Source organism: Rattus norvegicus, chromosome 10 (assembly GCF_021556685.1).
Source record: "Rattus norvegicus strain SHRSP/BbbUtx chromosome 10, alternate assembly SHRSP_T2T, whole genome shotgun sequence".
In the NCBI taxonomy this organism is placed as follows: Eukaryota; Metazoa; Chordata; class Mammalia; order Rodentia; family Muridae; genus Rattus; species Rattus norvegicus.
The window spans coordinates 86586380-86730558 of NC_141543.1; the positions used below are offsets into that span (position 1 = coordinate 86586380).

At 44.3% G+C, this 144179-nt stretch overlaps 2 protein-coding genes, 1 long non-coding RNA gene and 1 other non-coding gene across 31 annotated transcripts; 3 read left to right on the forward strand and 1 right to left on the reverse strand.

The window, feature by feature from the left end:
• The first annotated feature begins 11427 nt into the window (after positions 1–11427).
• Positions 11428–92593, forward strand: Spop (speckle type BTB/POZ protein). 28 transcript variants are annotated; one of them, XM_087570732.1, is made up of 14 exons: positions 11428–11710; positions 15920–15944; positions 33023–33119; positions 55315–55365; positions 55648–55763; positions 70525–70668; positions 71196–71317; positions 74224–74375; positions 74472–74599; positions 81527–81704; positions 84891–84946; positions 85472–85594; positions 89539–89681; positions 90912–92184. In XM_087570732.1, the coding sequence occupies exons 6-14, from the start codon at positions 70591–70593 to the stop codon at positions 91054–91056; spliced, it is 1125 nt and encodes a 374-aa protein (XP_087426858.1). In that variant the 5' UTR covers positions 11428–11710; positions 15920–15944; positions 33023–33119; positions 55315–55365; positions 55648–55763; positions 70525–70590; the 3' UTR covers positions 91057–92184.
• On the forward strand, positions 34138–34281 carry LOC120095411 (small nucleolar RNA SNORA4). The gene has a single exon (XR_015632484.1). It is a non-coding gene; the product is annotated as a small nucleolar RNA SNORA4 (small nucleolar RNA).
• A 733-nt stretch (positions 92594–93326) lies between the features above and the next one.
• On the forward strand, positions 93327–97522 carry LOC148003077 (uncharacterized). The gene is made up of 3 exons (XR_015632010.1): positions 93327–93512; positions 94204–94665; positions 96886–97522. It is a non-coding gene; the product is annotated as an uncharacterized LOC148003077 (long non-coding RNA).
• A 12385-nt stretch (positions 97523–109907) lies between these two features.
• Positions 109908–113576, reverse strand: Nxph3 (neurexophilin 3). The gene is given in 2 exon segments (NM_021679.2): positions 109908–110734; positions 113322–113576. Coding segments are annotated over 2 exon segments (759 nt in total). The 5' UTR covers positions 113376–113576; the 3' UTR covers positions 109908–110029.
• Between the last annotated feature and the right edge of the window lie 30603 nt (positions 113577–144179).

Here is a 144179-nt window from a genome sequence, read left to right on the forward strand (position 1 = left end):
CACGCTATGGTATGCATGTAGAGGTCAGAGAATAACCTGTGGATTGTTGGCTTGTTCCTTCTATCACGTGGGAGCCAGGAGTTGAACCCAGGTCACTGGGCTTGGCGGCAAGCACTTTTACCCACTGAGACATCTTGCTGGCCCATCAGCAGAAAATTAAGATGGGCAGCAGTGAGTGAGTGAGTGAGTGAGTGAGTGAGTGAGTGAGGGCCCCCGAAAGGTGTTGTGGGAGGGTAACGTGTGCAGAAGGGTAGAACTTGTTCCACTCCAGGAACGGAAGCAGGTCCGTGTAAGGCTGGAAAGTCCATTGCTAAGGGAAGGAGGAGCCTGGAGACAAAGCCTAGGTCACAAGGGCACAGGTCATCTGGCAAAGAGTCTTTCTTCTTTATGAAAGAGTCTGGACTTTATTTCCCTGAGGGTAGAGTGGCGCCGTGGAAGGGTTTTATGCAAACAAGTGATCAGATTAGACTGGTATTTTAGAGGGCTCACTCTGGCTGGAGAGTGGAGAACGAAAGGCTGCATGGCCTGGGAGGAGGCCTTCTCGATCCATGGAACATCCGGGGATGTGTCAGCAGGGATGGAAGGAAGTGGGTGGGACTGAGGGATGAGTAAAGGATCATGCATGGCACGTGGCCTGGGGGAGCTGAGCCTGCTTCCCAGTTCCTCAGCTCCCACTGCGGGTGAGATGGGAGGCAGGTTCCATCTCTGCTGTTAGGTGTCTTTAGGTCACCGGGGAGGTATCTGGGTACAGCTACAGTTGGAGAGAAGGGCCTGGCTCGAGGCAGACTGGGAATATTCTTTAGCAGATGGATGGCAGTGGAGCTGAGAAAGAATGAGCCGGCTTCAGGCAAGTGAGGACACTGTGACGAGGGGAAGTGAACAGATCCAAGGAAAGCCAGCATTCAGAGATAGCGATGGAAAAGAGTCCGCTGTGTCGGAAGAGTAGTCGGAGCCAGTGGGGGGAGGGGATCTTTTGGGGACGGCCTTCTCTCTCCAGTAACAATACCCTAACTTCTCTTTAGAAAGTTCTCGGGGTTGGGGTTGGGGATTTAGCTCAGTGGTAGAGCGCTTGCCTAGCAAGCACAAGGCCCTGGGTTTGGTCCCCAGCTCCGGAAAAAAGAAAAAAAAAAAAAAAAAGGTTCTCTTCAAGGGCTGGACAGATGGCTTGGCGATTAAGAGCACTGACTGCTTTACCAGGGGTCCTGAGTTCAAATCCCAGCAACCACATGGTGGCTCACAACTATCTGTAATGGGATCCAGTGCTGTCTGGAGACAGTGACAGTGTACTCACATACATGCAATAAATAAATCTTTAAAAAAAAATTCTTTAGCTTCACTCCTCCCTGTTCTCATGCCTGTGGTTTGCCTCCCAAGGCCTGGTTCTGTCCAATCCCCCAACCCCAACTCACACTACCCTCTGGCTGGGTCTGTGCCCTTCATTCATGGCTGTGCATGCACTCGCTCGTGTGCACGCATGCACACACGCACGCACAGACACACACTGTACACACATGCACACTATACACACACACCGTATACACACACATACGCACACATATATACACATGCACATGCATGCACACTTGTGAACACACATGTGCACACACCTATACACATATACACGCACGCAGACACACACTGTACACACACACACACGACGCATACACACTGTACATGCACACACATACTATACATACCCACACTGTACATAAACACACTATACACACACACTGTATATATACACACACTGTACCTGCACACATACTATACACACACACTGTACACACACATGCATACTCACTGTACATGCACACACACTATACATATACACACACTGTACACACACTATACACACATATACACACATGCACACACACACTGTACACACACATGCATACTCACTGTACATGCACACACACTATACATATACACACACTGTACACACACACCATACACACATATACACACATGCACACACACACTGTACACACACATGCATACTCACTGTACATGCACACACACTATACATATACACACACTGTACACACACACACCATACACACATATACACACATGCACACACACACTGTACACACACATGCATACTCACTGTACATGCACACACACTATACATATACACACACTGTACACACACACCATACACACATATACACACATGCACACACACACTGTACACACACATGCATACTCACTGTACATGCACACACACTATACATATACACACACTGTACACACACACACCATACACACATATACACACATGCACACACACACTGTACACACACATGCATACTCACTGTACATGCACACACACTATACATATACACACACTGTACACACACACCATACACACATATACACACATGCACACACACACTGTACACACACATGCATACTCACTGTACATGCACACACACTATACATATACACACACTGTACACACACACCATACACACATATACACACATGCACACACACACTGTACACACACATGCATACTCACTATACATGCACACACACTATACATATACACACACTGTACACACACACTATACACACATATACACACATGCACACACACACACTGTGCCGTCCCTGGCCTCTATCTCGAGGTTTGCCCTCCTTATTTGTCTTCTCTGTTACCCCTTTGCTTATCAGTTTTCCACTTAGGTCTCTGTCCTAGTTTGCTTTCTAGCTCTGTAATAAAATGCTGACTGAAAGCAGCTCAGGAAGGAAAGAATTTATTTCATATTCTAGCTCGCAGTTCATTAAAGCCCTTCCGCAATGCCCCTGAATACAACCCGGTCTGTCATAGTTAGGTTTTTTTGTTTTGATTTTTTTTCCTCCTGTGGTAAAAACACCATGACACTGGGCAGTGGTGGTTCACACCTTTAATCTCAGTATTTAGGACACAGAGGCAGGTGGGTCTCTATGAGTTTTGAGGCTAGCCTGGTTTACAGAGCAAGTTCTAGGACAGCCAGGGCTACATAGAAAGACCCTGTCTCAAACAAAACAAAACAAAACAAAACAAACAAAACAAAACAAACAAAACACCACCATGACCAAAAGCAACTTGGGAAGGAAAGGGTTTATTTCCGCTTATAACTTACACTCCTTTATGATGCGAAGTCAGAGCAGGAACTCAAGGCCAGAACCTGGAGGCAGGGTCCGAAGCACAGCCCATGAAGCAGCATGCTTGATTGCTTGCTTGCTCTTCAAAGCTTACTCAGTTGTCTTTCGTAGATCATTTTCCCAGCAGTGGCAGCACACACAATGTTCTGAGCCCTCCCACATCAATCATTAATCAAGAAAATGCATGGCAGGCTCGCCCACAGTCCGGTCTGATGGAGGCATTTTCTCAATTGAGGTTCCTCTTCCCAAATTACTCTACCTTGTGTCAAGTTGACAAAAAAAACTAACCAGGACAGCTGCCAACCATTCCCTCAAGCCTTCTCTGACCTTCCAGATGAAGCTATGGTCACCATTTGTTCTCCCAGGAAATATGTGCTAAGCACTTTCTAGCCACGGTCAGCAATGGGCTACATACCAGGACTTCAGGGCCAGCTGAACTGACATGTCCCCAGAGAGATGACAATCTTAGCAGGGGAAGATTCATTAGCAAATGATTACACAGAACACTTAGAAATTATTGTTCGTGTTGCCCAGAAACACTTATAAATTATTGTTCGTGTTAAGGAGAAAATAAAACCAGAATGCTATGATGGAAAATAACAGATTTGTACTTCGGAGCCTGATGAAGTGACCGGAGAAGGGTCTCTGAGGATAGAAAGACTTAAGCTGAGACCTGAAAGGTGAAGCAGAAGCAGCCCTGTGAAGAGCAAGAGGAGAAGAAAGGTGTTTCAGGCAGGAGTGGTAAGTACCGAGCTATGTAGGCAGCGAGCTCAGTGGGTGCTTGATAGATGGGTGCTGTGAGTGGAGCAAGATCTGAGGCCAAAGCTGCTTCGTGGGATTGCACCTGAGTTTAAGCTTCTGCAGCTGCCAGTAAGACGCAGCCGCCATGGAAGTTTTGTTTTTCCTTAAGATGTATTTGTTTGGGGTCTGGAGAGATGGCTCAGGAGTTAAGAGCACTGACTGCTTCTAGAGGTCCTGAGTTCAATTCCCGTTGTCCACATGGTAGCTCACAACCATCTGTAACAGGATCTGATATGCCCTCTTCTGGTGTGTCTGAAGAGAGCATGCACACACACACACACACACACACACACACATGTAAGTACCTGCATGTGTGCATTGCCCTGTATCTATGGAAGTCAGAAGAGGCATTGGGTACCCTGAAACTGGCATTGCATGTGTTTGTGGACCACCTTGTCATTTTGGGGAGCCAAACAAACCTAGGTCCTTTGCAAGACAAGGAAATGCTCTTAAGAGCTGAACTATTTCTTCACTACCTTGTTTGTTGTTGTTTCTTTGTTTTGTTTTGTTTTTGACACAGAGTCTGCTGTATCTCAGGTTGGCCTCAACCTTGATTTGTGGCTGAGTGTGATCTCGAACTCCTGATTTCCAGCTTCCTTCTCCTCAGGGCTGGGCTTACAGGCATGCCCGACCAGTCCCGGCCCATTCACAGATTTTAATTAGGACTTAAAATTGACTTTAGTTTTTGTTAGATTGCCCTAGTTGCTAAGGGAAAATGGATTAAGGGTCACTTAGAAGATTAAGAGAATCACTGGCCACTGTGGTAACAAAACTTTATTTATTTATTTTTAAAAGAACTACTTATTTATTTTATGTGTGCTATGAGTACACTGTAGCTGTCTTCAGACACACCAGAAGAGGGCACTGGATCCCATTACAGATGGTTCTGAGCCACCATGTGGGAGCTAGGAATTGATCTCAAGACCTCTGGAGGGCTGGAGAGATGGCTTAGTGGTTAAGAGCACCGAATGCTCTTCCTGAGGTCCTGAGTTCAAATCCCAGCAACCACATGGTGGCTCACAACCATCTGTAATGAGATCTGATGCCCTCTTCTGCTGTGTCTGAAGACAGCTACTGTGTACTCAGATATAATAAATAAATAAAATATTAAAAAAAAAAGACCTCTGGAAGAGCAGTTAGTGCTCTTAATCGCTGAGCCATCCTTCCAGCCCCGTAACACTACTTTAATATCAGCCTTGGGGAAGCAGACCTCCCCAAGTTCTACATATGGTCTACATAGCGATTGCCAGGCTAGCTACAGCTACATGGTGTCTCAAATTTAAAAACACAAATAAAATGACTAAGAAGATCCGTTAGGACTTTCTAGACCCAAGCAAATGAGAATCTTAGCTAGAACCGGACTAAGACAGTGAAAAGTTGTGGTTCCAAAGCTATTTGCAATTGGACTTTATGGAAGTTCCCAAAAGATTTGATGTGAGGTGCTGGGAGAGGAAGACTAACCAGGAAGACTAACCGAGCCCAGAGAGGTGTGGCTGATGTTAATCCAGCTAGTCCTGTCTTTCTGTGAAGTGTCTGGGCAAACTGTCAGAAGCCCAGAGCTTGAGAAGCATCAGTTGAAAGCCGCAGTCTCTGAGGTCCCTTCTGGTTACAACCTGGTTTTGTTATGGACTGAAAATTGGAACAATCTTGCCATTTCTTTGGACTCATCCTGTAGCACCTGACGGAGCTCTGTGCCTGAGGAGAGCTCCGAGCCTGAGGAGCATTGAGCAATCGCTGCTTGACTTTTCAAACTTCTGAAATTGAATTTTAAATTAAATTCTTTAAAAAAAAAAAAAAGAACTTCTAACGTAGAGTAAACTTTCATTTGAAATCAATTCGCCTTGAGAAAGTAGAACTGTGGTGAGGCTAATTTAAACTTGTAAAAGCCAAAGTCATTTCTACATAAGCAGAAACTTTCTGTTTTTCTTAATTATCTGCATCTGCATTTAGGTAAATGTCATTTTAGGGCAGATGTCAGCAGGTGACTCAATCACATTCAAAACGGCAAAGAAAGAAAAAGGCCAGGTGTGGTGGGGTAAACCTTTAACCCCAACACTCAAGAGTGAAAGGCCAGCAGTTCTCCCTTGAGTTTGAGGCTGGTCTGGTCTACCTGGCAAGCTCCAGGCTAGCCAGGCCTACATAATGAGATCCTATCTCAAGCAAACAAACAAACAAAATAAAATAATAAAACCAACCTCGTTTAAAATGCACTGATAATAATTGATAATGGGGTATATGCAACATGGATAAAATCTACTCTTTACTATATCTTCCCCATCTCCGATTTATTTTGTTTGTTTGTTTGAGATAGGGTCTCAGTATAAAATCCTGGCTGGCCTGAAACTCACTTGTATTGACCAGTCTGGTTTCAAACTCACAGAGATCGTCCTGCCTCTGCCTCCTGTCTTTGGTGTATTCTTTGTTTAAAACAAATGTTAATGCTTCCACAATTTATTGTGAAGTGATGAGCTCTGATACATTTTAGAATATTTATTATTTATTTATTATTGATTTATTTGAAACAGAGTCTTACTCTCTAGCCCAGGATGGCCTGGAACTCCCTATGTAGTCCAGGCAGGTTTTGAACTCCTGGGAGTTCCTCCTGCCTCAACCTCCCAAATGCCGGGATTACAGGCTTGAGCAACTTACATCTGGCTTTAGACCAGACTCAAAAGTTAATGACATGCAGATGGAGTTGTGTGATTTAAATCATCTAGGATTTAAATCTGCGCGCACACACACACACACACACACACACACACACACACACCGGTCCTTTGACTGCTGCTTTTTTGCCTGGCGCTCCACCTTTCACAGAGCATGATTCCCAGCCATTTTCTCGGGTTAAAAATTCAGAACTTCAATATCTATAAGCTTATTGAAATCAAATACTCAAGTAAGTACATCATTCCCAGCCTTTTGTTTTATTAAAGAGGGGAGTAAGATGACAGAATACCTTTTATATGCCAAGAGCTTTTGAACAAACGCGCTGTTCAATGCTTTGTCTTACCCCGCCTTGCACAGTCCATTTCACCAAGGAGACAGGGAAGGCAGTGGCCCTGCCTCCTGTGAGACCCTTTCCATGGACATCATTTAGGAACAGAAGTTTGTGCAATTTGCATCACACGCTGCAGCAGGGAGGCCTCTCCTCAGTGCTCCCTTCTTAGCAGTGTCTCAGAAGGGGGTTGCCCAGATGGGTGTAACCCCCTGGGGACTTGGGGTTTGCAATATAAAGCACAAAAAACGGAGGGGAGATTAGGTATCCTCTGTAGGTTGATGAGCCTGAGGGTGGCATTTAGTAGCAATGCCTTGAGGCTGGACCTCAGCCCCACACCGTCTGAGGGTGATTCTTTTTACACCAGCCTTTGGTTTCCAGCTGAATTTCCAAATCAGCCTCTTGAGATCCTGTCAGTATTTCTTCAGGAAATTCCAGTTCCGGTGGATAGAACCAGAGTTGGCATGGCTCCTGCAACCAAGTACTCTTGTCGAAATGTAAAGAAACTGGCTCCAAGGTCAGAGAGTTTGTTCAACTGGCAAGCAGCGGTGATCTGGCTGAGACAGCTGTGCTGTCTTGTTTCCTTGATTCTGTGCTGCCTGGAGAATTCTACAAAAGGGCACCGCCTAGGTGCAGGGTTAAGCAGGGTACACAGATGTGAGTGGTGAGTGAAGAACATTTACCCCAAGTCCATGCTCAATGATATGTGCATAAATAAGCAAGTCTACTTGTGCCAGGGATGAATTATGTTCAAACATTATTTCAGTTCATCCTTATCACCATATACTAAGTTAGAAAACGATGAGTTTTGGGAAGGCTTATGTCTATACCATGGAAAGTGTTAGTGCTGGGTTTGAACTTGGGTCTGCAGAAACGAAACATGCTCATTCATTAAGTCACAGGTTTGCTGTGGGATTCAACCAACCAATTAACATGTTTCCACGGTCAGTTTTCTATTAGCCTTAGCATGACCCTAGAGCAACACTGTCTATGTGTTCTTGGTTTTTTTCTTGTTTGCGATCTTTTATCTGTATCCTTGAAGGTGCCACTTGTGTTTTCCTTTGGGCTGTACACCGTCAGCACACAGGACTGTATTGCCTACTGGTCTTCCTGTCTATCGATCTCCACACAGACTCAAATGTGGCAGACATTGGGCTTGGGCGGGGCTAAGTAGGTGGGATACAAAGCTACCTTTGAACCAACTGAAGAACTCTACAAAGGCAAGAGATTACCTCCTTAAAGTGCTTCTTATCTAGGGGTGGGGATTTAGCTCAGTGGTAGAGCATTTGCCTAGCAAGCACAAGGCCCTGGGTTCGGTCCTCAGCTCAAAAAAAAAAAAAGTGCTTCCATCTAAAATGGTAGTTCATATTTCTCTTCAGGCTAGCCTGCCTCTACCTCCCCTATGGTTCCAGAAAGAAAAAAAAATCTGCCTTTGCCTATTGAACTGTTCAAGATCCATGATGGCAAAATAAATAAACACCAGACATCTCAGGGTCTTGGGGGACAGATCCCTTGCCCAGACCTGGCACATGACAGCCAATGAACATTTTGTCGTTTGTGTTTCGGATTAAGGAAATGAGTTCTGCATGTTTCCTAGCATCACAAGGAGCACCGAATTGAATTGGTGCCATTGTAAACTTGATTGTTGTTGCATAGATAAAAGCCTCATTAAGTCCCTCATGAGGAGAGAAAAATTTTATTTTGAGGAAAGAGGAGCTACGAGGGCTTCTTTGCTTGTTGTGGTTACAGCACCAAAACATTAAATGGAGCAAATAATTAAATAACTGAACTTTTTTTCTTTACCCAAACCTTGTCAAGAGGCTGGGTGAGTTTTTAATTAGTGCTGCATTTTCAATAAATCCAGATCAGTACGTGGTACCGATTCTTTCCTGGATAAGGGAAAGATAATAATGAGAATCTTATTTTTTCAGTCCCACACTAAAGGGATGCCTGGTATATTTAATCATGCTGTAGAAATCCTGGCAGCCTTCTCTGAGCCTGGCCTCTGCTCTAATTACATTTCTAGATTTTAGTAAATTGAAAGGGAAAATGTAGGAACAAAATAATTAAAACCGAAGAGGAAGTGCATATTAAAAAGGAGAAGCTGTTTAAAATTCTTACACGTAGTGCTTCCAAGGACATCCACAATCGCTTAATCAGCTCCACACCAAATCAAAGCCCTTTGTGCGGAGGCTGGAGGGATCATATCTCAGGTGGGCGGTGTGGTCCTCACAGTGAAATGGAAGTCTCATTGCACAGAGCTACAGATGGTGATAGGACCTCTGATGGCCCTCCAGATCACTGGGGATTCAGACCGGGGACTGGACAAGCTGCCGGCACATATTCCATACCCGGAGGAGCCCTCTCCCGTATCCTGGGCAGAGTCTGGTTAAACTGTAAGGATTAGTCTCAATTGCAAGGAAGCTGAAACAGATGTCCGTTCCCCGTAATCATCTCTTTCTGCACCTCTTCCCCACACGTCTTTCCCAAGCCGCTATCTTTTTCTTTCTCTCTGCTTTTCTGTGAAATCCTAAGTCAAGAAAATAATAGGTACGTAAACAACTGGAGTATCACCAAGAGTTAGTGACTTGTAACGGGTTACTGGCTTACCTATGGGACATTTTGAATTCTTATAGGGAGCAAACACCTCTCTGGCTTCAGCTCAAGAGAGGAGGGTTTGTTGATGGTGATGGTAAATGAAATCTAATTGAAAAGTTTCAAGAATCTGTCTCAGGTGACAAGAGCTCTTTCTGCCTCAGAGCCAAGCACACTGACCACATGATTAAAGAATCTAGGCTCTCCAGTTCTTAAACAAACCATTATGGCTGGGCGTAGTGGAGCACACTTGCAATCCCAACACTCAGAAGGTAGAGACAGAAGGATCAGGAGCTCAAAGCCAGCCTGTGTTACATAGTGAGTTTGGGGCCAGCCTGGACTATGTGAGGTCATTTCAAAACCCCATAAGCAAAAAAACTAAGCAGAAAACAAACAGCCAGAGTAATTTCATCTGGAATACAGATTGTGTAATCCCAGGGGATTCCCAGTGTTTTGCCCATGATGCCTAGGACATCCAACATGGGGATTACAGGGTCTGCTTCTGAACTTAAACGTGGAAAGCAGCTTGGCACTGTTGGGGGTTTTTCCCAAACCCAGTGGTTTGGTTACTGGGCTGCCAGTCTTCCCTGCTGAACAGGCTCACCAGCCACCTGGTGCCAAGAAGCATGTGGCAAGAGACAGGAGCATAGTCTCCTGGAGACTGTCCCACAGGCCTGGAAAGCAGTAGGGCTCCAGGAAGCTACTCCCAAACAGACTGCAACCTTGTTACCTCATGACCCACAGGGTCACTGGGTTGATCTCTTGTGTCCAGAGGAGGCGGTCTGCTTCTGATTTTGAGAGCTTGATTCAGTAATAAAATAGTTCCTTTAATTTAAGGCAATCAAAGAATGAAACAATAACAAATATCCCATTGCCCACAACTTCAACACAAAGATGACCATTTTCTTCCAGGGCCAACATGCTCTGAGGCAATTCTACCCAACTCTAGAATCACTTTTGGTCCATGGGAGCTAAGACATGAACCAGACTGGGGACCCAGATGGCTTTGCCAAGAAATTGTCACAGAATCAGCTTCCTCTCCATTGGGACACACACACACACACACACACACACACACACACACACACACACACCCCTTCCGCCTTTCTCAGAAAGAATGGCTCTTTGGTTATCATTTTAAATGCTAATTTATTTACTTTTTGAGACATAGTATCACCTTGTAACTCTGGCTGACCTTGAACTCAGTATAAAGACCAAGCTGGCCTTAAATTCACAGAGCTCCTCCTGCCTCTGCCTCCTGAGTTCTGAGGTTAAAGGTGTACCCTAGAAAAATACTTTAGCATTTGCAGGCTAGGCTTCTTAGACATGGATCTCTTTGAATTTAAGGCCAGCCTGTCAACAAAGAGAGTGGCAGGTCAGCCAATCCTACAGAGCGAGACCCTATCTCAAAAAAAAAAAAATTAAATAAAACAAAAACACAAGTAAAAAGTTCTTTAAAAAGTCTTTTAGCTGAGAGTTGGCTAAAAAAGAAAGTAAGAGCAAAGTCATCTGTAATCCACAAACTGCACATCTAGGTTTCAGTTGTGAAATGCCTGTTGCTGCTCCACCCACCCGGTCCCTGGATCTCAGCTGCCTTCCTTCATTCTGGCCTCGCACCTCAGCGCGAACTTTTGCGCGCTGCACGCGACCCCCTCCGAGTTCCCGCCTCTTTCCACTCTGGCCCCGCCTTCCGCTCAAATCCCCGGGCCCTGATACCGCCTCGCGACGCTTGCGCACTGGGGAAGGTAGGCGGAGTCTTAAAGGAGGAGGAGCTGGAGAGTCTTGACCGGGGCGGGGTGGGGCGGGGCCGGACGGGGCGGGGCGAGGCGGGGTGGGGCGGGGCGGGAAGCCGGGGGAGGAGGCCGCGCGGGGTGGGGCCCGGCGGGTACGCGCTCGCTGCGTCGACGTGCTGACGACAGGACGCCCAGGCCGGTGTGTGTCGGTGTGTATGTGTGTGTATGTGTGTGTGTGTGTGGTGTGTGTGTGGTGTGTGTGGTGTGTGTGGTGTGTGTGTGTGTATGTGTGTGTGTGTGTGTGTGTTTGTATGTGTGTGCGCGCTCCAAGAGTGTATTTGTATATCGGCGGTCCCGCAGGTCCCGGATGTTGCGGGCAGTATGAGGCGAGCGCAGGGGGACAGGGACCAGCAGCTGTCGCCGCCGTTCTCAGGTGAGTGTGTGTGTGTGTGTGTGTGTGCCTCAAGAGTCGAAGAAGGGGGTTGGCCTGTCGGGTTGCGGGGGTTTTCCTTGAGAAGTGACTAAACCCCCAAACACACACTTTCCCTAATGTATTATTCTCTGTCCCATATCCTACGTTGGTTTCATGGCCTGAGGAAGCCAGAGTCTAGTCAGCGGTCTGTTCTTCCTACCTCAAGCATTCTGAAAACACAAACGCGCCCCCTGTCTCCTGCCTCCCTCACCATCATAGCCCCAACCCCATCCCCCTTGCCAAATAGTGAGCTGTCGCCTGCGGCGAGATGGAAAACTGCGCATGCTCGAATGTGAAGGAGCTCCGGGTGCCTGGTCGCTGCCTCAGGACGCATGCGCATTGCTGTTTTGCAGGGACCTGCGGGATAAAGAGCCCCTTGACCAAGAGCCCGCCTTCTTCACTAAACTTGCCACCCAATAGTGAGCTTGTCGCTCCGATCGGAGAGGGAGAATTTAAATTATGCGAGGGATTTAAGGACAAAGCACTATTTGCATCTGGTGTTGCCCTAGAGACTCCCAGGCTACCAACGCCTCCTAGAGCCAACGTGTCCCACGCTGACCCCTCTTTTGAAACTAACTGCAACTTCTAGTTCTAGAATTACTTCCCTTTCCACCACTCCCGTCGTCATGCTGAAACCTTACTACAAATTTCCCCTAAATATAGGAGTAAGTCCAACTCGTTTATTCTAGCAGGGGATTTTGATAGTCTTGTTAAAAAAAGGACTTGTTGGGGCTGGAGAGATGGCTCAGTGGTTAAGAACACCCGACTGTTCTTCCAGAGGTCATGAGTTCAATTCCCAGCAACCACATGGTGGCTCACAACCATCTGTAAAGAGATCCGATGCCCTCTTCTGGTGTGTCTGAAGACAGCTACAGTGTACTTATATATAATAAAATAAATCTTTAAAAAAAAAAAAAAAAAAAAAAAAAAAAAAAAAAAAGGACTTGTTAAAAGGTCCATAAAAAAGAAACTAAGGTGGGAATTTTTCTTTAGTAAAATTTTGAGTTGCCTTTACAGAGTAGATAAGGAAGGATAAGTGTCACACAGTTTAAGGCTTGAGGTAACAAAACGGAAATCAAGACATCAGTAGCTTCATTTCAGCCCTTTTACTTTGTGCGACCTATTTGGTTTGGTTCTTTGTGTGTGTGTGTGTGTGTGTGTGTGTGTATGAAAGTTCTTCCATTGGGTTCGGTCCCCAGCTCCAAAAAAAAAAAAAAAGAAAGAAAGAAAAAAGAAAGTTCTTCCATAGTGTTTTACATTTAGTTGTACAGTTAAGTTGTACATTCTGTGACTATATGAAAAGAGAGGCAATCAGAAACAATTGAACAACTTGTGCAGAAGTATTAGTTTCAAATAATTTGAGCGATAATTCTTTCATACTGGCAAGTTCCAAAAAATTAAAATGAGGAACTTTACAAAAATATTCCAGTGACTTAGGACCCAAGGTTTTAGCTGACAGACTAAACTTGGTTCTTTAGTTTGTTGCTGTGCCATCCCTCTTAGAAACTTTGTCTTAGCTCTACCATAGAGGGAAAAAAGGTCTGTTTTTGACACAGTCAAGTTCTTGTGTAGCCATGGCTGGCCAGGAATTCCCTATGAAGATCAAGCTGGTCTCAGGACTGATTCACTACCTCTGACTCTCTTTTTTTTTTTTTTTTTTTTTTTTGGTTCTTTTTTTTTTCGGAGCTGGGGACCGAACCCAGGGCCTTGCGCTTCCTAGGCAAGCGCTCTACCACTGAGCTAAATCCCCAACCTCCCTCTGACTCTCAAGTGCTAGGTATATACCACCACATTTGGTCCCAAAGATAAACACTTTCTACTAGCAAAAAGTTTGCTGAATTGTATTGAAAATGAATAGCTAAATTGTTGTTGGGTGGAGAGAATGGAAAAGGGAAGGGCATTTTCTGTTTTTCAGTTGTCTGGCTAACCTAATGTCTCAGCCTCTTGGGAGTGGGATATGAATCAGCCTTGTTTTGAAATTCCCTTTCCTTTGTGTTCTTTCTTTGGTATTCTCACAAGACATATTTTGGTTGGCCTTTTAACTCTAGAACCTCATGTTCTTGGGCTTTAAAGTATATACTTTCCACTTCCTCTTTTAACACTGGGCTTTATGTGGTTCAGCTGTCTATTGTGCTGTTTCCGGTTGCCATGTTGCACTTGGAACCAAGAGATGACAGAAGCAGCACAGGGGTTGTGGGGAGCACATATATCATCCTTGTTGGGAAAGAGCTGGATACTCAGCCCACCCCCACCCCCAATCCCCAGTAGTATAAGTTACTGTGTTAGCTCCACATTTAGGACCAGGGCACTTGGCGTCCTTTGGTATTTTAGTGGCTACACCTCTTGAAAGAGTTGTTAGAGTGGCTGGAATGGTAGCTGGAGATACTTTATGTGGCCTGCCTCCTCGCCTGGATCATGCTCTTGTAAAATCTAGAAGTGAAGCTAATAAGGTAATCCCTGTCTCTCTTCCCCTTAGGCTTTCCTCATCTAGGATGTTTGTTGTTATTTGGAAACATTTTATCTCTGAATTCACTGAAGCCTTATTTAAGTTTTTCATGATACAAAAGCATGAGTCGCTTTTAGGCTTAAAAATAAGTTGTTAATTCATATCGGTGCAGAATTTTGTTTAAAAATAAAAGGTAATACAGATGTCAAAAACAATCCGAAAGATTCACGGTGGGAGTGAAAACCCTTCCATTCCAAGGTTCTCCTCCCATCCATCAAGTCACCCTTCTCAAAGGCAGTGTCTCCTCCTTCCAGAGTGTGCACAGCACAAACGCATACAGATTCTTTGGTGTCTGTTTTTCACGAATGCTAAGATACTTTGCATACTTTATACTTTTCCACTCAGTTTATCTTGGTGGTCATTTCTTATAGTACGTGTAGCATCTCCCTTTTAAAAAGTGACAAGGGTTGTACTGTGTATGATATGCCATCAGTCAACTAGTTCTTAGTAAGCATTAGGATTGCAGAGCCACAATTCATGTTTTTGTGTGTCCTGGTGTCTGTTGGGTTAGATTTTTTTGTGAATGTGCCAGAACAATGGGTATATGCCTTTTTAATGTTGGCAGTGTTGCTGAGTTGTTCTCCACAGAGGTTTATCAATTTATGTTGGTGCCAACAGTTCATCTGTGTTTCCTAATCCACACTCATGACTTAAAAATCTGCTTTTTTTTTAAAATTTATTTATTTTATGTATATAGGTACACTGTAGCTGTCCTCAGACACACCAGAAGAGGCCATCAGATCTCATTACAGATGGTTGTGAGCCACCATGTGGTTGCTGGGATTTGAACTCAGGACCTCTGGAAGAGCAGTCAGTGCTCTTAACCGCTGAGCCATCTCTCCAGCCCCGACTTAAAAATCTTATGCAGTGTTTTCTCTTTTCTGTTAAGCTCTTGTATAGTTTCATAAATTTCATTACACTGAGGAGTTATGGACAAACTCTGTGCCTGTTTTGTACTTCGAGAGTATTAGGGGACACTCTTCTATGAAAGAATGATGCATAGGGACATAGCCTGGGTAACAACAAACCCATGGCATTTCCAGGAAGGCCTATGAGACCTGAATTCCAGTTTCCTCATCTTCACTCTCAGTCTGGTTTGTGTGGAACTCCAAAAGCTTATGTGTTCTTTTGTGATATCATCTTGGTAGCTATGAGCAAAGGCCAATGAGCTGCTTTTTGTTGAGTTGAAAAAATAACTCAGTAGCTAAGATACTTTACTAAGTGTCTATTTTCTCAGCAGAATGTTGGCCTTAGCAGTCTTCTGACTGCAGAATACCTTATTATGAGCTGTAAAGAGAGAAAAGGCTGGGTATGATGGAGCACACCTTTAATCTCAGTACTCAAGAGGCAGAAGCAGGCAGATCAATGTGGGTTTAAGGCCAGCTAGAACTTCATAGTGAGACCCCTACCTCTCCCAGCTCCAGCCCCACAAAAAAGAATGAATGAATGAATGAATGAATGAAGAGATGTCTGTACCTGAAGGAGATTGTGGTCTAACAAGATGCACTGACTATGAAATGAGTCAGAAAATAAAGTGTAAATAATACTATGCTTATGTTCTCTGAGATGTGATGAAGGATTGAGAGAGTTTGCTTGGAGGGCTTTCTGAGGGAGGAAGTGTATGCTGAGGTGTGTGTTGTTTGCTTTTCTTCTACTATTGAAAGTTCAAACATACAGAAAAGTAGAGAGGTAAGTTATTACCCTTCTGTCTACCATATTAACTTCACACTTGCTGTATTATAAAATATATATGTGCTAAACATGTTAGGATATATACTATTCAAACTTTTATATAGTTCAAATATACTTCACCCTTTCGATGAAATACATTGTTTTACTCAATTGTTTTTATAGTATTTGTCAAAAGGCGATTTGAGTAATTTTAAATTTTATTTTATATTTGAGACAAAATCTTACTATGTAGTCCTGGCTGGTCTAGAGTTCACTGTTTAGACCAAGCTGGCCTCAAACTCATAGAGAGCCACCAGCCTCTGCCCCTCAAGTCCTGGAATCAAAGGCGAGTACCACTATACCTCCCGTTGTTTGTATTTTTCCCCGCTTCAGACATGTCTCTTTAGTTTCAGAGCTGTTTGAAACTACTCAGGATTAGTGGCTTTTGCTCTTTGAAGAGACCAGGCCATTTGTGTTCCAATGTACATCATCTCTTACAATTTTCTGGGTTTTTTTGGTTTCATAATTTGTTCTTTTATTGGTCTAAGGTGGTACTGAGACCTAAAGGCTTGGTTAGATTCCTGGAAATCAGTGTTAGGAGAACAGCACTAGAGCCTCTGCTAATGATATGCAACTTAGTTGTATGTCTTAAGGTGATGAAACTCAGACTTTTCAGTGTAATGTCCTCCTTCTATCATTAGCAGATAGTCTTTAGAATGGTCCCATTGTGGCTACTGTTATTTTTCCAGTAGTCTTTCTCCTAATGTGATGGCCTTACTTTTCTCAGTTAAGTAGTTGTAAAGTGATGGTTTAAAAATTCTGCCATTCTTTTTCTTTGGCTAGTTTTTTTATTTTCTAAAATCTTTCCCTTATTAGGTAGGAGTAAATTACAGTTTCTACCAAAAAAGGCTGAGGTGAATCTTTCTTTCCATTTAATATTTCCTGAGTAAAGAGGTGGTATAATTAATAGGCAGTTTAGAAAGACTACAGACAACAGTCCTGGGGATTTGTTAAAGACCTGGAACATGGGAGGCAAGGAAGTCCTCTACCTTGGGTTCTCCCCATAGCCATCATCTTTACTGGTAGCAAATGACTAGCTTCTTTTTCTTTCTGTGAGTATTATATTGCTCTCATGGATTTTAATGTACTGTGTCTTACCAACAGTTACAACATTCTTTACAGTGCACATGGTGTTCTCTGTTTTGCCTCTGGAGGCCTCTCAGCTCAGCAATGTGAGTGCATTCTTGCTTGTGGCACAAGAAGTTTCTGCCTGTATTTTTTTTCCTGTATTTTTTTAATGTGCAGCCATTGCTTTGCCTTTCTTTTTCTTATTTTAAAATTTTTACCCTTATTTTTATCTTATGTGTATAGTGTTTTGCCTGTATGTATGTCTGTGCACTGTGTGAATACAGTGCTCTTGGAGGCTTGAAGAAGCCCCCTGAACAGTTATGAACTGCTATGTGGGTGCTAGGAATTGAACTTGGGTCCTCTAGAGGAGCAGCCAGTGTTCTTAGCCAATGAGCCATCTCTCCAGCCCCACACTTTACCTTTTTGTAATTTCCCTTTCAGTAAATTAGGTTGTTCATGTCCTTTATGGGGCTCTGCAGCTAAATTATGAAAAACAAAGATGCCTTTATTTTATTTCTGTTACTTAGTGTTTGACTCTCTGTGCTGCTGGTATTGCTAAGATCTAGATCTTAGAATCTACAACTTTTTTGTCTTGAAATTTTTTTTTTTTTTTTTTTTTTTTTTTTGGTGAAAGATGGTAGTGTCCCAAGTGACGGCATTACTATCTCCCACATGAACATAAAGGTGGCTATAGAGAATATTGGAGCTCCCCCACCCCCGTCCTCCCTGCCTTTGAGGGCAATGTTGCAATGTTGCTTTTTTTTTTCTGGGATGAAATATAAGGAAATGAGGGCTGGGATGCAGCTCAGTTCTTAGAGTGGTTACATAGCATGCAGGAAGCCCTGGATTAGATTTCTAGCACCACCTAAACTGGGCTTGCTGGCCCACATTTCTGATCCAAGAACTTGGGAGGTCAAAGCAGGAGGATCAGAAGTTCAAGGCATCCATTAGCTACATAGGGAGTTTGTCACACAGACTTTTTGGAGCATGTGGTGTTCTGACATTTTATAAAAGAAGTCTTTGTGGGGATATGTATAAGTAATTGCTTTCCTTTCCACATTTAAAGCATTTCTTTTAAAATTTCCACATATATCTCTCTACATAAATGTTATGTAAGATTCTGCTGTTACAGCACATATTTTTCATTATTATTAGATTTTCATCTTTAAAAAGGAGCAAGACAAATTGTTCTTAATTAGGGAAAAATTTCAGCCAAACCATGACCTCTGATTCCCAGTCGTCTTAACTCGGGGTCTGGAACATTGCTGCATCCTGTGATACTGGTGTACTGTAGACTTAGGAAAAAACGTCTGCTCATCTGAGTGCTTTTTGCAACTCTGTCACACTAATGAAGGCTAGTTTGTAGCTGGTCTTAGAATCTAGAATAATTCTTGCATTAGTAAAAAATGTTTAATGAGATGCTTCCTATGCAGCAATACTTTGGATAATTTCATGTTCCTCAGAGCCAGACAATAACAATATTCTGATACCTATCTGAAATCCATTTCCCAAGTTCTCTTTACCATCTTGTCATATTTACAAGGTTACTTATTCTCAGTCTGGTTTCATAACAATACTGGCTCCACATTACATTCTGCTTGTGTGTTTGAGGAAGCACACCTGTTTCTTGTGTTTGTTTTCAGGCATGGTGAAATTACTCTGCAAGACTCTGTGGACATATTTGCTAATACATTGGATTCAGTTCCTTCTTTCACTTTTGTTTTTATAAAGCTCCCATTACAGGAACACTTGGGCCATTATTATTACTATAGTCATATTTTATGTATTTTTGAATTAACTAATCTAGTGTGTGTGTGTGTGTGTGTGTGTGTGTGTGTGTGTAAATGTGTATTCCAGGTTACATGTACAACTTCCAAGAATTGGTTCTCTTTTTCTAAGTGTGGGTCTCAGGGATGAAACTCAGGTCGTCAGGCTTTGCAGCAAGTGCTTTTCCCAGCTGAGCCATCTCTTAGATATGATAGTCACACTGTCACAGAATTAGCTATAAGTTGCAAAGGTGTTCTCTGTATATGGCAAAGCTGGTCGTGTAGCTTTATTGGCGCTGGATACAGATCACAAGAGTAGATATTAAATGTATAGCAAGAGTAGATATTAAATGTATAGTAAGTCTTCCTGGACACCATGAGCATTATTCTTGACTGTTCTAAGAAGCTGTTGGCATACAATTTCCTGCCGTCACCAGCTACCACAGAGAGCTTATACAATTTTTCAAAAAACTTCTAATTTCTCCTGTCTCTAGATCTGATTTTTTATTTGTAAGAGGGAAAATGTACTTGTAATTATTTATTTCCCTAAATTGAGATGTATATATTCTTTTACCTGATATTTATAAAAAGGCAGCCATATAGAAGCTTGCTATAAATACAATAAGCTTTTCAATGTCGAACATTGTTTGTACTGCTGGGTTTGCATTTTAAATTGTGAGCTGTGCGTATGGCGCACACCTGTAGCTCCAGTCCTTGGATGGGAGAGGCAGCACAGTACTGCTCTGTCCAAGCTCAGTCTGGTCTATGTGTGGAGGTCTAGGGCAGACAAGGCCACGCAGTGAGATATACTGCCTTAAGAACATAAAAAGTGACAGTGTATTCACATACATAGAATAAATAAATAAATCTTTAAACACACACACACACACAAAGTAAGGGCTGGAGAACACTCAGTTGGTAAACAGAGTTGAGATCTCTAGAACCTGTTAAAAGCCAGTATGGCACCTTGTACTTATAACCCAGTGCCAGGAGGCAGAGACAGGAATATTCCTGGGACTTGACAGTCTAACCAGTGAACTCAGTGAACCTGTCTCAAAACACAAGGGGAAGTGATGAAAGAAGACACCTGATGCTGACCTTTGCCTCCACATGCACCCATATCATCAACGCAAAATAATAAGTAATCCTAAGTATGAGCTACTTTAAACGTAGAAAAGTATAAATAATGCCACCCATATGCTATCACCCAGTTATATAAAATCATTTTTTATGTGTATATATGTGTGTAAAGGATAGAGGACAACTTTGGGTATCATTCCTGGAACACTGACCAAATTCTTTGAGACATGTCTCTTATTGGCCTGGAGCTTAGTAATTGGTATAGATTGGCCAGCAAGCTTCTGCTTTTAACTGTCTTCCCATCACTGAGATTATAAGCCCAAGCCACGCCCAGCTTTTAAAGAAAAGTCTTTTATTAAAAAGATTTATTTTTAGTTTGAGTGTTTGCCTACAAGTGTGCGTGTGCACTAGTGTCAACAGAGGCCAGAATAGGGTGTTGGATCACTTGAAGAAGAAATGACAGGAGGTAGTTGTGGATTGACATGGGGTCCTGGGATCCAAACCCTGGGTCTCTGGAAGAGCCACCAGTGCTATTAACAGCTGAGCCTTTTATTTCTCCAGCCCCTTTGCCTGACATTGTTATATTGATTTTCAGAATCTAACTTAGAAATGCTATGAATAATAGGTATACAAACTTTGATTTTAAAAGTCGATTTCAATTCTTTAGTGTATAGATCTAGAGTTAGAATTCCTAGATCATATGGTAATTCTATTTTTGATTTTTTTTCAAGATCCTTCGTTCCATTTTTTCATGGTGCCTGTACCATTTTACATTCCTATCCACACAGACGTTCCAAGTTCTCCACATCCTTACCAACACTTTTTTTTCTTCTTGGTACTGGCATCCTAACAGGTGTTGTTGAATTCTTTTTTTAGCTTTATCTTTTATTGAAGTTGAATTTTAAGTTTTATTTATCTTTAATTTTTTAAAAATTCATTATGTTTTGTTTGTTTGTTTATGTGTTTATGTCTGTGTGTTATGTGTATGTGGGTGGCCATGCAGACCAAAAGAGGGAGTCAGATCACTTGGTGCTGGAGTTACTGGTGTTTTTGATACCTAATGTGGGAACCGAACTCTGGTTCTCTGGAACAGTAGTATGTGCTCTTAACTGCTGAGCCATTTCTCCAGTCCTCAAGGTTTGTTTTTGGGACACTTTGTAGCCGGGCTGGCTTGAAACTTATGATCCTCCTTCCTTAGTCTGTCAAGTGTTAGAGTCTAGATTACAAGTGTCAGTCTTCATGACCAGGATAAACTCTAACAATCAGACCAATTTTGCTGTCCTTTCGATGTTTGTGTAACCTAGTCTGTCCTCAAACTTGTGAAGTTTCTGCTTCCCTATTGTGAGGCTTGCAGTCATATGCCATTAAACCTCTTTTTGTTTGTTTGTTTGTTTGGTTTTAATTTCGTCTGCTCTTTGGGTGTGTTTGCTTTACAGAAGGAATTCCTTTATGTTAGGGTAATAATTAAGTCTTATTTTCTCATATATGTTTATAGTTTTTCTTTTTACATATAGGTCTCTACCAGCAATTTATTTTGATATTCAGTGTGGGAAAGATTAAACTCTTTTTCTATAAGAAAGCCTTAAAACAGGGATCTACTTTTCCATGGGATAACTCAACGACCCAACCCCATGTTTTGGATAATCCATTTGTTCCCTATTCTTGTTAAAATGTCATTTGTGTTTGTCTGCATATACGAGGGTTTTCTCTCTATTGTCTTTATGTGGTTGGCCTGTCTTGTGCTGTGCCATTGGCTGGTTGGCCTGTCTTGTGCTATTATTGTATGTTTTCCTTTTTTTTTTTCTTTTTTTTTTTTTTTTCTTTTCTTTTTTCAGACCTGGGGACTGAACCCAGGGCCTTGCGCTTGCTAGGCAAGCGCTCTACCACTGAGCTAAATCCCCAACCCCCCCCCTTTTTTTTTTTAAGATTTTATTTATTATATGTATGTATGTGAATACACTGCCACTGACTTCAGACACACCAGAAGAGGGCATCAGATCTCATGTGAGCCACCATGTGGTTGCTGGGAATTGAACTTAGGATCTCTGGAAGAACAGACAGTGCTCCTAACCACTGAGCCATCTCTCCAGCCCTGTAAGGCTATTTTTATCAGAGACTTACAATAATTGTTCTTGTCTGATAAGCAAGGCTCAGTGTCTCTCTCTTTTTTTTTTTTTATGTTCATCAAGTTCCTTGAAAAACCCTGTTTGGTTGTTTGGTAGATTTTTTTTTAATTCTTTTTTTTTTTTAAGACATACCAGAAGAGGGCATCAGATCTCATTACAGATGGTTGTGAGCCACCATGTGGTTGCTGGGACTTGAACTCAGGACCTCCGGAAGAGCAGTCAGTGCTCTTAACCACTGAGCCATCTCTCCAGCCCTGTTTGGTACATTTTAATGCAGTCATTTGCCATTGAAATATATTGTGTGCTATATCATGACCTCTAAAAGGGGGAAAACTAATAACTTTTGAATGAGTCTATAATTTCAACTCACCTTTGTTTTGTTTGTGTGGTTTTTATTTTTATATAGAAAAGGTGACCTGTTATGGTTATATAAAGACATCAATAAAACAGTTTTGGTATTGAACCTGATGGTATTAAAGACTTCTCTCCTCTCTCTCTCTCTCTCTCTCTCTCTCTCTCTCTCCCTCTCCCCCTCTCCCCCTCCCTCCCTCCCTCTCCCTCTCCCCCTCCCCCCCCCCCCAGTTGTTATTTTGGAGACATGATTTCAGTTTATCTCAGATTGGCTTCCAATTTGTGGCAATCCTCTTGACTCAACTTCCTAAATGATGGATTACAAGTATGAGTCACCCTGCCCAGTAGTGTTAAAGCCCTGATAATAAGGAAATGGAACCTACTTAAACAAAGAGATTATCAAAAAGATATATAGCAGCTGTATAGCACAAGGGAAGCTAAACAACTAGACCTCAGAACGTCCTGGAGCCAGAACAGTTGCATGGACTCCCAACAGTAAGAACAGTAGACTTTGCTGCTCTGTAAATAGACTTCAGTTTCCATGAAGGGTAATTCAGATTCCTAAGGGAGGTCTGATTTGGTCAGGCTAAGGCTTGATTTCCCATGGGCCACATATGTGCCCCAGGTTCAACTCCAGTTGTTTATGGGGAAGGGGAAGTTTGATATAAAAAGAAATTTGGGGAATGGCTGGAATTAGAAACAGGATTTTCTTTGAGTAATGATGAATTTTAGGATTCCTTACAATCTTAACGTTCTTAGTGTTGTGAGGGTTTGTTTTTTTTTTAATTTGTTTTTTCCAATGAGGTTGCACCTATTGGTCATTACTAAATTAGAACTTAGAATACAGGATTGGAGAGATGGCTCAGCAGGTCAAGGTGCTTGCCACCACCATGGTGGAGGAAGAGAACTGATTCCTACAGGTTGTCCTCCAACCTTCATTTTGTATACTATGGCATGCACACTCTAAATACATATAATATACTGAAAAAGAAAACATCAAGAAAAAAGTTTTAAGAATTTTTTTTACTTTAAGAATAAAGTCATGTCATCAGGCATGGGGAAGAATACCTTTAATCCCAGCACTCAGGCAGGTGGATCTCTTGAATTTGAGGTCAACTTGGTCTATGTAGTAATAGTAAGTTCTAAGCCAGCCAGGACTATATAGTAAGACTTTTTCTCAAAATACATGAACAAACCAAAGTCCTCATCTTGTATTAAACTAAAAGTATTTTTAAAAAGTTGAGCAAGGGTAGGATTTAGCTCAGCGGTAGAGCGCTTGCCTAGCAAACGCAAGGTCTTGGGTTCGGTCCCCAGCTCCAAAAAAAAAAAAAAGTTGAGCAAGTGGTGGTGGTACACACCTTTAATCCCAGCATTAGGGATTAAATAATAAAAGGATATAGAATTTAGGAGTGTTCATACCTTTAATCCCAGGACTTAGGAGGCAAGAGGCAGCAGATCTCTGAGTTCAAGGCCAGCCTGGTCTGCAGAGTGAGTTCCAGGATAGCCAGGGCTACACAGAGAAACTGTCTCAAAAAAGCAAAACCAACAGCCAACCAAAAAAAACCCCCCAAAAACTTGAAAAATTACTAAGTTTGGTTGTAAATCTCTTCAATGTCTAGCTTAGTAGAAGACAGATAAGCTAAATTTTTACATCTGGTTCTATATTCTTGTTTGTTTGTTTGGTTTTTCAAGACAGGGTTTCTCTATTTAGCTTTGGCTATTTTAGAACCCATTCTGTAGATCAAGCTAGCCTCTAACTCAGACATCTGCTTACCTCTGCCTCCTGAGTGTTGAGATTAAAAGCATGTTTCTTTTTGAGACAGTCTTTTTACTTAATCTGTGGCTGTCCTGGAACTCGGTATGTGGACCAGATCTGCCTGCCTCTGCCTCCTGAGTCCTGGGATTAAAGGTATGAACACTCCTAACATTCTATATCCTTTTATTATTATGCGTGTGCTCTGTGAGAAAGTTGGGGGTGGAGGATGGAGGGAGGGAGGGAGGGAGGGAGGGAGGGAGAGGAAGAGAGAGAATGAGCACATATGTACCACTGTGAGTATGAAAGGATCAGAGGATAACTTTCAGAAGTCATTTCTTGCCTTCTACCTTGTTTTAGAGGAAGAGCCTCTCTCGTTTCTGCAGTTGTTGCATATCTCAGTTTAGCCAGTTTCTGAGCCTGTGAGTGATTCTACTGGGAGATTCTCCCACCTCCCCATCGCAGTGCAAGGATTACAGGGTTGTCAGGGCTTCCTGCCAAGTATTTTTACCAACTGAGCCATGCTCCTGGCTCTTTGCTTCTATATTCAATCTGACGTGATAGATTATTTTTGTTGAAATGCAGGAAGGAAGTATAGTCTCAAAGGACAGTTAGAAAAGGAAGAGGTATTTTATTTTATAGTCATTTCAGATAATCACATATATTTGATATTATAATAAAACTGACAAACATTAATTTTTTTGTAAGTTAGTTTGCACTGTTGATCTGAAATTATATTGCTGTAACTGTTATTGACATATGTTGATATGTCCTATATTTGAATAAGCTATTTATTTAAAGAGATTGAATCTCCTTATGTTGCCCAAGCTGGCTCCAAACTCTTTCAGGAGATCCTTCTGTCTTCCTGAGTAGCTGGAACAAGTGGACAGTTGAATGGATTTTACCAATAGTCTCAGGCACTGGTCCTTTAGAAAATTATTGACTCACTGAGTTCAGCAGAGCTTCTAAATGTCTAAAACATCATTTTCAAAAAACACTTTAGTTATGATTACCATTCTTTTCATGAAAAAAGAAATTGTCAAGCAGCTACAATTACCCAAAATTGTAAGGTTTTTTTTTTTTTTCATTAAATGTTCAGATTTTATCATTGGCAACAAATACTGTCAGTTGTTTTCCTTAATGTGACAGACTCACTTCATTTTCAAGAAAATCTCTGCTATGTATTTATGTCTGAATAACTAGTTTGTTCTTTTTCCAAGAAAAAGTAGTGTTTCATTGAAAAGAAGCTAGTTGAGCTCAAAACTCAGTCACAAGTGCTTTTCCTCGAAACCATTGCGCTTGAGGCTGCTGAGAAGTGCTTTCTGTATACCTCCTTTTTCTGTTCACAAAATATTCATGGTTTTATTTTTATTACTTCATCAAGAACATTCTTGAGCCAAGCCCACATCTGTAATCCTCACATTTGGGGAGTTGAGGAAGAGGATCTAGAGTTTAGTTGAAGGTTAGACCTGGGCTGCATGAGATCCTGTCTCAACAGAACAGGAGAAACATTCTTAGTGCAGTTGACTTTTTTCGAAGTTATCAGTGGATAACATTTCAAAATTAGGACTGATTTACCTTACCTTATGCTAGGTGCAACAGTTTCTACTCATTATTACTTTGTGTAATCAGAACAAATGTCAACATAAACCTAAACAACTTATGATTAATATTGAAACAGTTATGACTTTGAAGACCTTTTGAAAGGGCTCTGCCATATATCTATCTGCACACCATACTTTGAACTTCAGCCTTAGGAAGAGATACAAGTGCATCATGGGGTAGTCTTACTGGATTGCTAGGGTAGTCACTTTGAGTTGCTTAACAGGATTGTCAAAAGGAATGCTACATTTTAAAAGTACATAAAATATTTTAGATTTCTTGACTAAAAAAATGTGCTAGGAATTAACATTTTCAAACACCAGAGTTGAAGGCCTTAAGCTTTTCAGCTAGATTTTCTTTCAACTATGTGATAATCTTGGTATAAACTATTTTAATAACATGCCACTTTAACATTTTTCAAACATTAGGAAATTTAAGTAAATTTTTATTTATTTATTTGTTTGCACATGTGTGTGTGGAGGTCAGAGGGTAGTTCGGAGGAAATTGTTCTCTCCTTTCACCATATAGATCCTAGGAATCAAAAAGTATAGAACTCTGATTGGCAGAGAAGGGAAAGGGAAATTTAGGCTGAAGATGCCAGGAGAAAAACTGTGGAGATGGAGAAGGGATAAGGAATATTGGGTTATAATCCTAGGTCTACTTAGGGGTTCTTGAATCCTCTGTATAGATAACATTTAAGAAAGTGTCTGTCGGAGGTCAAAGAGACAAGAGCAGAGGCAAAAGCTATGAGGCATGTTTGTGTCTGTGTGTTCAAAGATTCAGCAAGGAAGCCAACATAGCTAGAATTAAGTGAGCGAGAGACAAAGTAGAAGTGAAGCTAATGAAGTCTAGTTCTTCTAGTACTGTTTGCTAGCATAGCACATCCAGGGACCCTGCAAGAGTTTTAATTCCTGGGCTATGCCTATACCACTAAGTAGGAATCTTTGCAGGTAGGACTGTGGCAGAGAAGAGGGAGAGAAGTGACTGTGTTTGAGAAGTATGTCAAAGAAGGAATCCATTTAATTATAGATTGAATGTGGGGGTTGAGGGAAAGGAAATGTCATGAATGATTCCAGGTTTCTGGCTCAAGAAACTGGATGGGTAGAGGTGTCACTTACTGAGTTGAGATAAAGAGGAATGGGAGTAGGTGTGGAATTTAGATGGAAGATTAGAAATCAGGAGTTCAGTTTTAGATATGTCAAATTTGGGATGTGAATGAGGCGAAGTATAAATACGTTAAGTAGGCAGATATATGAGTGGAGCTTCAAGTGAAATCAGACACTAAGGTAATACATTTGTATACCATATGCTTATTGATGGTCTTTACAATGTCTAAATGACATCTTACAGGAGATAAATTTGATGGATGAAGATCTTGGAGCATGGGAACTAGTTAGCCTCTCGCAGTTATCTGAACAAGGAGTGTGGTGGTGGTGCGAATCAGGATGATGTTGGCTGGATAGAACAGAAAGTAGGTTGGAGATCTGAGGACCTGTGGGAGCATAGTCAGTAGAGGTGAATACTGGACAAGGAATTGAAGATGGCTTTGGAATGTCAAGCTTAGATGAACGGCGAGTCTGTTAGCAGTTATAAACCAGTCAGAAGGAGTTGTTTGGGAAGTGGTTGGTTTAGATGTATTAACATTTAGTAGCAGGCAGGTGGGTTTGTTTTGCACTGAGTTGGAAGGGCAGATGAAGTTCAAAACGGTCCATTTCTATGAAAAAATTTCATTTGTGTAAAAATGATTCACTAAAGTTTATGAAAATGGTAACAGCTACAGCCAATTTTGTTGTGTTAGGGTGTCTGTTGTGTGTCCTTGGCTGCTTTTTGTATAATGTGCTTCCATTTGGTCACCATAACTATTCTTCCCCTTGTAGCTTTCAAGCTTTTTTTCTTCATCTTGATTCTTCAAAAGTTAGTATCTGAGGAATGAAGAAAGTCCCAAAAGTAAAATGTGGGAATAGGGACAGGAGAGATGGTTCAGTGGTTAAGAGGACTTGAAGCACAATCCTGAGAACTGGAGTTCAGATCTCAGTTCCTATATAACAAGTTAGGCATCCCACAGACACCTGTAACTCCAGTTCTGAGGGATCCAACTCCCTCTTTGACCTTTGCGTGTACATAGGTATATACAAATACATATACATGTATGTATACATTTAGACACACATGAAAATACAATTAGTATTTTTTCTTTTAAAAAATATGGTCATACAGATTAGCATTTAAAATGGAATGGCTATGAAAGCTGAGGAAGTTAAAACCCTGTCAACACAAAGGCACAGTGCATGATGGCCTTGGTGTACTCCAGTACTCACATCTGTTCATCAGAGATGCCGAAGCACTGGGGTGGCAGTGATGGTTACCTTTGGAATTTGACTTGACTCATGGTCATTCATCCTGTTTATGGAAATAAATTCTGCAGAGGTGAAAAACTTCCTTCAGTGAAAATGACTCTAAATTATTTTGGAAACATCTGGAAATACAATGGAGAGCTGGGTGTGTACCTTAGTTGGCAGTGTTTGCCTGGCATGCCAAGCTCTGGGCTTGATCTGCAGCACCACATAAATGGGATGTGGTGATTTATGCCCATGAGTGTGGTGTAGGAACAAACAGATTGGGAGCTCAAGGGCATTCTTGGCTACATAGTAAGTTCAAAGCAAGACTGGACTGCATGGGAGGCGGGCAAGAAAGGAGCTGAGGATTTAGTTTAACCGACTCTGATATACTGTTAGTGATTACTACTCTTCATGAGCTACTGTATCATCCTTAAGTAGGGTGATAGTAGATGGTGTGGTGAATTCATACACTAGTCCTCAAATAATTTTTTTAAAATACTACTTTCTTGTAATAAAAGCATTCTCCTTTTCTTGTTATAACTCACAAAAAAAAAAAGTAAAAGTGGAAAAAAATCACTTTAACATTCAGTCCATGAAATTAACCACAGTTGGCATTTTCATTTTTCTAAACTATTTGTTACTGTTTGTGTAAAGTGCAAGTATGTGAAGGCCACGTGCCACTGGGGTGTGTAGAGGTTACAGGACAGTTCTCAGTCAGGTCTTGTCTCTACTTTGTTGAGGCAGGGTCTGTCTGTCTTGTTTCTGTCACTCTGTGTGTTCTAGGCTAGTTGGTCCACAGCTTCTGAGTGCTTTTCTTTCTCTAGTCTCACAGTAAGAACAGAAGGAACAGTAGAATAAGTAGGACTTGTGTGTCTGGGTTTGTTCACAGGAATGCCGTTAATCTCAGTGGCCAGAGGCATTGGGTCCCACTGGAGCTTGAGTTACAGGCAATTGACAGGAGCATGTTGACTTTGGGACTGGGAATCAAATTCAGGTCCTCTGGAAGAGCAGTATACACTCATAACCACAAAGCTATCTCTCTAGTCCTCCTCTTCTTTTTTTAGAGACTGAGATCATCAAGTTTTTAACCCAGTGAGCCATCTCACAAGCCCAACATTGTCTCTTATTGTGCATTCTTTAAATATCCATGTGTATGTATTATATATTTATGTAAAGAGGCTTTATAAATTATTTTTTAAATTTCGCCTCTATAGTTAGGTGTGTTGGCACACACCTGTAATTCTAGGACTTGGAAGGCAGAGGGAGACTGATTTCTGTGAGTAAGAGGCCATTTAGAGCTACATAGTGAAACTCTATCTAAAAAAAAAAAAAGTGCCTTAGAAATTCACTATATTGGGGCTAGAGAAATGGCTTCAGCTGTTAAGAACACTGGCTATTCTTTTAGAGGACCTGGTTCAATTGACAGCACCCACATGATTGCTCAAAACTGTAACTCCAGCCTCAGGGGATCCAATGCCCTCTTTTGGCTTCCATGGGCACTGCATGTACATGCCAGGCAAAACCACTCCTACACACAAAATAAAAATCTCAAAAAAAAATGATCTTTTCTATGCTGGTGAAAAGAAAACACGATTTCTTAAAGTAATTCCATGGGAAGCAGAGTATAATGGCACACTCTTGTAAGCTCAACATTTGAGATTATAGGTAGGAGGGGTAGGAGGATTATGCGTTCAAACCAGCATTAGCCATACAGGAACCTTAAGGCTAGCCTGGGTCACATGAGGTCATATCTCAAATGAAAACAAAAATAGTGCTGAGGAGATGGTTTTGTAGGAATAGTTTCCTGTGTAAGCATGAGGATCTGAGTTCAAATCCCCAGAACTCATAAAAAGTGTCAATGGCTGTAATATGTGTGTAACCCCGCATTGGGAAGTGAAGACAGGTGGATCTTGGGAACTCACTAGCCTGTCACCCGAGGGAAAACAGTGATCTTCTGAATCAATGGCAGACATAGTCTGAAGGAAATGAAGCAAAGAATGACAGAGAAAAAGACCTGACAACCTCCTATGGCCTCCACATATGCACACATTCAGGTGCATGCACTACACACAAACACACACACAGACAAACCACAAACAAATGAATGGTAGCATCATTGTGTAGATCCATAATATGTTAGCTATAGTGGTTTTGTTTGCTTGTTTGGTTTTTGGTTTGTTTTTTTTTTTTCTTAAGTTGAGTTGTTTTGTATTTTTGAGGTAGGGTCTCATATACTGTGAACTGGCTTGGAACTTGCTGGGTAACCAGCAATAACTTTGAACTTCTGATTCTTTTGCCTCGAACTCTCAAGTTCTGGGAGTGCAGGCACATGCAATCATGTCTGGTTTATGTGACTCTCAGAATAGAACACAGGACTTTGTGCATGCTAGCCAAATAGTTCACTGAGTTATATCCTAGTTCCTGAATACATAACTCTTTATTAACTAAACATTCTTTCCTAGTTTTATCAATAAATTATACTGTCATAGACATCCTTGTGTGTAAATCTTTATATGCTGATCTCCGAGGATTGACTTCTTAAGAGACATTATTTTGTGAAAGCATGTGCAATGGGACCCATTCTATGGCTCAGTAGATAAAGGTGCCTGTTGCCAAGGCTCACTGCCGAGCCATCTCTCCAGCCCCAGTTTTTTATTTTTTCCTAAGCACTTATCCAGGGTGTCATTTTCTATCAAAAGGATATGTGTGAGACTGGAAAGATGGCTCAGCCGTTAAGAACATTTGCTCCTCTTGCAAAGACCTGGGTTTTCATTCCCAACACCCACATGGCAACTTACAGCTGTTCGTAACTTTAATTCCAGGGGCTCTGGCACCCTCTTCTGCCTCCCTGGCAGCAGGCATACCGTAGTGCATGCATATATACGCAGATAAACACTCAGATGTGTAAAAAGGGGGTATGTAAGATTTAAGTAAGATATTATAGAAGAATTACAGTTTTGGGCTTTCCAGTTAATTGTTAGCTCCTGAGTTCTAAATAGCATTTCGTTTACAGTAAGTATGATAGGAATTCAGAGTGAACTGGGGTGGCAAGGTAGAACTTGACCTGGATCTAGAAAAGCAATATTCTGATAAGAGGAAGAGGAATGTTTTTAGCTTTTAGAGTGCCGTGAATCAATTTGAGAAAGGCAGGTGAGTGAGCTGACAGAGGCCACAGTCAGCTGGTTGGAGAAGAGAGTTTATTTGTGATGCAGTTGAAAGACTTTATGAGAGCTGTGCTGTATCTCAGAGGACTGCTCTTATTTTTAGTGTAGTTTAAGTTGTATAGTATAGAAATATAAGATAAAGTTGACAGTCCTGGCCCAATTTTAAACAAACTAGAAATCGTATAGTCACTTTTTACAAGAAAAACAGATTAAGGGTTATTTATGTGTAAATTACTTTAAGAGTGAACTTCCCAACAACAAATATTTATTTTGCTCTATAGTTTGATAAGCATATTGCTACTATTGTGGATCTTACTCTTTTGTAAAATTAAAGAGTTTAGCTTTGGGGTTGGGGATTTAGCTCAGTGGTAGAGCGCTTGCCTAGGAAGCGCAAGGCCCTGGGTTCGGTCCCCAGCTCCGAAAAAAAGAACCAAAAAAAAAAAAAAGAGTTTAGCTTTTTTTTGACAGTGAAATTATTACAGAACTTTCCAAGAATAAAGAGGTATATTAAATAACTGGTCTGCATTCAGTTTGGTACACATTTCTGGCTTAGGCACAGTACTACTCCATGCACTTGGTTCTTCTCATCTTTTATTTTCAAATGTCATTTAGAAATTTTTTTAATATTATTTATTTTGCGTGTGTGTCTGAGAAAGGTAGGTTAGAGGACAAGTTGTGGGAATTCTGTCCTTGTACTGTGTAGGTTCCAGGGTTCTAACTTAGTTCCTCAGATTTGGTGACAGGTGAATTTACCCACTGAGCTATCTTGCTGGTCCAGAGATTTTCATTTAAGTGTCTTATGGCTAAGGACAAACAGCAAGAGGATGGGAGCAGGTCACAGGGAATTGTTTTTAATTTACTCATGCTGCTTCCTACTTTATTCACTCTCATGGTATCTTTAATGCATATCAAAGCTATGTAAATTATTTCATAGAGGAGATAATTTTGGATGTAAGTCTTTAGGAAACATTATGTTAGTATGTTTGAAAGTAAAATGTTGGGCTGGAGCGATGGCTCAGAGGTTAAGAGCACTGACTGCTCTTCCAGAGGTCTTGAGTTCAATTCCCAGCAACCACATGGTGCTCACAACCATGTGTAATGGGATCTGATGCCCTCTTCTGGTGTGTCTGAGGACAGCTACAGTGTACCTATATATCATAAATAAATCCAAAAAAAAAAAAAAAAAGAAAGTAAAATGTTAAGTAATTTAATTTTATTTAGTATTTATTTTTAATTCATATTTTAAAAAATGGAGTACAGATAATAGTTATTTTTAAACTTAAGAGCTTTCAGCTGGGCAGTGATGGTGCATGTCTTTAATCCCAGCACTTAAGGCAGAGAGATAAGGATCTTTGAGTTTGAGGCTAGCCTGGTCTACAGAGTGAGTTCCAGGACAGCCAAAGTTACACAGAGAAGCCCTGTCTTGGAAAACAAAGCAACACAAAAACTCTTTCTCTTTAAAGTACATAATGCTAAAAGCTAATTAGTGACTTACTTTATTTCTCTTCTAGGAGCACTTTCCTAGGAATTAAATTCACAGGGAATGACAGAGAAACTAGGCTGGCATTTTGCCAGTGTATGTCAAAGTGTATTTCAAAGTGTATTTTTTTCTGTGATAGAGAACATTTCTCTGTTTGGTTCTTTCCCTCCTAGAGACATAGTAGTGTTAAAAATAATTACAGAAATATTTGAGCACAAGTGTCAAACATTGCACTAGACATTTTACACATTTAACTCATTCAATGTTCATAACTCTCTACTAAGGTATTCTCATCTGTATTTTACAGGTGAAGAGTCTGAGGCACAGAAAGGTTTTTAAGTAACTTGCCCGAGATTTTGTAACTAATACTCTTGCTGTAACAATCAAAAGATCACTACTACATGGTAAGCCTGAAATCTTAGCCAATGAAAGTCAGTGGCCTAGAGGCTGACTTACCTGAGTCATGATGCACACACTTGTTCCTTTTTCATTTACTTCATTTATTCAGCATCTACAATTTGCTGAGCACTACACCTGCGCCTAGACACTAGACTTACTAAGGTTAATGCAGCATAGCAAGTGCTCTCCAGGGAGTCTCAGTCTAGTGGGAAAGAATAATAATAATTACAACAGCAAGAGATCTACACATTGAGAGTCAGGAGGAAGCATTTAATTTTCCTTGGGAAGACTACGGTAGGTATTTGCAAAGATGAGGGAAAAGCCTTCTAAGTATAAAAAAAGCCTTTGAAGATGCAATAACAAAAGTGGGCTTACTGTTAGTATAGTATTGCACTTAAAATAATTTCTAGTATATTGGTGTCCTGGACAGATGTGATCAAGAAAAACATTAGTTTGGGATTTAGTTCTAAGATACTATTGACTAGAATTGGGAGGCGGGGTGTTGAGGTAGAGGTGAAGAATAAAGTGGAGAGTGAAGGCTGGCTCCTGTGTTTTTAGTTTGTGTGGGTTTCATTTTTGTTTTACTGAGACAAGATCTCAATAGACCTGACTGAATTAACAGAGATCTTCTTGCCTCTGTTTCTGACTGCTGGGATTAAAGATGTGCACCATCAGGTCTGACTTGAACACTGGATGTATAAGTGGAAGAGTAGAGAACTGTGAGTAGCAGGAAGTTAGAGTTATGAAGAGATAGGCAAGCTTGCAACTCAGAAAGGGTGGTCAGGGGGTAGTTTGGACTGACTTAGAGACAGGATTAGAAGTAGAGAATGGACCATTTCCCTGTTTTCATTAAATACTCACCTACATTTTTATTTAATTAATATAAATTTTGGGGCAGGGTCTTACTATGATGCCTTGGCTAGTCTGGAACTCCCTATGTAAATCCGGGTGGCCCAGAACTCCGAGATCTGCCTGCTGAGGGCTAGTATTAAAGGTGTGTGTTACCATGCTTGGCTCTGTCTAAATCTAGATCCTGTTTTATCTGCTTCAAACTTGGTTAAGAAAAATTGCTACTCAATTCAGGCTATTTGGCAGAATGAGTAAGAGCACACTCCACAGTGGACCATACCACTTAGTATGGTTCATTACTATATTGTGGCCTACATTGAGTAAAAACAAAAAAAAAAAAGAAAAGAAAAGAAAAATTGCTCCTGAAATAAATGCTTTTAGTTAGCGCTTAGGTGGTTGTTCCACAATTTACATATTGTTTGCGCCTTTGTTGGGGTGACCTGACTATAGGTATTTGTCAGAATTCACAGAACTGTATACCAAAAAAGTGTAAAATTGTAACAGAAAAGATTATCCTTGAGTTCAATGGATATTATGCTGTCTACGTCCTTAAGTAGCTTATGGTTAGATCTTTTTATGATATTAAAAACCCAATTTTATTTTAAATCTTCTTTGTTTCTTTTTTTGTTTGTTCCTTCTTTTTTTTTTTAAGATTTATTCATTTATTATATATAAGTACACTGTAGCTGACTTCAGACACACTGGAAGAGGGCATTGGATCTCTTTACAGATGGTTGTGAGCCACCATGTGGTTTGCTGGGAATTGAACTCAGGACCTCTGGAAGAGCAGTCGGTGCTCTTAACTGCTAAGCCGTCTCTCCAGCCCCCTTCTTCTTTCTTTTCAAGACAGGGTTTCTCTCTGTAACAGCCCTGGCTGTCCTAGAAATGGCTTTGTAGACCAGGCTGGCCTCAGACTCACAGGGATCCACTTGCCTCTGCCTCCCAAGTGCTGGGATTAAAGGTATACATTACCACTGCCTGGCTAAATCTATTTGTTTTATGCATGTATGTATATGTGTGCCCGAGTGTATGTATGTGTACTGCATGTGTGCAGGAGCCTCCTGAGGTCAAAAGGGGACATTGACATGGGATCTCTTGGAAATGTGAGTCATGTGAGTGCTAGGAAACTTTTCAAGAACAGCAAATGCTCTAACATGTGAGCTATTTCTCCAGTCTTCCAAACCTAATTTTAATTAATTTGTAGCCGTGTCTTTGGTCAAGTTCATAAATAAACATTGGTTTGGATTGTAACTGTTCTTTTTCTACTTGATTATTTATACATTTGAGAAGTAAGTAGGAAAAGTCCTTAAGAGCCACACACCATACACTGCAAAGTAGGTTCTGAATGAACTCCAACCTTCCTTTTCCATATAGTTTAACATAAATACTTTTTGTTTTGAGAGAAGATCTTATGTATTTCAGGCTGCCCTCTATCTTATAGTGTAGCTGAGGATGACCTTGAATTTATTATCTCCCACTTCACATTCCAAGTGCTAGAAATACAGGTATGAGTCATCACATCTGGCCAAAAAGTATTTGTTTTTTCGTTTTTTTGTTTTGTTGTTTTTTGTTTTTTGAGACAGGGTTTCTCTAAGTAACACCCCAGGGCTATCTTAAAAATGGCTTTGTAGACCAGGCTGACCTCAAACTCACAGAGATCCGCCTGCCTCTGCTTTCCAAGTGAATATTTTGTTTTCAAATTTCTTTTTGAATAAACTTGTTTAACTATGGTTGGTATATGAATCAAGGTTTAGTTTTATGGGAGAATAAAAATAAGCAGTTTCATTTTTGTTTCTAGGCACAGTACAAAGATATGTTAAGATAATTTGTGAAAATTAAAGTTTAAAGTTTATAAAAGCATTGAATCAATTATAAATAATATAAAACTATAAAAACAGTGCCATCAGTTTTAAAGTCATTTATTTTTGTAAATTATTTGTATTATATAATCTAGTTGGATAAAAGTTTCTAGTGCTAGTGAAAAGCAGCCAGTGAGCATGCACTTTAGCTATCAGGCTGTGTAGAGCAAATCATGGCCTTTTCTTCTTCTCTCATGCCATAGTAGCTTAGCATTTGACATAGCAGCCCAACCTACCATGGCTGTAGTTTGTTCTTTACACAGTAAAAAAGGCTCTGTACTGTGGGATGCTTTGGATTTGGTGTTTGGATTAACATTGGGTAGTAGTCTCTCCTTGAGCTTCTTGACTCTGTTCTTTTTTTTTTTTTTTTTTTTTTTTTTTTTGGTTCTTTTTTTTCGGAGCTGGGGACCGAACCCAGGGCCTTGCGCTTCCTAGGTAAGCGCTCTACCACTGAGCTAAATCCCCAGCCCCATTGACTCTGTTCTTAAGTCCAACAATTATGTTTTTGCCTCTTAGAAACAAACGAGTGAGAGTATTAAATAATATAATTATTTTATCTCAGTTCATTGTATGATTAGAATATTTGTTTTTCTTTGGCTTAAATTTTTTTATTTGAAAATTCTTACTTGCTAATGTGTAGAACTTGTCCGATAGACAGAATGTTGAGCTGTGAGGTAGAACTTGCCAACATACCTGGAAGACTTCAGTTTTTCTTCAATCTTCAGTCAATCTTAAACAGCCTCCCAAGTCATGAACCTTAAGGTCAAAGCTTAATAGTCTTAGAATTTTGGAACCATCCACATGTTGGCCTGGACCTTATTATATACCCTGGCTGCATTGTACTTAGAGATTAACTTGCTTCTGCCTTCTAAAGGCTGGGATTAAAGACATCTGCCTGGCCTTGACTTCCTTTTTTATGTTGTTGATTGTGTGAATCTCTCTCTCTCTCTCTCTCTCTCTCTCTCTCTCTCTCTCTCTCTCTCTCTCTCTCTCTCTCTCTGTGTGTGTGTGTGTGTGTGTGTGTGTGTGTGTGTGTGTTTGGAAGCCAGAGGTCAACTATAGTATTGTTCCTCAGAACCTGTCCTACCAAGTTTTTTGAGATAGTATTCCTTACTAATACTTAATGCTCATTGATTTTATTAGGGTGACTCCTTAGCCAGCCCCCAGGATATGCTTTTCTCTCCCATCTCAATGCATAGATTAAATGTGTTCCACCACTTTGGGTATTTAAAAAATATAAAGATCTCCCAAAACAAAGACTCAAACAAACATACATGGATTTGGATTGAATTTAGGAACTCATGTTAATAAGGCAAGCACTTTTTTGATTAAGTCATCACCTCAGCCCCTTATTGACACTATATTCAATTAATGTACATATTGATGTCTCTTTGGATGACTGGAACATTTGCTGTGAGTCCCTGTCACAGTTGGTGACTGCACTGACAGAATCAAAACAAAGGCTAAAAGACAAGCCTCATTCTGAGAAAAATTCTGGCCTTCAGCACTGGACACAGTTAGTTTTACAGGTAGATGGCCTTGATTATGAGTATTTCCTGCTAATGTCTAGAGTTGTAACGTGATCACCTTGGTGATCCCTGATAATAACAGAAATGAGAAACAACTTTCTTAAGTAGTTTGATATTAGATGGAGTTACATAGATGAGGAAGAAAGAATGTATTGAGAATAATTGTGTTTTTTTCTTCCATATGACTAGAGAGAGCTTTTGCTGAAAATACTTTTATATTTTGAGTCAAGGCCTTACTATGGAGACCAGGCCAACCTTAAATTCATAATTCTCCTGCCTTATTTTTCTTGAAAATAGTATTCTTAAGGTAGGCAGTGGTGGTACTTGACTTTAATCCCAGCACTTGGGAGGCAGAGACAGTCAAATCTCTGTGAGTTTGAGGCCAAACTTGGTCTTCAGAGTTCCAGGACAGCCCAGAATACACAAAGAAACCCTGTCTGGAAAAACAAAAAGAAAAAAGAAAGAAAAGAAAGTATTTTTGATCTCCATCTAAAACTTGATAGTGTGCCACAGTTGAAATTTCATAAATGTATATAATAGCAATTTATAGAAAAGGAAAAGGAACTCTCAGTAAAATGCATCTTGATCAGAGACAGAACTGCCCTTTCTTGTGGTTGGTAGAATTCACAATACAAAGTGTTTGTTTACCTGCTCTCTGAATAGAAATGTGTTTTCTGGGGCTGGGGATTTAGCTCAGTGGTAGAGCGCTTACCTAGGAAGCGCAAGGCCCTGGGTTCGGTCCCCAGCTCTGAAAAAAAAAAAAAAAGGTGTTTTCTGTCAACAGCGGTACTTCAGCCTTACAAACAATAGACAGTACTATAATCACATCTGCTGTAGTTTTAGTTGAAGTTTGTTCACTTAGTTCACAGTTTGGCCTATTTGTTTTAGTCTAAACCTCACTGAGTCTTTTACTTTAAAATTTGTTTATTCCCATATTCTCCCTTCTCTGGCCATCTTGAATGGATAGATACTCAGTGAGGAATTACACTGGAAGTGTGTATTATTACATTTTGGAGGACAGTTATTTTGATAAATTAGTTATCAAACAGTGTGCCAAGACTCCTGGGCCTCCTTATAGAGTGGTTTGTTAAATTGTTTGTAGTAGCAAAACCCTGGAAATGATCCAGCTGAGTTAGAAGGGAGTTCTGTATAATCATTAAAAGGAATAGGTGTGCCTGGCACGGTGGCACAGTCATTTAAACCCAGTACTTGGGAGATAGGCAGATCTGTGTTAGAGGTCAGCCTGGTTTACAGAGTGAGTTCCAGAGTAGCCAGAACTACAAAGTGGGACCCTGTGTCAAAAAACGAAACAAAATAAAACAGCAACCCCCCCCCAAAAAAAACAAAACAAAAAACAAACAAGAATTAGGAAGTATGTGCCTGCAAGAGATATTTGCTGACACAGAGCTTTTGTTTTTGTTTTTATGTTTTTTAACTTAAAAATTTTTGCTGCTTATCATTTTTATTGGTGTGTACATGCATGTCTGTACACACATGGAAGTCCGAAGTCCATGCGCTGAAACTGGTTGCCCATGTGGGGATTGAATCCAGGTCATCATGCTTGGTGGGCCTCTAAAGAGGGTCTCCAAAACTTTAACATTTCTCCCTTGCTTCTTTCTCCTCCCTTCCTCTCTTCCTTCCTTCCTTCCTTCCTTCCTTCCTTCCTTCCTTCCTTCCTTCCTCTCTCTCCCTCCCTTCTCTCTCTCTCTTTCTTTCTTTCTTTTTCTCCTTTCTTTTCCTTTCCTATTTTTTTTTTAAGAACAGAATCTTGCTATATTCCCCAGGCTGGCCTCAAACTCAGTTCTCCTGTCTCAGTTCCCAAGTGCAGGGATGACGGAGATTACAGATCTGTGCCACCATCCTTCCTAGAACTTTTGAACCATATAAACTGCTTTTTTTTTTTTTTTTAAGTTTTATTTTAAGTAAATGAGTACACTGTAGCTGTCTTCAGACACACCAGAAGAGGGCATCTAATCTCATTACAGATGGTTGTGAGCCACCATGTGGTTGCTGGGAATTGAACTCAGGACCTCTGGGAGAGCAGTCAGTGCTCTTAACCGCTGAGCCATCTCTCCAGCCCTATAAACTGCTTTTTTTTTTTTTTGTTTTTTTTTTTTTTTTGTTTTTTTTTGTTTTTTGTTTTTTTTTTCAGAGCTGGGGACCGAACCCAGGGCCTTGCGCTTCCTAGGCAAGCGCTCTACCACTGAGCTAAATCCCCAACCCATAAACTGCTTTTTATACATGTCCTTTAAACATGTTTTTATAATATTTCTAAAGTAGCACAGAAAATTATAACTGGAAACCAGATGAACCTTAGTTTCTGTCTAGTCTAGATTTTACTGTTTTTATTTCATTGCATATCCAGGGTTGAATAGATAGTCTTTGGGACTGTCTTGTGACATTCTTACACTGTTGCCCTTAGTTTAGAAAATTCAGATTTAGGAATGTTATGTGTAAACCTGCAGTAGAATTCATTTTCAGTAGCGTATGAATAGATTGGCAACTTTTGGTTTCTTCCAATTTATCTTCCAAGTTTATTTAACTAATGACTATTTCCTGTTTTTCGAAGAACTAATAAAATGTTGGTGTACCTCTTCCAATCATGATAAAATGGTATTAACTCCTTCCTATGTTTTATAAGTTTAAGGGACTCAATTGACCCCTTAAATGTAAATGCACTTATGAGATCCTTGTGTATTCTTTGAAATGAGATTTGTCTAAAGTCTAGTACTTCCTTTTTTATTGAACTAGCTAACTAGTTATTGAATAGTTAATTGATATTATTAATTAATATTAGTTAATAGTTAACTACTAGGTAGTTAATTGTTCTAAATTTTTAGATTAATTTTATGATCATTTTAGAAATTAAATCTCATATACCAGGATGAATATTCTCTGACATTTTAATGATTTGCTGTTTATAAGTAAATGCTTTAAAAGATGTTAGGAAATGTTTAAGAGGAAAAATATGTTTATATAGTGGAGAATCTCTTATTTCTTGAAAATACTTATTCTTTCAACTATAACTTGAATCTTTTTCTACTTCTTCAAAGACATTTTCAGTCCATGCAAAGCAGGGAAGTGCATATGGTGAGGTAGGTAGCTCAATATAGGACTAAACATTCAGATTACACTCAATAAATTAAAAAATATTTTTTAGGGGGCTGGGGATTTAGCTCAGTGGTAGAGCGCTTACCTAGGAAGCGCAAGGCCCTGGGTTCGGTCCCCAGCTCCGAAAAAAAAAAAGAACCAAAAAAAAAATATTTTTTATCATATATGACTATTTTGTCTGCCTGTATGTCTATGCAACATATACATGCCTTGTGCCCAACAAGGCCAGAAGAGGACATAGGATTTCCTAGGACTGGCGTTAGAGATTATTGTAAGTGGGCATGTAGGTGTTGAAATTGAACTGGGGTCCTCTGTAAGAATAGCCAGTGTTCTTAACCTTTGAGCCGTTTCTGTAGACTTCAACAGATACTTTTTTATGCTCGATTGACTTGAGCATTAGGAACACTACTAATTTTACTATTTACTAATTTTACTATTTACTAATTTTACTATTTACTAATGTTACAATTAGTTAGACTTAGGATTTAAAAAATCGGTTTTGTAACTTTACTGCTAGTAGGGGTGAGAAAGACTTTTATAAGACTTAAGTAAATCACAGGCCTGTCTCAAATGGGAACTCTAAATATTAATATTAATTTTCAGCCCCATATTGAGCTACTAACCTCACCATTATGCATTTTCCTACTTAGCATGGACTAGAAATGTCTGTTAATAATATAATTTATATAATAATAATATAGAAATCATTTGATTTAGCTGATAGTATGATTCTGCCTTGAAAAAGAGTTTTCAGGGGAAAGCCCTTTAACATCTTGAAGATCAGAGTCAAACTATGTAGGTGCTGTTTTAATCAGTAATGATTAGTTGTTGTAAGGGGAAAGGGCTACTGGGGTCAAGGGCAAATAGATTTCCAAATAGGATAATTCCATATCCTTAGGGAGTAATGCAGGTCATAAAGCTGCCTTAGTTCTGTGTGGCTGTGACTGAGCAGTGGGTTGAGCAGCCTGACTTTTGACTTAGGAACAGTCACATTCAGTGAGACTGGAGAGCTAGGATGGCAATGTCAGTGTTGCATTTGTTTTCTGGTTTCTATTTTTTTTTTTTTTGGTTCTTTTTTTCGGAGCTGGGGATTGAACCCAGGGCCTTGTGCTTCCTAGGCAAGCGCTCTACCACTGAGCTAAATCCCCAACCCCGTTTTCTGGTTTCTTTATAGCGTCTTTCCTCACAGTGGAGAGAATTAGCTTGGCCCTTTGTACTCCATGTGATGGGAAACCAATACTTCACCAGTCTGTGTGATGCTCTCTCATTTACTCATCGTCACTGGAGCCAGTGTTCTTGGCTGCAGCTGAATGGTCATCATCACCGCGTTATCTTTCACGTGCTGCCTAACACACCCCTTTCCTAATAGAACTGTATTTGGTCTCAGCTCTGCTATTGGCTTCAGTGTCAATGTCACTTTTGACAAGACAGTAAGTTGCTTTGGAGTTCAACTTCTCGATCTGTAGTACAAAATTATGTTTCAGAGTGATTTTTTTTAAGTATGGAGCCCATTTTATGTGCCAAGCACAGTATAGAATACACTGGGTCTAGTGCACTTCCCTCAGGAGAGTAGTTGTATTCAATACGAAGAACTTCCTTTGCTTACTTCAGATCAATTTAGTCTTTTACTTCTGAAAAATTAGTATTAGTGAATTCTCTCAATTTTCACTTTGTAAGATTGTTAAAGCGGTTGATTCAAGAGGGAGAGTCAGTTTTCTTTACAAACATGGTACAGGATGGTTCTCATGCCCCAGGGGATGACCCATGCCTGTGTGTATATGGACAGTACTAATTGGATCCAGTGGGTTAGGAAGGGAGGGAGGATGGAAGGAGAGAAGACAGGACAGAAGAGAAGGGGGAGGGGAGAGGAGGAGAGGAAGGGAGAGAGAGGAATATGAGTATGAACCTAGAGGTATAATCCTCCAAAATGCTCATGTTGCTACCTCTCCCCGGCACTCTATTTCTATACGCAGTCTTTATCCAGTGTTGTTGTCATGTCTCATTATAATTAGCTGTTTTCTCTTTTGAGACAGAGTATCACTAGGTAGCCCTGGCTTCCTGGAACCCACTCTTTAGCTCTGTAGAGTAAGAGTCAGTGATTACAGGACTAGAGAGAGGACTGAGCAGGTAAGACCAGCAGCAGAGGACTAGGGTATTATTTCCAGGATCTATATGGTGGCTCATTCACCATTTTTAACTCCAAACTCAGGGGATTTGATGCCTTCTCTGGTATTCTTGTGCATGAGGCATGTATATGGATACAGACATACTTGCAGGCAAAATATGCATACACATAAAATAAAGATTTAGTGGTCAGAAAAACTAGTCTGCATCTCCTTCCTCCCTGTTTTCAACCCTCCTTCCATTCTTCTGTGGTGGGGGATGAGGCCAGGACCTTTGGAATGCTAGGCAAGAGCTCTACCATGGAACTGTCCTTAGCCTAATCTAGTGATTTCTCTTCAAGTGGAGGGGGACTCGGAGAGTGTGCAGAGGTGCACTTCCCCTGCAGCCTATCATAGAGTGCTCTATCCTTAGAACCCAAGGTGGAAGGAGACTCCTGAGAGTTGTTTGACTTCCACATGCACACTGTGGCATGTGTGCCCCCCCCCCCACACACTATCAGAGAAGAGCAGCAGCAGCTGAAGAAGCCCCAGCACCCTAGCTGAGGAGCTAGTCATTGGCAGTTGATGGCTTCTGGAGGAGGAGGAGACTTGGTTTACTTTACAAGCGTAGCCTCTGGTGTATTTCCGCTCAGATGAAAGGGCATCCTGAGACATGGGAGCCCAGGAACCACACAGCTCTGAGAGGAAGCCTCCTCAGCAGAAATGGTGCAGCTCCGAGGGGAGGGGATCCCCAGCTGAGCTGAGGAGCTCAGGAGCCTCAGCTCTACTTTTTCACTTCTTCCCTTCATTGCTTCTTGGCTTCTTCCGATGAGAGGGTCACACCAGACAGGAAATCTCATGAAAGAGATTTGTTGTAGGGTCCCGGGAGAGGAGGAATGAATCCAGGGATGGCTGCCCTCTGCTCCCAGGAGCGGACAGTGGAGAATTGGCAAAGGCCAAGGTATATATAGGATTCCTTAGGAAGCAGAGCTTTTCAGGGCAGAGCTTTCCAGATGGAAGACTGGCGGGATTGCAGGTTCTGAGCTTGGGACCTCAGGGACTAGTGGCTCTTTCCATGCCCCTTTCCTTGGGCCTGTAGATTAGGATGAAAAGTCTGCAGGCGGCTTTAGCTGAGGCGCCATCTCTGTGGAGCTGCTGGGGAGGCTGGAGTGGAAGTGCTGACACTGTGGACAGTTCCTTTGGGCGGCTCCTTTGTAGGTATTTCACGATGGCCTGCATTTCTTTGTGCGTATGGACAGCACTGATTGGACTCTGGGTTAAAAGAGACAGATAAAATCTAGAGGCAGAATGATGATTTTTTAAAAAAAAAATCAGAGCAGACCTAAATAATTGTATTTAAGAATTTTCTGAGATTAAATACGGCCTAGGGTTGGACACAGTGGCATGCAGCTGTCTTCAGCTACTCTGGAAGCTGAAGTAGGAGAGTCACTTGTCCTTGGGAGATTGACACAACCTATGCAGCATTGTGAATCCCTGACTCAAAAACATACTTACTCTGGATAATAAGTCATGGCTTTGTTTTAAAAGTTTATGACCAAAGTAACAAGAAAATCCTGTTGGATGCCAAAAAGAAAAGAAACAAGCCACTGTATAAAAATCAGCATTTTCTCAGGAGAGCCTCAGTGCCCTCTCTACCCTGTTCTCAGTTCTCTTGAAACAGAATTGTTTTGTTGCTTTTCCTTTTTGTTTGTTGATATAGAGTCTGACTACATAGCTCAATCTGTCCTTGAACTCTTGCCTCTTGAGAACTGGAATTATAGGCATGTGAACCACACCTGTCTAGAATGTCATAGCTGCACCAAGAAGATGGGTTAGGCTGTGGACGGTAAACAGCACTGTGGGTTAATACACATGAAACAAATCATCCAAAGTATAGAGACTGTTATTTCGATTGAGGCTAGAAAGTCTTTATATAAAAAGGACACTTTTACCACTACTAGCTCCTTTCTTTCTACCCCTTAAGGGGTGACTTGAGTTAGTAAAAGGAAGCTAGCATTGAGCCAATGTGGTGATGCACACCTTCAGTCCCAGCACTAGAAGAGCTGAAGAAGGGGAAGCTCTTATAAGGCCAGTCTGGTCTACACAGTGAGTTCCAGGCCATTCAGGACTACCCTGTCTCAAAAAACAAAACAACAAAAAGGAGCTAGCAATTTAAACGTCTAGGAAAATGGTCTTTAAGGAGCTTCTCAGCAAGGAAGAGAGAGCCAAAGGCCTGAGATGGAAACAAGCTCGGCTTGTTTATAGAAGGCCAGTGGTTTTTAGTTAAAAGATGGGCAGAAAGGGTAGATAGGCCACAAATTTAATATAAGCTGGCCTCCCATATATAAGAACCCTATAGGGTCTGATAATAAAGGCTGATTTTTATTTTAAAAGTGGTGTGATCTGGTTGGCATTTAAAAATGTTTACCATGGCTACTTTGTAGAGAATAGGCTGAGCTACATACAGAGGAAGCTAAGATAACAGGAATTAGGTAACACTGTTCAGTGGAGAGAGCACTGTGACTTGGACACAGTGGATAATAAGGAATAAAGAAGCCTAGTGAATGGAAGGACTTGATAATGGGTGGGATATGCACATATAGGGATTTGGTCTGAGCAACTGTGTTGAAGTTAGTGGCCGTGTTAATGTTGGTCATTATGCTGGATGCCATAAATATAAAGAACTGTAGAAACTCTGCTTTTTAATTCTGTAAGTTTTGGCAAAAGAATAGTAGGAGTCTTTAGAAGGAAAGTTACTGATTTCCTAGAAACAATAGACTATTATTCTGATAGGTTGGAATAGTAAACATTTTATTTCAAAGAACTGATGATGAAGTGTTAATATGCAGAAAGTTATTCTGAAAGAACTTGGTACATAGTATCTGTTCTTAGCTGAAGGTATAAACCTAGTCAATAGCTTACTGATGTCTCCATTAATAATGATACTCAGAATTCACTAGAACCTAAGACCATTTCTAAAGAGTTACCACTTAAAAATGAAATTGAGCCAGGCACAATGGCACATTCTAGCAATGAGGAGGCTAAGGCAGAAGACAAAGAATTTCAAAGCCATCTTCAGTTACATAGAGACCAGCCTGTGCTCATAAGATCCTACTTTAAAAAAAAAAAAAGAAAAAAATCAAATCAAATATCAAGCTAGCATATTTAAACATACTGTCTGTGAGATATTTTCCCAAATTTCTACATGTCGAACAAAAGACATGTTCTTACATATAACCTTATGTAAGGATCAGGAAGTCAAGGGATTAAATTATTAGATTAGTAGTTAAAAGGCTTGTAGTCTAACTTAAGCTGCTTAATAACCATGTGACAGGCCAGCTGGGAAGCCTATTTCCTTGTTTGTAAAATGCTTGTTTTGCATGCTTCACCAAGTTGGTAAAAATCCCAAATAAGATCATGAATGTCAGAGTGCTTTGAAAATAGACTGAAGCCACTTAGCACTGAGTGCAGTTCTGCTTTTAAGGGAGCCCTTCCATTGCCCAATACATGGAACTAAACAGGTCCTCGGAGGAGACCAGGAGGATGAATGAGGTAGGGATACATAGGTTGTATCACAGCTCTGAATTTTGAAGTTATAGATTGTACTATAGTGGTCAGTTGTACAGACCTATTCAGGTTTGCTTTGTGGTTCATAAACAAAATGACTTGTAAAAGACGTAACATGGAATTAATTGAATGTTATAATGTACAAGTAAGTTTGATTCCACCCTTACTTGATAATCAGAACTTTACTTCTAGTCTTGTTGCTAAAATGAAGACAGCAATATAAGGTTATTTTTTTTTCTTACTTTTCCCCCTCTTCTCCCTTTATCTTAGATTTAGGCTATGAAATGGAGTTTTATTTGACTTCTTTAGAATTATATTTTTGTTCAAGAAATGAAAAGTACAAATATGCTAGAGACAGAACAAACAGAAAAGGCAAAGGAAGAAGAAATATTAGGATGAAGAAAGATGTAAAATCTTTCAAAGTAGTCTTCCTCCCTCACATACTAAAATTCCAGGTCATTAGAAGAGGAGGGTTAGTCTTTTTTTAGAGTGGCATGGTAGAGAGGGGTGAGGAGGGGCTCTGTGAAAACATTCCCTACCGAAACCAAAAGCTTTTTGGAGGCCTGTTGGGTTACTAAGCAGTACTTTTGTTTAAAAAGCACTTCCTTACTAAAGTATGAAGCCAGTCTCTTTGCTTAAGTCACCCAGTGCTACATTATTTCTGTCACTTACAGGAAAGGAATTTTACTAACAAGGTTTTCACTAATGAGATCTGCTTAGATTCATTGACTTCGTAGGTGTGATGGGGCTTCATTCAGACTACATTATTGTCTATTTAAAAGATTATTTTAGCTTTTCTAATTCTGTTTCCCCTGAATTTTGATGAAAGCCCAATAAAGATCATGAGAAATATCAGTTAAAGAAGTCATCCTTAGTTCCTATCCTTGGTCCACAGAAAATGTAATACGTATCCTTTCTGCTGTAGTATACGTATGTATATATGTACATGAAATTGTATTGCTTTATGGGTTCATCTTCATATAATAAATTTTATATAGATATGTAAGTACTTATGTATCTATATACACATATGTATACTGTACCTATTTGAAGATTCTTTTTTTTTTCTTTTTCTTTTTTCTAGACAGGGTCTCTATGTAGTCCTTGCTGTCCCGGAGCTATCTATATAGACCAGGCTGGTCTGGAACTCAGAGATACCTCTGCCTCTGGCTCCCTAGTGCTACCACACTTGGCTAAAGATTCTGCAACAATCACTTCTTCATTTATTCTTATTTCCTAACCTCTATCTATGTTGGTATACATATGCTTAGCCATTTATATTTTGTTTGGTTGGTTTTGAGACAGGGTCTTATTATGTGGCCCTTGCTGGTCTGAAGCTTTTTTTTTTTTTTTTTTTTCCTTTTTTTTTTTTCGGAGCTGGGGACGCTTTTTTTTTTTTTTTTTTTAAAGATTTATTTATGTTTGCGAGTACACTGTCACTATCTTCAGACACACCAGAAGAGGGCATCAGATCTCGTTTCAGATGGTTGTGAGTCACCATATGGTTGCTGGGATTTGAACTCAGGATCTCTGGAAGAGCACTCAGTGCTCCTAACCTTTGAGCCATCTCTCCAGCCTGGTCTGAAACTCTTTAAGTGGACCAGGTAGCTTTGAACTCAACAGAGACCCACTTGCCTCTGCCTTCTGAGTTTTAAAATTAAAGACATGTATCACCATGCCTGGCCTTAGGCTTCCTGTTCTAATGATATTATTTTTATTTCATAGTATCACAACTATGTTATGTTAATGGTTATTTAATTTGCTGTTACAGACAAAATGTCAAAGAACATAGGTCACTCTTTTTGTCTGTGTGTGTCTGTACGTGTGGACGCCTGCTGCTCCCTTCTTTTTCCCTTCAGTGGTTTAAATTTCTTTGATTTTCTTATCTAAAGTTTCATTTGAGTTTCCCACTTATTCCAACACCCTATAGTTATTATTTGAAACAGGAAGAAGAGTGAAGAGAACCTTTTATAATTTGTAATATTTCTCTTTTTTTATTGGTATGAAAGGTGCTGAAAATTTCTTTCCTTATGGACCCTTTATAGAATTTTATAATATAGCTTTACATTTTATTTTATATTTTATTATCTTAATCTATACTTCTCATGAACTTCTTTATTATTAAGATTTTCCTCTTCTGTGTAAACTAGGCTGGTCTTGGAACTTGTGATGATTTTTCCTGTTTCTACTTCCTAAGAGCTAGAATTACAGGCTGTACCACCATGCTGATTTTAATACTTTTTACTCAGATAATTTAGTTCACCAAATGTGGGACTGTTTAGTGACCTCTGACCTGGTCTGTGCAATTCTTGTGTTACCTCAGATATTCAGTGTATCTCAGTCATAGCTGTTAAACTACTGGGCTTTCACAGAAGTAGAACATAAAAATACAGAGTCCCAGATGTTAGTGTTCTTTCGGATTTGTTCTTGTCTTCGGATATGGTTCAGGTCGTAAGTACCAGGGTTGGAAAGTATCTCAGATCTAGATTTAATCTCATGTCTGTCTGGATGAGGTATTCCCTCAAAAGTACAGATGCAGTGAGGCTTGCTGTCAGCCTGTAATTCAACTGGGAAAGTTGGAGAGTTTTAGTTAAATAAACCAGGCTATAGTGCTGAGTCTACTAAAATAGATGTCTCATGTCATTGACTAGGCAGTTTTATTTAGTGAACGTTCTTCCTATGCTGTGATAATCATGAAGTTGGAATGGAATTGGTAACCTGTTCTTTGTCACATCAACTCCACATTTTACATCTTATATTGTAAAGATTTGTTTGTTTATTTATAAGTTGCTTAACTATATGTATATGTGGATATGTGCATGTGAGTAGAGCCTTTGGAGTCCTGAGTTATCAGATTCCTCTGAAGCTGGAGTTACAGGCAGTTGTGAGCTGCCCAGTGTGCTTGCTGCAAAACAAACTTGAATCCTCTACAAAAACACTACTTGCTTTTGACCACTGAACTGTTTCACCAGCCCAAAGACATGTTCTTGTCTTAAATCTTCTTTAGAACACTAACACTATGGAGTTTTCTTTCTATTCTAGAAATTTATATGAATCTCTTTTTAGTCAAAATGTTTTTTTTTTAAACTACAGTCACCCTCTTGAGCCGTTTGATCTGGATACATAACAGCATTTATTATTCTGTGGAAATCAAAATATAATATAAATTTTTTTCTTCTTAAGGATCAATAAGATGGCTCAGTGGATGACAACAGTGTATGAGTTTGTTCCCTGGCGCCCACATAGTTAGGAATAGGACCCATTCCTTTAAGTGTCCTCTTCACATGTTCACTGTCATGTCCATGCCTACACAGGAAAACACACAAGAATAAATTAAAAAAAAAAGAAGAACTTTTCTTTGTGCTAGACAAATTGTCTTTGCAGAAGACCTGGGTTCAGTTCCCAGCACCCAAATAGTGGGAACCATCTATTAATTCCAGACCCAGGGGATCAGTGTTCACTTCTGGCTTCTGTCAGGTACAACACACACATAGCACACATACATACATCTAGCCAAAATACTTCATGCATATAAAATAAAAATAAATCTTTAAAAATATGGTATTTAAAAAACAAAAATTGGAGTTTGAGGCCAGCCTGGTCTACAGTATTGTTCCAGGACAGCCAGTGCTATACAAAGAAACCCTGTGTCAGAAAAAGGAACTTTTTCTTTCTTTATTATTTTGGCTTTTTGAGGCAGAATGCCACTATATGGCCCTGGTTGGCCTGAAACTCTCTATGAGCTCACAGAAATCTTGTGTCTGCCTCCCAAGTTCTGGGATCAGAGGTATGTTCCACCACTTAAGGCCTGGATATTTTTAAGGTTATATGTTGTTTACATATTTATTTTTAAAAATGTTTTATCTTATAATAAAAATAAAACATGCTCAGTTTTTACAAACGTAAAAATAACAAAAGGCACAAAAGAAGCCCTGTTGTACATTGTCAGCTGTTCCCAGAACACGGAGCTTCTTTACTCTTTTTGCCCTCAAGGATGTTATCACTAAAAGCAGGTAATTTACTTTGTTGGGGGGAAAGATAATTATGCTTTCATCAACGTTCTGGACATCTATGTTCCATTAACATAAACTGCATAAACCTAAAACTTGTTAATTAAACATTGTTAATTTTGGGGCTGGGGATTTAGCTCAGTGGTAGAGCGCTTACCTAGGAAGCGCAAGGCCCTGGGTTCGGTCCCCAGCTCCGGAAAAAAAAGAACCAAAAAAAAAAAAAATTGTTAATTTTAAGATGCTGGAGAGGTGGCTCAGTGGTTAAGAAAGAGTACTGACTGCTCTTCCAGAGGTCTTGGGTTCATTTCTCAGCATGCACATGGCAGTTGACAACCATCTATAACTAGTCCCGTGGGATCCAGTGTCATTTTCTGTTGGGCAGACATAAATACAGATGAATTATCTGCTTCCATTAAATAAATAAATCTTTAAGGCCAAGTGTGTTGGCACACACTTCCAGCATTTGGAGGCAGAAGCAGGCAGATGTCTGTGTTCAAGGGCAGCCTGGTCTCACAGTTCCAGCACAGCCAGGCCTACACAGAGAACCCGTCTCAAAAAAAAAAAAAAAAATTGCTAATTTATAAAGAGGTAATTTTTTTTGTTGTTGTTTTGAAACAGGGTATCCTTATGTATTCCAAGCTGGATGGAAGCTTTAGCCTGTCACCCTTAGTAACCTCAAACTTATCCTCAAGCCTCATCTTTCTCTGTGCTGGGATGATAGGCATATGCTACCAAAGGAATGTATAGAATGAATACTGTGACATCTCTAAAGGATAGAAATTCAGAAGGAAAGTTGAAATCATTCATTTATTAAATAGGTCTGTTTCTGGCTTTCCATGTGCCAGACACTGTCTAGGTGCAGCAACAAAACACATGAATCCGCCTTTGTACAGCTCGTTTTTCAGTGAGAGGAAACAGACTGCAAAAATTGTAGCATGCTAGATGGCTTTATCTAGTATAGAAACAGTGAGGCAGGAATATGACTGTGACTGGGAGAGAGGAAGGATATCACGGAAAGCTCTCATAGAGATGGTGACAATTAAGGAGGCAGCAGTGGCAGGGAGTGTGCCCGATAATCTCTTGGGGACTGGAGAGCATTAACCAAACTGCAAGAGCAAAGCCCTGAGACAGGAATGGGCCTGTGCTGTGAGGAAGTTCAAGGGAAAGTGGCATGACTGGGACATAGGGACTTAGGAGATGTAGTGGGGGCCGAGGCCATGGAGGTCATGGAGGTCATGGAGTGCAGCTTTGCAGGCTCTTCAGGCCTTTGTACAGACTGTGGCTCTTACTCAGAGTCAGATGGGGAGGGGGCCTGGAAGTTCCCACAACCACAGTGACATTCTACAAAGCAAAAAACAAAAACCCATTATGTCCTGCTTTTGCTTTTTTTTTTTTTTAAAGTTTGTTTCTTATATAATTGGAGTAATGGTTCCTGGTGTGTAGTCACACTTACTAAATTTCAACATTTATGTCAAGAGAGGAAACTCCTGAAGTAAAGATCTTAGGTATTAAAAGTAAGTTTTAAGTAATATGATAGGATATCAGCCTATAAATATTCTTAGGTGACACTGCTTTATTACCAAGTTCTCAATCCTCAGTTATCTTTGAAAAAAGATTTAAAAAAAGATGAAGTCGAGGCCATGCTCTATGGAGACCTTTGTTCACTGTTACATAGTAGAGGGCAGCTGGATAGCTATATACTGTAGTGTCACTTTAACAACGTGTGTTTCAAACAGTTTTATTATATATTATGACAAGAAAAATACACAACGCATGATGTCCTAGTTAGCTTTCTGTTGTTGTGATAAACTGCTCTAACCAAAAGCACCTCGAAGAGGAGAGGGTTTATCTGACTTACAGGCTACGATCTATTATCTGGGAAAGCTGAGAGGCAGGAAGGAGCTCAGAGCAAGGAACCTGGAAAGATCTGAAGCAGAGACCACAGAGGAACATTGTGGAGCAGCTTTTTCAGCTTGCTTTTGTAGACAACTCAGGACCGCCTCTCCAAGGGTAGTACAGCCCACAGTGGACTGAACCATCCCATATCGATCAATAATTTAAAAAAATACTCAAAATATGCCCACAGGCAGTTCTGGTGGAGACAGTTTCTCAGTTGAAGTTTCCCTGTTGATTCTAGTTTGTGGCAAATTGACAAAAACTAACCAGCACATAAGGCTTTATAGTTCAAGGATTAAGTGTTTTTTTTTTTAAAGCAAATAATTATATAATCATCAGTTAAATGCCTAGAAATACATCAGTGCCTGCATCAGAAGAACACAGTGCCTGGCTAGATCTTAACTCCTACCATCGTTTAGAGAGAACCAAGTCTGATATGGTGATAACTATTTACTTAACCTTTGTCACAATTTTATCACTCAGGTTTCATGCCTACTTTGTAGGTTTTTGGGGGTTTTTTTACACTCCAGATTTTATTCTCCTCCTGGTCCACCTCCCCAACCCTGACCGTTCCATATCCCACACCTCCTCCCCGCCACACCCCCAGTCTCCACAAGGATGTCTCCACCCCACCCACCCCTCCAGACCTCTAAACTCCCTGGGACCTCCAGTCTTCTGAGGGTTAGGTGCATCTTCTCTGACTGAACCCAGACCTGGGAGTCCTCTGCTGTGTATGTGTTGGAGGCCTCATCTCAGCTGGTGGATGCTGCCTGGTTGGTGATCCAGTGTCTGAGAGATCTTGGAGGGGCCAGGTTAATTGAGACTGCTTGTCCTCCTATAGGGCTGCCCTCCTCAGCTTCCTTGTACTTTGATTTTGTTTGTTTTTATACACATGGAATAGTGATACAGTGTATATTTTATGGGGTTTTTTTAGAACTCAAAAATATATCTGTGACTTTGATCTATGCTACATAGAACTGTAGTTGAATCTCATTGTCCTACAACATACTTTAAATGAATAAACCATAATTTATTTATCCATTCCATGTTGTTTCTAATACTGGCACTTAGGAAAGTTGCTACACTACTCACACATGAGGGTAGACACAAACAGGAGTTTTTCTAGGCCACATATTTGGGAGTAGAATTGCTGGATCTTCAATATAATAAACTATCTTATATACACACACAGGATGCCTTTAATCTCATCATTCAGGAGGCAGAGGCAAGTGAATCCTTGAGTTAAAGACCAGCCTCGTCTGTAGAGGGAGTTCCAGGACAGCCAGGTGCTATGAAGAGAAACTCTGTCTGGGGAGAAAAAAAATGAGTTGACAGGTATATTAACTATCCTGGTCTGAGCACTGTACATTGTACACAAGTATTGAGATGCCACATTAAACTTTATAAATGTATATTCTTTTGTCAACTTAAAAGCTTTTAAAATGAAACTTTTTTTTTTTTTTGGAGCTGAGGACTGAACCCAGGGCCTTGCGTTTGCTAGGCAAGCGCTCTACCATTGAGCTAAATCCCCAACTCCATTAAAATGAAACTTTATTATAGTTTAATTTATTTTGTGTGTATACGTGTGTGTGTGTGTGTGTGTGTGTGTGTGTGTGTGTGTGTGTGTGTGCGTTGTGTGTGTGCGCTTGTGCTATGGGAGATGTGTGGAGGTCACAGGATAACTTGGCGACAAGTCAGTTTTCTCCTTGACCTCCAATTCCTTGGAGTTGAACTCAGGTCACAAGGCTTGGAAGGCATGTGCCTTTACCCACAGAGCCATAAAGTTGCCAGCCCAATTTAAAGTTTTTAAAATTTAAATAATAAATTATTTGCCAAATAGTGGCACCTACTTGTTTTTATATCAGCACCAAGTCTCAGTTTCTTTCTGCCTTGCTTGTAGTGTCAGGTTCTTTAGCTTTTCCAGTATATTGAGTCTAAAGATGTTAGTTCTGGAAAATTGATGACAAACCCCAGAAAGCTGAGGAAAAGTGAGGAGGAACTAAAAATTTTCACTTGAAGAATCACACATACAAACCAGGAATGGTGGCACACACCTTTAATCTCAGCATTCAGGCATCAGAGGCAGGCAGACTCAGGTGGATCTCTGAGTTTGAGGTTAGCCTGTTCTACATAGTGAGTTCCAAGACAGCCAGGGCTATGTAGTGAGACTCTGAATGGGGGGGAGGGGGAAAAATCACACATATTCAGGGAATTTTCATTTATGATAGTTGGCTAACTTCTGCCTGGAAGCTAGTACTTAAAGGCATTTCTTTTCCTACCTTTGGGATGTCAGAAGCTTTGTCCCTTTCACTACTTCCATTTCAAAAGATGCCTTGTTCAGTGGCGCTCACCAAATAGTTGTTGAATGAATTTGTTCTGACTGCTGCTCTCTTGATAGAACTTTGTGACATTTTTCTGAGTTTTGTGTTATGGGCTCTGACTGATTTAAGCTGTCCTACTTTAGCATCCTGTTTAGGGCGATGGCTCTTCTACTAATGGTAGCCACATTTGATTGTTACCAAGATCTGTTATGTTCTACTCTTAAGGGAAATTAATTTGAGTCAGTGTGTTAAAGTTCACATGCACATATTTGAGAGATTTTGAAGGCCAACCAGTAAGTTAGTTACATGGTATTTATTTCATTTTCCCATATGATAGGAAAGTAGATTCTCCTTTTTCCTGTTTTTGCCTAGGTTTTGTTCCTAGAAACCCAAATCCTGTCTTAGGATGTGATAGATTTTTAGAGCAGTCGTGCTGCAGACAGCAGCCAAGATAACTTGCCAAGCTTCAGTAGATAGCTTCTTTTCTCCTTTGTATAATCAGTATTAATAACCTGGTCATTTGTGGGCTCCTTCTTGCTATTTCCTAAAACCATTGGATAAATAACTTCATTTAAATGTGTCTTGCTTTAGTATAATTTAGCCACATAGCACCTTTAATAAAGGAATATTTTATATGTTGTAATATTTTCTCAACAATATTGACATGAGATGAGTGATATTTTATTTTTTGCTTATAAGCAAGAGTATTAGAACCAACTATGGTTTTCTGACTTTCGTTTTTAGTGTACTCTTTTTGAGAACTGAATATGAATTAGATCGTTCAGGCCAGAGATATTAGAATAATAATTTTGTCTAGTAAGTCCTTTTACCAGTCATTTCATTGCAAATATATCATCTGATTTTTGTGAACTTTTCACTTTTAAGAACAGCAAAAGTAAGACATGTATGAGACTCAGAATCTAGTTAAGCTGACTCATCATCTCTGTTTCCAACAGAAATTTCCTGCTAGACAAGAAAAATTAGAGTTTTCCTACAGATTTGACTTGGTGAGTTTTATGTAGTTTTATTTATACAATTTAAATGAAAGGGTAAAACAGAATGAGATAAGTAGAAATATTTACCATGACTGAAACATGCATATCTTTAGTGCAAGCTACTGTTTGATTTTAGTGCCTATGAAAGGTAAAGCTGAAGTCATATAAAGAAAACATCTGAATTTGGTTTTCTTTTTAATGTGTGTGTACTCGAATGTATGTACATGTGCAAGCAAAAGTCCAGAGGACAATCTGAGTCACCCTCAGTAACAGTATTCATCTCCTTTGACATAGGGCCTCTTGTTGGTCTGGAGTTACCAATTTGGATAGACTGGGTTCACAAGTGAGTGCCGCCATGCCTAGCTGTATGTGGATTTTGGGGATTGAACTCAGGTCCTTGTTCTTACAAAGTAAGCATTTTATCAACTGAGTTGTCTCTCCAGCCCAACCAGAAAACATTTTTGTGACTGATTTCAATAAAGGTCTTATCATAAATATCCCTAATGGGAACTAACCAGCACCTTTAGTCTTTTCTGGTGACTTTTATATACTAGGAAAAGATTATACATACTAATGTTGGAAGAAGCAATTATATTTTGATTTAAAAAAATTTTTTGATACATAGTGACACTATATAACTGGCTTCAAACTCAGCTTCCTTCTGCCTCAGCCCTGTCAATGCTAGGGTTATAAGTATATAACAAAAGTCCCAGCTGGGTTTAAATTTTTAATTAAAGGATATGGAAACAGTAGAGTAAGGGGAGCTCCTTAGTGGGTTAGAAACACAACTGACAGTGTGATAGCTTTTTTAGTCTGTAAAAAGAAGTTTGAATTTTGAGCATTTTGCCTTTTTATACTGTCCTTTAGAACTCAGCTCTTTAATATTGACTTAAAATCTTGCTACCAAAATGACTGCTTTCTTAAAGTGTTTACTTTGTGCTCTGATTTATGCCTTAGACCTCCATGTATACTTTTACAGAGTCTTACTGGGTAAAGTAGGTGTTAATGCTTTTTAACATTTCTGACAAAGGCCATCAGGAACTAAGGACATTCTCTTAAGGTAGATATCCTGGCCAACTTTCCCCTGTGTGTTTTTACTTTCTCTTTGACTCAAGAATTTGGAATACATGCTGGAGACTAAAAACTTCACATAGTTCATTGCCCGGATAGACTTGACTCTCTTTATCTATCTCCCAGTGCTGGGGTTTCCAGTCTAGGTCTCTGGCAACACTTTATCAAAAGAGCCATCTCCTCTGAGTGTTCCCCTATATCTCTCCCCTTTCCTTTCTCTCTGTTCTGACTCCTTCCATCCCCGACACCCACACCAATATAGAATCTCTCTTATTCCTGTCCTCAAATGATGTGACTGAGGGTGATCTTTTAACTACTGGTTGTTTTGGCTTCCACTTTCCAAATGCTGAGATCATGGTCATGTACCATTATGCCCTGTTTATGTGGTGCCAGGACTTAAATCCAGAGCTTCCTGTAAGTTACGCAAGGTCACCACCTGAACTCCATGCCTAGCTTAGGATTTAGTTATTCTAAGAAGGAATTGATTTTCTATGTTTAGGTTTTAAGTAAGATACCTTGCTTCACTTAATAAGAAGATATTTTAGTTAAGACCCTAAAGGAGATGACAGGTCTGTCTCTCCCCCCCCCCGCCTCGTGCACGTGCGCACACACACACACACACACACACACACACACACACACGAGGAAGGCTGGGATGGTAGCTCTCTGATAGAGTGCTTGCTTATCATAGTTGGAAGGGGTAAGGGCTTTTCCTTTCAAAAAATATTTCTGAGCGAAATTGAGTTCCCTAATAGGTTGTAGTGGTTAATGCAGAACATAATGGGTTGCTTTTGTAGTACGGTAAGTCCTCTGGAGCAGGTGAGCCTTTTCTTCTCCAAGTTTTTAAGTCCACATTCTATATCTCAGTACTGATTCTGACTCTTTTATGTTCATTCCTTGGGCCCCCTGACCAGTTTTTATTAGCAATAAATATTTTAAATGGCTTCTTATAAGGCCAGGGGATAGATACTAGGGGGTAATAGACAGCTCTCTCTCTCTCTCATTCTCTCTCTCTCTCTCTCTCTCTCTCTCTGAAATAATTTCAATTTTTTAATTCCTTGTGTGTAGGGGCTGGCACCCTCACACAGAAATATATACAGGCAAAATACTAATACATATAAAGTTAAATATTAAAAAAAATAGTTCCCTGCATTGCTAGACATACATACATGATATTAGAGCTAACCTTTTTTTTTTAAAAAAAAGTATTCATTTTTTGTTTGTTGTTTTTGTTTTTTGAGACAGAGTTTCCACTGTGTAGCCCTGACTGTTCTAGAACTCTCTATGTAGATCAGGGTAGCCTCAAACTCACAGAGATTTGCCTGCCTTTGCCTCCCAAGTATGTGGGATTAAAGGTGTGAGTCAGCACTGCCCAGCTATAATTCAATAGAAGAAAAAGTATTCCTATGTGTAGGTGTTTGTGTCTATGTGTAAATATAGAGACATAAGTGCAGGTGCCTATGGAGTCCAGAAGTTCAGAGCCCTCTCTGGAGTGGGAATTGCAGAGGGTTATGAAGCACCTGAGATGGGTGGGTGCTGGGAACCAAACTTGGGTCTTTTGTAAGAGCAGTATGACTCTTAGTTGCTGAGTACCCTGTTTATTGTTTATAAAGTTTTAGGTCAGCCAGCAAGATGGTGAGTGAGTAGGGAAAGAAGGAAGGAAGGTGGGTTTATGGACCAAAACCCCCAAACTTACTTAGACTTAAAATTGTGATATTTTTAGTTTTACTTCAACTATGCCTATAAAAACCATACAATAATCTGTTTTCTTTCCCATTTGTCTATCTTGTGTGTGAGGGTAGCTCACGTATGGTGAGCTTTGGAAGTAATAACTAATATTAAGGTCTATTTAACCATAGGTTTTTCTGAACCCCCCCACCGTGTATCTCTTCTGATAAATCTCTTGATTTTTTTCCAGCTTTTGTTTAGAGTAAGTAAATTTTCCTCACTTAGGAGAAAAGTTTTTGACATGTGAGAGATGTTCAAACCTTTTCCTTTGCCATGGTTGCTTACTGAGATCTCAGAAGATTTGTCCATCCTGATCGTTGGAAGTAACACATGGTTTTAATTTACGAAAACTGAATCATTGCTTATTGTTTGATTTTGCCTTTCTACATTTCTAAAGATTCCTTTCTTTTGGAACTTTGAAGTAAAACAGCCCCTTTATATGCAAATTTGTTTCTTGACTTGAATGATTTGAATTTGTGTTATTCCGTTTTAGACATCTCCCAAGTGACAGATTTGAAAGTGAAGTGTGGAGACCATATTCTGATGTGCTGATTTTTGATTGTTTTGTTGTTGTTCTATTCTTTTTTCTAAAGAATTATTTATTTAATAATTTTATTACATGAGAACACTCTAGCTGTCTTCGGACATGCCAGAAAAGGGCTTGGATGGTTGTGAGCCACTGTGTGGTTGCTGGGAATTGAACTCAGGACCTCTGGAAGAGCAGCCAGTGCTCTTAACCACTGAGCCATCTGTCCTGCCCTTTTTTTTTAAAGCAGCTGGTAGAGTTTTTCTTGCCAGCAGGAGTTCTGTAACAAAGCAGCATATCACCTGCCCAGGGCTTGTTTTGGACATGTTTTATTCTTCTGGATTCCTCAAGTAAAGATGTATTTTTTTCCCTCATGTGCTGTTATATTTCATGTACTTTGTTTCATAGATATTTCTGCCTAAATTAAAAAGCAAAATGAAATTCCATAAGTTTTCCTGATATTTGTGGAGTTTTCAGTTCTACAAGGTAGTTAAATGGAATGTCATTTCCAGGACAAGCTTCTGGATTCAGAGGGTAGATAGATGCATTGCCTTCTCCCAGCATATATTTTGAGGGTAGAAGATGATAGCCAGTTTGTCTATATCAGTAACTCTTCAAATGATGGGTAGATCTTATGGGAAGAAGATTACTTCCAGACCCTTAAATTGGCAATAAAATTGCTTGATTTTTATTTTAATTAATTAATTTTGATATCTGGAAAAGTTGTGCCCAAAGTGAACATTATTCCGTATTTTATCCTTTGACTTGGCTGCTAGATCTCCTTAGAGATTAGGACAGTTTGTGGTTATTGAGGGCAGTAAGGCTGTAAACTCCCAGCATATCCTGAAGCTTGGGAATGAATGGGGACATTCTGCTGTTAACCAGTTGTATTTTGGGAAGGACTTGATAGTCTTTCATATACCTTCTTCTTCAATGCTAACCTAACTTGAAAGCATGAGTCCTGCCAGTCTATTTCTGTAAAACTCTAGCTTATAGTACTGGATAAGAAGGAAAAATATTGCTTAAAGGTACTGACTTGTACACTGAAAACCATCTTTGCTTCAGAATTTTTTGCATATACAATAGTTTGAAAAAACTTCTTAACTCTTTTTGGGATGAGAGTCTCACTATGTTGACTAGGCTAGCCTTGAACTCCTATGCTCAACTGGTTCTTCTGCCTCAACCTTCCAAGGAACTAAGTGAGAATGGAGTCGTACACTGACATGCCTAGGTTTGAACCTTAATTAAACGAATACTTAGCTATACCAGAAAAATAGTCTACATCTTAACCTGGTTTAGGAAAACTTAGTTAAGTGTCTAGACAGATGTGCCTCCCATTGTACATATTTGTACACATTTAACTTGATCATTTTATTGGAATTTTATTATATAGAATTCAACTTGAAATAACTTAGATTTAGACTGACACCCTGCCTGTTACTGTAAGCTACTTTTTTTTAAATGTTCGTCTTACCCCAATGATCTTTTCTTTTTTTTTAATTGTTTATTTGTTTTATGTATGTGAGTACACTGTCACTCTCTCCAGTCACACCAGAAGAGGGCATCAGATCCCATTACAGATGGTTGTGAGCCACCATGTGGTTGCTGGGAATTGAACTCAGGACCTCTGGAAGAGCAGACAGTGCTTTTAACCCCTGAGCCATCTCTCCTGCCTATAATGCTACCTTCTTTGTGGATTTTTTTTTTTCCTGTTGTTGTTTTGTTAATGATGAGGTTCTCACAGTATAGCCCCATGTGGACCAAGCTGCCCTCAAATTTCACAGAGATCCACCTGTCTCTTCTTTTTTTTTTTTTTTTTTTTTTTTTTTTTCCCCAGAGTTGAGGACTGAACCCAGGGCCTTGTGCTTGCTAGGCAAGCGCTCTACCACTGAGCTAAATCCCCAACCCCCTACCTGTCTCTTCTTCCAGTGGCCACCTGTAATCCCAGCAGACAGAAACAGGATCCAGGAACAAACTGGCTCATTAGACTAGTCAGAACTGGCAAGTTTCTGGGTTCAGTAAAAGACCCTGCCTTAGTAAACAAAAGGGAGAGTGATAGAAGATGCCTGACATCAATTTTTGGCCTCGACACATGCACGTATAAGAGCAGGTTCACCTGAACATACACACATGCACCCACTCAACATGTGAATGCACATCCATGCATTCATGAATATATGTATGTATATATGTATATATATATATGTATATTATGTTTGTGCCAGAATTTGGATATCTATATTCAGTCAGTAGTTCATGAAGATTAACTTACTAAGTAGAAAACACTAAGGGAAGATATATCATAAGAGTCCAGCTATTCAACAACAGGCTTATGGAACAAATATTTATTGAATGCCTGTCATGTCACCATGGAGACAACAGGGAGATGTTATTCTTCCATGCAACATAAATTCTGATGGAGAAATATGGAAATACAAGCAAGATAATTTTAATTACTGACAATAAAGAGGAAAATGAGGTAATATGGTAAAAGAAACAGGCTTAGAAGTGAGAACGGCCCCAGATTGGGTGGTTAGGGAAGAGATCTGTTAGGATACTAGTTTTTAATAGGATATCTAAAGGACAGGGAGGAGTCATCTGTGAAAGACCTGGTGGAACCAAGTGCTGTGCCTCACGCCTCTAATGCCAGTACTTGGGAGGCTGTGGCAGGAAGATGACAGTGAGATGAAGGCCAGCCTGGGCTACAGAGTGAAACACTGTATCAACCCTTGTCCCCATGGTAGGGGAATTGAGGAGAGAAAGCTCGATGGTCTGAGGATAAAGTTCATGTGCTTGGTAATGATTTGTTCCAACAGAATGAAAGACTAAATAAAGCATATTGATTGACAAGAAATGCAGGCATGGTTATGATGCAGAGAGGCCGTGGTAGTCAGGACAAAATGCTGAAGAAGTTATGTCTTGTCTCATTTGGATTAAAAATGTATTATTAAAGGTGCGTGTGCGTGTGTGTGTGTGTGTGTGTGTGTGTGTGTGTGTGTGTGTGTGTGTCAAGGTAGGTAGGTAGGTCAGTCTCAGATTTCTTTCTCTATTGTTCTCCATTTTATTTTATTTTTTTGAGACATGATCCTTCCTGAACCTGGAGATCAGCATTTGGCAAGAGTAGCTCAACAATAGGCTTTGGGGTTCTACTTGTTTCTGCCTCCCCAGCACTGGGATTATGCATGTATGTTACCAAACTCAGCTTTTTATGCGGGCGTTGGAGATCTGAGCTCAGGTCCTTATTCTTTTTTTAAAAAGCTATACTCAAGATGATCCCTGCCCCGTGCTGCTGGACTCAGGCAGGCTGAGCACCCTTGAGACAATTGACACCCTTGCAGCCCGAGCACCCCTGAGATGATATCAGGCAGGACATAGCACTCCTAAGACAATCCTAGATACCCAGAGCCCCTGGGTGCCACTAAGATGAGCAAGTAAGTGGTGGAGAAAGAGAAACAGAAGGATGTGGACACAATGAAGAGAGGCACAATGAACTGAGATTTGAAGGTAGTGAGGAACAGCCTGATGTGAGGAGATAGTGGTGCTACCTTGCCATGGTGAGGTCCAGGCCCATGCTGTCAATGAGAGCCATGTCCAGGTCTGTGGCCCTCCATTAGCAGGAATCTTTGAGCACCAAAGGCCAGGTAGAAGTCCCTGGTGTGAGCTAGACCTGCACCTTGCCGGGGCAGTGCTGGAGAGCACACACCTGGTGGTGTGGGTGCAAGAGAACTGACAGGCTGATCAGCTCAGCTACCACACAGGCCCAGATTCAGGGCTTTGAGTTGGCCCACCCCAACCTCTACCCTATCTATAAACTGCTGGAGAGCAGAAAGGGGCGGGTCCTGAAGATCCAAAATCACTAGATTGCCATGACACAGGGGAACAACAGGAGTCCTGGTAAGGATCCAGCATTGATTATGTAGCAAAATCCAGAAGTCTCAAGCCAGACCATTGACTGATTGCAATGAACTTGTACAAGTAAAGATGTGTGTACAAAAGGGTATACTGTGGGACACACTGACACACTGCAGCTTACATAACAAGATTTCTTTTTCTTTTGGGAGGGAGGTTGCAAGGTTGGAAGGCAGATATGAAGGGAAAGGGAGATGAGTAGGATTGGGGTGCATGATGCAAAATTTATAAAGAATCAAAGAAAAGTTAAATAAAAAAGCCAGAATCTAGCTTAAGGCATGGAAATCCATTTATACCTCAGGCCCCTCTACCCTAGGAACCAGCATTGTTACATTGTTTTCCTTAGTAAAAGCTGATCTAATTAGATCTTCCTCCTTCTCCTGGTATCATTTCAAATTCTATGACATCTTCCAGCACCATATTGACAAAGTCATCAAATCCTAGAAGTATACCAACAATTTCTTTATCAATTGTGAATAGCTGATCCTACACACTTGCTCTAGCCACAAGACTTGCAACAGGTTTGTGATTGCAGTGGCTACCATGGGCATGCGGGATGTAGTTGCCTTTTTTTCCCTAGATCTATTTAATATTGCTAAGTTCTTATATAGGTACCTAAGATTTTTAAAAATGAAAACAAGACCAAACAAAAAAGTTACAATCTTGTAAGATTGTACAGAATATGAACTGGATAGACATACAAGAAATCGCAACATTTCCCTTGCTGAGTGAGATCTCTCTTCACAATGCTTTTAGTTTCATTTTAAGAAGTGTCTCTACATTAAAAAAACAAAAAAAACCCAAAAAACCAGTAATATTACATTAGATTAGGCCAATCATACAAAGGATTTATTTATAACAAATATTCAAAACTCATTCAAATATTGCAACAAAAGATGTCAATATGACCTGCCATAGCTGTCTCTAAGATAATGAGAATTATTACCTCCTGGGATGAAGATGCTTGAGCACAGTAACAGAAGAAACAGAACTCTTTTTAGGTCACATTAGCCTCTTGAAAGTGAGTATACCCAAGTCTTTTATACTTTTTTTTTTAAATCAACAATGTTTTTGGCATCTTGTATTTTAGAGAATGGAAGTGTCTCTCGGGTTTAAAATACATGTGGCCTTGGGAGTTTTCTTTAGAAACTGTATAGGTCTTTTTTTTTTTTTTTTTTTTTCTTTTTTCTTTTTTTTCGGAGCTGGGGACTGAACCCAGGGCCTTGCGCTTGCTAGGCAAGTGCTCTACCGCTGAGCTAAATCCCCAACCCCGAAACTGTATAAGTCTTTAAAGAAAAAAAAAAAAGGTAGGGGTAGACTTTTTAGAGTTCTTACCTGTTCTCTGGCAAAAACTTCTGTTCGTAGCTCACACTCCATTTCTAGCTCATTTGTGCTGGGCATTCTGTTATACCACATGGAATTGACAACACAAACCTACTTTGGCACATAAAACAAGTTTCGTGGTTCAACTTTGTATCTTCGTGATCTTATTCCTGTCATTTTAAGGCTGATGGATATACAACTAACTCAGATAGCATGTAATGAGAATGTATGAGATATATGTCTGTGTACATTGGTTTATTTTAATTCTCTGGATGAGTAGATTAGATTGCTGAAGGAATGCTTATGAAAGATTAAGCAGAGTAGTTGCACAAACTGTGTGTTTACACAGTTTTCAGAGATGCTGTATCTTAGCTCAGTGAATACCACACATCAACCATTGGCTTTTCTGTTTACTGTTAATGGCATCTGTCTATACCTGTCTTGAAAGAATTCTGATTATATAAGAAGTTAGCCCAAATTAATTATTGGCTAACCCCAATTAATTAGCCCACTTGATACCTGTGTTTCTAAAATGAAGGAAATTATAGCCATTTTTTTTTCTTTGAAAAAGAAAGATATAAATTCATACTGACCAAAAGCCTCATTGTTTTAGATCTGGGATTCAATGTTACAGGCTAGGAGTTTGGACCTATGTTTATCTTTTATCGAAGAGAACAAATTACTGATTGATTGTCATTAAATCACACATCTGATGTATTTAGTGTTCTTTGAAAGCCTGCCTTAGAGATCTGTCAAAAAGAAACAATAAGGGTTGGGGATTTAGCTCAGTGGTAGAGCGCTTGCCTAGGAATTGCAAGGCTCTGGGTTCGGTCCCCAGCTCCGAAAAAAAGAATCAAAAAAAAAAAAAAAAAAAAGAAAGAAACAATAAAAACCAGAAAAATTGACTAATGTAACTAGATAAATCTTTTAATGGTCAAAGTATTTTTACTGAGTGACTACTACCTTTGTTTCCAGACACCATGCTAGATGGTAAAGGGATGGATGCAAAGAACAGATGCAAATTATGTTACCGTCACTTTACTGAACTGTGTAGACTCAGTTTAAATATTGTTTTTCTACTATAGCATTCAAAATTCCTCTGCCTTCCACAGTTTAACCTTGTTAGAAATCATATGGTATTTATTGATCTCTTTTCAATAAACCATCCTTTTTCAAAAAAAATGGTTAATGGTTTCAGGGTCGTATACCAGTGCTAGGAGACATCCCATCATAGATGGCAATTAGCTTGTAATACTGTATCCAGTAATAGAGTTGAGAGGAGTATGTTAAAGTAGTTTGTCTGTGTAGTCCAGGAACGTCTTTCCTTACTGGTCAGGATTTTGTAGAGTCAGCAGAAAAATAATATGGTGGTATACAAAGGTTTTCTCAACTTAGAGTCAGTGCAGTAGCATTTGGAAATCTTGGGAAAGGAAACTTACTTTTTCATTAAAGAACTTGGATGGTCATGTCTTAACATGTTTGAAGCTGTGAAGAATATATTTTGGCTCAAGTTGTCTCTTGCAAACATTCTCAAAAGAATGACCCTCAAATAGGTCTCTTCTTCCCAAGATTGTTTTTGCTGAGCTTCTGCAGCACTTGGCGTGAAGTACTGTAGAGTTCATGCAGTACCAGGTTACTTTGCTGATGAACACTTTGCCCATGGTGCTCACTGTGAGTGAAATTAATTAAACTTCTGCCATTGCAGTCAATTTCTCTCCCAGCAGGCTGTGTGGTTAGAGCCTCTCCAGCTGAGACTGAGTCTCCAGTTCTCCTAGGTGCTGGGTTGGATATTGAGATAATAAGCAGTTTGGTTTGTTTGTTTGGGTTTTTCAGACAAAGACTTGGTTATAAAGCAAATCAAACACAAAAAGGGAGAAAAATGGCCAAGACCAAAATAGTATTTCTTTTAAAATTCTTTTTATTTTAATTTTTAAAATAATAGACTAAAGTAGCCACTCAAACAAATACTTGCCAAACCCCAACAAAATAGCTGTCTTTATTACCAGTTATAACGGAGAATATCCAGAGGGAAGAAACTAATGAATTAATAGAATGTCACTTAAAAAATATGTCCTTTTCCTAGACTTTTAAATTTTGTACTTGTTGAAGCAATGGGTATTGAACCCAGCAAACACGCTACTACTCAGCTGCATCTCCAGCCCTGAAAGCCGTTAGATGGATGTGAAAGTTAAAAAATCAAAGACCTTCAAAATAAGTTTAAATCAGTGTTTTGTGATGACTCAAAGTGGAGTGGAGCCTTCAACACATGCCTCAGGAGCCAGGTTTTAAGCTCTTAACTCATGTCTTAAATTCACTTCTTCATTGCTGCACTGCCCAGAAGTAGGCGATCTGAAGCTTCATACCAGGCAGCAGTGGTAACTGGGATTTGTAAAAGTGCCTGAGGTGTATTCCTTGTTACTAGACGAACGAGCCTGTGAAACCAGGTCTGATGACCTGAACAAGCAGGTGAATGCAGCGTTTTGAAAGATTAAATGAAACAGTATGCCATGTATATATGACACTTAACTTCATCTGTGATGGCAAATGATGCTTTAGTTATAAATGTTTCTAGGGTAGTGTTTATGGCCAGTGGAACATTTAATTACATTTATTATTTGTTATCCAGTATATTTATTCTGGATAGGTACAAATATATCTTATTAATCCTGTCAATGCTATCTTAAGCAACTGTGTGTGAGTTGAATTGTTTTTGGATGATTTTGCCCTTACTCGTTTATACCATCCCCCACCAGGATTTGAAGCAGACTGAAAAATATACTTGGGAGACAGCTTAGTCAGTAAACACGCATGTAAACATAAAGGCCTGAGTTCTGATCCCAGGCACCCATGAAAAACCATGGATGGTGGATGGTGGTCTGTAATCTCAGCACTGTGGAGGCACAGACAAGAGGATCCCTGGAGCTTAGGGATTCTGGACAGCTAGCCCAGCTGAATTTCTGAGTTCTAGTTTCCCGGAGACATCCTGTCTCAAAAAAATAAGGTGGAGAGCCATAGAAGAAGACACCCTGTCACATGTTGGTGTACACACACTCACATACCACACAGTAGAAGCTCAGCTGGTGGTGGTGGCTCACGCCTTTAATCCCAGCACTTGAGAGGCAGAGGCAGGAGAATTTCTGTGAGTTCAGGCCCGCCTGGTCTACAGAGTGAATTCCAGGATAGCCATGATGGCTACACACAGAGAAACACTGTTTCAACAAACAAACTATAGACAGAAAGACAGACAGATAGATAAAATAGCCTCATGAATTATAGCAAAGAGACAAAATACATGAAATTGAAACTAACGTAGAGTGAATGTGTAATTACATAGAAAGCAGCACTTACAGAGCAGGAGTATAAACATGTCATTTTAGGAAATGAGTCAGAAAAACTTGTCTTGTAGCTTCCAAGTAGCCAGGCCAAAAGGACAGACAGCGCCATATTGGTGAGATAGCCTAGTAAGTAAAGCACTTCCTCACCATGCAAGCCTGACTACCTGAATTGAGCCCTGAAGTCTATGTAAAAAGGAGAAGAGAAGACTAATGCTAAAGAGTAAAGAGTTGTCCTATAACTTCCACATGCATAGCATGGCATGTGCTTACACACACATACACATGTGTGCATGTGTACACATACTGTCATCATTTTAAAAATTATTTAAGTCAAACAGTTTGACTTAAATAAAAGAATAGTAGGTACTCAAGCAGCTGTTCTCTCTAAGATTTGTATTGTTTTATTTGCTTTCTATCATCCTTATTTTCAAGTAAATATCAGAGGGCTTGGAGAGATTGCTCAGTGATTAGTACTATAGGCTGCTCTTTCAGAGGACCCGGGTTCAATTTGCTGCACCCACATAGCAACTGTCATAACTCCGGCTCCAAGGTTTTTTTCAGGCTTTCTTGGGCACTAGGCACATATATGCACACATACATATATAAGGCAAAATACCTATATACATAAAATAAAAATCTTTAAGAACAAAAACATGAGAGATGAAGTTTAAATGTCTTCTCTTCTAACCTCATTTTTCCTGGTAACAGCTTGCCATGTTTTTGTTATTCTCCTTTTCCTTCTCCAGCATTCATTTATCTGTACCAGTTCTTATATTTGCAGAAATAATGTACCACAGTGTGTTTGATGACTGTGCTGTAACAGATCTAGTTGTTATTTTAAATCCTAAAATAGTTTGGAAATAACCCAGTTTACTTACCTGTTCCTTACTAAAGTGTTTTTGGTTTCTTTCTAGCTTTTTACTGTTACAATATCACATCAGTACTCTAGTCTATCTTGTGCATAAGTGCAGAATTTCTCTAGGGTAGTGGTTCTTACTGTGGTTGCAGGACTAGCACAGCAGGATTACTGGAGACCTTGCTAGAAATGCAGTCTCTTGGGCCCATCCCAAATTGCTGAATCAGAAGCTTGGGGTAGGATCAATACTCTTAAGAGGTAATTCTGTTGCCTTCCAAACTTGGCAATCCCTGCTGTAGTATTCATTCTGTTCAAAGTGGGAGTGCTAAGTTCTCTGGTATGTATACTTTAAACTTTGCTAGATAGGACCAAATTATTACACGCATAGTATAATTCTTGATCTACTGTCTCACCAATGTCGTGAGAATGTCTTTGTCTGTCCTATATCTCTGCAACTTTGCCTCCTTTGACTTAGTTTATTTATTTGTTTTCTTGCTTGCTTGCTTGCTTGCTTGCTTGCTTATTTTTAGAGACAAGGTCTCATTGTTTAGTCATGGCTGGTCTAGAACTCTCTATATTGACCAAGTTAGCCTTGAACTCACTGAGATCTGCTGCTTCTGACTCCCAAATGCTAGGATTCAGGTATATATGAGCATACCTGGCCTAACTTAACATTTTTAATACTTTTGTTACATTTACTTAATTTTGTGGGGATGTCATGCATATGCCACAGCACACACATGTGGTCTGAGGACAATTTGTAGGGCTTGGTTCTTTCCATCCCAAATAGTTGAATTAGAAGCTTGTGGTTAGGATCAGTTCACTTTGTAGATTCTAGGCCACAAAAAACTCAGGCCAGTAGGTTTGGTGGCAAGCACCTTTTTCTGCAGAGCCATTATGCTGGCCCATGACTTAAATTTTTAAAGATAATTTGAATTGAATTTTATTTGTTAGTGGTGCATCCCATCAAGGTGTGTAGCAGCTATTGGAAAGGGGCTTGGGGCCATAAGAAAGATATAAAGGGACTTGGAAATATTTGTGAGATTTGATACTGTTGAAATGATTGATTGCCATAAGAATGTAAATTGAGAAAATGATTGAGAATTAAACTATAGGGAGTGATAGCGAACAAAGAAAGTCCAATAAAAAAAATTTGAGGAAGACCACATGTGGCACTCACTTTTCATACCAATACTCCGAAGGCAGAGGGAGGTGAGAAGAAAGAAAGAGAAGTAGAGATTGAGGAGTTATTAGCAAAGAAAGCAAGAAAAATGTAGAAAGTCAGGTGAAAAATTGACTTGATGTTGCAGAGAAAGGAACACATCTAAAGAGGTGTGAAAACGCTGCCCTTTAAGAGAGCAGCTGGCAGAGGAGTGGAACAGAAGGCTGTTCTTAAGTTTGCAGGAAGGTACAGGAGACAAGAAAATTGGAGGGTAGGTTATCAAGGTCATTTTCAACAGGAGTAGAGCGTTTGTGTCCTAAGAGCAGGTTCTGGTGGTAAGGAGATATCTAGTATTAACCATGTTATCTGTTTGTCAAGCAGCCTTTTTAGAAATCTGCTTTAATATATCCTTTAAAAGTTTGTTTTGTTTTTCCAGATAGGGTTTCACTGTGTAGCCTTGGCTATGCTGAAGTTCACCCTGTAGACCAGGCTGGCCTTGAACTCACAGAGATCTGCCTATTTCCGTTTCCCAAGTATTGGGATTAAAGGTGTGCACCACTGTACCCAGCTAAGCTTGTCTTTTTTGTTGTTGTTTTATTTCACTCTGTAGCATATGTTGACTTGATACTGGCTGTGTAGACTGAGTTGGCCTCAAATTCAAGAGACCCACCAGCCTTTGTTTCCAGAGTGCTAGGATGAAAGATGTGTGTGCCACCGTGCCCAGCTGTTTTGTTTTGGTTTTTTGGTTTTTTGGTTGTTTTTTTTTTTTAAGATAATGTTGAACGTTATGCATAAGGGCAAGGCACAGTAATGGGATTTTATTTATTCAGTTCATTCATTTGTTTGAGTAGGGTTTCATGTAACACTGGCTGGCCTGGAACTTGCTGTGCAGTGCTCTGATTCACAGAGATCCACCTTAGTCTGCCTCCTGAGTGCTAGGATTAGAGGATTAGAGGTGTAAGCCACCATGCCTGGACAATAATGTAATTTTGCCCAGGAGACTACATGGTCTTCTCTGAAGTTAATTTTTAAATCAGGATAGAACATTTCAACGGGCCACAGAGTTTCCAGTCTCTTCGAAGATTAATCAAATTATAGCATAGTAGAGGGAAAGAAGAGATAGGGTGGCCTGGGAGAACTGGAGGGAGGGAGATGCAGCTGGTATGGATTATATGAGAGCATAATTTAAAAATTGAGATTTAACATCAATTTCTTTAAAAAAAAAAAGTCTAATAAGTCTTTAATTATTGGATCTTACCAGGGTGAAGAAAGACCAGAAATCTTTGCCCCCTGACTTTGGAGACCCAGTTTAACCTTCAAACTGGCGATGTCAAGGGTTCCAAGTCCTCCACCTCCGGCAGAAATGTCGAGTGGTCCTGTTGCTGAGAGCTGGTGCTATACACAGGTAAGGTCAGGTTTCTCTCCTGGGCAAAAGCAGCACAGTCACTTTCTAACCTGAGTTTCCTGGTTTCTTGTTGGCCTTGTTGGCCTTGTTTTTCTGACAGAATCTGAATCCCCAAGGCCAGTGGTTTTCCATGGCAGTTGAAGGGGAACCTTGGGCTAGATCCTTTGCCTCCTCCTGATAGGGTGTGTTCTAAAGCTTGGAGCAGTGTTTGAGATCCACAGCCCCAGGAATGGCATCAGTCTCAATTACAGGCTCTTTAGGGCTGCAGAGCCTTAGACTTCCCCTGCCCTGCTCATGTTTTGTTATTACCGTTGTTCTTTCCATGACTGGGGTTTTCTCACTTACAGCCAGTGTTTTCAGAAGTTGAAAAGGTTAAAAACCAGTAGGTCACTGAGATTTCTTTAATTTCTTTTAATAAACTGATGTCTTCCTGTGGGGATAAGGGAAGGATGTTTGTCTGATTTTTCAGCCTGTTTTTCCAGGTTGCCCACATCCTATTTAATGCCTTCCTAATTTTCTATCAACAGATCAAGGTAGTGAAGTTCTCCTACATGTGGACCATCAATAACTTTAGTTTTTGCCGGGAGGAAATGGGTGAAGTCATAAAAAGTTCAACTTTTTCATCAGGAGCCAATGATAAGCTGAAATGGTGAGGAAGAACACCTCTAGTTGTACACATTTTCTATAAGTTACCTGCTTGCTTGGTTTGAAGAGGATATGGACAGGATGTAACTTCTTACGGGCAGGGACCTTCCTTTCTTATTTCCGTTGCTTAGAATAGTTGCAGAAGCGACAGGTACTCAAGAACAAATGGTTGAAATAATTTAATGAGTTTAGTATAATTTGTCAAACTCAAATTGTATAGGGTAATGTAAATGAATAAAGAGAGCGATGTTACCTGAAGATCCAAGTTTGATCCCTGGGGCCCACATCGTACAAGGAAAAGAACTGGTTTCTGTAAGTCGTCCTTTGACCTCCACTGCCATGGCATGGATGGATACACTTGTGGACACCCAAAAGAATGAATAACTATAATTTAAATGTTTTAAAGGCTGGACATGTAGCTCAGCAGCAGAGTGCTCACCTAGCATGTATGAGTTCTCGGCACTGCCGTAAGTATACTAAGGACTGGCAGCCACCCTGCTCTGGCTGGCCAGAGCTCTGTGTGGAGAAGGGACTGCCACCATCAGATTTTCTGCTTTGGTTTGTTTTTTTGTTGTTGTTGTTGTTTTTTTTTTTTTTTTTTCAAGAAAAGCAAAAGTCTAATTTTTGTGACTTTGTTTGTTTTGAGATGTGGTCTCACTATGGTTTTGGCTGGCCTGAAACTCAACATGTAGACCAGACTGACTTTGAACTCAAAAAGATCCACCTGCCTCTGCTTCCTGAGTGCTGAGATTTAAAGGTGTGTGTCATCACATCTAGCAATACAGCCAAGTTTTTTTTTAACTTGAAATCTTGACTTTTAAGTTTTTCTGCACACATATAAAGACTTAGACTCCATCCCCAGAGCTCATAAATGCAGTGTGGAGGCAGATACCTGAATCCCATTGCTCAGAGGCAGAGGTTTCCACCTCTCACGAGTTTAAGGGTAGGCAGGGTAGGCTGGGTGTGCTGTGTATGCTGGCGCATGCCTTTCATCCCCACACTGGAAAGGTGGACTTGTGGGGAACAGGTGGATCTCTGGATTCAAGGCCAGCCTGGTCTGTATAGCAAGTTTCAGGGTAGCCTGGGTTATATAATGAGACTCTTTCTCAAAAAGGAGAACAGGGCAGTGGTTCAAGGTCACCCTTACTATATAGGGAGTTTGAGGCCAGCCTGAACCACATAAGATCCTGTCTTAAATAATAATAGCTTACTTTTAAACAATAAAGCAGATTTCATTGGCTTTGTAACTGGCAGGGTAGAGATAAGCTTCTTCCAGGAGACATATTTATTACATTGCAGACCTCATTTTCATGTCTTAAATGTAGCTTCCTGTGCTTGAAGTAACAATGGGTATATCTACCACATGCCAACAAGTCTTCGAGCTTCCTCTGAATTGGCTGTATAATCCAGTGTGTGTTGTTCACGCACTGAGTGGGTTAAGTCTAGGATCTCTGATGTAGTGCCTAATGCCAGGTGAATATGATGTGGGAGTGAGGATTAATGCCTTCTAAACCAAGTATCATCTGGAGGTATAGGAGCAGGTGGTTAAGGCTGCAGCCATATGTCCCCAGCAAAGATCAAAATATTTTGTCTCTGAACCACCACTTTGATCTCCGATAACCCATTGAAAAGTTCATTAATTTAATATTTGTTGACTTTTGTACATTAAGTAGCAGACTATATACTGAGCGAAATGTTTGTTCTAGGCATGTATCTAAATCTCCCTAGCATCGTGTACAGTGATATATATAGCAGCTGTACTCCCTAGAGAGGCACTGGATGAGACCACCTGTTTGAGAGACGTGGCACAACCTCGGCAAGGCCTGAAGATACACGTGACTTGTGTTCTGTGGTGGCAGAGCAGTGTCTGAGCTGCATGCATTTTAGCTAATGACATTTACAATTTAACTCAGTTGAACCTGTTAAGTTCTGTGTCTAGATTCTGTTTTGAATCATCCTTAACAGATTGGCATCTCAAACTCTTATTTAGAAGCCAAACTTGGAACATTCCCCGATAGAATAAGTTTTACTTTTATCTGTGCTTCTTCCACAATGCCTCTGTTATTTTAAATCTTAAAGGATAATTGCTGGGGGTTAGAGGTGTGGTTCAACAGGTAAGAATACTTGCTGTTTTTGAAAAGGATCTGAGTTTAGTTCCTAGAACACACATTGAATAACTTATAACTCCTTGACTCCAGCTCTGGAGGGATCCCATGTCTTTGTCTCCACAGGTGTGTCATACATACATACATACATACACACACACACACACACACACACACACACACACACACCTACAAAGGTATGTATCAGCCAGGTGTGATAACACATGTCTTTAATCCCAACACTTGAGAAGGAGAAACAGGGAAACAGGCAGATCTTTGTGAGTTCAAGGCCAGCCTGGTTTACACAGTGAGTTCTAGGAGAGCCAAGGTTATTTACACAGAGAAACCCTGCCTTGAAAAACAAAGAATATGTATCATGTGCATACTTTTCCAGAATACATTTTTCTCCCACAGTGTTACTGAAAGGCTCTTTGACTTAAAAAAAATTAAAGGGCTACCTTTTCTGAGTTTGAAGAATGAAAAACAGACTAGTCTTAAATACTCTAAATATTTTAGGGTGAGACAGGTTAATGAATTGGCAATTATTAAAGAAATGGCAGAGAAGTAAGGGATTAAATGCTCCTTGATTCTTGTCTGTTTTTTAAAAGTTGGTCCAAATGGTGTAGAAAAGTTGTTTTCGATTCTTTTAAGTCAGTCTCCTGGTGAGGAGCTAAGAGTTTAAAAAAGCAAAACCTAACAACAGCATCAACAGAAACAAATCTTCCTCTCCGGATTCTGATGTCCATGCTAGGCTGCAGGAGCCACAAGGGTTCTTTTGATGCACATCTCTTTGTGTGGTGAGCAGGTGTTTGCGAGTAAACCCGAAGGGGCTGGATGAGGAAAGCAAAGATTACCTGTCGCTCTACCTGTTGTTGGTCAGCTGTCCAAAGAGTGAGGTTCGGGCCAAGTTCAAGTTCTCCATCCTGAATGCCAAGGGAGAAGAAACCAAAGCTATGGGTAAATGTTCTCTTCTTCACATCAGTCCCACCATACACTGATACGCTGTGGATTGGGCCGGTCTTTGTGTAACTAAGTATGACTTTTCTATCCCAGAGAGCCAGCGAGCTTATAGGTTCGTGCAAGGCAAAGACTGGGGATTCAAAAAATTCATCCGTAGAGATTTTCTCTTGGACGAGGCCAATGGACTTCTCCCTGATGACAAGCTCACCCTCTTCTGCGAGGTGAGTCCTTTTGCCCGGCTTTGAGACTTGCAATTCCCTGACCTGATGTGTATTGGTAGACTTAATTGTATTGTGTCAAAGATGTGGAATGAGAAAAATCCCCCAGGGAAGTGGTTCTGTACAAATGTTATTTATGTGACTGATTGAACTGCCTTATGATTTCAAGGTTGCTGGGCACCTGAGCTCCCCACTTGTTACTGTTCATACGAACAAAGATTGTATCTGTCAGTTTTCAGTTGCTTAAGTCAGGATCCTCACTTTAAAAAAAAACAACCTTGTGGGCTTTTTCACATAGTGTTTGGAAGGTCGGACACTTGAAGCTGAGCAGTGGCCAGCAACTGCGACTTGGTATCTGTTGCTTAAACTTCCTGGCCCCTTCTAAGGACGGGTTTGGGTGTGTTGAACTACTGCTTGCTCTCCTCTTTTGCTCTTTGGATTCAGTGGCTCTTTGCAGGAGTTGAGTGTACATGGTTTGTCTTGCTGGACTCAGTACAACATTGGAAGGTGAATGACCACTTCTTCTAGGGTGAAAGCTGTGGAAACGTGAGGCTTAGAGGGGAGGAAGTAGATGTTATCAGACCAAAAGGTCAGTCTCTCTCGCCAGAGGCCTAAGAGCCTTTGGAGAAGCTTAGAAAACTTCCTTGGTCCCAGATCTAATTGAGAGGGGATTCTTAATATGGCAGTACTGAATATGCAGTAGCCATTTTATGCAGAGGGGTACTGAATATGGCAGTAGCCATTTTATGCCACTTTCCATACAATTAGAAATGCAGCTTGGGTAAATAAATACAAGTTCTATCCTGTAAACTAGAATGTTAGTTCCTGTATATCTCATAGGCAGGGAACCGCTTCCTGAGAGTGAGGCACCTAAGCACCGTGCTTTTCAGGAGGCAGAGTCCAGGCCAAGAGTCCCAGCTGCCAGCTCTACATTGTGAGTTAACGACCTTTCTAAAGGCGTATCACACCGTGCAGTCCAGGAGCTTGTCCCTCTTGTGAAAGAAGCACGGCCAGCAGTAACAGGCTTGTGGATGGTAACAGACACTGCTAACGTTTAGAAAGCTTTGCACACTGAAAAGGTAAAATTTAGTTTGCATACTAGCCATCCTCTCTCCGTTTTAATTGCAGAGTAACTGCATGAAGTGGTGGTGTATCAGCATCTACTTAAGTGTATGAAATGTGGCGGTTGTTTTATGTTTAATGAACTTGAAATGTGAGCTTCATGTTAGTCTTATTAGTTGCAAGTCACCCACATTTAGCTCAATGGAGCAATGGAATATTATATGGCTTGGTTTGAGGACTGCTGTCGTATAAATAGCATCAGTTTCGATCTTTGCCTGTTACCTGTCCTAGGGATTTGTGGGGTGTTTGTTTGTTTGTTTGTTTGTTTGTTTGTTTGTTTACAGGAGGTTTCTCTGTAGCTCAGGATGAGCTCAAGCTCACTACTGTCTTCCTGCTTAGCCTCCTAAGTGCTGAAGACTTGTGTTCCAGGAAAAATTTTAAGACAGTGGAAAATTCTAATTTTGTTGGAAATGAAAGATAGTCTTCAAGCCTCTGTGAAGCGAATCTTCTCTAAAGATCACCTTTGGCAATGCTGCAACTTATATTGTAGCATTTGTGGGTCTGCTGTGGGCCAGTGCTTTTCTCATGTGCCCCTTCCTGTTTCCCCACACTGTTCTAGCTGCACTAACCCCTGGATTGTCACCATTTGGCCTGCCCTTACTTGGTTACTCTTATCCTATGGTTAGGTCTGAGGCTAAGTTCCAGCATCCTCTCTTCACTTCCCCATATGAAATTCTCTTAGGAGAAATCCTGTGGTTAAGTTTAGCTTTGCCTTACTGACTTAGAAGGGAAGTGAGATGACACATTGGAGATGAGGAGATGTTGAACAGGGAAACGTCTGCTGAGTTCTGCTGATGCCGTGCTTTCTCACCATAGAACCAGGTGTGCCATCTGTTCACTCACACTTCCCAGTTGGCCACAGGTGCCGAGTGTTGCTTCTCGTACTTGGTCTTGTGCCTAGTGAGACTCGTTCCTGTTCCAAGGCTCTCTGTGGACTTAGTAGCATTCAACACTGCAAGACGGTTGCGTGGGGGTGTGTATTGGATGTGTGGGTTTTTAAAATGTCTGCAATTCATCCAAGTTCTTAGCACTTTTCACAGCTAAACCTTTTCCATTTAAGTCCTGTTCCTTTGACCTGTTTTCCCCTATATCAGCGGATATTTATAAACAAGTTTATTTTAATTCATGTTTATATTTTATTTTCTATTTTACTTATTTTCTAATTAGGGGTTTTCACAAAAGGATATCCACATGGAAATTTAGTTGCAAATGCCCACTGTGCTAGGCTGTGCCTAGATACTTCTGTCTGAGTGCGGCTGCTTCAAGGATCCTGGTGCACCCAGCAGTCCTAAGGGAACCCTGAAGTTAAGGACTGAGGCCCACGCATGTGTTCATTTGGCCTTTATCTCAGTGGTGTTACTGCTACTGAACATTTCAGTTAGATTATAAACTGAGTGTACCAGTGGGTGGGCTTGTTTTTAATGTGCCACACAGGGTTCATTTTTAGATCTCTGTGATTTTTGTCTATTAGGAAATATGTCAATCCTTCCAAATTGATTTTGTTTCATTAACAGACTTAGAAGTGATTTCTAAGCATTTCTTGTATCATCCCTTATCACAGTCTTTAGAACTCAGATCTGTTTTCCTCATTTCTTGTTATACAGAGAGAAAGTAGTATCTTGGGAGGTCAGGTAATTTTTCCTAACGTTGTCCAGCAAATTCATGTCAAGGCCATGTCAGTTCTTCATTTCCCACTTCTTGCCTGTTGAATTCAGGGAAACTGAATGCCATTCAGTTAAGAGAGCAAGGGCTCTCCCAAGTTTTCTTAACAGAGAATTTACTTTGGTAATGAAAGGGAGGACATAAAAAGCATGTTTAAATTATATTTTTAATTTCCTCCTTAATAATTTGGGCCATAGAAAAGCTTCGTAAAAATGTTCAGCTTCCGTTAACCCTTTCTAGTTACTTATATTGAGAACTAATACTCGTTAGCAGTGAAGATGTGTGGATTTCCCCTTCATGGCCTATGAAGGTCAGAGAGTTCCCTTTGTAAGGTGGTATTAAAATGAAGTAGGAAGGGGTTGGGGATTCAGCTCAGTGGTAGAGCACTTGCCTAGCAAGCTCAAGGCCCTGGGTTCGGTCCCCAGCTCCGAAAAAAAAGAACCAAAAAAAAAAAAAAATGAAGTAGGAAACACCATATGAAATACCACTTATAAAATAGCCAGACATTTATGCTTCTAAAACATAACTTTTCATTCTCATGCATAGAATATTCCTTTGACACTTGAGAATATGTATTTTTACTTAATTTTAAATAAATATGTCTTTTCTTTTTTTTCCTTTTATTAGTGAGTTGTTGGTATGCATTAGTTGCACTGTACAAAACAACCAGTTTGTTCTTGACCTATGAAGATGTTAGCTTGATATGCAGTGTCTTTGTAGGTTATAAACTATGTTGATAATAAGCACACATCCTCACTTGAAGGTAACCTGTGTGTGCTGTTCCCTCAACGATACCGTCTTCAGATTTACTTGGTTTTGAGCTTTATAAAACTCATAAGACATGGACTTTGGTCATTTAGGACTTGCTTTCTTTATATAATATTGTTTCTAAGATGTATACTTTGTATTATTATTATTATTATTTTTAGTGGGGGTGTTTTATGGTTGTACTGTTTTTTCTCTTACTGACATTCAGGTTGTTGCTGGTGTTGCTTTGAATGATGTGCTACACTATAAACAGTGTGGTGTTTTCTTATTTTTTCAATTTTTAAAATATTTTTCAATTTCTTTTTTTAATGCATAGGGGTACATTGTGACTTTCTTCAGACATACCGGAAGAGGGCATCTGATCCCACTACAGATGATTGTGAGCCACCATGTGGTTGCTGGGAATTGAACTCAGGGCCTCTGGAAGAGCTCTTAACCACTGAGCCTTCTCTCTAGCCCCTATTCTTTCAATTTTTAATTATTATATAGGCACTAGAGTATTTTTCATGGATTTTCCTTTTTACGGAGATGAGTGTACAAGATTTGGCAGTCCTTAGTTATTAATAGGTGCTGAATGTTTCTGTGGATTTCCTTCTTATGTGGGTGAATATACAATACTGGACAGCCTTAGTCATTCATGAAATTTCCTTTTAAAATAAATTTCCTGTTTTACAAAAGAGAAGTTGAAGCCAGGCATGTTAGCACATTCCTTTAATCCCATACTCAGCAAGCATAGGCAGGATCTCTGAATTTGAGGCCAGCCTGATCTACAGAGCCAGTTTCAAGACAGCCAGGGCTACACAGAGAAACCCTGTCTTTGAAAAACCAGAGGGGCGTGGGGTGGGGAAGAGAAGTTGACTTTAAAAGTGAGACCCTTGGGGCTGGAGAGATGGCTCAGTGGTTAAGAGCACCCAGCTGCTCTTCCAGAGGTCCTGAGTTCAATTCCCAGCAACCACATGGTGGCTCACAACCATCTGTAATGAGATCTGATGCCCTCTCCTGGCTTACAGGCATATATGCAGACAGAATACATAATAAATAAATATATAAATAAATTTAAAAAAATTAAATGTAAAAAACGAGACCCTCCTTAAGAAGTTGGAGCTTAGGAGATTATACAGCCTTCCTGAGACATTTTCATGCATTCATTTATAAGACGACATAAATGTCACAGACACGTCATCCTCACAGCTGCAGTTCTGAATGAGTCTCTGTAGTCAACTTTATAGGCATAAAAACATCTTTCGTTCTTCTCAAAATGGTCTCATTTTAGCATCATCATTTGCAGAGGAAAACAATCCCTCTCTAAGTTAAAAGTTTGGGCTCTGAAGACTCATTTGTGAGTGCCATTTAAAATTTATTTTTAATTAAGCGAACTTAATGTTGGTAAGAGGTGCCAGACATTCAGAGCTCTAGAGAATCCAGGCATCCATATATCTACAGAACAAGCCTGGCTCAGACCGTAAAGGTACATTCTCCTTCCTGCTGTGTCCCTGTCTGTGTCCAGAGAGAAGAATTGCCCTCCTGAGAGGTGTCATAGACTTTGGGCCCCACTCATTGCCAAGCATGTATCTAGCCAGCAGAAAGTCCACTGGTAACCATAGTTCATTTGAAACTCAGCTTAGCTTTTGCCAATTCATTTTACCCAGTCTACTCAATTGCTATTAAGTGTTAATGATTTTGGGCTCCTGTCAGCCTGGTTTAATTCAAACTAGAAACATAGTGCCAAAAGCTTTCTCTATTCCCTTCATTGGCCATCCCTGGGGATTCCTGCCTTTCCCTATGAGGAAGTTGGATTTAATTGGTCTTTTCCTTTTTTTTTTTTTTTTAAATCAGTATTTAGAACTATAACTGGGAACAGACAACTTTCTCTTTTACTGTTAATATTCTATCAAAGAAATGAGGGTGCTAATTTGAGAAAACAGTTGAACCAAATTAGAAATCTTACAAAGGACAAAAGAGGATATCTGTGGGGTGGTTTGTGCTGGGTTCTGGGCTATTAAAATATTGTTTATAAACTGTTGCTGATAAATGTGCTCTAATGCTGAGCACATTCATAATTGATTAACTTGACTCCCTCCTTGTACAAGATCCTAACAGCTTGTTTTAAAGAAATGAGTACATTTCTTGACCTGGTAGTAAATATCTCACTCTTACAAGAAGGTAGTATAGGTCATTTCGATCAAGCATTAACTTTGCCTCTGGGTTTATGACTGCAGCTAAAGAATGACTTGCATCTTGAAGGTCAAAAGAAATCTGGGTCATCAAGGATGTTCTTAAACTGTCTTTCTCATCAGACTCTTAGCAGAGGAACAGGGAGTTGATTCTCGGGGCTTGAGTTCTGCTTAGACTTAACTTTTCTAACATGATGTGTGGTTGTAGGAGAAAAAGCTGCATGTTGTTGGGTGCATGGCTGCTTATTTTTTGTTTGGTGGCTAGCATATTTTATAATGTTAATGTGGTTTCTAAATCCTTGTAATTGATATCCTAACACCTGACTTTTCACAAACTCATCTCTAAATTTAGCTTGGTTTCTATCTAGATTGAACTAATTCAACTAGTTGTTACATGCTACTGAAGGCAGAGTGGAAAGTTGGAGCTTTTCATGCAATTGGCACTATCGTTCTATTCCAGGCATGTGTAAACTGAAGTTAGTCATCTTGAATGTCATTGTCACAGATGATGGAGTTCAGGTGTAAAACTTACGGCATACTCACCCAGCTATCCCTACTGGAAGGCCTTTCTAGCTCAGTCCTTATGGGAATTGGCCCATCATATTCATTAATCAAATGTCTTTGAGAAATACCAGTTACTTACCTAGCTCTATAGAAACTATAATTTATCAGTGTTTCCCGACCTAACTGAAGTAAGTGAAATGGTTTAGAGTTTTTTGTTGTTTTTTTTTTTTTTTTTTATTCTTTTTTTCGGAGCTGGGGACCGAACCCAGGGCCTTGTGCTTACTAGGCAAGTGCTCTACCACTGAGCTAAATCCCCAACCCCGGTTTAGAGTTTTATATGATGACTTCTACAGCGACTCTAATATGTAAGCTTTCTTTTAAGGTAGGAGAAGGGGAATACTTGAAATTTAGCATTTGTTCTTGTCAGTTTCTCCTTGGGAGCTGTGCTTGAGTTTGCAAGGGATGGGACTCATTAGAAACTGTAAGAGAACTTGTTCTGTGAGGCTGTCACTGTCCTAAGGTGTGGTATGAAAGGTGTGTTTGTGATAAATAGGGAGACAATTAAGCCAAAGGAGAAAGTCTTGATTTGTCGAGGTAATTTCAAGAAAATGTGGTATCTAAATATGTGTGGCACTAAGGTAGAAGTCCTCTCTCCACCTGCTGGTAACAAAAGCTTTGTTTCTGTCTCCCTATCTCACAGGTGAGTGTAGTCCAAGACTCTGTCAATATCTCTGGGCAGAACACTATGAACATGGTAAAGGTCCCTGAATGCCGGTTGGCTGACGAGTTAGGAGGGCTGTGGGAGAACTCTCGATTCACAGACTGCTGCTTGTGTGTGGCTGGCCAAGAATTCCAGGCTCACAAGGCTATCTTAGCAGGTTGGTGTTTATTCATGATTCACTTTATAATTTTGATTCAGTGGCTACCAAATTGCCTTTTGGAATAACTTCAACTTTTGAACTCTGTACCTAAATGCATTTTTAAAATTCATTTTCATTTTGGTGTTTTGAGATAGGGACTCACTTTACAGTTTATGTGGACCTAGAACTTATTGTTAGCTCAGACTGTCCTCAAACTTCAATTCTCAGCTCCCACCCCACTTCCAGTCCCCAATGCCGGAGTAATGGGTATATGCCACCATTCGGTATTTTATATTCTAAAATACCAAAAGTGCTACTCTTCATAAAAATGGCATTTCTGGTTTATCTCAAGTGGTCTTGGGTACTATTTCAAAAATATAAATGGTGGTCATACAAAGGTACTATATGTCTTTGCACTGGGAAAGTAGCTCTTGGAGTACCTAAGAGCAAGTAGTAGCTGCTAGCTGGGCTTTGGATGTGATAGAGAGCATTCTGTTCTGGGACTAAGTACTGTCAGGCTGACACCTAGGCCTCTCAGAATGGTGAAGCCATCCTTCCACTGTAACATACAAGAAGAACGGGACCGTGCTACTGAGGATCAGCTCTTGTTCGTCAGGTTCTTGATCTTTAAAACCAGAAAGACTCACCCCAAGGAAGAACTGAGCGAGGGCTGACTTCACCTTATAGAAAAGCAGAGCTGTAGCCACACACTGCTCTGCACACCATAGAACATGTCAGAGTATCAAGTGACTCTCCAAGTAAACGATTTCCCAAGGCTCCTCTGCTGAGATGTCTCACTCAGCTCCATCATTCTAAAGTACACACTTGAGATGAGCTCAGCCTGTCCCATGTGACAGCTTTCCTTTCTCTGCCTCAGCTAGGTGGTATTGTCAGTGCTGAAGGAAGGGAGTAACTTAGGCTAATATCTACCTGTATAGCGAGACCCTCAACATGCTTGCTTCCCCCAAGCCCTCCTCCCTTTTAATGTTTGTTTCTTGTTTGTGTATGTGGTACAAACATGTATTTGTGCATGTCTATGCAAGTACATGTACTTTGTATGTATGTGAGAGGTCAGAGGTTGAATGTCTTCTTTTGTGACTCTCTACTTTACTTTTTGACATAAAGCTCACTGTTTTTACACTACTGACTCACCAGTGAGGTCTAGGGATCCATTCGTATCCCTCCCGTGTCCTCACTTAGTTCAGGAGTTATGGATACATACCTGGTTATTAAGTGGGTGCTTGAGATCTGAACTCAGGTCCTTCTGCTTGTACAGCAAGCCCTTATCCTCTGAGCTGTCTCCTCAGCCTTCCTACCCACCCCATGTATCTTTCTGTAGATGTAGTCAGCTTCCTTTCCCCGCCCCCAACAGTAGATATTTCAGACTTCAGCCTTTCCTCTCTAACCTCCTCTAACTCCTAAAGGATACCCTTGCCTTCTATGACGCCCTTTTGTAAGAACAGCCTTGATGCCTGCTGTTGTCACCTGCCTTCTCATTGGCAAGGAGTTATTGCTCATCTGCAGAATCGATTGTTTTGAATACTTCGGCTCTCTGAACTTGTCCTGCCTTCCCAGAAACCTCGTTCTCTCAGTGTATGTGCTCCCTTTCTCCCCACACACTCTGAGGTAGCACATTCACTGTCTACTTCCTTTCCCCACAATGTCCTCAGTTCACCTCCTTGCCAGAAAAGCAATTTTCCAAAGTTAGATGAATGACCTGCTAGCTTCTAAGTTTGAGAGGCTCAATCATGTGCTAGTTGACTCCATGCTCCAGTTTTTTCTCAGGTCTTCAACTATCTTGTTCTTTCCCTTTATGGCTCAGAAAATCGAACCCTAGGCCCCATGTATGCTTGGCAAGCACTCCATCCCTGAGCTGTCGCTCCTGCTTGCTCCAGCTATTTCTACTGTGTGGCTTCCTCCCTCTCCCTCACCTGTCCCTTCAGACATCAGCCAGCCCTAAGGGTCTGCTTCAGTGTTCCCTCTGTTCTCTGGTGATTCTGTTCCCATTGCATCAGCTGCAGTCTGTCTACTGATGACTTTCTAAGCCCTGCCTGCTGATGTGCACCCCCTATATCGAAGTACCAGCTTGTAAGTACCGTATAGCCTATAACTCTTCTGAGATAAGAACATAGAGATAACCTTCTGAAATAGATTAAAATAATGATGTTCACATTTGAAATCTGAAAAAGTGAGGAGAAATTTCTGCTATATAACCCAGGCTGATCTCATGTGTAGAATTCTTCTGCCTTACAAGTAAACACTACTATGGCTGGTTAATTTAAAAAAGGGGGGAGGGGCTCAGAGGAAATGGTTAGAAAATGACAGGGCTAAAATTAGTTCTTTCTGACATAAACTACAGGCCAGAAGTCCCAGGTCCCTGCACCTTCCTACTCTTTCCATCGCTCTTCCACTCTTAGGTATTGGACTGGGAGTTTCAACCGGGACTCCAACCCTGATTTACTCAGAAACATGAAAACTTTTGAGTTCTTAGTCATTTTATTACTCTTCATGGTTGAAAGTAAATTGTGTGTGTGTGTGTGTGTGTGTGTGTGTGTGTGTGTGTGTGTGTGTGTTGTTTTCATAAGTGTTCATAGAATGTTCATGGACTCTGTTTCTTGATTTGTTTTCTTCATTCCCATTTCTAAAAGGAAAACCGAATTCTCCATAATGAAAGAAATTAAACGCTAAGGGAGATGGTTTTACCAAATACAGGGAGCTTTGAAGGGCCATAAACCATTATACTTAATCTAAGGTTTCTACAGCCTTTTGGGGACAGTACCACCTTCATTGAGAACACATAGCTGGAGGAAGAGACAGCTTACCAAAGGGCTCATCACCAAGTTGGCACATGCCATTGAGCCCACCTCTGGACCTTCTCATTCACTGTGTGGTCTCTCTAGAGGTGCCCTTGTTCCAGCCAGACAGCCAAGTAGTAGACCATAGGATACCTTCCTTCCGTTGGAATTTCAGTGTCTATACAGGTAGCCCATATGCCCTTGTTGTCCTACACAGATAAATAATTTCTGTAAAATGTAGATGATTAAAATAGAGCCAATGAATGTTTTGAAAGCATATGTTTTATAATTCTGATATGATTAGAGCATATCCTTGGAAATGGGATAGGAAGAACAAAGATCTTCATTATTACTGGGACAGTTGAGCAATTCCCACGTGATAACCTTATTGTTCCCTCTCATGTTGTAGCTCGGTCTCCAGTTTTCAGTGCCATGTTTGAACATGAAATGGAGGAGAGCAAAAAGGTGTGTACCCGGATGCATGTGCATCTTTTTAACCGGGTGATTAAAGTCAGACCTTACCACTCTGGCAGGCTTATTTTCCTAATTATCTTTCTCTTGCTGTGTTTTTTTTTTTTTTTCTTGCTGTGTTATTAAAATACAGTTTCTTGAACAGACACCTTCTGAGAACAGAGAGGTGATCTGAAGTGTCCCAGGTGACGGAGACGTACTTGCTGAGCAGGTCATCTGAACAGTTTGGATTAAAGATACTAGAAAGTCCAGAGATTTAAAAAAAAACCAATCACACATTTTAGTAGTTGTTTTGTTACTGTTTGAGAAAATAAAGGTAGTATACAATGATGGGAGGAAAGCTACTGTAGTGAGTGAGAGAGAGGGGGGAGGGAGGGAGGGAGGAGGCATTTTCTACCCATGGTTTTAGGTTTAACTATACAAGTTTCTTTCTTCACCAGAACTTAAAATCATGAATATAGTTTAGGAATTTTGTTCTGTTAGGATGGTTCATTCTCATTTTTGGCTTTTCTGGCATAGAATCGGGTTGAAATTAACGATGTAGAACCTGAAGTTTTTAAGGAAATGATGTGCTTCATCTACACGGGGAAGGCACCAAACCTTGACAAAATGGCTGATGATTTGCTGGCAGCTGCTGACAAGGTAAGAACAGAAAAATAGTTCTAAGACCAGGTCTTATTGTGACCTCTTCAGTTTTGTGAAAGGGCGTATGTGTTAGTATGGGTGAAGTAAACATACATATATCTTAATTTAGGCAATACATTGTTCCAACACAGTAGTAACCTTTTGGTACTAAAAGTATCCTGCTCGATATGGTAAACTCTCAGGGTCACCTTAACTATGGAAAAGAAGAGTGTGTTTGATATTCACCCCTCTTCTTGTTCTACCTGAAATTTAACCCTGTCAAGAATTAAGTAAGTAGATGTGGTTTTTTAAATTTTATTTTTTGTGGGTTTTTTTTGTTGTTGTTGTTGTTTTGTTTTGTTTTGTTTTGTTTTGTTTTGTTTGAAACAGGGCTTTTCTGTGTAACCCTGACTTTCCTAGAACTCTCACTGTAAACTCAAAGGTCTGCCTACCTCTGCCCCTCACGGTGTGCACATCACCACCTGGCATTTGAGCTGTTATGTGGGTGCCTAGGATTAAGCTCAAGTTCTTTGGAAGAGCAACCAGTGTTCTTAATCACTAAGTCGTCTTTTCAGCCCCAAATAAATGTAATTTTGAGAGAGAAAATAGCCAGGTGGTAATGGTACACACTTTAATCCCAGAACTCAGGAAGCAGAGGCAGATAGATCTCTGTGAGTTGGAGGACAGCCTGGTCTACAGAGCTAGTTCCAAGGCAGCGAAGGCTACACAGAGGAACCCTGTCCTAATTAGGGTTAACCCGAAGCATTTTTCTCAAGAATCATGTCTGGCTAGAGGACCTGAGGACACAGTGGGAACTGACTTCCACTGTAAAGCTACATCAGCTGGAGCCCGGAGGCCACCTGTGTCCTGGGGCCTATGCAGTACCAGTTATAAGCTGGACGATGTGATTGACATTTGCCCTGTAGAAGTGTTCCTATATGTTGGGCAGGGGCAGTTGATGTAAACGGTTAGAAGAGCTTGCTTACTGCTGTCAACAGACCTCAGAGAAAGCAGATGCTGTGCTGGGAGCACTGCCTCTTTCTGTTGTGTTCTGAGTTCTGGTACTTTTCTAAAGAAAAAGTTCCTATAACCAAGAGCACCAGAGCCTCTCTAGAGTTTGTTCTGGAAAATTGACTTCTTCTAAGGACAGAAGATGGTGCCTAAATACACAACAGAGGTTTTCTGTGTTGGTCAGCATTTTGGAGCATATAGACCAGACCCAATTGTTTCTGTTGGTGAGGATTGAGAGAGTAACTCTATTCTTACTGCCTTTTAAGACTTGACTAATAGTTAGCAACGTGAAAATGCCACACTCGGGGCTGGGGAGTTAGTTCAGTGGTAGAGCGCTTGCCTAGCAAGCGCAAGGCCCTGGGTTCGGTCCCCAGCTCCGAAAAAAAAAAAAAAGAAAAAAAAAAAAAAGAAAATGCCACACTCTTCCAGTCAGCCTCGTTTCTGACTAGGAGAAACTTAGTTTCATTAAAAGCAATAAGAAAGTATTAACCTTCAGCTGTGTAGAATTAGCACTGCCCACTGCTCATTTTATTTGAGACTGGGGCTTGCTCTATAGCCCAGGCTGACTTTTGACCTCACAGTCATCCTGCTTAGGTCCTGAGTATTAGGGGTTAGCTGTGTGTGCCCAAGCCTGTCTCATAGAGTAGCTGTGGTTCTGTCTGACCTGCCGCTAGTATCCAGTGAAGTAGTCATTTGTGCTTATACATCTCAGGTCTGTATTCTCTTATCTTTGAAGTCATATAAGGGTGATGAGTACTGTAAAGAAAGTTCATATTTTAGACAAAAATACTGAGGATCAAAGCTTTACATCCTTAGAACTGAAGTTAGAACTTCTGTATCTCTGGGTTTTCATCAGGTCAGGGAGCAAGGGAATCAGGCTGAACTGCTGCTCGAGGGTGGAGTTTTCAGTGCACCATGTTTCCTTCTGATTTTAAAAAAGAAAGTAGTTGAGTCCAGCAGTCCTATAAATGTATGAATGAGAAGTCGCCAGGTGGTGGTGGCAGACACCTTTAATCCTAGCACTGAGGAGGCAGAGATAAGCAGTAGGTGAGTTTGAGGCCAGGATGATCTACAGAGCCAGTTCCAGGACAGTTACGGCTACACAGAGAAGCCGTATCTTGGGGGTAGCGGGTAGGGAAGTAGGTGTCGGCAGCTAATGGGTGCATTTTCAACTTCCCTCAGAATTTCCCATGGGGTGCTTTTGCTCCAGGCCTGTTGAAAGCATGCTTTACCTTTGTACCTCTCTGTGAACTTAGGAAAACAGTGAAAAATCCTTCGTGGAAGGATCTGAACATCTTGAATTTACCCAGGAGGCTGAAACAGCTTCTTCTGAGCCTTACCAATCTCCTGGGGACATGTGTAATTAGACTAAAAACAAAACAAAACACGCTGGCCAGGCCTGAGAGACAGAGTTCCAATCTCCCGAGTAAGCACTGCCATTAGGCAAGGCTTTCAGAAGCATAATTAAGAAAAAAACTTTGTCCCCCAAGAGACATGAGTGGCTACTTTTGTCTAATTGTGCAGGCGGGATCAGAGCTATTCACAGCAGAAGTCCTTTTAAAAGAATGTGTAAAGAAAGATAAGAGGGACAGTCCCCGTGGCCCTGTAGAAAGGCTGACCATGATTTCCTCAGCCCCTCCCAGCACTGTCATTTCTCGCTTATCTAGTGTCATTTCCCTTTTCCATGGAAACTGTCTTCTGGTTACTTAAATGCAAGAAATTAAAGTGACACCAAAACCAATAAAACTCCTTTTTGCTCTAGGAGATCACAGTGCGAGCAGGTTTGCCTCCTTGACTGAAATTCATAATAAAATTGTAGTGGTTTGATTGCCATAATTCAGCCTGGAGGGGCATCGTGTCATGAATTCTGAGACCCTGAAGGTAGAGGCCTAGAGAGACTCTGGAAAGCCTCATAGCAACGCTTCTCCTGTGAACTAATTAATGGCATTTTATTTCATGCCTTCTTTATTCCTCTGGAAGTTTGTGCTATGGTAAAGAGCTGGTAACCAAGGGTCATCAGACCTAATCAGTTGGATCAGCGCACCAGCATCGACCTAGACCTTCTGCTTCCAGAATGTGTGTGCTGTTTATTTAGAAAATGGGAGTGTTTAAACTGAAATTGGAACCAGGATCTCTGCTTTGTCCTTTTTACCCTCAGAATCTTAACCTCAACCACAATAAAATAAGACTTGAGCCCTTGGCTCACACTCACTCAGGAACAATATGTGTCAGCGATGCTGGTGAAAGCCACCACAGGGTCCCTTTGCACAACTTGATAGGTCAATTGGGGTATTTTGCCAGGGTAGTAACAATGTTTAAATAAAAAAGAACTGTGGCAAATGTGGTGGGAGTTGAGAGGCAGAGGCAGTCTGATCTCTTGAGTTCGAGGCCAGCCTGGTCTACAGAGTAAGTTCTGGAACAGCCAGGATACACAGAGAAACCTGTCTAAAACGAAGGAAGGAAGGAAGGAAGGAAGGAAGGAAGGAAGGAAGGAAGGAAGGAAGGAAGGAAGGAGAGGAGGGAGGGAGGGAACCCCACCCTAACAAAACAGTGCTTCAGCTATGAGCGGTAGGACTGCAGAAGTTGTGGTAGAATGTCCTGCTGGCTTGCAGCTAGCTAGTCCCTCACTGTCCGAGTAGGTGGTGGTTGTGTAAGAAAGGCAGGTGCTAAGTGAGTGTTGGGATATAAATCTGCTCTGGTTGTCATTTCCTAAGAAGTGAACTTTAGAATTTGATAGACAAGGCTATCCACATTATTTCAGTTCTTTTCACTTCAGGCTTAAGCAGCTGCCCTTCAGAGTGTGGTGTGTTTATGACTGTGTTGGTACTTTTCCTGTACTCTGCAATTGTGTTCAGATGCCTAATTTCCCAGCCACACAACTAAGAAGAAGGCTTTAGTGGCATCAGCCCTGACCCATTGCTGCTCTGACCACAGCACTGCTTGTTTCACAGTACGCCCTGGAGCGTTTGAAGGTCATGTGCGAGGATGCCCTCTGCAGTAACCTCTCTGTGGAGAACGCTGCAGAGATTCTCATCCTGGCTGACCTCCACAGCGCAGATCAGCTGAAAACCCAGGCAGTGGATTTCATCAACTAGTGAGTATATCTTCAGAGTCCTCCTTCAGAACAGTTGGGATAACGTAAGAAAGACTGCATTTGTGGGTAAAGTGAGCAAGCAGCTTCATTAACCTTTTGGTAGTAAATAGAAAATTTCATCTTGCATTCAGCTCAACAGTGTGAGGAATGGTTTTGCTTGCATAGATCAGGTTCTACGTGGGAAGCTCCTTCCTTCCAGACAGTGCTGGAACTGAGTAGGGACACTAGCTGGCCTGGAAAAGCTGTCTGCTCCCTAGACAGACAGCAGCTCCCTTACTTTGACCGGCAAACCAAGATAGTCTGCAGGAGAGTAGAGGCCCCTGTCTTAAGATGAGCTAGTAAAATATGCTGTATCGTCTGGTGGGCCAGGGAAAGAGAGGGGCAGGCAGTAACTGATTGTTAAAGACTGTTCTGAAAAGGAGACATCTGCCACATCTGCTACTTAATCCGAGTGGCAGGTGCTCAGCACAGTACTCTCTAGAGTACTCTGAAGGAGCCAGGACAGGTTATAAGTATAGTCCTTCTCACTGGGGTGCACTTTAGTACTCCTTTGTGTGATGGGGAGCAAAATTTGGAGGGAAAAAAAGCCCTCATAACAGCACTGTGGGATTAGCAAGTCTAAGATGTTCGGGTAGATGAGTGAAGGATTTTAACACAGAAAATACCCAAATATGGGGAAATAATGTCTTCTAGGTCTAGTTACATGGTTGTCCCTAAAGTGTAATAGCCTGAGACAGAAGAGAAAAGGAAGGACCAGGAAGTGTCAGGTCTGTTCAGGGTGCACTGTATGTTGGATAGATGCCTGCTACTTTTTAGAAGGCAACAACCATTGAGCAAAAGGTGGGTGTTAGCTTCTTTTTCTGACCCTCAACAGGCCCTGGCTGTGATGTGCCTTATGGTCAACAAAACCAGTAAATGGCAGGGCAGTGGAGTCAGAGCCATGCTCCTCTTTATCAGCATCCATGAATTTAACTGTCTTCAACAGAGTCGAGCTGATGGACAGCCCACATTTGAAAGTGTATTACCTCAGAGTCCAAATTTTCAGAACTAGAAGAGCCACAGCCCAGTCTACTGGTCTGCACACTGTCTAGGAAGCACAATCTCATGGATGTTAAGAGTTCTGTCTGGGTCGGGCTGATTTTATTAACACCTTCTACACTACACACTAGGTAGCTATTTGGTCCATTTGCACATTCCCTTTGGTAACCTTTCTCTCCACATTTCTCCTAGTCATGCTTCGGATGTCTTGGAGACCTCTGGGTGGAAGTCAATGGTGGTGTCACATCCCCACTTAGTGGCAGAAGCGTACCGCTCTCTGGCTTCCGCACAATGCCCTTTCCTGGGGCCCCCGCGCAAACGCCTGAAGCAATCCTAAGATCCTGCCTGTTGGGAGACTCCATTCATTTTCCAGCAGCAGCAGCCACCGTTGCTGCCACTGACTGCCAGGTAGACCGCGCGGTCTGTGCGGCTTTTACTCTGTGTCGGGGGAGATGGCACCATGGCCACCCAGACTTTAACAGCACTAAATAACTTAGGGGAGCTGGGGGAGGGAAGGGCCCAGGACTCGGGCCACTCAGCCTAATGAAACCCTGTTGCTCTGTCACCGTGTGCCCTTTGGCCTGACCAAGTTTGACACTGGGATTCAGTTTAGGCGCCAGCCTCAAGCACATCCCAGCAGTGGTACTTCGGAGAAATCAGCATCTGACTGAGCAGAACAAATCGTCAGGTGCCTGGAGCAAAAAGGAAAAAAAAAGCAGAAACAAGTGGACATTTAGTTTTAAGAGATGGAAAAAGGAAAGAAGAAAGATTTTTTTTCGAAAATCAGTTTGTGGATTCCAGTAGTATTTATGTTGAAAGAAGCAAATTTTAGTTCAACTGTGGATATTTGTGAAAACTCCTCACCACCACCCAAGTGTCAGAAGAGCTCTCTCGCTAGCACTTACTGTTTGCAAGAAGCCATCCTTTATCCTCTGAAAGGTGGCCCATGGCGGCAGAAGGGAGGAAGTCATCTGATCTGGAAAGCGAGTGTTTGACAGTAGTGGCTTCTGCAGAAATTCTTACTGGTATTAAAAACTGGAAAAAATAATTCATCCAGAATTCATACTGTCTTGATAAAAACTATGATTCTGTTTTTTAGATATCGTGGAAAATGGATTTTTTTGGCATTTTTCTCTGATTTTATGTTTTCTTCCCTTCCCTTTTTCTGAGAGAGAGGGAGAGAGAGAGGAGAGAGAGAGAGAGAGAGAGAGAGAGAGAGAGAGAGAGAGAGAAAGAGAGGAGAAACAAATACAGAAAATACATAAAACGAAAAGAAGAGAAAAGGAAATTTTATTATTATTGCTATGTGAAAAAAAATCCCAGCCCAGATGGCCTGGCTGTTTGTACCTGACTCGTCGCCTGCATAGGAGCCGGTCCTGTCACTTCTGATTAGCCCCTCTTCCAAAGGGGAGACTTCAAATGTTAACTTTTTCTTTTTGAAAATATAAATAATTACTATTTTGTACTGTGTGGTATCTCTGGTCTTTTGTTTCATTCACTTGGCTTGCCTCTTGGGTCTCAGTTTCTTGCTTGTGAGATTTCGAAGCCCTGGTTTGAGCTTCGTCTTGCAGGGATTATGTTCAGAATGTCTAAGAAGCAGTAGGGAGTTATTTACTCTCCATAGTCTCAAGTTTTCTTTGTGAGCTCAGCATCTGCCAGTCTTTTGTCCTCCTTGAGGTTCTGCCAACCATGTCCTGGTGAGAGTCTGGGACCAGGTCCCACTCCACCAAGGCAAACAATTGTAGTGGGCTTCTTCTGCACCCTGTGTGTGTTAATACCTGATCCCAAATCTCCTTTCTCCTAACAAAATAAAAAGAAATATTTAGGGGTCATGAACATGGAGATTAAATAAAGGGAAATTGTTGTGTCTTCTGGTTCCTGTCATTGACTGATGTATTTCTGGAAAAGCTAAGGTCTTACCTTCCAGGGAGCTCACAAGAGTACTGTGGGGTTCCAAGCTATACAGTACTGGCCAGATAGTAGAACACACTAAAAACATACATTGTTTGGCCAAGGTCGCATTACTTAACCTTAGAAGGAACTTTTCATATTCCATTATCTTTTAGTGACTTTGCTCTTGGCTAATTTTCTGGTTTTCATTGTGTACCTACCACTGGCTGGGTATGTGTGGGTGAGCAGCAGTTTTTACACAAGTGGGACTTGTTTATTATACTCTGTGGCACTTCCCAGTTTCCTCCTTAGTATGACCTGTATAAGGAAGTGTCCGGTTCCCTGTGTACTGGCTACTGGCCTCTGTCACTTTGGCCCCCACTTCTAAATTGATGCATAGACATAGTGAGACAGGTGGGTACAGCATCTCCTCTACCCATGCTGCCTCTGTGTGGGCTCTGTAGTTGTCGGTTCTCAGCAGACCTACATCTACAGGGTCCTTTTCAAACCTCCTGACCTCTCACGGAGTTTGGTTGGACAGGTAGTGCTGACCCATAGCTGGAAACAGTGAAACCCGAGGAAGGCGCACGCCTAAGGTCACACAAGTACCGAGCACCAGCTCGTCTAATGTCATATCCTGACGATTACATAAGGAATGGAGGAAGTTCCATTTCTGGATGCTTAGGTACAAAATTGGAAGTGAAGCTTGCTTCCTCTGGGAATAGTTAGAACAAAGCCCCAGAAAGGTACCTCTGCTGGCCTGTTCCTCAGAGCTTCCAGCAGGGCGAGACAGATCTGCTTCCCTGAACTTCCCTCACACCGTCCTGGTTGAAGATGGAGGACTCGGAGAAAGCGCTTTCAGGAAGGGCGCTGTCCTGACATCTGGCTCTTGGCAGGATAAAGGTCTGTTCTGGGATTTTCCACACTTGTAGAATTTCCAGCACGGACTTCACTGTGGATCGGAAACTGGTGGAATTTCAGGTGTAGATGGAGCGGCTCAACGCTTCTCCTGTTATTACATTATTTCTGGCCATGTTTGTTTTTGTTTAAACGATACAGTTGAAGCCATCTGGTTATGACAACATCAGAGCCCCAGCATACTGTTCATAAACCTCCCACTGCCACCACCTCTTCCCTTAGCTCCCCCACATCTGAAATTTAATTCAAGTTAACTCCACAATCTGGGGCATGTGCTGTCACGGCAGAGATGTCCGTGCCAGTGGAACAGTTGGAGATGGCAATTCCACAAGGATATGGCTTATTTATCAAAACAATATTTCAGGCAAGTAGTTCCACAGAACCTTCAGAGTTGTGGTTTGGGGGCCAAATAGAATATCTGGCAATGTCCCAATCTCCCCACCTCCCTGTGGTCAGCCTCTGCTTCATATCTGACCATCCATGGGGGAAGATTTTTTTTTTTCCCATTTCTTACATGGAGATTAAACCTGTCTGTTGTTATTAGGCAGCTTGGAGACCTTTATAGGTTTGAACAAATTAGGAAAGAAACGTCCCTCTTTCCCTTCTCATGATAAGGCTGCCGGCCTTCAGCTGTCAGAGAGGTACTGCCGCTTTTTTCTTTTCTTTTTAATTCCAGCCAGGAACATGAAGATCCTACGGCAGGCAGGCCAGAAGATCTCTGGCTGGACCAGTGTTCTGAGAGTTCCTTTTAAAACGTGGCTTCAGCCTATTATGGGATCTCCATACTGGATGAACCCAGGCAGATGAAAGGAAACAGCGTCTGTGTTTGTGAGCAAACACCCAGGCCAGGGAGAAGGGGTGGCCCTGCACGTGAGGCTGACTGGCGCTTTGTTCTGGCCCTTCAACTCCTATAAAAGAAGTACTAAATCAACATGCAACATGGCCGAATTGCATTTTTCCGTATACTTTCGTCAAAGACAAATTCTTGGCTGGAGCCCAGCCTTATTTTCCACAACTAATTATCTTTTTAATCAGCCTGGGCCCCGTGTGTTTCCTTTGTCTCCTGACTTTTCACCGTACTGTGCCCCCCATCTTTTAGATTCATTTCTGATGGCTTGCTGACTAATCAGACATTCAGGTGAGTCTCACTGGCCTGCTGTGTACGTGCATGCACAAGGTAGCCATACTCTCCCGCTTTTAATTTCAGAGGTGACTGTGCCACTGTGGGACCTTTGACCTGATAGGTGGATGCCTCTCGGATGCAGTGAACAAGAAAGCAGATGTAGAAGATGAGGCTTTGGGATAATGAGCTGGGAGAACCAGAAGCTCTGCCCTCCAGATGAGAACAGAAACTTGAATGTTGCTGGCTGATGGGATCTCTAAACAGTTAGCAAAGTGCAGAGGCCCTCCCTCTGTAAAGCCTCTAATGCAGGAGGAGGAAGTGACATCTGCAGACTGTTTGCTGATTTCTGCACTCTGAGAAAAGAGGAATTCTAAACTTGAGGGAATTCAATATAAGCAGCAGAAATGATTAAGGAGTTGAAAGGGGATCAACTCTGGGGGAGAGACATTATAAAGATAAAATGCAGGCCACCCCAGTATAGGAATGTACCTGCAGCTGACAGATGTCACCGGCATTCTGAGCACTTGCTGGTTTGTCTCGTGGCTCTCATTCCAGTTGTGTGAACTGGGAAGGTAGAGATGTCACTTCCTCAAGGTCACGCCTCCTGGCCCAGAGCCAAGAAATAACAACAAACAATAGAATATCCCCAAGGACCAAGGAGAAGGTGAAAAGCCACCTTGGCCTGGCAGTAACGTGGGATTGTCCACTAATGCTCAGGGAAAATATCTTAAAGGTTACTTCCCAAACTGAAGAAGGAAATGGCCAAGAAGTTCATCTTTCCCTATCAGAGAAAACAGGAAAGAGAAGATGTGTGCTCAAAGTGACAGAGACTAAAACTTAGGCCACTAAGAGCAAATGCTTAGGTAGCATGGGAGAGCTCAGACTTCCCGGGGCTAGCTCTAGGATAGAGGATAGGATTTCTGCTCCCGATTAAGTAAACCAGAGAGAGGGGCCTTAGAACTAAGGACTAGGGGGTTGGGGATTTAGCTCAGTGGTAGAGCGCTTGCCTAGGAAGCGCAAGGCCCTGGGTTCGGTCCCCAGCTCCGGAAAAAAAAAAAAAAAAAGAACTAAGGACTAGAAAGCATGCATTAGGACAAGAATGGTTACCGTAAAGCACTTTCAGTCACGGTGGAGGCAGAAGCCAAAGCTAATAAGGATACATCAACAAGTTGAGTACAAACTGCTGTTTGCCTAAGTAAGAAAAGAAGGGAACCGACGCCCAAGAACGTATTCGGTCAAGTCAATGAACACGTTTATTTCTATGTGCAAGGGTGTACAGGTTGTTCACGTGGTTGACTGATGTTGTGAAAGTCATGTCTGTAGAATAACTGTAGCTTCCAGTTGAGAAAGAAAACAGCCAGATTCAATCTGTACTCTTTTGAGAACGAATCCCTAAAGACTCGTTTCTGTGCTGCTTCAGCCTATCTTTCAAGTAAAAGTTTGCTTCACACCTTAAATGTTTTCATGGGCCAGTGGTTGGTTCACTGGCGTGCTATGAAAGGCGTGGTATGCAGCTCCTAAATACAGAAGCCCTTTGCCAGTCTGCAGGATGCAAGTACTCTCACCATGGCTCACTTCGCATCTTCAAGGTGACCTTACTGAATGAGAACTAGGAAGAGATGTGCTTGGGCCCTTTTCTAGAATCTTCCCTATACAGACACCCTACATGCAAATAACCTCATGTGCATAGACAGGAGTAAGACGTGAAGTGATTAGGAAGAGATTGGGTGTTCATTGTCTTTGCTAATTGAATGGTCATACAATTTAATTCTTAATAATAGTAATCTAGCAGCTAGCTCTTAAGATTCTTGAAAATTTAGCAGTGGGCTCTAGAAAGCCAGTGTGAACACCCCTGGAGTGGTTTTAGATTGTCCTCTGAGCTCTCTGTGCCTGATTATTGACTGTTACCCCACAGTACTTTAAAATAATGCCTTTGTGGAGCTGAAGAAATGGCTCAGCAGCTCTGAGCACTGGCTGCTCTTCCAATCCCAGCACCCTCTTCTGGCCACTTTGGGCACCAACATGCTTGTGGTGACCGGACAAAGCAGACAAATCTACATACACACAAAATCAAACTAAAATGTAAAATGCCCTTGTGTCATTTAATGGCAAAATGAAATAGTGTTTTATTGTTCATCTTTAGATCTGTTGACATTGATACACGAACCAATTGTCAGGTTGCGCGTTTCGATCTCTCTGGGTAAATTAACACATTTTTATTTTCTGTCTCAGCAGTACTAGAAATCTGGGTTGATTGGCGCACTGATGGAAAGCAGACATCAACACCAAGGAGTTATGCAGCATTACCAGCGGTTCTTCCAGAGCCATGGCCTCCTCTGCACATCCTTCAAAGTTCTCTAGAAGAGAAAGGGCATTTGAGTGTGTCCAGGTGGCAGTGGGTGGTCCCCAGCCCACCCCCCACACTAAAGTTAAAAAATCTTTGCCTTGATTTGGCTCCACAAAAGTTTCAGAGAAGCTAAAGTGGCTAACGCTCTGGTTAAGTGTTTGTCCTGGCTCACCCAGAGGACCCACGTTAGCTCCCCAGCACCCATGTCAGGTGGTTCACGACCACCAGGAACGTCAGCCTCCAGGGAGTCCAGTACCCTCTTCTGGCCTCTTTGAGACCCCATGCACACATGGCATACAAATACACACACATAAATAAATAAAAATAATCTTTGGGAGCTGGAGAGGTGGCTCAGTGGTTTACTGCTCTTGCAGAGGACTCAACGATGGAATCCCAGGACCCAGCTCACAACTGCCTGTGACTCTAGCTCCCCAAAGATCAGTCACCTCTGGCCTCAGGGCACCTGCACTCACACGTACATATATATATACACACATAATTAAAAATAAATATTTTTAAAGGTTTTATGCTGTTTCTGTTTACTGCTAATAATTCATTTATATGGTAGAGCGCTTACCTAGGAAGCACAAGGCCCTGGGTTTGGTCCCCAGCTCCGAAAAAAAGAACCAAAAAAAAAAAAATTCATTTATAGATCCAACAGAATGCCAAGTGGACTGTGCTGGTCTCTAGGCACACAGCCACAAGTAAAACCGACTCTTCCTTGTTAAGTTTAGAGTTTAGGAGAAGATAATAAACCATAAATACTGTTTAAAATATTTATTAAAGGAAGATTCATCAATGGAGACAAGATGATAACCAGAGGAAAATACAATTAGGAGAACCAGGACAAAATATGTTAAAAGTGTCAAGAAAAAGTAAAAAATGTTCATTAGAATTGTCAACCTGGGGGTTGGGGATTTAGCTCAGTGGTAGAGCGCTTGGCCCTGGGTTCGGTCCCCAGCTCCAAAAAAAAGAAAAAAGAAAAAAAAAGAATTGTCAACCTGGCAGCTGGGTGGCGGTGGCTCATTTGATCCCAGCTCTTGGAAGGCAAAGAAGAATTGGCATGGCAGCAATCCTTGGTGTCTGTAGTCATTTCAGGGTAAGGCTACAAATGGAGCAGGTAGTCAACAGGCAAGGTATGCAGGCAGGTCTTTGAGGTGCAGCTGTGATGTGACAGACAAAGGAGACAGTCGCACGAGGGTGTGACTGTGTGTTCTACAGAAAGTTTTTTTAAAGAATTTTTAATTATTGAAAAATTATGTATAGGGATGGAGAGAGGGTTCATGAGTTAAGAACACTGGCCACTTCTCCAGAGGATCCAGGTTCAATTCCTAGCACTCACTTGGCAGCTCACACCCATCTATAATTCCAGTTCCAGGAGATCTGGTACCCTCTTCTAGCCTCTGTAGACATCTGGAACATATGTATACAGACATGCATGCAGCTAAAACAGCCACACACATTTTTAATCATGTGCATATCAGGGTGGAGTATGCATGCACATGAGGACAGCTATCTGTGGAAGCAGCTTCGAGATAGGTGCCCCCTTGGTGCTGACATTACAGGTGGCTGTGAGCTGCTGGACTGAACTGGGTGCCAGGGACTGAGCTGTGTCCTCTGCAACAGCAGTACTTGCTCTTAACTGCTGAGTCATCTCTCCAGACAAGACAAGAGCGTGTTTAGAACTGGACATGGTGGGGTGACAGACAAAGGAGACCGAACCCAATGGAGAGGAAGCCATTCAATCTACAGTAAGGCTAGGTGGGCTCAAGCAGTGCTGAAACCATCAGGCCTGTCTACTAGTGGGGAGGTAAGCACATTTGTTTGTATCTAGTGACACATTTTTTGGGGGTTGAGGGAATGGGGTGGGGACAAGATATCTCTTATGTAGATAAGGCTGTTCTAGAACTTGCTGCGGTAGACCAGGATGTCCTGGAACTCACAGAGATCCTCCCAACTCTGAGACTAAAAGTGTTTGTCACCACACCTGACCTGTGCGTTCTATAGTTAAGTAGAAATGAGGTCATGGCCACAACTGGGAAAGAGTGGCGTCTAAGGGGGAGGTCTGAGGTAGCCGTAGAAGAGTAGGAGGTGGTGCACCTAGGCATCACTGAGTGCTACCGTGCAGGGTCTGGGCTTTAAGTGACACTGGCCTGAGTGCAGACCAGGGTAAAGTGTTTACTTTCTTACCTGTATAGTGGGCATATCAGACAGATGTCTAAGAGGTTGGGGAGCAAATAAAGTCACGTCCCTAACCCAGAACTTGGCATTGAATAAAGCCTCCAGAAAAACAGCTGGCGGTATTATGGGTGTTTCTGTATGGTGAGTTCCATTTCTAATCTGTGCCATGGGTGGCTTTTAGATTCCATCTCCTTTCAGGATTTCTTTGACCACAAATCTATAGTGAGGTGCTGACAAATACGAGTACCTCTGGATGTACAAGGGTCTTGGACAGCAGGATTCACTCTGGAAAAAAATGTCTTGTGCCTGGCTAGCCATTATCCTGTGGATCCAAGGTGTCTCATTGTCGTAACGTTTGGAGGAGGAAGAGACCACAGAAGACCCAGGGAATAGCCTGCCCTGAATCTTGGTCACTGGGAAATCATTCTTGGGTTCTCCATTTATGATTCTCACTGTCACTATTTTGCTATCTCCAAAGGTCAGGAGAGCAGACATTCTGGAAGGAGGTAAAAGGCAGGACAGAACCACTTCCGCCAGCAGTTACACAAAAATAAAGGTTGGCAGGAGGAAGTCACTTGACGCCCAGAGCCCTGCTTCCTGGGCTGCTGCTGCCTTGAGCGGCCCAGGAAAGATGGATGCTAAATCAAGCCCCTCTCTGCACGATCCTCCTCCTTTTGCTTTTCTCATTTTCCTGACTTTGCTGTTCCCTGGTCCTCCCTCCTTCTGGAGCATGGAAGCTTCCATTTATTTCTCCCCTGTTTTCCTAGACATTTCCCTCCCGTCTCCAGTCCTGCTCACCAGAGTGACATCTTGAGCCCAATCCTGCTGCATTAAAAAAAAGAAAAAGAAAAAAAAAAAATCCTGCCTCCAATGAGCCCTTCAGTTCTGATCTCCACGGAGATGCGGCAGATGGCAGAGCCTGACTGAGCCGCAGTAGCCCCCCATCCCGGGCCAGGGAACTGCCAAGACCAGTAAATAGGCGAGTTAGGTGCCTTCCTACACTTGCGTATTTCAACTTGGTGCTCCCCCAAAACCAGAAACAGCCATGTCCTTAAAAAACAGCCTGGAGGAGTGCAGCCCCTCTCTAGCTCTTTCTTTGTCCCTGTGGAAGGCTTCTACGTAGCTACTAAGTTCAGGACTGTGATTGAGACTTTCTGACTAAGTCTTGTGTCCCCCATGCCCTCAGCCCTACCAGGATATAAAAGACACCGTTCACACAGGGCCCATCAGAGAACTCGCCATGAGGCACAACAGTTGTCACCACCCTCAAGGGCACCATCCAAGGCAGAGCCATGTCTTACTAACAGCGGACCAACAAGGGACCATGGGGCCATCCATGCTAGTGGACTAGTCATGCTCAGGGAAGTGGGGAGAGGGCTAAGACTCACATGTAACTGGCTTCAAACATGCTGGCTGGACCAGAGAAAGAGAATCCTGGTCACCTTGGAGACCATTCTTTCTCAAGTGGGTGAAGATGATGTAGGTGGCCAAGGAGAAAGGGAAAGGGCTGAGTTTGGCCTGGGCACAGCTCAGGACCCCAGAGTGGGGTTGAAACCCTGGTGAGTGGGGTGGGAGAGCACCCGGGCCTAGAGTGTGTTTGGAGGCTTCACTCTGATTGTTATCTCATTAAATAAAGCCCCTCTGGCCACCACATTCTCCGGATTATGTATTGTTGGTGAGTATAGGTGTGGAGGGATATGCAATGTGTACAGGAAGTGCTTCTCTAGAGTCTGCAGAAGTGGGGTCTTGACCCATGAAGCTACAGGATACAAACAAGGGCCCTGTTTTTAATGTGTTTTGTAAAAAGCCATGGCAGACTTCTGACCTTCCCTAAGATTTTTTTTTCCCCTTGCACATTCTTCTTGGAGCGAAATGATAGAGCCCATGGCTGCCATCCTCCAAGCCTTTCACCCAGAATCATGGATGGCTGTAATGTGTGACTGTAGTCTACAGTCATGCTACACACATTTCTTTTAATAGTTTTTTTTTTTTTTCTTTTCTTTTTTTCGGAGCTGGGGACCGAACCCAGGGCCTTGCGCTTGCTAGGCAAGTGCTCTACCACTGAGCTAAATCCCCAACCACACACATTTCTTAATACTTAACTCATTCTAAAAACAACCTTCTGAGAGAGAGAGAGAGAGAGAGAGAGAGAGAGAGAGAGAGAGAGAGAGAGAGAGAGAGAGAATCTCTTTTTTAAAAAAAAAGTATTTATTTATTTATTTATTATATGTAAGTACACTGTAGTTGCCTTTAGACACACCAGAAGAGGGCATCAAATCTCATTTCAGATGGTCATGAGCCACCATGTGGTTGCTGGGATTTGAACTCAGGACCTCTGGAAGAACAGTCAGTGCTCTTAACCACTGAGCCATCTCTCCAGCCCGAGCATCTCCTTTTTATGAGTAAAGAAATTCAGATACAAGCCAGAGACAATGGCGCACACCTTTAATTCTAGCACTCAAGAGGCAGAGCAGGCAGATCTCTGAGTTAGAGGAGATCCTGGTCTACAGAGCAAATCCCAGGACAGCCAGGATTCTACAAAGAAACCCTGCTTCAACAAACCGCCTCCCCACCCCACCCCCCCAAAAAGAAATTCAGATAGAAAGTTGTTCTGCCAACTTGTCAGGCCTGCAGTGAGGAAGTGTCAGAACAAGAATTTGAATCCAGGCAGCCTGGCTCCAGAATTGATCCTCAGCTGTTGTGCTACACCGTCTGCCCCGCGAAGGAGAAATCATTGCTCCTCCTGTGAGATGCTTATGAGAGGAGGTCGGCAGCTCAGTGACAACAACCCAGAACCTGTCACATTGGCATGGTGCTCACTACTGGCGAGGTGCATCCTTCCAGCCACCGTGTGAGCAGGTATAGATGGGGGGAACTTACTGCCCCCTCTCAGAGAGGCCAGGGGACTACATCAAAATCACCTAGCAAGGAAGACTGAAGTCCAACTCCCTTCAGACATATGCTGACTCTACATAGCCTAACCCTAACGTCAGGGAGAAGGGAACTCAGGTTCCCTGGCACCCTGGAGACTACTCTTGTCCCAAGCCACAAACGGAGTCCAAGTGAGGCTTCCTGGAATAAAAAAGATGACAGTTAGGGGCCAGAAGATTTATTTATTTTACAATCGATGGTCCTAGCCCCACTCCATCACTATTTCCCAAGAGTGAACTGTGGGTTTTTGAAGACCACTCTATATTTGCGACAGTGTAGCTCAACAGCATGGTCCCCTGAGGATGGGATGGATGTGGGCCAACACTGATGCTGCGTTTTCTCTACTGCCTTTGCTCTTCGTAGGAATGCAGGGGTGCCAGTGGTGCAGCCACTTCCTGTCCTATTGGTACGATGTCACACACACAGCTCGATGTGCCAGGGCACTTGGGTTCTCAGGTAGCTTCATGCTACAGTCCTGGGAAAGTACCTCCCAGACCAGATGTGGTCCCATATCCCCCTGCCTCAGGGACACTCCAGGCTGACAACAGTGTGCTATGTACCCTCTCCCTCTCCCTCTCCCTCTCCCTCTCCCTCTCCCTCTCTTCCTCCCTCCCTCCCTCTTTCCTCCCCCCCCTTTCCTGAGTCCATTGGGGATGTCCACATTTTCCAAGAGTCCCAAAGTAAGCAGATACACATACACAGTACTGCACACACAGTCCAAGTCAGGATCCGATTCTACAGAGGATGGGGAGAGCGGAGGAAGCAGGTTTTGGAGCATCAGGTACAGGAGGACGGTAAGGATGTCATACAAAGGCCCGGGGTATTAAAAGACCCTATTCATAAAGCTTACCCAGAAGCTCCTGGGCTGTAGTTCAGGTGGGGAACTGGGGTGGGGAAGGGGTGGGCCCTGTGGCTCCCACATCCTGGAGCCACTTCCTCCTGAAACTCCTGTGTCTGTTCTAGCCCCTGGCAGCTCATTGACCCCAATAGAACACTTCCTCTGAGGCGATCGCTCCAGTGTGAACCCATGCCTCTTGTCTGGGTCTCCTGGCCCAGCGGAGACCAGCTGGAAGTTTGAGAGGCTTTATTAAACAATATTTGTTGAGTGAATAAGTACCAAGGAAGAACAGAAGGGGTATTAACGGATGATGTCCACGAGGCCTATAAATAGCCCAGCACATGAGTCTGGGTTTCGGTCTGTCCTTGCCAGGGCTTGGCAGACTCTGGCCTGGCCGGACTCATTCTACCATGACAGGAAGGGATCCTTCAGCTACATAACCCCTCTGCAGCCCACCAACGTGATTCTTTTCCTCTTCCACACCCAAGACAATGAGACTGAAGAAAGATTATTATAGGGACACCGCTTTCCTTCAGTGAGTACAGAGGTACCCCTGTCTCTTTAACCAGACTGTTGGGGAGGAATCCAAACCATGCTTTCTTCTACCCAGGTTGGCCTGGGCAGGGCCAGGGTCCTGTAACTGGCCATGCAGGTCCTGCTTTCAGCTCAGAGCCAACAAGGACAGCATCAGGCTTCAGAGCTTGGTACACTGTTTCCCAAGGATCTGTTCTGCAAAACCACTCCCCACCACATCCCAGCTGTGCCCTATAGACCAAGCCAGAATTCTGGCTGTGCTGGCTACTCCAGACACTCTATGGCCACCACAATGGGAGGCATGGGAAGCAATGCCAACTCCCCGGGGGCTGAAAGGCCAGCCACTCCTCTGCCCTGTCAACAGTACCCCCTCCCATCACTAACCCCCTTCTGCCTCTGGACTTCCAAAGCAGTGTTGTTGCAGGTAATTAAAGGGTTTTAATTAAATTAGGATCCCATCTGGCTGGGATCAGTCAGGCCCTTAACGAGGATTGTGTGTCACCAACATCAGATTGTGTATGGGGAATTTAGACACGTGAGGACTGAATTTGGGGCCTGGAGGTCCTTCAGAGGGGGACAGAGAATCCCTGGGACTCCCTGAAATAAAGCAACTTGTACTACCTCCAGAAATGAGGCCATAGAAGGGGGAGAGCAGCACTTTCTTTCTCGCCCAGTAGTCTCTAACATTTCTGGGATGTGTTGACATGTGTGGGTGTTAGCTTGGTTCTACAGATGAGGAGACCAAAGTCTGAAGGAACTGAAGTGCTTCAACACTGGATTCAACAACAGCTTCAAGAAATGGAGATCCCAAGGGCATGAGGGCCCCTGCCTATAGCCCTAGCCCTCGGAGGTAGAGGCAGGAGGGTTGGGAAAAGGTCTAGGCCAGCTTCTGGTATATGTAGCTAGGCTAGGCCAGCTGGGCTATATGAGGCCTTGTCTCAGAAGGGGGAGGGGATGACCCTAAAATAGAGGGTTAAAGATGCTGGGAATTTCATTTTTCTCACATACAGAAGTCTGCAGGCAGCTTAGGGTTCTCGGAGACCGTGTCCTCATTCAGCCTACCATTCTCCCACTTCGCTGTGGCACTTACGCTACAGTCTAAGGGCTATTGCCCACATTTTCCAGATAGGTGGGTTCATGATGTGTGAAGAAGGAACGAAGGGTGAACACCTCTATCTTAAGATGCTTGAAACTTACTGTATAATCAGTTGGCCTAAAGGTCAGATCTCAGTCACATGGTCACAAGTGAAAGACAAGGGTATAGGTGGGGACAGGGAAATGTAGGATCATGTCAGACAGCTGTGTGCCCAACTAGCAGCTGGGGATCCCCATTATGAAGGAGACGGGATGTTGATAGTGTGTTAATTCTCTCTCTCTCTTTTTTTTTTTTTTTTGGTTCTTTTTTTCGGAGCTGGGGACCGAACCCAGGGCCTTGTGCTTCCTAGGCAAGCGCTCTACCACTGAGCTAAATCCCCAACCCCTATTCTCTCTTTTTTTTTTATAACAACAAAAACATATAAAATGAATGAGGGCTTTGTTTGTTTGTTTGTTTGTTTAAGCTCACAGTTTGAAGAGACACAGTCCTTCATGGCAGGGAAAGAATGGCTTTTTCTTTCTATTCAATCTAGGACATCAGCCCAGGGGATAATCCTTCCCACACCCAGGGCCAATCTTCCAACTTCAGTTAAACCTCTCTGGAAACACCTTTGTGGACACTACACAGTGGTATAGATATGGCCCCAATATAGTTCTGCATCCAATCAGGCTGACGATGTAGATTAGCTTTCACACAGAATGAGACAATTGCCATATCTGCCAATAGGCATCATGTAGCAGAACTAGAATAGGAATCATATCTCACTGTGGCCCAGCCTTGGGCCAACATTTTCCCCAACGATGCACCAAGGTAGGGAAAACTCTCACTTTTTCAAATGAGGGGTGGGGCTCATTGAGTGGGGTGGCACATACCTTTGTTCCCAGCACTCAGGAGGCAGAAGCAAGTGGATCTCTGAGTTTGAAACCAGTCTGGTCTACTTAGCAAGTTCCAGGCCAGCCAAGTTACATAGTGAGATCCCCGTCTCAAAATATTCAAGCCAGGGGGAAGTGGCGCACACCTTTCCTCCTAGCACTCTGGAGGCAGAGGCAGGTGGATCTCTGAGTCCCAGGCCAGGTAGTTTCAGGACCGGCCAAGGCTATACACAGAAACACAGTCACAAAACAAAACAAAGAAAACAAAGCAAAACAAAAACACTCTCAAAGAGGCACTTGGACATGGTTCTTTGTCCAAGATCCTTCCGATGATCCATTCCACCTTAGGGGCCATCTTGAGCTCCCTGCATGTCCTTCTGCCATTCCCTTAGAAGCCTCTGTGGTTCAGGAGGAATTAGCACAGTCCTTGAGACACCTAGCCCAGTGGCTCTGAGATAATGAACCGAGAAGCCTGGAGCTCAGCAACCTGGACTCCTCTCACTGCATCAGCTTTTACAGTTTAATGGGTCAACCAGAAACAAGTTTCCTAGCGGAGCCAGAACCTGTCCCCTTACCAGCAAGATCCAGGTCTCTTTTGTGGCATTCGTGCCACTCCGTGACTTTGCATAAGTCCTGGAAGGGGGGGGTGACTTTGGCAGGTGCCGCCCCCATCCCACCTTGCCTCTGCCTGGTGGGACTGACGGAGTCTCTTGTCACCTGTCACCCCAGCCCCCAGTTCTCCAGGCAGCACCGCAGGACTAAGAATCTTCCGGAGTAACATTCCTCTCTCCCACTCCCAGCCAAGACATTGGATCGCTTCCCAACTCAGAGTAACTGGTTCATTGAGTTTCCTGCAACCTATTGCAAAAGCCCACTCGATGATCCAAGTCCCCGATCACCCGATGACCTTCAGCTGCCTCCACCCCCATAGACCCCTTCCTCCAGCTTCCCTCTCCACCCACCCACCTTGTGTATCTCTGAGCAATGGGCCTCGCCACAGGAGCCTGCCACATGCAAGGTCATCGGCTCTCTTGCCAAGGATGGGGAAGGGGGGTGACTCAGTTCCCGCTTGCTCATCTAGGGAAGAGAACGAAGGAGAGGGAGGAGGCACAGGAACCCATTCAGTTTTGCCTTAAGCTTCACCAGGAGGAGAACTAACTGGGCTTTGCTCACAGGGAAGCCTCTCCTGGCTCACAGGTTACAGAGAAAGTCACTGCAGTATGGAGACCGCTGAAGCCAGGTGGCGCTGGTGGCCTGTGTGCTGAAGAGCAAAGCAGCTCCAGGCGTCCCTGGCGTTCAGAAGAGAGTGTTCTCCTCAGGAAGATGTTACTCTGATGAGGGAGGTACAGCCTTTACCTCGGTCTGAAGCACCACCCAGTTCCTCTTCAAAGAGGCTCACGGTTTGAAAGAGACATGGTCCAACGTGGCAGGGAAAAGATGACATCAGGTGCCCTCCCAACTCTGATGGAGAGACATAAGCCACATCCTTGAAGAGGATGGAGTAGGCTTGCTCCGGGGGCTACGCCCATAGGAGAGATAAGACCCTACCCACTTAGTGTGTGTGTGTTTCGGGGAGCAGCCAGATCAGAGGTAGAGTCCCCAAACAGCTTGTCAAGGTTGCAGGCTGGCCCTCAAGGTGCTGCAGGGTTGGTGTTAGGTAGGAACCTTGACCTTATTTTGGAAGGCTCTGTCAAGAAGAACCAGTCTCAAGGGGTTGGGGATTTAGCTCAGCGGTAGAGCACTTGCCTAGCAAGCGCAAGGCCCTAGGTTCAATCCCCAGCTCCGGAAAAAAAAAAAAAGAAAAGAAAAAAAAAAAAAGAAGAAGAACCAGTCTCCTGTGGATGCTCCTCCAAAAGGCCATCATGAGAGGTCAGGGTACCTTGTGGGACCTAAGGTCCGTCCCTACAGGAGATGTCACAGCTGATGCTCAGAAGTGCAGAGCTATTTCCTCTTAGCCGGGGAAATGGATCTGCTACCCTTGTGGGGCTCAAGGGGCCTCATGGACTGAGAGAGAGAGAGAGAGACCAGAGGGTTCCGCTAATGAATTAGGGTTTGGGAAGATATTTGTTAGCCAAATCTGAATTGAGAACGGCCTGGTTGCCGGGGAAGGCAGATAGGCAGGGTAGAGGAGGCAGAGTGTGCATGAGGGTGAAATGAAGTTATTAAAATGAACCCACCCCCTGTGCAGGCAGTACCGTGTGCCAGAAAGGCCGGGCCCTCCAGCTGTCGGCAGCAGCTGGCTCTCCACAGGGGAAGAGGAGGAGGAGGGGCGGGTCAAAGTGCCCAAGCTCTGCTAGAGTTTAGTTTTCACACAGAGGTGGGGTTGGGGGCTCCTCACAGTTTTCTTCCTTGTCCACCAGACCCTACAGGTGCCCTGGGACAAGAGGCACAGGTGGGAGAACCCTCCAGATTTAAGCAGCCAAGGTGGGGTGTTGGGAGGGGCCAAACTCAACGTCTAACTCTGGTCAGTGGTACAGGGCGGGGAGAGAGAAAGCTGTGTAAGGGCGCATGTGTCTTGAGTCTCAGGAGAAATGGCTTCAGGGTGATTCAGGGCATAGATGGAAAAGGGAGTGTGCCGCTCCCCGCTCCGCTCACCCCCAGCCATCTTGGTTTCTAGGTCATTTCCCATACAGAGGGGCTACATACAACCAGGTGTCTGTGTGCTGCAGTGTGTACCTGTGGACCATCTGGGCTCAGAGCCAGTGGGCAGTGAGCAATGACCAGAAGTGGTTAGGCCATTGGTCTTCACTCTGGGACTCTCCCCATTAAGGCTACACTTCTGAAAAGGGACCCGGGACCTAAATGCTGACCTCCAAAGAGAGCAGACCTAAGGTGACCTCCAGAGGGGACATCATAGTGGGGGCTCCAGTCTTCCCTTCACCGAGCCCCCAGTGTCAAGGAGCCTTGCCTGGGCATCTAACCACTCTGATGCTGTCTCTGGCGGGAGGAGTAAGTGGCTAGTCTCATACTCTGTTTGTCCCCAAGCCACCTCAGTCTGTTCCTTCTCCCCTAAGAGGCAGATGGGAGTCACAGCTGGAGAGAGCAGAGAGGAATCTCTTCATCCTCTGGAGCTGAAGCCAAGCTGGCTTAGAGGTCATCAGGCAGTTTTCAAAGTGTGTCAGCATCTCTCCGGGCCCAGGTCCCAGAGACGCTCCTGCTGAGTTAGGTAGGACCCTAGAGGCCGTAGGCGCACCAGCCCTCTGGGTGAGTCTCATGGGTGTGAAGGCTGCATGATACAGAGGAAGAAACAGGAAGGGGCCAGCGAGGACAGTGAACTTGATCAGGCCGGGCAGCACAATACTGGCAGAGCTGGGGCACCACTGGGCATCTACCACTGCCCCCTGCAGGGCCAGACGTGGCAATTCAGGGAGAATCCAGGGAGGAAGATGAGATCCTTACCTCCCCTGCTGGCTCCTACCAGTACCATGTCCAGCCCCATAAGTGTTTCTAGGGCCTCTGGCACTAGTTTGCCAATCAGAGTGTCAGTCCAAAAGCCTCAGTGAGCCCCTAGCTCCAAGCCATCTACAGCTTTGGTCCCCATTTGGAACATACTAGCCAGACAGGCGGCCCGTGGTCCCTCTCCCCGAGATAACTTGGACTAGAATACGGTGTCCTGGGAAAGCTTTATTTCCTGCTCCAAGGACAAGACTCTGCACAGAGAAGTGACAGGGCATCTCACAAGACTTCCCACCCCTCCCCCCACCCCCACAGACAACACTAGGGCACAGTTCCAGCATGGCCACACAGCCTCCTGCGCCTCCCTCTGCTGAGAGCCCCATGGCCCAGCAAAGAGGGCCCTATCCCTATTGCAGAATGCCCTAGTCTGACATGTAGAGCTGGCTGTTGAGGGAGCACTCTCAGCAGGTGGTTAGGGCAGAGGACAGGCACACAGCACGAGGGCGGGCGAGCTTCTGCTTTGTGCCTCTCATGCTAACAGGACCTAAGAGCAGTCCTGTCTCGGCTGAAGGGCAGGGTGGTGTGCCATCAGCAAGAGGTGTCAGCGGTGCAGAGGTGCTGGAGGGAGAGGGGATTTTGGAAAGGAATGGCCCGGCTGGTGACAGGTAGTCATGACAGCAAACACCCAAGGGTGGGGATGAGGTTGCCACTTCAGCCTCAGTGCAGGAAAGGGGCTTGGGGCTGCCCACTGCCAGCCCCCACAGGGCAAACCATTGAGCTCTCCATCCTAAGTTGTCTATCTGGCCTACACAGTTGGACACCCCTTTGCCGACGACTGTCCTCCTTCTGAATGGCAAGGAGAGAGCCAAGGGTTAAGATCTTCTCTGTGGCTTGATCTGGGGTTACCTTGCGTGCCTGCCCAGGGGCTTCAGGGCCCAGCATCGGCTTTGAATAGGAGAGAAAGCCCTGTAAGGCTGCCCAGAGCCCATTTCTCTTCCATAACAAGTACATTCTAACCTCAGGCTGGGCGCAGCACTGGGGACCCTTCCCCAACACCTGAGGCCTGACCCTGACCCACCTGGCCTCTCTTCCTCTCCACCCCCTCCCTTCCTGAGGCCCATCCCTTTCCCTGCCCAGTGTCCAGACAGCCAGCCTCCTGCACAGGCCTCTGTGGCCCATCTAGGTCACCCAGATGGGTAGTAGGGGGTATCACTGTGGTAGTTGTAATCTGGGCACACCTTCTGCACCAGTCGATAGTCCGTGCTATAGAAGGCAATATAGACGCAGACGACTTTGAAGGGCTGGGAGCAGCTCCAGGTAGCGGAGCTCTGAGCGTGATCTCGGGAACAGATCTTGGCTGGGTCGTGGGTACAGAGTGAGGTCCGGCGGCCCCGTTCTACCTTCTCCCACTCCATCCGGCAGTTGAAGATTTTGGATGCCTTGGCTTCGATGAAGATCTGCTGCTCCTGGTGAAATTCCACAGCTTTGCTGGGGGGTACAAGGCTGATGGAGATGTTACCCTGGCCTGTGGCGTTGTGGCGGAAGTGGACGCTGAAGGTCCCGTTTCCGTGGTCCACAATCTTCCCTGTGACCAGCAGGTTCAGGGCCACTGTCTTGATGTTGGAGTAGAAATCACCCCATCCAAATATTTTTTTCACCTTGGTCGAGGGTAGGGGACTTTGTTTGGGGCGGTTGGGGGGTTGCCCAAGGATACCCCAAACCTCCCCGGGTGGGGCTAGCAGCCCTAGAAGGGTGGAGTTGGCCAAGGGGCGGGACTTAGGTGAAATGTGACCTCTCTTGCGAGGCACCCTAGGCCGAGGCTGACCCTCATGGTCATCATGCTCAGGGTCCTCTGAGCCAGGGGGCCCATCCTCTTGGCCGCAGATGACCTATGGAAGGATTTGGAAAGAGAATTAGAGCTTTGTCCCCAGAGGACCTAGAAGATTTGAGATCTGGCCACCCCATCACCATCTACAGTCTCTGTCCCTGTTTACTCAGGCTTAGGGGAGGGGGAAGCACGAGCTTGTTCCCTTGGGTGGGGGGGTGGTCAGGTGCGCACCCTGGCTTTTTCATAATCCACCCTCATGTTCTGATGCTTCAGTCATCTCCGTGACCCTTCTTCACTGCCCTGCCTTTGGCTGCTACTCAAAAATCTGGGGACTGGAGACACACAACTCTACTCTCTAGATAGGCCCCAGTCAGATGGGAGGGGCTTGGCTTCTGATCCTGCAGAAACCCCCCCAGTCTGAAAGGGATGTAGCATTTCTACCCCTTTCCTCCCGTTTTCTTATTCACTTTATATCCCTGATCAAAGACCTCCTCTCCTCCCAGTCCCTTCTCCCACTGCCCTTCCCCATCTCGCCCTCTCCTTCATCTCTGGGAAGGGTGAGGTCCCTCCCGGATATCAACCCACCCTGACACCTCAAGTCACTGCAGGTCTAAGTACTTCCTCTCCCTCTGAGGCCAGACAAGAAGCCCGGCAAAGGGGGAGAATTTCTATCCTTGAAATGTCCAAGGAGCCAGGGAAGTTTCGTTGCTATCTTCCAGAAGTCCTTCACCTGGAGTTGGGAGTTGCAATTATTTGGGGAGCCCTATCCTACCTTGGGAGCTCCCTTCTGTCAGTACACACACACACACACACACACACACACACACACACACACACAGACACACCTTATGCCTTTATGACATTTTAGTCTTCTGACTGAGACAGTGTTCCTAGCTTAGCATAACTGCTGCCCTTAGAGGTAAAGACAGTCTACACACCATAAAACAAGAAGCCAGGACCCAGCCAGAATCCCGGTCAGGTACCAGTTTGGTTCAGGTTTTGCTAAGGCTAGGAGACCAGGAGTGAATGCCACACCCAGGATGGCCATGCTTGTGAGAGCAAAACCCTTCTCTGGGGAACACGTGATGACATGCCAAGATGGCACTTGCATGATGAGGGACCAGTTCTTGTGAGTCCCATTTCACAGGTGAGGACATCGGGCCTTGAAGGTTACATCACCACAAGACACAGGCCACAAGTGTCAGTCTTCCCTTACAAGACACAGTCCCACCTCACGACCTTTCGCAAAAGACTTTTTAACCGAAGCCCTGTTTCCACCTGGAATGCCCTGTCAAACTCTGCCAGGGCTTGTCTTGCTTACGCAGGCTCAGCTATGGTGACAGGCCACACCTTGGGGAGTCTTCCTGGAGGAGAGCGGAAAGAGCCAGTGTGGCTCAGTAGGGCAACAGGGAGGTTACCTGGCTCCCTAGGCTCAGTGGCCTGAATGTGTGTTTGCTCAGGTTCTGAAAACGAGTTCTTACCAGTGTGTTTGTCACCCATGAGGGGACAGGAGCTCAGCCACAACATCTGGACTGATGATGACCTGGGTGGGGCAGAGGGAATCCTGAGGAGATGGGATGGGAGGCTCCAAAGGGTTTAGTCCTTATGCCTCGTGTTCTGGCCTTGGTGACCAAGCCAGTCCCAGAGTAAAGACTGGTCCTGCCTTCCAAGTCCCCAGTGCCCCAGGGTCAGGAGAGTCAAGAAGGGAGGTTCCTGGGGTTGGGTTCAAGGCTGTCCGCCTGTGCGTACTTGGCTCTAGGGTTTAACTGAATGGTTGAGACAGTCACTAGCTCAATACTAAAGAGGGCCACCGGAAAGGGCCAAGCAGGGACGACTTCCTCCCCAAGAGTGGACTAGGGGTGGGAGGGTTGCTGTCAATGGGAATTGTTTTGAGGAAGGGGGCAGTTCCTGTGGCGCTGAGGCTTCTCCAGGAGAGGACTGAGGTCGGGGCAGATGTGGGGCGGCGGGCACGGGTCGCGAGGGACTTCAGCTCCGTGCTAGGGTCCGGGGTGGGGTTCTAAAGCATCCTGGGCCGCGAGGGAGCGGGGTCTGGGCGCTCAGCTCAGCTGCTCTGAGCGCCTGGGGCGGGAGCCGCCTGCCCAGGTCCTGTGGGGCTCGGGCTGCGCGCAGCCGGGAGAGGCGAGGAAAACAACAGGCGAGGAGGGAGGGAGCGGGAGGGACGGCGGGAGGCAGGGACGCGGGGGCCGCCCCCAGTCCGCCCGGGCTTGGCGCGCCAGGGCCCACAGTTCGGGATTCTCTGGGCCCCAGAGGTCAGAGAAGAATACCGCGTCCCCTGACCAGGCAGGTCACCTGCCCCACCCCCGTTTCGCGCGTCCTGGGATGCTGCTACGAGAGGTCGGGTAATCCTTGGCTACTCAGCTTGGGGGGCCTTTTCCCTAGTGTCACTCGCACCTCCTGCCATCAGCCGCGAAGTGGGTGGGCCAGTCGAGCACCCTCCTCCCCGCCCCTATTAACCCTTACAGTCCGGCCTCTGGCCTCGGACCCGCCCTCTCCCCCAGCCTCCAGCGTTCACCGCAACCCCGGGATGCCGGGGTGGGGGTAGGGAGAAAGTTTCAGGGCTCCGCAGCTTCCCGCGCTCTCCCCATCCCCTGGCCCCCGCCCTGCGCCGCTCCCCGCGGACCACTCACCAGATAGAGGCTGCCCTGCACTAGGAACACGAAGCAGCAGCGGGTCAGTTGCATCTTCCTCCTCTGCTCTCACCCGTCTCTCTTTTCCTTTCGGGGTCCCAGGCCCCCTCCGCCCCGGACTGCTCCTTCAGGCGCGCTGTCCCATGCTTCGGTCCCTGGTGGCTTGCGGCCCTCCCCTCAGCCAGTTGCTGGGACCGACCCCGCCCCCTTCGGTCCAGCTGTGCAGCCGCCGCCCCCTCCCCGCGTCCAGCTGCGCGCCGCGCGGTCCCTTCTCCCGGTCCCAGATGTGCGCCCGGAGCGTCTCGAAGGGGCTCCGCCTGCGTGGTGGCTCTGCCGCTCCAGACAGGCGCTCGGCGCCCCGCTCGCTTCCAGAGGCTCGGCTCTTACCCAGATGTGCTGGGGACCTGCGCGCGCGCCCGTCCCCGGTGTTAATTCCCCAGACCAGACGGCCCCTCCCGCCCCGTCGCGGCGCGCCCCCTGGCGGACGCCCCGGGCCACGCCGAGCCGCGGCCGCCCGTTCCCCGCGCTGCGCCCCGCCAGACTGGAGCGCTCCTGGCGCCCAGGCGCCTCCCGCTTCCTCGTCCCTCCCACTGGCGGCGGCGGTGGCGGCGGCGGCGGCAGGTACGGTGAGCCCAGTCGGTACCTCCGGAGTTAACTCCTCCCCTGCCGGCTAGCAGCCTGGGGACCTGGGGCGCCCACTTTCCAGCGTAGGGGACAGGAGGGCGGAGGAGCTCTGGGAGAGGAGACGAGAGGCTGGAAGACCGCGGATGGGGACACCAGCTTTTCCGCCCTTCTGGCAGCGCGCCTTCTTTCTGTAGCGGGCACCCGGGAATCTGTCGCTCTACCTACCTTCACCCCAGGAGTCCTGGAATTTGGAAAGACAATTCTACCCAAACCCAATTTTAAGGGCCCAAGGATATTAACAAGGGACCACAGCTGCTTGGTTCTTGCAAGACTTGATGAGGGTGCTGAGGGAAGTTCTTCTAAGTGTCTAGCTCACACCCCTTTTTCTTAGCACATTTGTTCCTTTTCTTCTAAGACAGCCTAAGAGCAATCATTATGAGGCATTTGGTACTGGGCTGAAAAGACCACTAGGGACCAGACTGCATTCTGAGGTTGAGGTAAGGGTTTGCCTCCTGAGAAATAGAGGCGCGAAGGCCTCTCCGGGCATGTCCTTCCATCCTGCCCTACACATTCCCCATGGCACAGGTGCTCACCAGGCTGAGAAGGGCCCCACCCCAGTGGGATCCTAGGTTGCCCTGGTCTCTTCAAATCTCCAAAGCAAGAAAGATTAAGACCTAGACAAGAGATCCCAAAGGGTCAGGACCACCCTCCGTCACTCCTGCTCTCAATGGCTAGACCTCCTCCCTAGCTCTCTAGAACTCCTTTAGTCTTTAGAAAAACAAAAGGTCGAATCCTAGGACCCCTTTGAGGCATTTGGAGTGGCCCCAGCATACACTGGGCCTGTGAGAAGCCCTCCACACGGCGCTCCTTTGGCCCTCTGAGATCCAGTGTGGTCCCTGGCTGCAGCCCCCAGCTCACACCCAGCCTCCTCCCCCACCATCTGCCAGGCGTTGTGTGAGGAATGCAGATGAATCTTAATATCAGCCTGGGCCAAGTGCGAAGAGGGAGAGACTGCAGAAGGAAGAAGCTTGGATGAGCCCCCGGTCTCCTGGGTACCCTGGGCCTTTCCGGGGCTCTTTGAGAGGTGTGTGTGTGTGTGTGTGTGTGTGTGTGTGTGTGTGTGTGTGTGTGTGTGTGTGTACTCAAAGACTCTTTGAGAGGTGTGTGTGTGTGTGTGTGTGTGTGTGTGTGTGTGTGTGTGTGTGTGTGTACTCAAAGACTCCCAAAGCTAGGAGAGGAACAGGTAAATTTTGGTGTGGCCTTGGAGTTTCTGGTCCAGCTGGGAGGAAGATGCTGTTGGTCTGAGCGTGGGCAGCTAGTTCCCGCTCGCAGCTAGCCGTCTCGGCTAGACAGAGACGAAGCTGGATCCACCCCTCACCCATTCCAAGTCCTGCCCCCCTGGAAGGCAGTGTGACCCAGCAGAAGGGGTACTGCTTTCAGGCCAGAGGCTTAGATTCCACTCCAGGCCTTGGCCCATTGTGTGACCTTGGGTAGGTTACTGCCATGCTCGGATGCCAGTTTTCAGACCTTTCATTCGGAGGCGGGAAGACACAGTGTGTGCACCCAGTGAGGGCGCCATGGTTGGCGGCACCGTGGGAGTGCAGTGAATGGAAGGGCTCGCTTTTTCACTTCCCACACATTTGCTCTGGCTGCTCTTCCTGCCGCACTTGCCCCCACTCCGGTCTTGGACACTCCTGGCTCCCACTTCAAGTTTCTTCTCTGCCTTCATCCATCAGCCAATGGTGGAGCCTGCCCTCCATACCAGGCTCCAGGCCAGAGTCTGAGCTACAGAGATGAATGGGACACCATTCCTGCCCTCAAGGATCTCCTCACCCTGTGTGTGAAAATCGATCATTATAACTCACTGGGGCGAATGCAATGACACAGTCCCCATAAGGCCTTGAGGATGCACCCGGAGAGGTGGGGGAGGGGCAGGAAGGTCAGGGCATCCAGGAGGTCAAGAGGAGTAGGTCTGACAAGGGCTACTTGTGGCAGGAAGCAGTTCGCTCTTCCGGGGTGCCTCCTCCCGGGAAGAAAGGAGGCAGTGATCAGATGAAGGGGTCTGGAACTATGTTTATGGGGAAACTTGAAAGGGTTTTAAGGGACTGGTTACAGCTTTCTGAGAATTCGATAGGAAGAGGAGGGGGAGGGGAAGCAATTAGAAGGCTAGGGTTGGGGGGCTGAAGACATGGCAGCAAGCAAAACCGGAAAATGAAAACCAGCCAGGCTTTGGCTGTTGCTGAGGTTACAGGACTCAGGGAGGGGATAAAGGTACCAGACTGTGTCCTGTTTTGGGTGACTTGGGGGGTGCCCTGGTCTACAGAGGAGGATGCCTTGGGGGAATTCAGCCTTGGTTATGACATATCTTTATGCTGCGCTGCTGTTGGCCATCCAAGGGCACCGGAAAGTCTGTCCTGGGATGTGGAGTATGCTGGGAGTTGGAGGTGCAGGAGGAGGAACTCTGGGCAACCTGACATTTAAAAAGTAGGCAAAGGAAGAACACTCCCAGGAGCTCCTGGGCAAATAGGCAACCAGGAGCAAAGTGGGCCGCCGGGTTCATCCTGGAAGCTAAGGAGCAGGAACTCACTTCAGGGTGCCAGGTAGAGGGACAGAGTGACAGCCACTGACCGCTGTAGGCCCCAGGTTTCCCCGCTGGGAGAATGGGAACCCAGCAGCCTCCAGCTCCCTTAAAAATCTCGATGGGATTAACTCTGTTGATAGAGTGCTTTCCTAGCATGCACAAAGCCTAGGGTCCCCCACCTTTAGCACCCCATAAACAAGATATGGTGCACACACCTGTAATCTCAGCACTGCGGAGGCAGGGATCAGATGTTCATGGCTACCCTCAGCTACACAGCTCTACATAGTGATTTTGATGGATTTTTTTAATCTCATTATTTATTTTATTATTTTTGTTCATGTTCACCTACATAAAAGTCAGTGTACCACTACCTGCCTTGTGCCTACAGGAGCCAGAAGGCAAGAGGGCATGGATCCCCTGGAGCTGGAGTTAAGCTGCTATGTGGGTGCTGGGAATCAAACTCGGGTCCTCTGAAGCAACAGTGCCTTTTTTTTTTTTTCCTTGAGACAATGTCACAAGGTAGCCATGGCTGACCTGGGACTCCTAATGTATATGAGAGTAGCCTCAAACTCTGAGAGATCCCGCTGCCTTGGCAGATGTCACCTTGCCTGACTCAGTCACTGCTCTTACTCTTTGAGCCATCTCTGCATGCAGCGCCAACAAAGTGATTATGAAGCCAGCCTGGGACACCTGAGGCCGCAGGAAGGAAGACTGGGCATGATGGTGTAGGTCTTTGGTCCCAGCACTTAGGAAGGTGAGGCAGGTAGGGCTTTATGAGTTCAAGGCCAGCCTGATCTACATAGTAAAACCCTGTCTAGAAAGAAACAGAAAAAGGGAAGGAAGGAAGAAAGGAAGGAAGGAAGGAAGGAAGGAAAAGCTCTGTGGTGGGGAATGTTAAGAGGGAAAGATCCACAGCACAAAAGAACAAAGGAATGCCAACAAGGGAGAGAGATATCTGAGTGTGCAAAAAGCCCTTCAGAGGGAAGGAGGCCATAGACACAGCATACCTGGGTGACAAGCACCATTGCAGTGGGTGTGATTCCCAAGGGGTGTCTGTCACTCAGGGCCACATGCCCCAAGTCCTTTCCACAGCATCCTTTGCACACAGTAGGTTCTCAGCAAAGAGAAAGAGGCTTATTGCCCAAGGTCTGGAACCTCCCAGCCCCCTCTGCACCCAAATGTTCCTTGCCCAGCATTTGCAGGTCACCTCCTCATGCTCTTGGCTGCATCTGGAAGAATCCTGTGTATATTTTTCCCTCCTTGCCTCCCTAGAGCTGCCCCAGCAAAACAGCACAGTGGGCCCCTGATTTGCTCTCAGCCAATGGACGGGAGATAAGAGTTTCTGGCTGTTTTTAAAAGGCAGACAGACAGCGGCTGCCCTTAAACTCACTGTCTGGAGTGGTCTGAGGAGAGGAGAAGCTAGCTCATAATTGTTAGCAATCTCTCCGGGTTAGCTGGCAATTTGCAATTTTAAAGAGTCAGATAGAGATTTATGTGTTGGGCATTAGGAAAGCCCAGGGGAAAACCAAACTTAAACAGGGGGTGGGTATGGATCCCAGGAAGATGAGTGGGAAAGAGAGGAGCCGTAGGGGAGGAAAGAACCTTCTAGGCAGATGAAGCAGATTGAGGAAAAGCCACAGATGAAAGAGAGCCCAGGAGTGGGGTTCTTAGGGGGCCCCGATGAAAGAGGCATTTGTTCCATGAATAGTTATCAAGTGTCTACTTTTATGTCCGGTCCTGGCTGGTGTGCAGTACGGTTCTGGACAGGCAACTGCGACCCTCATTTGCATGGAGAATGTGAGCTGAGAGGGAAATGTGAAGACATGAGAGGGGAAGGCCCAGACTCTGTGATGCCAGCACGCAGCACAAGAGGTAGGGAGGGAGATGGGTCCTAATTCACCTGAAGCCCAAAGGATGAGAGGGCCTGGGGCTGCTTGAGGGTTGGGGTGGGTCTTCTGGGCAAACGGATGGTGTATTAATCTCTGGAGCCTAGGAAGCCTTAGTAAGAGAGGAGCTGGAGGAGACAAGTGTGGTGACAACAGGAGAAGGGCCCAAGGGAAGGGGAAATGGGGGTGGGGTGGGGGTATAGGGTCTGAGGGTTGCGGTGGGTAACTGTTAATCCTCATGTTTGCTTTATACTCTGGAGACAGCACCTGAAGAGTACCCAGGTCTTTGTGAGGGGTGGAGCTGAGAGATAAGTGAATTGGGGGAGTCAGGCAATGATGGTAGGTCAGAGACCTGGGGCTGTGGGGAAGGGGCAGTGGGGACAGGAGAGGGTGGCCCTGAAAGGTGTCTAAGAGGAAAGGGCAGTGGGACAGGAGAGGGTTGTTCTGAAAGGGGTCTAAGAGGAAGGTGTCTAAGTTCAAATTGACCCTCATCTCTCTGGCTTTAGACTGGTGTGGGAAGTTCCTGTGGGTACTTGGGACTCAGGCACTGTGCAAACAGATGACCTAGAGAGCTGACTGCAGAGGGCGGAGAGGTTGCTGTGTGAGCCTAGAGACTCATCTGAGCAAGAGTGGGGATTGCTGACAAAGTGCAAAGTGACAGGGCTGGCACACAGTAGGGCCACAGAACCTGGTTTGTAGGAAATAATGAAATCCAGAGAGGACCTCAGTGACTTAAAATGCTCCGAGGGAGACTGCTAACGTCCCAGACTGTGCATGCCTTAGGTCCCGGTGTGTGTGTGTGTGTGTGTGTGTGTGTGTGTGTGTGTGTGTGTGTGTGTGTGTGTGTAGTGTGTTACTTCAAGTGCTTCTAAGCCTTCAGCACCAAAAGGAAAAAGCAGTCTCTTTGCTCTTGTTAGGTGTCTGGCCCACCCCTCGCCATTTTAGTTGGTCTTTCCTCTTCCTGGATCTCAGCGTCTTGAGGACGCGGAGAGCTTCAGCCTCTCTCTCCTGGTCTTTGTGTCTGGATGTAGCTGCTTGAAAGTGCTTTGTAAACTGAACAAAAGGAGTGCTGGGGCTCCTTCCGGCTACATTTCAGCATCTTGGGAGGTGAAGAGTGAAAGGAAGAAAATAGGCATCTGGCAAGGAGCCAACACCTGGCACCTTCAGTGGCAAACCCCCAGCCACCTGTCGGCTGCACCCAAGTCACCATGGTTAACGAACATTACAGGGGGCGATGGTGAGCCGGAGCGCGGGTGTGGTGCGAGGATACACGAGTGGCGTCAGTGCGCCACCTGGTGGGCGGTCCGGGGAAGGCAAGGCCCCTTGCCGCCGGCCGCCCCGCAGTGCCTACCTAGTGCCCCTCACAGACTGAAAAAAATCACTTAGGAGGTGAAAGCAGGAGGATCGAAAGTTCAAGATCATACTCAGATGCATATTTAATTCGAGGTCAGCTTAGGTTCCATGAACTCTTGTGCCTTACACGTCCCCAAAAATGGTATGAATGGGGGCGTGGTGGCTTTGAGCTCCGGAGACAGATCACCTGGTCCCTAGCTTGAATTTGTTCACCATCTTGGGCAGGTTATTTCACCTCTGTGCTCTTCATGGTAGTAATAACTATGTCGGGCAGATATGCTCAACGATTACTAGCTATTGTAATATTCAGACTTGTTATCCAAGTACAGATTTTCAAATGTCACTGCTGTGCTAAGGGCTAACAGGGAGGCAGTATTGTCAGTGGTTGGCCACAGGGGAAGACAGTGGATGGAGTCAGGTCGTATACATCGTGGGGCGCAAAACTGCCTCAAGGTCATCATGGTGAAATGGGTCACCTGCGGCGGGGATTTCTGCTTCTTTTTTGTACGGAGGCGACGAGGGGACGCCCAGGTGCCACAAGCTCTCCAGTCCCCAGGGCCGTCGAAATTTGCCACACCGGCCCAAATTCAGGGGCTCGAGATTCTTTGGACCACCGCTGAACACGGTTGCCAAAACTCCAAGTGTCAGCTCCTTCCACGGATCGATTCTTGCTACCTGCCAGGCCTGTCCAGGAGCTTCAACAATTCCGGGGGCCACTCCCCAGGAGTGCAGAACTCCTGGCTGCACCTTCCATTTCTAGGCCTGCAGCGACGCCTGGCGAGCGAAGGAAGAATAATTCCGCCTGCTTGTTGGCGCGCTTCTGCCAGCAAGCTGAGAAATCCTTCTGGATGGGGTCCTGCTGGGCACTCCTGAATGGTGGCCTAGGGAAGCAGCAGACACTTCCCACGGGATTCTGGGATCACATGGGCTCCCAAGAGTAGTCTTGCCTGGGGCTTCTATTGTTCAGATGACATCTAGAACCATCAGATTCCCAGTCCCTTCCAAGACCTGGCAGAGGGAGTTTAGGGACCCAGGAAGGGGCAGGGCAGTGGGTGGTAGTCAAAGATATTAGGGCCTCAAAGGGAAGGATTTCCAGTTTTTGTCCATATAAATGGTCTGGGGTCTCCATTGTTCCACTTCTGGCAATTCCAGCCGGTTCTAGCTTTCTTTCTTTCTTTTTTTTTTTATTAACTTGAGTATTTCTTATATACATTTCGAGTGTTATTCCCTTTCCCGTTTCTGGGCAAACATCCCCCTCCCCCTCCCCTTCTTTATAGGTGTTCCCCTCCCCATCCTCCCCCCATTGCCGCCCTCCCCCCAACAATCTAGTTCACTGGGGGTTCAGTCTTAGCAGGACCCAGGGCTTCCCCTTCCACTGGTGCTCTTACTAGGATATTCATTGCTACCTATGAGGTCAGAGTCCAGGGTCAGTCCATGTATAGTCTTTAGGTAGTGGCTTAGTCCCTGGAAGCTCTGGTTCTAGCTTGCTTTCTATTGCTACGATACACACCGTGATCAAAAGCAACCTGGGGAGGAAAGGGTCCGTTTTATTTAACCCTCTGGGTCTCAGTCCACCATCAAGAGAAGGAAGCAGGAGCTCAAGCAGAGGCCACGCAGGGATGCTACTTATGTGGGCTTGCTCCCCACACTCACACCCAGTCACCTTTCTTGTACCTCCCAGGACCACCTACCCAGGAGTGGCTCCGCCCATAGAGAGTGGGGGAGGGGCTCTTCTATCAATCATTATCAAGAAAATGCCCCCCCCCCCAGGGCTTGCTTCCAGGCCAGTCTGATGAGAATGTCTTTCCTCTTCTCAGATGACCCCAAGTCTGTGTCAAGTTGAAATATATATATGTAATATATGTACATATATATTTGTGTAATATATGTGTACACACACACACACACACACACACACACACACATTCCAGCACACAGCCCCAAAAGATTCAATGGGACAAAGATGCATAAGCTTAGGGATGAGCACAGCCAGTCCTAAGGACTCCAATCCAAGCTGATCCCTGGACAGCCTAAGGGACAATCTGAGGAGCAAGGAAGAGGCATCAGGAAGGACACTGTCACTTGGACCTGGCTTCTCTGCCTCTGATGGCCCTGGGTCACCTTGGGAGTGTGGCTGCAGACTCGAAGCTGGTGGGAAGCTGGAGTCTACTGACTCCGGCTAAGCCAGCCCCCAGCGAGTACTGACTTCCCAAGATGGGGCTGCAAATCCTGCACGTCACAGCTGATGGTGAGTGGCCTCCTGTGTTCTGCCTCATGAAGGGCTCATGTTCCCCTCTTGACAATCACTGTGTCAACTTTGTCCCTGCTCTCTGTTCCTCCTCTTCATCCAATACGCTTCAGGGCAGGCTGGGGAACTCCACTGCTGTTCCAGGGCAGGGGTGGGGGTATGCTGCCTGGTCTGTCCCACCAACCTTTTCCACCCCGGAAGCAAGGGGAAGTAAGTCAGAGTTTGGGAATGCAACCAGTGGGGTAGGCCCATGGCCTTGTCTTTCTACTGTCTGGGACTTCCAAGTCAGGTTAGTAGGCAGGTCCCATTACTACCACAGTTTATATTGAGAGGTCTGAGGCCGAGAGTGATAAGACAGAAGGACCAAAATAGTACGCTTCAGACTTGAGACTTAATTTTTATTAGTTTTTAACCTGGTGAAGAGGTGTGTGTGTGTGTGTGTGTGTGTGTGTGTGAGAGAGAGAGAGAGAGAGAGAGAGAGAGACAGAGAGAGAGAGAGAGACAGACAGACAGACAGACAGACAGAGATAGAGACAGAGAGAGAGTGGTGTGTGTCTATGTGAGTGTGTGTGAGTGTATGAGAGAGTGTGTGTGTGTGTGTGTCTGTGTGTGTGTGTCTGTGTGTGTGTGTGTGTGTGTGTCTGTGTATGCATGAGTGAGTGTAGCTGTCTGAGGAGGTCAGAGCCACCAGATCCCTGGCAACTGGAGTTACAGATGTGATCTGTCAGTTGGGTGCTGGGAACCGAACTCTGGTCCTCTGCAAGATCTGCTCCTGCCCTGAACTCTCTCCACCACAAACAGATGTCTTAAGGTTTTACATTTATTTTACTTATGTTAAGGGGTGTTGGGGCTGGAGAGATGGCTCAGTGGTTAAGAGCACCGACTGCTCTTCCAGAGGTCCTGAGTTCAATTCCTAGCAACCATATGGTGGCTTACAACTATCTGGGGGGTTGGGGATTTAGCTCAGTGGTAGAGCGCTTGCCTAGGAAGCACAAGGCCCTGGGTTCGGTCCCCAGCTCTGGGAAAAAAAAAAAAAAGAACAACCATCTGTAATGAGATCTGATGCCCTCTTCTGGTGTGTCTGAAGACAGCAACAGTGTACTCACATATATAAAATAAATCTTTAAAAAAGGGGGGGTGTTGATCTTTTCCACTTATAATGCACGTATCCCTTTATTTGTTCATTAAAGTTTCTTTGTTATTTAATGTGTAAAGATGTTTTGTCTTTATGCACATAAAAAGCAATTTGTTTGTGGCTGGGCTAAATGATGAGAGATATACTGCCAGCATGTGGAAATCCGAGGCAAAGGACTGGCAGTTTGAGGCTAGACTGGGCTTAGGGAGGTCCTGTCTCAACAAATAACAACCAAACAAAATCCACAAGATAAAATAAAGTTGTTTGGAGTAATAGTGCCCAACCCAGTGGTTCTATCTTCCTAATGGTGTGACCCTTTAAAAAGGTTTCTCATGGGGCCTGGAGAGATGGCTCAGTGGTTAAGAGCACTTTCTGCTCTTCCAGAGGTCCTGAGTTCAAATCCTAGCAACCACATGGTGGCTCACAACCATCTGTAATGAGATCTGATGGCCTCTTCTGGTGTCTTTGAAGACAATGACAGTGTACTACTATACATTAAATAAATAAATAAATCTTAAAGAAAAAAAACGGTTCCTCATGTTGTGGGAGCCCAGCCATAAAGTTATTTCATTGCTACATCATAACTGTAATTTTGGGACTGTTATAAATTGCAATGTTGATATATAGGATATCTGATATACAATCCCCCGAAGGGTCAGGACCTACAGGTTGAGAACTGCTGGCTCAATTATGAGGAGTGCTAGGTTTCTGGCAGCATGGGAACACACACACACACACACACACACACACACACACACACACACAGAAACACACACACACACAAACACTCACACTCACCCTCACATGTGCAGACAGGACGTGGGCATGTCTGGGTACTGCAGGCTTCTCGGGAGACAGGAGGTCGTTAACTGCTCTATTAATTCCTTTTCTTGTTGTTTTGTCAAATTCCCTAGCAAAAAAGAAACTTCAGGGCTCATTTTGGCTCATGTTTGAGAGCAGAGGTCATCACTGGGGGTGGAGGGTGGGCTGGGGGGGAGCTGTGACAATAAGGAAGGCCTGAGCTGAGCCAGCAGGCATGGGTGGCCTCTGGACAACATTGCCACTCACCATAGTCAGGAAACAGGGAGGGTGAACCCTGTGCTCAGAGCCTTTTTTTTTTTTTTTTTTACCTTTTTTTTCAGCCTGGGACCCCCAACCCAGGAGACAGTGCTGTTTCATCTAGGGTGGGCCTTCTGTCTTCAGAAACCTCTCCCTGACACATCCAAAGCTGTGCGTCCCGCTCAGCGACTTGATCTCAGCCCTGTTCACCGAGAGGGCATCTCAAGCTTCCCTCCCTCCCCTCACTGCCTCCACCTGGCCTCTGAGCCCCTACCAGGCCCTCCCTGACTTTACCACGCTGCGCCCTGGACCTGACCTCTCTCCCTGCTTAGCTGGTGGGCACACACCTGCTCACCCTCCGAGGCAAAACCTAGCTGAGAACTTGATTCCTGCCAAGGCTTCTCAGTTCATTATAGGGTTACATAAATCTATTTCCATGCAGGCATATAATTAGCTAATTACATAACGTACTCCGAGTAGCTCCTCACTTACCCACAATGCTCTTCTTTCTCGTTGCCCACCCGACTTTCCCCACTTGGACAGTCCCCCCTCTTACCTCCATATTAACTCTGTGTATACGATTTTATGTACCTGCAAGGACTGGGCTGTGAATGATAGGAAACGTGGCATTTGTCTGAGACCGACGACTCGTTTAATATGACTCTCTGCAGCTGGATCCACTTTCTCAGGAACACAACGCCATTCTTTTTAACGCTTGGGAAAGATTCTGATGTGCATATCAATCGCATTTGCTTTGTCCACACCTCTATTGATGGACATCAGGTCGGTTCTGTAACTTAACCATTGTGTGCAGTGCTGCAATGGTCACTGAGGTCTGTCTCTCTGCTCTGCCAACTTGAAGTCCTTGGCTAAATGTGGGGGCGTGGCATAGCTGGTAGATCTGTTTTTAATTTTCTTTGGGAGGGCCTCCCTACTGATTTCCATAGTGCCAGGCCGACTGACACTACCTAAATTTGGGCTACAAAGCCATAAGAAAGAAAACATTGGGGGCTGGAGAGATGGCTCAGTGGTTAAGAGCATTGACTGCTCTTCCAGAGGTCCTGAGTTCAAATCCCAGCAACCACATGGTGGCTCACAACCATCTGTAAGGAGATCTGATGCCCTCTTCTGGTGTCTGAAGACAGCTACAGTGTACTTATATATAATAAATAAATCTTTAAAAAAAAAAAAAAAAACATTGCCGTCCTGCCATCAGAACAGACAGGCAGATCGGTGGAGCAGGACAGAGAGCCCAGATATAAACCCACACAGCCAGAGCCACCCGACTGGCAATAAAGACACCAGAAACGTACAGTGGAGAGGTGACAGGCCCTTCAAACAAATGCTGGCAGCAAAATGGGCTATCCAAATGCTACTGAGACTAGCTGCCTGCCCCCAGCCTGAATGAAAATCAGCTCCAAATGGATCAAGGGCCTTTGTGTAAGACCAGAAACTCCGACGCTGTTGCAGGAAGCAACAGGGAAACCACTTCAATATGCCAGCATGGGCGAGGGCTTTCTGAACAGGACTCCAGGAGGGAAGGAAACAGCATTGATGATTGATAGTGGGAGTCCGTGACACGAAAGATGTCCACACAGCAAAACGAAATAACCATAAGGGTGAAGCTAGCTCACGGCCTGGGAGGAGATCTTTGCTAGGGAGGCCGACGACAGTGGATTAGAGTTGAGGATACAGAAGCCTCAAAAAAACCAAACACCAAAAATGGTGGAACATCCCAACTCAGCAAATGGACTTGAGAAACAAGCAGCTCCTGAATGGCGAGATACAATGACCAATACATGCTCAACATCAGTGGCCGTCAGAGAGACACTGCAAAATGACCACGAGATCCAGCTCACCCCCATAAAAGAACACAGCAGTCAGCAGGAAGACACACGACAACTAATGCTCAGGCCAGTCAGATAGCTTGGTGTATAAAGGCCTTTGCCACCAAGCCCAGAGCCTGCATGGTGGTAGGAGAGAACTTACCCCCTCAAGTTGTCCTCTGACCTTGTTATGACATGTTATGGCACATATGCACCCCCCCAAACACACACAATAAATTTTTTTAAATGTTTAAAAAGTAAGCAAAAGAGAGAGAGAGAAGCTCTGGCTTCCTTTTTGTCTGCCTTTTTTTGTTTGTTTGCTTGCTTGCTTGCATGGAACAGAAGTGCTGAGGTCAGGAGACAACTTGTCTCGGGGACTGAACTAAAGTTATCAGACTTAGCAGCACCTATCTTGACCCACAGAGCCATCTCACCAGTCCCAGACCAAAGCCTTTCTGAAGTGGAAAGGCCAGCCTCCCACCATTAGACCTAAGTCCCCTGCTCTCAAGCACAGCTTCTCCCACTAGAGGAATGGACTCTGAGGTCCGGCTCCTGAGACCCCCGAAGGCACACCACGCCATGAGTAGTAAGTTCTGTGGGAGGCCACAGCAAGAGAGGTGGGCTCCAGATTCGTGCATCGTGGGACGGTGGACATAGTCTTCTCAGAGTAGGTGGAGATGGGCTTCTGAGCTGAGTGTGTTCACGGCAGCATGGGAAACTGAGGAAGATGGTTTCCCCGGAGTATCGGTTGTCAAAGGGAAATGCTGTTGGTTTAGGGGAAATCAATTTGTCTAGTAAAGAAGGCTGCCACATTGAGATCCGTCTGGCAGGAAATGGAGCCAAATGCCTCCTCCCACCATCTGACAGCACCTACCAAACGGATCCCAGGGGACTTAAGATCTAAGTAGAAAAGCTGAATGTTTCGGAAGAAACTAAAAACATTAGAAGAAAATCTAGGAGTGATTTCTTTAAAAAAAAAAAGATTTATTTTTATTTTCCCTGTGTTTTCCCTGTGTATATGTACGAGGAGTCAGAAGTGGGAGCCAGGTCCCTTTAACTGGAGTTATAGACAGTTATAAGCTTCCATGCAAGTGCCAGGACCCAAACCTGGGTCCTCTGGAAGAGCAGCCAGTGCTCCTAACCACTGAGACATCCTCTAGAACACTAATTCTTTTTTTAAATTATTTTATATATGAGTACACTATTGCTGTCTTCAGACACACCAGAAGAGGGCATCAGATCTCATTACAGATGGTCGTGAGCCACCATGTGGTTGCTGAGAATTGAACTCAGGTCCTCTGGAAGAGCAGCCAGTGCTCCTAACCACTGAGCCATCTCTCCAGCCCTAGAACACTAATTCTTGAACCTGGGGAATGAGACAACTCTTTAAAAAAAAAAAAGTGTGGGGGTTGGGGATTTAGCTCAGTGGTAGAGCGCTTGCCTAGCAAGCGCAAGGCCCTGGGTTCGGTCCCCAGCTCCGAAAAAAAGAAAAAAAAAAGTGTATGTGCTGGAGTGTGTGTTTAGGAGTGTGTGCGTGTGTGTGTGTGTGTGTGTGTGTGTGTGTGTGTATGTGTGTATGTATGTGTGTGTGCGTGTGTGTGTGTGTGTGTGTATGTGTGTGTGTGTGTGTGTGTGTGTTGGGGTGTAGGCTAAGGAATGTGTATGCAGAGGCCTGAGGTCAACCTTGTCATCCCCTCAGGAGCCTTGATTTTAGAGGCCGGTCTCTCACTGGGACCCAGCAAGCCTGCTCCAGACTGGCTGGAGCCCCATGATCTCTGTTGTCTGTACCTTCCCAGCTCTGCCACCACACCAGCTTTTACCTGGGTGGCTCACGCTTTTGAGACAAGCACTGGACCATCGCTTCAGACCTCTCCTTTTGGTTTTGTTTCTGGGGGTCAGGATTTTATGTAGCCCAGGCTGGCCCAGAATTTATCTTATACTTGAGAATGGCCTTGAATTCATGATTCTCTGCTCCTGCCTCCTTAGGTGCAGGGTTACAGCTGAGCCCCAACATGTTTGGTTCCAGGTGCTCTTGGGTTGATTCATTTGTTTGTCTGTTTTTTTATGGGTATGGGTGTTTTGCCTACATGTGGGTTTCTGTGCACGTGTGCCTGGTGCTTGTGGAGGCCAAAGAGGGCGTCAGATCTCCTGGAACTGGAGTTGCAGGTGGTTGTGTTTACACTTTTTAAAGACCTATTTTTTTTTTTAAGATTTATTCATTTATTATATATAAGTACACTGTAGCTGTCTTCAGATACACCAGAAGAGGGCATCAGATCTCTTTACAGATGGTAGTGAGACAAGATGTGGTTGCTGGGAATTGAACTCAGGACCTCTGGAAGAGCAGTCAGTGCTCTTAACCACTGAGCCATCTCTCCAGCCCTAACGACCTATTTTTAATGATGGTTTTTAAAAGCTTTAACCTTTCTTTTAGCCCATCACCCACGAGAGGTAGTAGAAAAGAAAGGATACAGGGAAAGTAGACCTGTTTAAAAGTTGTTCTTTAGAGCAAATCCCATTTATGCTGTGAGGCAATCCACAGTTTAGTTCACAGGTCAGCACTGGCAGCTCGACCCACTCACAAATACTTTCCAAATGTACCAACAATCCAGTTCTGTAGAGTCGGGACAGCAAACACAAATCAGCAGCGATGGCCCGACCTAGCAGAGACAGCCAGGCCTCAGCCTCAGCACGAGTCAGCAAGAGGGGCCAGGATCACCACAGACACTAGGAGAAGTTCTCAGCTGTGCCTCTTTCACCAAAGTAAAGCTCAGCGAAGATGAGACCAAAAGGCGTTACAAAGCAAGCTCTACAAGTAAGCCCTCTCACAGTCCGCTGAATCCTATCCATACTCCCTTCTAAACATTAGGTGTCCTCCATGGGTCTTGCCTCATCATGTGACTCTATCTTAGCAAAACTTGACGTGCATCTGTCTCAGCTGACATCACTCTGTCAATCGGTCCGAGACCCCGGAAGAGCAAGAAGCCACAAACACACCACCAGAAGTTTTTTTGGTGCATTTCTTTCTATGGAGTCCCGACAAACTGAGCTCACCTACTCAATGTAAGGGGGACCAACACATGTGTGTGGTTAATGAAGAATCCTTCATCACATGTCTTCTCACGTGCTTGCTTTAGCAGAACATCCTTTCTTCTGTGTCTGCTTCAGCCAAACGTTCCTTTACGAGTCTGCCTTAGCGAAACATCCTTTCACCTGTGTCCATTCCAGAAAAATACTCTGTCATGTGTTTGCTCCCAGCAAAACACCATCTGACACAACTGACTTTCCAAAGAACCCTTCCGTTTCCACTTCAGTTATGAGCCACCATGTTGGTGCTGGGAATTGAACTCAGGTCTCCTAGAAGAGCAGCCTGTGTCTTAATGGCTGAGTCATCTCTCCTGCCTTTGAGACGTTCTTCTTAAGTAGGACAGGTGACTGAGCTGCTGAGACAGAGGAGGGAGAGAGGGGGAGGGAGGAGAAGAGAGAGAACTTGTTCATGAAAAATTATTTGATGTAAGTTTCACGGATAAAAGACAATGGATAAAAAACAAACAATAGATTGAAATAAATGTAGCAAAGAACTAAAACCATTTCTATAAAATTAACTATATACCAATAGGAGGTAAAAATAAAAATCAGGTAGAGAGGCAAGTGGGAAGAGGCACCACCCCTCAGGACTCAGAGCTGCGATTTAAAACAAAAGAGGGGTGGGCGGGCACCTCAAAAAAGAGTAGGCAGCCAGGTGTGGCAGCACTTGCCCTAATCCCAGAACTCGGGAGACAGACACGGGAAGGTCCATGCAAATTCCAGGACAGCCTGGGCTACATAGTAAGTCCCTTTCTTGGAAGACAAAAAAAAAAAATTAATTTTAAAAATTAATGGGGGCTGGGGATTTAGCTCAGTGGTAGAGCGCTTACCTAGGAAGCGCAAGGCCCTGGGTTCGGTCCCCAGCTCTGAAAAAAAAAAAAAAGAACCAAAAAAAAAAATAAAAATAAAAATTAATGGACTTAAAAAAGAAAAAGGTCAAAACAACAAAATCTCTAATCAACTAGCATAGCTTGTTCCCCACCCATTTAACATGGTTCCCCAGTCCAACCATTTACAACAGTCCGGTCCACTTGCTACGAGCAATGAGCCAGTATTGATGTAGTGTGATTAGAGTCCACAGTTTGTTCAGGTTTCCTTAGTTTGTACATGGGGCTCATATTCTGTTCCAGCACCCATTAGGACATGTGGTACCCAACTCCTGGCACTCCTCTTGGTGGCTTAGGGCAGTTTTCGGACCTTGGTTCTGATGACCTAACAGTGAGGGCAGTGTTGCTCATTGCTCAGGCACAGGGATGGCTCTGTTAGAATTTGACGATGTCAGCCCGTTCCTCTCCCCTTCCCCCTCCTGATCTAGCAAGTGTTCCTACCACTGTTTTCTGATCTCTTTGATGCTTCTCTGCTACGGGTTCCTACTAAGTTGCCCAGGCTAGCCTTGAACTCACTTTAGCCCAGGTCTACCTTGAACTTACAGTTCTTTTGCCTCAGCTCCTAAGAAGCTGGGACCACAGGTCCACACCAGTAGGCTTGAGCATTTCTGTCACATGTGCTACACTCTCCTCACGGCTCAGACTGTTGATGGGACCCTGGTTACTGTGAAAGCACTCTTTCCTTCAAACGTTAGCAGAAAGGGGGACCTGTAAGCTAAGGGGAGGTCACGGCATCTCCCTGTCCCTTAAGATGTCTGTGTAGGAGCAGGAGTAACGGCTCGGTGATTAAGAGCACTGCTGGACTGGAGAGATGGCTCAGCGGTTAAGAGCACCGGACTACTCTTCCAGAGGTCCTGAGTTCAATTCCCAGCAACCACATGGTGGCTCACAACCATCTGTAAAGAGATCTGATGTCCTCTTCTGGTGTGTCTGAAGACAGCTACTGTGTACTCATATATAATAAATGAATAAATCTTAAAAAAAAAAAGGGGGGGGGTTGGGGATTTAGCTCAGTGGTAGAGCGCTTGCCTAGGAAGCGCAAGGCCCTGGGTTCGGTCCCCAGCTCCGGAAAAAAAAGAACAAAAAAAAAAAAGCACTGCCTGCTCTTTCAGAGGACCCAGGTTGAATTCTCACCCCCCATAGTATCTCACAATTGTCTGTTGCTCCAGTTCCAGGAGATCTGACACCCTCACACAGACATACCTTAGGGCAAACAACAGTTCACACGGAAAAAAAAATAATTTTAAAAAGAAATCTGTATACTTGGTTTAGAATTCTGTCCCACTTGTTGATGTAGCCAGGCACTTCCGGTATCAATATGACCGGCGTGGATATTTACTTTGGCTTCTGATCCAATTTAATTTTGGTGCTCACTGTAATGCGTTGTTTATGAAGAGGGTGAGTGGGGAGGGTCAGGAGTGGCTGAGAGAGTGAAGAGTTGTCACTCCAGGGATTGTTTGGTTTCTTTTCCTGATGCTATGGTTACCTGACAAGGGCTGGAGAGCGTGCTCTGTCCCTCCAGTTTCGGGGAATCCATTTTCCTCTTCTGATCTCCTCAGGTATCAGACATGTTATACACATGCATGCACACAAGCATAACACTCAGATGCATACAATAACTAAATCTTTTTTAATATTTATTTATTATATATAAGTACATTGTAGCTGTTGTGAGCCACCAGGTGGTTGCTGGAATTTGAACTGAGGACCCCTGGAAGTGCAGTCAGTGCTCTTAACCACTGAGCCATCCCTCCAGCTCAAAAATAAATAAATCTTAGTTCTTAAAAAACACCCGAGTTATTTTAATCCATCATGGTGGAAATCAAGGCAGCAGAAGCTTGAGGTACCTGGTCACACCGTGTCCTCAGTCAGGAAGAGGCCAGAGGGCGGAGGGCACAAGGCTTCGGGGCTAGGTTTCCTTTATGCAGCCCAGAATCCCAGGGAATGGTCACACCCACAGTAGGCAGGCAATCTCACCTCTTTTAACCAAATCAAGATGGCCACCTCGGGACCTCAGGCATGCCCTGAGGCTCACTTCCTAGGTGGTTTTAGGTCCATTCAAATTGACAACATTAATCATTCCATAGGGTTGGAGCCAAAGATCAGAACCCGGAAGTTCTGAAAAGTCAAAGAACTAAAGAACAGCAATGTAAATCTCATCTCTCTCATTTGTTGCCTGGCAGCCATATTGCTCCGCCCCTTTGCTAGTCTCCGCCCAGTGGATTCCCTAGTGCTGTGGCTCTCAACCTTCCTAATGATGTGACTCTTTAATACAGCTCCTCACGTTGTGGTGACCCCAACCATAAATTATTTCATTGCTACGCCATAACTGTTATTTTGATACTATTATGAATTTTAATGTAAATATCTGATATGGGACTCCAAGGGGGTCAGGACCCACGAGTTGAGAAACACTGCTCCAAAATCATACAGAGATCTCCATGCTGCCTTCAGTGGCTTTCTTGTGCTTGTAAAACATTCAGACTCAATGTGGTGACCCATTGTGTCTTCTCTGGGTGGGCTCCAGTCAATGTTCTTCAGAGAGCCTCACTTAAGGGCCTTTAGCTCCTATCCATCTGACCACAGAGAATTTGAGGTGTTGGCCACCTTCCCCTCTCCACGGAGTCTTTGGATCCAGAAGGCAGGGGATAACTGTGTTGGTGGCTGGCTGTGTAGCTATTGCTTTGATCAAATCACCAGGCCATGAGGTGGAACAGTCCCCAGAGGCACCCTGTGTTCAGCTGTGTGCTGGAGAAAGGAGAGGAGCGCTAGCAACTCCGTCTTTAGAACTCCTTTGGTTTGTTTAAGTGATTACAAAGAACATGTAGTACGTTGACTTATAATTAAAAAGAAAATCCAATAAAGTTAATAAAAAAAAGAAATTAAAGTTTTCATTTCCTGGGGACTAAACAAGAAGGCAGCAGACGGGAGCACAGGTGTCTCCTGAGGCTGGAGGATTGGCGGAGTGAAGAGCGCTGGAGGGCGTGGGAGAGCGGAGGGGGGAGAGAGACAGGGAGGTGTTAGAATTGAGACTGTTGGGGCTGTGTGCCAGGAGGGCTGGTAGGCGAAAGTTGAGGCTGGGAGCCATCGAAGCTGAGATGTACAGTCGGCTTCATGTGGGTTTATTGTGGGCCGACTGACTGACTAGTGTGACTTGTGGAGGTGGCAAAGGCTGGCTACTCCGGGACACCAACCGCCATGGAAACGTGTACAGCCTGTGGTACGCAAACATGCATGCCCGTGTCCCCGGAGCCTTTTGGCGTTATTCATGTCTCATTTCCCAAGCAACAAAATAGAAGTTGGCACAATATTCCAAGGATCTTCCAGCGTCGATATCTGCCTCAAAGGAGGCTGAGTCCTGAGATCCGTGGGAAGTGAGGTTGGGTTAGGGTGCTTGCTGTTGGAGGAGTATCCGCACTCTGCGACAGAGGCTCCCCAGTAGGAGGCTTCACCTCTGGCCAGCAGAGGGCGCTGCGATGCCGCGGCATTGCTCGTTGCTCGGGACTGGATGCTGGACTTGCACCCCAGCAGTCCACTACCTCTTGCCTGGAGAGATCTTTGCTTCAGACCGCTCCGTTGTCTGCTTCTTTGGGTCGAAGAGAGAGGCTGGGCCAGGAGCCTGTCAAAAATCACTCCTTCCAGGTCCCAGCCTGCTCTCTTGGATTTTCACAGCGGGGTCTCTCCGGCTCTCCCTGCTCTGCAGTCTTTGCTTATAGTGCCCTTTCTAGGTATTCATACAATTCTTTCTCGAAGCAGCTGAAAAGCCTCGTGAGCTGTTTTCTGAAATGTAGAACCCTCCAGAGATGGGTCAGCCACAGTCCCTCCTATGCTAGAGGCTCCACTACCTAAGCCTAGGTTCTACCAAGGCCTTCTAGTTCCCATCTTGGCTTGTGAGCCTCTCCTCTACTGTGACAGAACAGCTGGAGTGATGTCCCTCCTCCACAGTGGGCAAAGGGACAGGGCTAGAGTGGCTCCTGCCTGGTGGATGCTCTCGACTGGCTGTTTTAGGGCGTTGAGCCCAAGGCCAGCCTATCTCTGGACAACCCTCCTTGTGTGATTACAGTCCCTTCAGATATTTCCCAGGGGCTCCCCCTCACAGCTCCTGTAATCCCCACAACTTCTGATGCCCCCAGTGGGGGAGGGGTCTGGGAGAGGTCATGTGTTGGATCATTTGGAACCTCCAGCCTCTCCCTTTAGTATCTTATCTGACCCCCTTCTCTGCGGACCCCTCAATGCTTCTGTTACCCCATGCCTGGCAGAACCTTAAGTTTCTCTGTGTCTGTCTGCTCCGCCCCCACCTCAGACAAGGTCTCAGGTACTGGGAGTCATTATGTGACTGACTGAGGTTGACTTTCAACTTCTGATACTCCTGCCTCGTAATTCTTTCCAAGGGCTGGGACTACAGAGCTGCATCACAGTATCCGATTTTATGCCACGCTGGGGATTCCTGCATGGAGCATTCTATCAACTGTGCTACATCGCTGCCCACTGGGTGTCCATTTGGTCCCAAAGTCAAAGCAAGCTCTGCCACCTCTCATTTGGCCAGTTTGTACCTCCTGACATTCTGAATATCTGGGCTACCCGCCATGGAGTTCGCAGGGCTCCTGATGGGACCAAGATAACCGAAGAGCATCCTGGGACTCCACTCCCTGTGACCAAGCCCTCAGCCTCGCTATGACTGAGGGAAGACCCCTGTGCGATGCTCAGATTCAGATATCCAAGGAACCCACTTAACCCTTATTGCCTTGCCCTCCGCTGCATCAGATCTCTGGTGCCTAGGATTGAGGGCCTCATTAGACTGAGGCCTAGAGGCAAAGTATGAGGGATGCGCAGGAGTGAGGCCAGACCACTGAGGCTGCTGGGAAGGGTGTTTCAGGGCCAGCTTCCCAGGAAGAGTATCCAGCATGCTGTGTGGCATGGGGAGTAGAAAAAGTGGCTCTAGCCAAGTGGATGTGGGGTGGTGCTGGAGGGATGGCTCAGTGGTTAAGGGTGGGTATTGCTCTTCCAGAGGACTTGGATTTGATTCCCAGAACTCACAACTGTCTGTGACTCCAGTTCCAGGGCATCTGAAGCAGAACTCATACACATAGTAAATATGTCGGAGGGGCTGTGCAACCAATCCTGGGCCAGTGCAGAGACACGCCCACCAAACCCATGCTTGCTTCTGCTCTCTGTTCTGTCTTCTCTTAGCTGTGGGGCTCAGGTCAGTGGGCAACTCCTCAGGATGCCCCAAGTCACCAGCTGCTGAGACATAAGATGCAGGGAGTGGCATGGACCGGTGCAGACAGACCCACCCAACCCGGAAGTCCTGGATCAGGCATCCAATCATGCCCAGGGCTGTCCAAGTCTGTGCAGGGCCCTGGATGACAGGATGGCAGGGTGGGTATGACCCTGACAAAAACTAGCTTTACTGTGTGACTGTGGCAAGGAAGCCCCTATATCTTCTGAGCCTTGGTTTCCCTACCTGCAGAATGGGCCAACAATATCTGCAAGGGGTATGGACTTGAATGATGGAGTTAACAGCAGCTTTGGAAGCTAAGTCTGTGCAGGTACTAGGGAAGCTCCTAGAATTGATTCATACCCTGCAGCAGGCTTGGAGCCTGCTCTGTCTCTAATCCCATTCGGTAGGTGGGACTACGCCACTGAGCTGTAGAGGCAGAGCTCAGAGCACGGGTCCCCAAAACCAGATCCATCTTTATTGCTCATTGATACTTGAATTTCAGTTACAAATATTCAAACTCTCACTGAATCCCCTTAATCCACCCAGTGAGCCCATGGGCAGGGAACCGAGACCCAGAGAGGCTATGACACTCATCCAAAGGCACACAACATAGAGGGGTTGGAAACAGCATTGGCTGACTCAGGTGTTCATACCCTTCTCTGGAAATAAACACATAAACCCAAGTGCTTGTTGTGTACGTACAGACTTCAGGAAAGTATGACTTTGCTTTATAAATGGAGGACTGTGACCTGTAAGACCTGGGAGAGGGCAGGAGCCAACCTCTTCTGCCTCTGATGCACGAGTGAACAACAGTGGTTGGTAAGGCTGGGAGAGATGGGCCCACTGAGATAGGATTTGAAGGATGCATAGGAGTTTTCCAGGAAGACAGAAGAGGAAACACATCCAGGAAGAGCGGGAAGCAAGAGGTATAGAGGTGGGAGGGGCTACGGCGGATGAAGGGAAGAGCTCCTGGCAGAAGGCGGGACCAGGTGCTAGGGTTTGGATGCTGCTGGACCCTAGTCTGATGGCCTGTTCCCCACATGGTGAAGGAGAGGCTGTGGAATCCTTGAGTAGGAACGTGGTGAGAGGTCTTTTAGGTAAGCCACATGCATTCATATAAGTAAACTAAAAATAAATTATTAAATAAAACAAGAATTTCAAACCTAGGGGCCAGCAAGGTGGCTCTGTGGGCAAAGGTTCTTGTTATACAAGCTTGGGGATCTGAGTTCAATTCCTGGAGCCTACATAAAGGTGGAAGGAGAGGACCAACTCCATAAATTGTCCTCCAACCCCCAATGCATGATATGGCATGTGCCCTCTCCATCATACAAACACATGCACACACACACACAGAACATGTGCCCTCTCCATCATATGAGCACATGTACACACATATATATACACACACACATGCACACAAACATATGTACATGCACACACACACACACACAACAAGTGTCTTCCCCATCATTCAAGCACATGTACACATACAACACACTCATACACAGAACATGTGCCCTTTCCATCATGTAAACACATGTACACATGCACACACATACACACACATGCACACACATGTACACACACACAGCACGTGCACCCCCATCATGCAAGCACATGTATACATATACAAACACATACACTATTTTTTTAAAAGATTTATTCATTTAGTATATATAAGTACACTGTAGCTGTCTTCAGACACACCAGAAGAGGGCACCAGATCTCTTTACAGATGGTTGTGAGCCACCATGTGGTTGCTGGGAATTGAACTCAGGACCTCTGTAAGAGCAGTCGGGTGCTCTTAACCTCTGAGCCATCTCTCCAGCCCCACTAATTTTTTTAAAATATTTATTTATTTATTTTATGTGTAAGTACACTATAACTGTCTTCAGACACACCAGAAGAGGGCATCAGATCTCATTACAGATGGTTGTGAGCCACCATGTGGTTGCTGGGATTTGAACTCAGGACCTCGGGAAGAACAGTCAGTGCTCTCAACCGCTGAGCCATCTCTCCAGCCCCCCTAATTTTTTTTTTAATTAACAAAAAAGTTACAGTTAATTCCAACACTAGGGAAGCAGAGACAGGCAAATTCCTATGAGTTCAAGGCCAGCCTGAACTACATAACAACTTCTAGGCTATCTAGGGCTAAACAGTGAGACCCTGTCCAAAAAAAAAAAAAAAAAGGATCCGGAGTGTTGACCTTGCTCCCAGCTCTGTTACTTCCTGTCTAGCCATGTGATCTTTTCTGTCATTGCCATTTTCCATGATGTGACCTAGCCTAGAGGACCCTTAGCAAAACAGACTTCTTTTCTTTATAAATAAGCTTGTTTCTAGCATTTTGTTATAAGAAGAAAAGGCTAACACATCGCTCAGGGAAGTTGTATCAGGGGGTGTGAAGGGGACTGGAAGAAGAAGATGACAAAGGAGTTACAACTCAAGGTGCTGGCTGCAGGCAAACCTCTGACCCAAGGACAGCCATCCTGACAGGAATTCCAGAGCCCTGTGGAGGCTAAGCCACCGAAGCAGTCACTAGAGCAGTTGTCACACAGGACGGCCAATGCCTGGACTCCTCAATTGGGATCAAGAAGGACCTGCATCTTAGAGGACCCTAATCAGCATGTGGGGCTCTGAGAAGTGTGTGGACATGTGCTGTTAGTGTGTGTGCGCATGCGTGCGTGAGTGCGCGCGTGTGTGTGTGTGTGTGTGTGTGTGTGTGTGTGTGTGTGTGTGTAAAATGCTATAGACTGTGGGTTCACATCTGGGTTTGGGTGGAGACAAGTGTATGTGAAGACATACTACCACAGGTGTCCTCACGGGTGAGATCCCACGGGGCAGAATAGGTGCATTGGAGGGTGCCCAGGACTCTCTTTCCACGCGTGTACAATCCTGGGCCCACGCTGCACTCTGCACGTGCGTGTGCATACTATAATGATATAAACGGAGGTGTGAGACTCTGTGTGATGGGCAGTATCTTAGAATTAATTCCTGTCAAGGTAGGATATAGAGAAACAAACCTTAAGAAAAGATTCGGGGTTGGGGATTTAGCTCAGCGGTAGAGCGCTTGCCTAGAAAGCGCAAGGCCCTGGGTTCGGTCCCCAGCTCCGAAAAAAAGAAAAAAGAAAAAGAAAAGGTTCGGGGTTGGGGATTTAGCGAGCGCAAGGCCCTGGGTTCGGTCCCCAGATCCGGGGGAAAAAAAAAAGAAAGAAAGAAAGAAAGAAAGAAAGAAAGAAAGAAAGAAAGAAAGAAAGAAAGAAAGAAAGAAGGAAAGAAAGAAAGAAAGAAAGAAAAGGTTCAACATCCTGTGAAATTACAATTCTAGGGCTGCTTAGAAATGGCCAGCTAGGAAACGCATGCAAATAAGATGTAAACGATATGTAAATAAGCAGGCTTCTCATTCCTGGCCTGAGCTGAGGCCCTAGGAATCTTTCTGGAGCCTTGAGGGCAAGAGCGGTGGAAACTGTGGGCTCCGGTTCAAAACCTCACAAGACCCAGAGTCTTCCACGAGATCCCGTGGGATGTTTCCAGCTGCTACTAAGCTTGCTTCCCAGCTGTGAGGTGGCGGTGGGGGAGGGTAGAAAGCTCCTTTCTCCTCTTTCTACCAGACTCTACCGGGGAGAATGGATGTCACAGTGACAGCTGGCCTCGCATGCATTCTCTAGTTAGCCCCAGTTGTTGGGGCGCCAGAGTGAGGGATCAAGGGTAGACAGGGCCCCCGAGATGGGCTTGCAGGGCTCTTCGGAGCTTTCCATGGCTTTCAGAGCACAGATCATTATGGCGCGGGAGCCCCACTCCCTTGCCTCTATGTCTACAGAGGACCTGAGTTGGCTCAGCACAGCGCCATCAGGCCAAGACTGTCCCTTAGCGTGGTTGTTCATGTGCCAAGGAAGATGCTGCCTGACTCCGGCACACGGGCTGCACGGGCAGTGCACGCGCCAGTCTTCACCCGCTGTCTACACCATCCGTGGAGCGGGTTCAACAGCTCTGGGTCCCCGGCCTTGGTGCGCAACCTCTAGACCCGGTGCAGCAGCTGCCCACAAATGCGCTCCAGTCCCAGCAGGGTACTCCTCCCACATTCCCACGCTGGTGTCTACAGCAGGGCCCAGCAGGGGGGTGCGTGGTTTCCAGGCCCCACACACTCTGCTCCCTGCTCTGTCTGATTCAGTTTCCGATTCACACGCAGCTGGGGGTCCAGTTGCCTCCGAAGTTGGGGATCCGTTTATTCATGTGGCATTTCTCTTCCCCAAGGGGGGGGCTGCAACTCTTTTCTTCACTTGGGGTCCCTGGAAGCGGGATCTGTGTACCTCATTAGACTAGAGAACTTGAGAGCAGTGACTGTCCCACTGTCACCTAGCAGCCTCTTAAAAGCAGGGTTCAGTACTGGCCCTTGGTCTGGGACAGTGGACAGATATCCTGATTTGCCTTGAGCCTAACTGAAGGCCCTGTTTGAATTCCTGAGAAAATGTGAAAGCCAGAAGGGGCTGTAATGACTGTCCCTTTCCCATAACAACATAGGGAAACTGAGGCTGACAGAATGGGCATAGCTGTGGCCCACAGGAATTGAGAGCGGAGGCTGAACCCCCATCCCCCACGTTAGACTTGCTCCTAGATGTTTTCTGGTCTCCAGCCTGTTCCTGCTTACAGGCTCTCTCCTCATGATGAGGTGAACTTCTGGTCTCAGCTCACTGCCTTTGCTGGTCCCTCTATGGGTGAGCTTAGGGACGGGGTCAATAGACAGTTACAGCTGGAACTGAGGCTGAGTTGTAAGAACCTCAGGGACCTATTCCCTGGGTAGTCATTCCCAGGGAGACTTTTGAGATGAAGCCCCTGGCCACTCCCCAAAGCCCTCGAAGGACACAACAGGGGCTAGTGTTTGGGGACCACAAGGCTGCTTGCTTCTGTCCTGGCCCTTTGGGAGCTTCTGAGAAGCAGGGCCTGGTGAAGACCTCAGACTCAGGCTCAGTAGCAGCAGCAGCAAACTGTCTCTCTTTCTCAAGAGCTCATCTTCATGGAGTGTGCCCAGCATTGGCCTCAGGCAACATCACTGTGAAAGGAAGGCGTGGCCCCTGTTCTCAGTGCCCCAAGGTGGCCTGCCCTGCCCTATCTTTCACAATCCCTAAGCCATCCCTTCCATGGCAACTGGTCAGTGTAGGTCTCCTGTGGGTTAGGATCCCTGAGATTCACCCAGTGAGGTCTAGGCTGCCTGTTGTGTTCAGTCTGTGTGGGGCCTGACCTATACAGATGTTCACAAAACACTGGGATTGAACACTGGGATTGAACCGTGTGGTTTGAGAACCACAGTCCAGCTCCAGGGAGAATCCAGGAGGTCACCAGGAGCTCCTGCTTTTCCTCTTGAACACACACTTGCCCTACCAGGGCTCCCCACCTCTCCTCCAGCTTTTCCAATTGCTTCTTTCTGAACTCATATCCCAACAGTCCCTTCTGGGCCTCACCCCTCCCATGGCTCCCTACCACTCTTGAGGACATCCCAGCTCTGTGCTTGGCACTCCCAGCTCTTTCTCTACCGGTCCTGTGAACATTCTTACCCCACCCCAGACTCAGACCTCTCTGGTAATCCTGCGCATGCCTCTTCTCCCTTGCCAGCCTGGGCCACGCAAGGCCCCTGCTCTGCGGGTCCCGTTACCCTGTGTATCTCTCAGCATTTGTTGGGATCTCATGGTCCTGGAACCTCATGCCCCAGCCCTCCCTGCCCTGCCTCCGCCTCAGCCTCCTGTTCCCTCTGGATACCCCTCTATCACTAGTCACATCAGGACAGACTTGTTTGTGATTTGCTTGTGTGTTCAGCATGAGCTCCAGATGGCTGGGTCGGTTACAACCCAAGGCGAGCCCCGTTGTCATAACCACAGCCGGCTCTGCTCAGGGGCAGTCTCTGTGAGTCTGCAGGTGTCACCTCTCCTGTGCTCCCAGGACCCCGTGCTGTATGCTCACTGTCGTTTTACAAGAGAGCAGACACCTTGCACCTTGACCAGGGACACGGGTGGGAGTAGGAAGCTGTGACCGGAGCTGGGCTCCCTCTGGAGCCTCCTCCACACCCTGTCGTACCTATTTATCCTGTTCTACTTCTAACCAAATCCATTTCCGGTTTCTCTGTTTCAGAGTTGAGGGGAATTGGAAATCAGAGCGGGAAACCGCTGAGCAGACAACAACCTCCAAATGCTGGAACTCTGGGAGCGAAGTGCGTATCTTTCGAATCTGTAAGAATGAACGAACTTGGAGCCAAGAGGGCAGTCTGTATAGACAGTCTGCTGGGGTGGTTCACGGTGGAGGCAGGGGAAGGACCGAGATATTACAGAGGACTCCTCAGGTCCACGTTGGGAGAGAGAGAGAGTTAAGCCACCCCCTGCCAGTCTGCTTGTTTGTCTGAGATGTCCTCTCTTTGCCCTTCTTCCTAGGTTAGCCACTGCTAGCCAGCCCAGCTGTGAGGCTGTCTGGGTCTGTCTGGGGCTGTGGGGTGTGAGGACATCTGGGTATTGAGGCAGTGAGACAGGGCCCCTGGGTATCTGAATTCCACACTGCGAGGCAAACATCCCAGGGACTCCCACAGTCTGGAGACATGAAGTTGTCTTGCTAGCTGCCTGGGCAGGAGGGTGGACGATTGCTTTTCTTACATAAGGATGGACTGTGGAAAGATACTGGGGTCCCTAACTGGAGAAAGAAAGATCTCCTGGGGTGCCACCCGTGGGGCACAACCTCCTCCAGGCTGCCTCCACTCTGCTGGCTTCCAGCACTGGCTAGCTGGAGTTTAATCACCAGTATCCATGTTTACAAAACCCACCTTCGCTTCTAATGTAAAGACTGTCTGTAGCTGTTAATCTCTGCCGCTGGGTGGTCTCTAAGATCCCTGAGGTGTCTAGGCTGTGGTAGAAGAAGAAACATTTAGGTAGGATTCCTGACAAATGTCGGAGATGAGAGATGAGGTCATCTTGTCCTTCCTGGTCACAGGTGTTCACGCCTCCCCAACGTCCCTACCTTCTTCCCAGTCTGATCATGGACACTGTGCTCCAGATTGTACTCTCTGGTTTTGTGTCAACTTGACACAGCTGGAGTCATCACAGAGAAAGGAGCCTCAGTTGAGGAAATCCCTCCATGAGAGCCAGCTGTAAGGCATTTTCTCAATTAGTGATGAATAGAGGAGGGCCCAGCCCATTGTGGGTGGTGCCGTCCCTGGGCTGGTGGTCCTGAGGTAGGAAAGAGAGCAGGCTGAGCAAGTCAGAGGAAGCGATCCAGTAAGCAGCATCCCTCCGTGGCCTCTGCATCAGCTCCTGCTTCCAGATTCCTGCGCTGCTTGAGTTCCAGTCCTGAATTCCTTTGGTGATGGACAGCAATGTGAAAATGTAAGCTGGGGTTGGGGATTTGGCTCAGTGGTAGAGCGCTTACCTAGGAAGCGCAAGGTCCTGGGTTTGGTCCCCAGCCCCAGGGGGTTGGGGGGGAATGTAAGCTGAGAAGGGAGGTCCCAGAGCTCAGGGGTCAGACCTCAGCTGCTTGCACAGCCCCACAAAACCTGGTGTATTTCAGTGCCCTTTATTGAGTCAGAGTGTGGACCAGACCTCCTTTGGGGGCTCATCACAGCCTGACAGGGCAGAAGTCTGTGGAGTGAGCTCTTTGGAGGTAACAATGGCGTTAGCGGAGTGGCGGTGCACGACTACATAAGGTGACCCTCTACTGGGTCACACGTTCATCGAATTCCTTGGTGTGACAGAAATGTGTACCAGGTGATGGTTGTGATGGTGAGATGCGGTTCAAGGTCAGTGGACTTACAGTCATCAGAGAGATGTGCCTCTGGGTGGCCTTGACTTCATCAGGTGAAGAAGAGTCACGGAGGCCCTCCCTGAGATCAGAGATGCTCCTTCTGGGCCTGAAGAAGTAACTTCCATACTTGAGGGAGACTGGAGATGCCTCAGGGCCAGAAACAGAGATGGCCCTGGCCTCAAGGAGCTAAAGGTAGCTTCAGACTGGTGGTCACTGAGCAAGCCACAAGAACCAAAGTGTACCAATGACCACATGACCTTGGAAAGGGGGGGGGCCCTGAACTTCACACCTGTACCCTGAACGGACACCTCACGCTGATAACCCAAGGGACTATCATGTCACACGGGTGTCGTTCTGAGCTGTGGGATTGTGGGTTTGCTTACTCAGCACTGGGCACAGGGAAACCTAAAAATAACAGCAGTCCCAGAGAGCCAGTAATGGAGACTGCAGGGTCACAGAGAACAGGAGGCTGAACTCAGGTCTGCCTATAGCCATTCCTCCCAGTTTTACCCACATAGGCCCAGCCTGGTGCCTGAGGTTCTTAACTCAGCTAACCGATACAGAACCCTAAGTAGTTATTGAGGGAGCACAGGTTTGTGATTCCCAGACTCTGGCAACACGAGGACAATGCTAAACCTGTCCCAAGCATACACCCCAATCCCTGGGCCAACTGCAAGGCCCTAAATGACACCCCCACCTCCCCCGCCCCCCATCCTCAGCACTCCCCCTCCCACAGGGCCGGCGCCACCTGAGGCTCAGACAGCCCAGGCAGACAGCAGCTGCCCCTTCAGCTCTTCTCTGCTTCTTGCCCCTGGGCTGGCTGTGGAGGAAGAGTTCACAGCCACCATGGTAGCTCAGCAGCTGGGAGAGCCCAGATGTGGGAGAGCCCAGAATAAGGGATAGTGTTACATTCAAATGGCCTGCCAGCTTCTCCAAGGAGACAGGGATGGTCATAGTGTCTGGGAACGGAAGGGGGTGTGTGTATTTCATTCTCCACTCATCCTTCAGCCCCTTCTGAGTGTAAGTAATTGAGAATCAGCTAAAAGGTAGGCTTGGTGAGTAGCCCCAGGTTTTCAATGAAAAGAGGTGCTAACCATCCCTTCCTCTGGGTGTTTCCTGACCCAGCTGGCCCACTACCTGGCCGGAAGCCTCAGGAAGAGGCTGACCTCTCTCCGACG

Bases quoted from the DNA above. Each gene is read 5' to 3' on its own strand.
- Spop (XM_087570732.1), top strand. From the start codon at position 70,591: ATGTCAAGGGTTCCAAGTCCTCCACCTCCGGCAGAAATGTCGAGTGGT. The intron at 70,669-71,195 runs GTAAGGTCAGGT...TTCTATCAACAG, and splicing joins AGAGCTGGTGCTATACACAG to ATCAAGGTAGTGAAGTTCTC. The intron at 84,947-85,471 runs GTGTGTACCCGG...TTTCTGGCATAG, and splicing joins AAATGGAGGAGAGCAAAAAG to AATCGGGTTGAAATTAACGA.